At 39.8% G+C, this 118,804-nt stretch overlaps 1 protein-coding gene across 3 annotated transcripts; it reads left to right on the plus strand.

Annotated features, from left to right (window-relative positions):
* Positions 1-48,132: 48,132 nt before the first annotated feature.
* On the plus strand, positions 48,133-117,566 carry SORD (sorbitol dehydrogenase). 3 transcript variants are annotated; one of them, XM_056810383.1, is made up of 10 exons: positions 48,133-48,405; positions 70,611-70,644; positions 77,267-77,431; positions 91,292-91,393; positions 91,814-91,973; positions 100,914-101,032; positions 102,528-102,593; positions 103,515-103,690; positions 111,932-112,053; positions 117,256-117,566. In XM_056810383.1, the coding sequence occupies exons 1-10, from the start codon at positions 48,163-48,165 to the stop codon at positions 117,419-117,421; spliced, it is 1,353 nt and encodes a 450-aa protein (XP_056666361.1). In that variant the 5' UTR covers positions 48,133-48,162; the 3' UTR covers positions 117,422-117,566. The 3 variants fall into 3 exon arrangements, with proteins under 3 accessions (XP_056666361.1, XP_007472534.1, XP_007472535.1); XM_007472472.3 differs by lacking the exon at positions 91,292-91,393 and having other exon boundaries at positions 48,139-48,405; XM_007472473.2 differs by lacking the exon at positions 70,611-70,644 and having other exon boundaries at positions 48,266-48,405.
* Positions 117,567-118,804: the final 1,238 nt, after the last annotated feature.

The following is a 118,804-nucleotide window of genomic DNA, read 5'->3' on the forward strand; positions in this document are numbered from 1 at the left end:
TTTGAAACTAAGGGGAATAGTAATCATGTCAATTCATAGGTAAGGGGCATTGATGAAAGAAGTCATGCAAGGGGGATAAAGTGGGCAGTCACATCTCACCAAGGACTACTCTGTGGTCTCCCTGACTACCACGCGTGACTCTGGCAAGGCATCCTGGACTGATGACCCCTAGCATGTTGGGATTGAACAGGATGGTAGGATGATAATGGGATTGATTAGGAGAAGACTGCCAGACCTAGGTGCACTGAAAAGACACTGTCTTAAGTTGTGGCTGCAGAAGAGGAGGTACGAACACAACTGGGTGAGTGCGGTTGTTGATAGACCATAGGAAAATGGAGTTCTTGATGACAGTTCCAAGATAGAAGGATGAGATAACACTTATAGCCTCTGGAGAGACCACAAGGAGTATGACTTTTGGAGAGGAAGGTTTTGCCAGGGACCCTGGAAAACAGGTTGAAAATTCTTGGACTACCTGAAAGTTATGATAAAAAAATCTACATACTATACTTCAATAAATTATTAAAGGAAATTGTCCTGAAATTTTAGAACCAGAAAATAAAGTAGAATTGGAAAGAATCTATTGATCACCATCTATTAGAGGCCAAAGAGGAAAACTCACAGGAACATGATAGTTAAGTTTTGTAACTCCCATCTTAAGGAGAAAATAAAACTAGAAAGAAACAATTTAAATACTTTTGGAGCTATAGGCAGGATAATACAAGATTGAGCAACTTCTACATTAGAACTATTTTATGAGAGACAAGAACTCCATACAGAAGAATTAAGATCTTTCTGAGGCAATTGTTATTTCTTCATTAAGTAGGCTCCTGTCCTGACCATGCTCAAGAGGACTTGGAGATACCTCAAACCACAATTCATGTTCAGAGACATGATGCCTGTTCTCCTGATCTCCAAGTGATCTGTTATAACCCTGCAGTTAATCTCCTTATTTAAAATAGGAGCTGGCAACAATGGCAGCTAGGTCTTTGCTTCAAGTGGCCATATGATATTGGCGAATGAATGTTAAATTGAGGTGACTGGGGAGGACATATGAGGAAGGACTCCAAAACCTTCTGACTGGGCACCCCCCCCAAGTAAATGTTTGTTTGTTAAAATTCTTTGTCTATTGAGAATAGACACAATGGTGTGTTTACACTTCTGGGATTAGACTTGACTTTGGCTTTTCATGTTGGAACTCCATCTTTTTGGAATTGACCTTCATATTCCTGTTATATCCTGGAGCCAATTCATATGTAGCACTTATTTATAAAATCTTCAAAGAGTAGTTGAAACCCTTGTTTCCTATGTCAGGCTTGCCCCAGGAGAAAAACAACAAGCAGGTCTTGAATTTTTCCAAATCATAATCCCAAGTGAGCTTCAGTACCCTGTGGGCTCCCTGGTTCTGTTTTATTTAGCACTAAGTCCTTCCTGACCAAGGCTCAATACTCTTTGATGAGGAGCACAGCAAGGCTGGATAGGGGGTACTCTATGACTTCTCAGTTATGACTATGTAATCGATTTTTTCAAGGATGGCATAATATGCATATTTAATCCATTCTTCTTATTGCTTTTCATAAGGGTAGGGGATATGGATCATTTAGTAGAAGGGATGATAATCTGAAGCAGAGAGTACTTTGCTACTGGATTCCACCAATCACCTTTCCAGGATGTATTTGATTTTCCTTTTCTCAACATAACCACCATCAGCAGGGAGGAAAGAGCTCTTCCTCAGTCCCCTGAACCCAATTTTCTGCCTCAGACATAAAGATTCAGGGGACAAAAGGGAGAAAGCCAGAAAGAACAACCTCCATGGCGTAAACTCCAGTCCCTTGGCCAATCCTGAAAAAGGTCATCTATGAAGGACAGGTCATTGGCTCAGTGGGTAGAGAGAGCTATCTAAAGATAGAAGGTCCTGGGTTCAAATGTGAATGTAGATACTTCCTACCTGTGTGACCCTGGGCAAGTCACTTGATCTCAATTGTCTATCCCTTACTTCTCTCCTGCCTTGGAACTGATACTTAGTATTAATTCTAAATCAGAAGGCAAGAGTTAAAAAAAAAGGCTACCTATACTGAATGACTCCAATTCCTCTCCTGTTTATGGAATGCTATATCCACCATTAGAATATTAGTTCCTTGAGCACAGGGACTGTTGTCACTTTTTCCTCATATCCCCAGCCCATAGCAAAATCCTGGCATACGCTATAAACACAATTGTTCCACTATCTGCGAACTGATCCAGTCATTTCAGAGAACAATTTGAAATTATAAAAGTTATAAAACCCAGAAAGTTATAAAACCGTGTATACTCTTAGACCCAGAAATATCAATGCTGGGTCTATTTCCAAAGGAGATGAGGGGAAAAGGAAAAGAACATATATGCTCCACAATATTTAAAGCAGCTCTCTTTGTGGTGGCAAAGAACTGGAAATTGAGGGGATGCCCATCAATTGGGGAATGGCTAAACAAGTTAAGGTATTTGATTTTCTCAGAATACTCCTGCACCATAAGAAATAATGAGCAGGCTAATTAAAAAAAACACTTAGAAAGAAATACATGGGACAATGAACAGAATTGAGTTGTAAAAATAGAGGGAGACTTGACTGTAATTAAAGGGTTTTCCCAACTGATTATGATGGTGAATCAGTGAGGAGTAATGAGCAAGTGAAGCAGGTACAATCTATGAAAGGGAGAACTAAGGCTAAATGGAGTTAGCCACTGTTCCACCCTTCCTTTTCCCTGAGGAAGATAGATGTAAAATACAGCACTAGACACCCTGAGGTAATGACTGAAGGGGAATTGATGACAGGCTTCCTCTATCACTTAACCCCAGGGAAGCTTTCAAGTTTCTTCCTCAAATGATGATCCTGAGGCACTCCCCAGCGGGGCCTTGCCTCAGAGGGTGATGACATAAATGACATTCTCTGGTTCAGCACTGTGTACCTTTTCAGACAATATTTGAGAGGCTTGGCAAGAATCTGACTGCTTTATGAAAGGGTTTAATAACAAGTCTTAGGTAAGCTGGGTGAAGGAAGGAGGGCTATAGTTTGCCCTGGTGTTCCTAAGTGGTCCGTGATCTGTACGGGGAGAAATTCCCTTTCATACAAATTTTACCATCCCTTCCCAATAAATGAATTCCTCTATTAACTTAAATATCTTTTAGGCCTAAGAGAATGTAGAAGAATGAATGCATGAAGGCAGAAAGGCCAAGGGAGCTGGGCTCCTCTTTTGGTGAGTCCAGCAGTCCCCTATGGGATCTGAGATATCTTCTCCTCAGTCTATAAGTGGTTGGGGATGAGTACTTGAAGAAAGATCTCTGGAAGGTTTGAGTATAGAATCAGGATCCTCTGAGGTGGCTTTCAGAGAAACCCTTAGCCTCAGAAAACAGGTCTCCACAGCTCAAGAGTTCAGCTCAAAAGCCCCCAACAGCTGCTTAAAACACTGCCAGCTCAGGTAACTCCCAGCATCCTTTGCTCTCTCCAACTGCCACAGACCTTCCCTCATTTTCATGTCAGGGTTCTAAAAACTCCATTCATGCATTCATTCTTACTGCGTAGCATTGAGAGAATGTTATACACAGCTATAGATTTCATACTTGAAGGATGACTCAGTGGCTTGGTGGGTTGAGAGGACCTCCTGTCTTAATGCGTTGAGCCACCTTCTTGCCCCTAATCATTCATTCTTAATACTTGAAGAATAGTTGGGGTGGGGTGGGGCAGCTGGATGGCTCAGTGTATTGAGAGTCAGGTCCAAAGATGTGGAGGTCCTGGGTTCAAATCTAGTCTCAGATACTTCCTAGCTATGTGACCCTGGACAAATCACTTGACCCCCATTGACTAGCCCTTACCACTTGCCTTGGAACCAGTACACAGTATTGATTCTACAATGGAAGATAAAGGATTTTAAAAAAAAAGAATGACTTGTGAATGTCACCTCCAGAAAATGAACTGAAAAATGGAAACATGAAAGACAATGATGCCTTCTATGATGCAGAGAGGGGAGAGAGGGACTGAGACACCTGTAAATAAATTCTATTAATTTTTAAAAAATAGTTCCGCTACCTTCTGTCCCTACCAGAATAAAACTAAGGTGCAACTCTGTTTCACTTAAATCTAGTTCATGAGCAAGTCAAGCCTCCTCAACAATAAAGGCCCAACAACAATAACATTTAAGGTACTGTCTTCCATTTTGGGGACAGACTTTAGGAAGGACAATGACAAGCTAGGGTGCATGCAGAGCAGTGTAAGGATGATAAGGGGATTAGAAGGCATGTCATGCAAGGATTATTTGAAAGGACCAGAGATGCTTGTCCTGGAGAAAAGAAGATTCATTGAAGTAGAGGAAGGAGTGCAGGAAAGATGATAGGTGCTTTCAAGTATCTAAAGAGAAAAGGGATTAGTTTTGTTTTGCTAAGTCCCAGAGGGCTGAAATGTTTGTAAGTGGAATTTGCAGAGAGACAAATTTCAGTTTACTATAAGGAGGACACTTAATAGTATGAACAGATCTCTAAGAAACAAACCAACATGAGGAATTCAGAGAAACAGGGAAGGACTTGAATGATGAAGCAAACAGAAACATGAAGACAATTTATGTAATTACTTCAACAATATGATTAAAAACAATACTGAAAGGCTGCTGAATTCAAGATCAATTGGATGTGTAGAAGCACAGGTGTGGCCATGACTTAGCTAGGGGTGGCATCCCCAGCTTGGGACTCTACTCCCTTCTCTTTCTCTGGGCTAGCACACTACCCATCCCCCCAATTCACACTCATTGTAGCAGCTTGGAGGAGTTTTCCCAGTCTGGGGAGGGGGCTGCCATAGCCACAACTATGTAGTTATTAGTCACACTCTCGTTTAGGGTGCTAGAAATAACCTGGAATATGGATATAGAAGGGTAAAAGGAGGAAGGGAATAGACATTTATGGATAATCTACTATATCCAGGCACAATGCTCAGCGCTATAAATATTATCTTATTTGATCACCACAATTCTTCAAGGTAGGTGCCTTTATTATCCTTGTTTTACAGATGAGGAAACTGAGACAAATAGAGGTTGTGACTTGTCCAGGGTCACACTACTAGTACATATCTGAGGCCAGATTTGAACTCAAGTCTTTCTGACTCTAGACTCTATCATGCTCCCCAGCTGCCTCTACTTGAGGAGGTGAGGAGATGGGAAAGGAACTATACTCCTACCACTAGGTCCTGAACATTGACTGATGTACTTCTCATTAAAAAAGAAAAATCAGTGATAGTGACATCATTAGTTCTCTCTCTCTTTTTGACCCCTACCTTCTATCTTAGAATCAATACTATATATTGGTTCCAAGGCAGAAGAGCAGTAAGGGGGTTAAGTGACTTGCCCAGGGTCACACAGCTAGGATGTGACTTGAAGTCACATTTGAATTCAGAACTTTCTATCCCAATCCACTGAGCTACCTAGCTGCTCCTAATCATTAACTCTTTTTTTTTTTTTTTATAAACCCTTACCTTCTGTCTTGGAGTCAATACTGTGTATTGGCTCCAAGGCAGAAGAGTGGTAAGGGCTAGGCAATGGGGGTCAAGTGACTTGCCTAGGGTCACACAGCTAGGAAGTGGCTGAGGCCGGATTTGAACCTAGGACTTCCCGTCTCTAGGCCTGGTTCTCAATCCACTGAGCTATCCAGCTGCCCCCAATCATTAACTCTTAAACAGAAATATTTATAGAATGATAAAAGTAAAAATAATTCTACTTTTTATTTAGTAGGAGGCAAAAGATGAATAATGAAAATATAACTCTCCATCCCAAAACCTAAATTACATTACCACCAAATGCATACAGTATCTGTGTATATAGTTTTCTGAGTTGGATCGAAGTTTATTTTCTTTTTTGAATAATATTTTTTTCCAGTCACATGTGAAAGCGATTTTTAATATTCACTTTTAAAAAAAGTTTACTGTAGAAATTTGAATGAGTAGTAGCATAATCATTGTTCAAATTATATTCTGAAATTGGAGGAAAATTGGGTAGTCTTCCTATTTCTCTGACCTTTGACTTATTTTCAGCTAGTTGACTACATACAGCCTGTGCAGAAATTCTACTGTATTTCATCAGAAAAAACCTAAAACCAGAAGGTTGTATTTTAGGTGTTTTTAGTGCTTCTTTTTTTTTTCTTTCTAATTTAGCTAATTTTTAGATTTTCCAGGTGGTATGTTGTGTCACATGACATGGCTGCCTTTATGGCCTTTCATTTTCTTTAAATAGTCAGATGACCCTTGACCTTTTCCTCCTGATTGAAGTAAAATGGGTTTATGCTGTAATTTTATTCTGACTTTCAGAGTCAATTCTCTTCCTTTTACAAGGAAAGCTGAGGTAAGAATGTGGACTTCAATAAAAGCTTAGGGAAAGTGTAACCAAATTTGGTCATTCCCTTCACACACTTCACAGTGGGTGATAGCTGCTCCCGTTTAAGTTCTTGCCATGTACTATCTTCCTCCCTGGACTGTGCCTTTTTCATTTCATCGCTCTTCTATTTTTAACCAAGATACAAAGCTCGATTCACTCCATCCCAAGGATGCTTCTGTCTTGGTTCATCTGACTCTGGCTTTCCCACCATTGTTACCATTTCATAGGTGGCAGTGTAATTGGCATTTGCAAATTGTAAGTCTTTGTCATTGAACTATATATGTATATATGTAATGTGCAAATATATTTGTGTAATATTTTATATATAGATCATCTATATTAAACATAATATACATTACATAAATATGACATAAAGACATTAAGCATCAATAAAATACTCTAATGAATTATATTAATATGTAATAAATATAAATAACATAACTATATCACATAATAAAATATAATAAAAACATTAATAAAATATTTCTTTTTTTTAAAAATCCAAAATATATGTCCCTCCATTAAAGTCCTAACTAATCAGATATCTTATCCAGCAATGAATTACTTGTTGATCACATGCTAATAAGCTTCCCTGTGTCATATAACTAATCACGCCAACCAGTCAGTAATCTAAGTGCCAGGGGCCATGCTAAGTTCTGGAGGTAGGGTGGAAATTTAAAGACAAAAGTAAAAAAAAAAAGCGAAACCATACTGCTTTCCAGGAGTTTATATTCTGTCCAGATAGTCAACATGGTTATAAGGGAGGGGTGAAGTAATAAGCATTTATTAAATGCCTACTATGTGCTAAGCACTGTACACTTTAAAAATATTATTTCATTTTATCCCCATAACAACTCCAAGAGGTAGGTGCTATTGTTATCCTTATTTTGATGTTGAAGGACCTGAGTCAGTCAGAGGTTAAATGACTTGCCTTGGGTCACACAGTAAGAATCTGAGGCTGGATTTGAACTTAGGGCTTCCCGATTCCAGACCTGTTACTCTACCTACTGTGACAGTGTACCTGTATAAAATACAGAAAAAATATGGATGAAATAGATGAAAGTTCATTGTTGTTCAGTTATTTCCAGCTCTTTGTGATCCCATTTGGGTTTTCTTGGCAAAAATACTAGAATGGTTTGCCATTCCCTTCTCCAGATCATTTTATAGATGAGGAAACTGAGGCAAACAAACTGAAGTGACTTGCCTAGGGTCACAAGTAAGTGTATCTGAGGTCAGATTTGAATTCAGGTCTTCCTGACTCTCTCTACCCATTGTACCACCTAACTGCCCATTATACACAATAACTGAGGAAAAGGTACTAGTCACTTTGACATAGGGGAGGGAATCAGGAAAAGATGCATGTAGCAGGTAGCAATTGGGCTAAGCTTTGAAGGAAACTAGGGATCCTAAGAGAAAGAAGTGTGATTGACATTTGCAAATTACATGTCCTGGTCATTGGGAGTCCACAGTATTGGTTTTTCTTTTTTAACCCTTACTTTCTGTCTTAGAATGGACATTGTATGTTAGTTCCAAAGCTAGGCAATGGGGGTTACGTGACTTGCCCAGTGTCACACGGCTAGGAAGTATCTGAGGCCAACTTTGAACCCAGGACCTCCTGTCTTTGGGTCTGGCTCTCAATCCACTGAGTCACCCAGCTGCCTCCTGGTATTTTTTAAAGATAAAGATAATCAAGGCAGCTAGGTGATTTAGTACACAGACAACGAGGTCTGGAGATGGGAAGTTCTGGGTTCAAATGTGACATGAGATACTTCCTAGCTATTGTGACCCTGGGCAAATCATTTAATCCCCACTCTTCCACCTTGGAACTAATATTTAGTATGGATTCAAATACAGAAAGTAAGGGTTTAAAAAAATAAAGATCATCAATAAAATATTGCTTTAGGAGACAATAACAACATGTCCCTCCATTGAAGTCCTAGCTGATCAGATGCCTTATCCATAAAATACAAATGGATTTGAAGGGAATGCTCCCATAGGCCAGGTGTCCCCTTGGAGATGACTGAGCAGGGAGGGAAATGAGTTTTGTTCAGACTTGTGCTTTAGGACAATCCCTCTGACAGCTAGGTGGAGGATGGAATGGAAAAGACGGAGAAGCTTTGGCAACAGTACTCTGAGCCTGGTCACAAGGTCCTAAAATAGGGCCGTGACCAAGTAAACGGAGAGGGGAGGCTGACCCAAGGCAGAGAAGTTGCACAGGGAGTCGTGATAAGTCTTGGCACCTGACAGGAGAGGGACTGAAGGACAGTGAGAAGTCAAGGACGATCAGCCTTGGGCCACTGGAAGGATTGTGGTGGCCTCAGCAGAAAAAGGGACATCTCTTGAACTTGTTTTGCTATTTCCATAGCAAATGGTTCCCTTAGGGCAGAGCTCTCCTTTGGATCTTTGGGGAGTTTCTTCCTCTCAAGCTGCAACAGCTGCTGTTTCCTTAGCAACTTCTCAGTTGTGATTCTTTATGTGTGTGAAAATATGTGCCCATGTTTTGTTATTACTGTGTGAAATTTAATATACACTTAAAAAAACACCCTGATATAACACTTCACAGTTTCGTACATCATTCTCCTTGCTGTTCTTCGCATACCAAAATATTTATCTTTGTTGATGTTTGTTAATTTCATAACAAAAAAGAAAGTTTATATTAGAGGGGGAAAAAGGCTGCTCATAGTTTCTACAACCCTGTCTGCCTCATTTGGTCCTCTAGGTCAGGAAATCCTCAGACATTTGACATCTTATTATCTGGCCACTTCCTCTAAAACCTCAACAAGTATCCTTTATTCTCCCTCCCCTCTCTTGTTCCAGTTTCTCCAGAACCATAATCAAGTCAACTCTGTCATTGTACCTGGATTGTTGTTGTTGAGTCATTTTTTCAGTTGTTCAACTCTCTGTGACCTCATTTGGGGTTTTATTGATAAAGACCCTGGAGTAGTTTGCCATTTCCTTCTCCAGATCATTAGAAAGATGAGGAAACTGAGGCAAACAGTGAAATGACTTGCCCAGGGTCACACAGCTAATGTGTGTCTGAAATGACATTTGAACTCAGGAAGATGAGTCTTCCTGCCTCCGGGAAAAAAAGAAAGGAAGGAAGGAGGGAAAGAAGGAAAGAAAAGTTAAGAAAGGAAGAGGGAAAGAAAGAAGGGAAGGAAGGAAAGAAGGAAAGAACTAAAGAAAATACAAAATTGAAGTTTGAAAAAAACTTTCTTTTGCAAAGTTTTTCTCATTGTTGTGGGGGGGAGTATGATGGCTACTTATGGGCCCACCTACATACCTGTTGCTCCATATGTACAGCTCTAGGCCCAGACACTGGGTCTGGTGCCTTGGGACTTAATAGCAATATTTGCAATTTACATTCCAACTTAGACAGTCACTGTCAGAATCATCACTCTTTTCTCCTTCCCACCCTTTTATGGTATTTTCCCAGGTTGGTATTTCATTTCCTGTTCTAACTACTGCAATCTCAGGCACCTGCTGAAAGAATCTAACTGGCATGTCCAAGCCTTGCAGCCTCAGTTCTACTCTCTTTCCCCGCTTATCTGATCACTTGCTATCCCTTCTGTGTTGCTCTGGACCTTTGCTTACATCTTGCTGAGTAACATTCTTTATCAGATTTTTTCTCTCTTGTTCAGAGGGATTCCTCATTCCTCTGTTTCTTTCTTCTGCTTTCATGCATATGTCACACATATGACCTCATCTCATGGAATTTCAGGTTTGGTACAATCTTCTTCATCACTATGAAGGGCAGACAGGTAAAAACATAGCCTATAGATAGCCCACACAAGGGACAGTGTTCAGTCTTACCTCATCCACTACTGCCTCTTTTCTCTTAAGAAAACATTCCTTCCCCTATTAAATCATGCCTCTTTTATCCTACACTTTGTTTCCCTCACAGGTTCAGTTCCTGTATCTGACTTCTTTTTCTCAGGTTACTCTTTTATGCCAGATTCGCTGACGAGTGATTATGGAGACATTAGAGAGATCAAGCAGATAGTCCTCCAGCTTGATACCCCATGGGCAGTCATCACTTGTCAGGGTCCTAAGACACTGGGGAAGCAGATTCTTGATGTTAGATGGGACGATAAGAATGGATGAGGACAGGTTAGGACAGGGATTCTTAACCTGTTTTATGTCATGGACCCCATTTGATAAAATGTATAGACCATGTCTTAGAATATTTTTAAATTCATAAAATAAAATACAAATAAAACATAGGGCACTAATTATATTGAAATAAAGCTATCAAAATATAAAGAAAAGGGAGCATCTGGGTGGTTCAGTGGATTGAGATCCAGGCCCTGAAATGAGAAGTCCTAGGTTCAAATTTGGCCTTGGATACTTCCCAGCTGTGTGACCCTGGGCAAATCATTTAACCCCCATTGCCTAGCCCTTACTGCTCTTCTGCCTTGGAACCAATACATGTACTGATAAGATAGAAGGTAATGGTTACATGTATAACCATTACCTTCTTATTAGATATTATATATATATATATATATGCATTATATATATATATAAATTCACAGAACCCAGGTTAAGAACCCCCAGTTCATGAGGCAAATGTCTTTTTCTGGGTAGACTTGGGATATCTTTGCAAACAAGTCAAATAGGCTGCTTGACATTCTTAGACAACCTAACTGATCCAAAAGGTGATACCAGGCTGGTGAGGAGGAAGAGACAGAAGACCTCAAATTGTTGGTGTATATCACCTAGGATAAATGTACAAAGAAACATGCCCTAAAGCTAGTACAAAGAAAGAGACTGGAGATGAGGAGATGGTAACTCATCAAACAGGGACATTGCTTTATTGAGGGAGAACAAAGACCCTGGGGCACACTTCCTCTTTGAGGAAAGACAGAGACCTTGGGACTGAGACCTCTGTGACTGGGAGGAGGCTTTGGACCTCACAAAGACACTCTGAAGGTTGCCCCTGAAGAGGGAGCAAGATGTAGTGGGGTGGGATGGCAGCTTCCTCTTCCAGACTTATACCCTCCTTCTGGTAGGGAGGGACTCACCTGGCCATAGGTTCTGCTGGGAGTAGTGTTAAAATTAAAATTCTCTGGAGGTTTTATAATTTATAATTATGTCATTTATTTCAATTAATTTATAATTTTATTGTGAAATCGAGTTGGAGAGAGAAAAGGCATGTCATCACAGACCTGTCCCTTGCAGCTTGCCTCATGTCTCTATTCACTAGCAAAAGGACCACATGAGGTACCCCACCAGGAAAGAAGAGAGACTGCATTGTTTCCATCACTTATAACCCTGGTGACATCTCTTTTTCTGGGTCCCCCTGACTGGACAATCTTGACCTCGGTCCCAATCAGAGGCCAATCTTCCAGATGCCAGGGAGCCACAAGATGTCCTCCTTATAGAGAAGCTTCAGGCCTCATTCTTAACCCAAAGGGTAGAGTGAAAGGAAAGAGAGGTTCAGATTTATGTTCAATTCACACAGGAGGAAGTGGTCCATTTAATTCACTTTTCTGACTAAGTAAGGTCAGTTGTTTCTCCTTGCTGGTACACAGGCATAGAGTGTAACTAGACTGGTTCTCTCTCTCTGCCTGACTATTTGATAGAGTAAAAGTTCTCTTTGTGCCTTCAGAATTTTAGTACCCTTGGGAAGCTAGATGCTCTGGAGTCAGGAAGAACTGAGTTCAGTCTCAGATTACTCTAGCTATAGAGTCCTGGACAAGTCTCTTAACCTCTGCTTGCTTCAAATTTTCATCTGTAAAATGGGGATAATAATATCTACCTCCCAGGGTTGTTGTGAGAATCAAATGAAATCATATTTATAAGGCACTTAACACAATACCTGACACTTAATAGACATATAATGTTGTTGTTACACAAAGCCCCAGACACTCTAGTGAAGAGCTCTGGATCCAAGAGATTCACTCCAACCTGAAGCTACCATAGAGGGTCTACTCTTCCTCAGGATGAATTAGAAGGTTTGAAAAACCCAACAGGAATAACAGATTAGATCAGATATTGATCTGTTTTCCTAATCTGAAGAAGATCCATTAAAAGGGGAAGAATCCAGGGGCAGTTAGCTGGCTCAGTGGATTGAGTAAGAACCTGACATAGAGACCAGAGGTCTTGGTTCAAATCTGGTCTCAGACACTTCCTAGCTGTGTGATCCTAGGCAAGTCACTTACCCCCCATTGCCTAGCCCTTACCTCTCTTCTGCCTTGGAACCAATACACAGTAATGATTCTAAGACAGAATATAAGTTTTTTTTTTTTTATAAAAGAGGAAGAACAGAAGGAAGCATGAGAGTACCTCATATATTTTGAGCTGGGAACCCTTATAGACTTCTAGGGCTAGACAACAAATTAGAAGGTCAGTTCAAGCTTTGCTACATCCCAACCTATTTTAGAAATAGGATTATATCAATATAAATGTCATGCTGGATTCCATCCATTTTTATATGGTTTGATAATATTTATTGATATTTGTGCTTATCATATCTCCCCCAAAAGATTGGAATTTCTTTGGGGTCAGGGACGATTTCTTCTACTTTCCAGTTGTACCTTAGAATATAATGCTGAGCACACAATGGAAGTTAAATAAATATTGACTGGTTGATCAGCTGACTTCACTGAAAAGCACAAGGCACAGAGAATAAGAAAGCAGAAGCAGCAACATTGATCACACATCAAAGTCAAATGAGCATTCTTATCTTGGCACCCCTTTAGAGGCTGACCTGATTAAAAGGAGAGTTTTAGTATCATGTCCTGAAAATCAATAGAGCAAGGCTCTAGTAAGCTGAAGTAAGCAGAAATGTATTAAACACACACACTCACACACACACATACACAGATGTGATTTTTGCATGGAAGGTAACTCTCCTTCAGCAACTTGAAATATAAGTCTTGAACAGCAGTTGCTAACCTTTTTTTGTGTTATGGACCTCTCTGGTAATCTTGGTGACTGTCTTCTCAGTCTTCAGACTGACTGACCTCTTCTCAGGATCATGTTTTTTAAATGCATAAAATAAAATACACAGAATTATAAAGGAAACCCATTATCTGGAGTGATGTCATTGAAAAATTAAAAAAAATCTAACTTCCTGGGCTCAATGTTAAGAACTCTTGATCCAGGGTATTATTCCTGGGTTACTAGCAAGAGTAATGGGCACCCAGAACGGTGTGCATTGCTACAGAAAAGAGAAAGATGAGAGAAGGAGCTGAACTTTGCTGCAAAAGAAAAATAGAGAGGGTAAGGAGGAAGAGTTGAGATAAAAGGGAAATTATGTCAGCAGAATCTGAGCAAAGAGTAGACAGATTGAAGAGTAATGGAAAAGAAGGTGAAGGAAGAGGAGAGAGAAATCATTACAATTCTGAGAGGGAGAATGAGACAGACAGAAAGAGAAGGAAATGAAGAGCAGTAGGACCAGACAAGAAGAACAAAAATAAGCCTTGATTAATGGTGGTTTCCCACCCCCCAAAAGAAAATGAAGTGGAGGATTAAGATGAGTAGAACTGATGTTTTCCCTAGTCTGGGCCTAGCTTCTCTGGAGAAGGAAATGAACTCATTAAGTAGCTCAGGAGATAAAACATGGGACCTAAAGTCCAGAAAACCTGAATTCTAATCCTACTTCTGATATACACTAGCTATGTGACTCTGGATAGATCACTTACCTTTAGTTTCTTTGCTTGGAATTAATGGAAATTAATTATGGAATTTAAAATGGAATTAGTAGCATCTACTTCATTCTTTTTGTTTTACTCTTCATAATTTCATTTAGGCCTTTCCATGTTTTTAAGAAAATAAATCTGCTCGTTATTTCTTAGTGTTCAGTAGTATTCTATCACAATCATATCCCATAACTTGTTTAGCCATTTAGAACAATGAGGGGAATTTTTCTCCATAGTTTCTTGGGTAGAAGTCTCACATACAAATTATATAGCAAACTTTGTCAAATTTATAAGAATATGATTCCCCAACTGATAAATGGCCAAAAAATAGGAACAGTTTTGGAATGAAGAAATCAAAGCCATATATAGCCATGTAAAAAATGCTCTAAATCATTATTGATTAGAGAAATGAAAATCTCATACCTATTAGATATGATAATGATAAAGGGAAAAATAACAAATGTTGGAAGGAATGTGGGAAATGGGTACACTAATACATTGCTTGTGGCTGGAAGGAAAAATTAAAGGAGGGGAAGGTGAGAGTATAAAAAGAAAGGTATGGGTGGGTAGAAAGGCTTGCTTAGTTTCAACTGATCTAATCATTTTGGAAAACAATATGGAATTATGCCCAAGGACTTGTAAAACTATGTATACTCTTTGATCCAGCAATACCACCATTAGATTTGTTTCCTAAAATGATAAGGGAAAAAGGAAAAGAACCTATTTATAGCAGCTCTGGTGGCAAAGAACTGGAAATTGAGGGGATGCCCATGAATTGGGGAATGGCTAAACAAAGGGGCCTTTTTAAAGTACAAGTCTTACCATATTACCCTATCCTACTCAATCAACTCCAGTAGCTCCCTGTACCTCCAGGATCAAATCTAAACCCTTCTGGCCTTCAGGATTCTTCATAATCTGCCCCACTTCTGGTCTTCTTATACCTTCTCTTTCCTACCCTATGTTATCTGTGACTAGTGATACCGGCCTCCTTGATATGACGCAAAATAAGACATCCTCTAACTCTGGGTCTTTTTACTGCCCCCAAGCCTGGAATGCTTTCTCTCCTCATCTTTATCTCCTGGCTTTCTCCAAATCACAGCTAAAATTCTAATTTCTACAGATAGCCTTTCTAGATTCCCCATTAATTCTAGCATCTTCCCTCTATTGAAAATTATTTCAAATTTATTCTGTAAATATTTTTTTTGTACTGAATTATTTGAGAATAGGGACTGTCTTTTGAATTGCTTTGTATCACCATTGCCTGGCACAGCATAATTGTTCACCCAATAAACATTTATTTACTCTGTGCTAAGTATTAGGGATACAAAATATATACAAACAAGCTATATTCAAAAGAAATAGGAAATAATTAAGAGAGGGAAGACACTAGAATGAAGAGGGGTTGGGAGAGGCTTTCTGTAAAAGATGGAATTTTAGTAGGGAATTGGAAGCTAAAGAAGCCAGTAGGTGGAGATATAGGGTCTTAATAAATGCTTTTTGGTTCACTGACTAAGGGGAGAGGCATCTTGAACCTGTAGCAAAAATTCAGTCTGGACAGTGAACATGAACCTCCACAATTTGCTCATTTTTGGCTTTCTGACCAAACTGATTTTGTGGTCTTGGAACCCAGGGTCATCTGTAGTGAGATGTAGCAGCCATTTTAGGAACTTGAGTGGTCTCTTTGACTAGAAGGGACCATAGGTAGGGGAGAAGGAAGGTAGGATTGTTCTTGTCACTGAGACTTTGCTTAATCTAGTTAGGCTGGAGGGGAAAATTAAAGGAGGGGAAAGGTGAGAGTATAAAAAGAAAGGTATGGGTGGGTAAAAAGGCTTGCTTAGCTTACATCTTACACATACTGAGAGAGTCTGGGTAAATCATAGTTTCTCAGTGCTCCCAGTGCTCCCAAAAACATAAATTTAAAAACTGTAGTGGGAGAGTAGATAGGTCATTGGACTTGGAATCAGGAAGACTCATCTTCATGAATTCAAATCTAGCATCAAACACTTAACTAACTATTATTCTGGGCAAGTCAATTGCCTCAAGCCTTTGGTTCCTCATTTGTAAAAATGAGCTGAAGAAGGAAATGGCAAACTATACTAGTGGGGTCAAGGAGATGACAAACCACTAGTATCTTTGCCAAGAAAACCCCCAAATGGGGTCAATGAGATGGCAAACCACTCTAGTATCTTTACAAAGAAAACCCCAAAATAGGGTCACAAAGAGTTGGACAAAAGCAATCAACCTAGGTAGAGGGAGTTCCCTCATTACAAATTCCCTAAACTCATTCATAAAATTTCTGGTCTGGACAAAAACAATACTCTGCCAGCCCAGGAATGACTAAGAGAAAGTATGGCAAAGTCAAGAGTAAATAGTGCTTTCCCCATCTCTTCTACCTTCTCAATTGTTTTTTAGGTCTGAGTCTCAGCCTCAGGAAATAAATAAAATCAGTTACGATCTAACACTGGATGACCACCAATCTATCACTTCTTTAGCCAAACTCTCCAAGCCTAATGTGAACTTGAAGGTACTTTAGTCCTAATATGGGATTTACTCATATCCCTAGGTCTGGACCACATCAAGGAAAGAGTGAGAGAGAAGCACTGTTTATGTCCTGGGATTCACCCAGATAAAAAAATAGATTCATCAAATTTTCAGTTTAATTTAGCAAACATTTATTAAGCACCTCCTTTGTACCAGATACTGTATTAAGTGCTGGGGATGCATAAAGTGGCAAAAGACAGTCCCTGGAAGGGACCTTAGACATCATATTGTTCCATCCTTCACAAAAGGAAATTAAATCTGAGAGAGGTTAAATGACTTCTGCAGGGTCGCACAACTCACAAATGTATGAAACAAGATTTGAACTCATTTCAAATCTACCTTCTTTTTTTCCACTGACTGCCATCATTCTAATGCAGGCTCTTATCCTCTTACACCTTGATAAATTCAATAGCTGTTGGTGGGTCAGCCTGCCTCAAGTCTCTCCATACTCCAATCCATCCTTCATTCAGCCACTAAAGTAATTTTCTTAAAATATTCATCCCTCTAGGCCTGGACCTACAAGTCTGTTCGTGTCTGGCATGTCAGTGCCTCCAGGATCAAAGACAATGCTCTGTTTTTGCACCCAAAGCCCTTCTTAACTTAACCCACCTCTTATTTTTCCAATTTTCTTAAACCTTACTTGATATGTTGAACTGTAATCCAATGACACTAGCCTCTTGGCTGTTTCTTGAACAAGACACTCCATCTCTTTATTCTGGGCATTTCTTCATAGCTGTCTCCCATGCCTGGAAGGCTCTCTCTCCTCCACTCCAACTGCTAACATCCTTCTAAAGTCTCAGCTAAAATCCCATCTTTTACTGGAAGCCTCAAACAGCTCTAAATTCTAGTGTCTTCTCTCTGATAAAATTTCTCATTTTATCCTTTATATAGTTTGTTTTGTATATATTTGTTGGCATGTTGGTTCCTCCATTAGAATATAAACTCCATGAAGGTAGGGACTCTGCCTAGTACCTCTTTTTTGTATTTCCAGTACTTAGCACAGTGCCTGCATATAGTAGATGCTTAATAAATGTTTATATGTTGATGGATCTTTTGACTCCAAAATTAGCAATCTGTCCACTGTGCCACCTAGAGAAAAGTCAGCCAGATATAAACTCTTATCCCTTGTCAAAGCCAATGGCACTTCTGCCATGAATGTCATTGTCCTTTAAAACAGGGGTTGTCATGGACCTTTTAGGTTGAGTGGTGAAACCTCTAGACTCCTTCTCAAAATAATGTTTTTTAAATGCATAAAATAAAATACACAGGATTATGAGGAAAATAAATTATATTAAAATATGATTATCAAAATGTGAGGGGGGTGGAGAAAAAGGTTTCTCGACCTCAGGTACCTTCCTCTGAAAAGACCTAGATTACATGAATGATAGATTTAATTTGTCCAAACAGCCACTGCTCACCTGGACAGATAGCTGTAGGGAAGTTGCCACTTGGGAAGGCTGAAGTTTGGAACTGGCCTAGAATCCTGAGCTTATAGATCTAAATCAGAAGTTTTTATCCTAGGGTCAGTTATTATTGTTATTTTTTAATCCCTTATCTTCCATCTTATTGTGTATTGGTTCCAAGGCAGAAGAGTGGTAAGGGCTAAGTAATGAGGGTTAAGTGACTTGCCCAGGTCACAAAGATAGAAGTATCTGAGGTCAAATTTGAACCCATAACCTCCCCTCTCTGGGCCTGGCTCTTAATCCACTGATCCACATTGGGTCAGTTACTTTTTCTTTTGACAACTATTTCAAGTGGTGTCTGCAGAAATAATACTTTCCACCAGGAGTTCGGAATGTCTTAAAACGTATTTCTATAACCACATTTCAGTATTGTTAGTTTCCTTTTTAATCCTGTAAGGGGAAAAAAAGGGGTTAGTTATTTTAAAAGGTTGAACTAGATTATATTTAAAATAGGGTTGCCAGGAATTTAATTTATTCCAAAGAAATTTACTTACAACTTATTTACAAAATATAGAAAGAGTGAAGTAAGAAAATCAGAGAGAGGATAGGATAAGATATCTAGCCTAAGTACTAAGTAATTTACTCCCAGCCCCTGGCTCAACCCAGGCAGGGAGAGTTAGTCCTTAGCCAGAGAAGTCTCAGCCCTTATAGCCAAGGACCTAGGGATATAGGGAGCCTCTCTCAAGATGATAGGTCTCTCCTGAGGCTAGTCTCTTCAAAAAATCCAGGAAAAGAGTCAGCTCTTTCACTCACCACGTGTCAGTCCAGAGGGAGAGATTTCAGAACAGTCTCACCAGGAACAGGGTCTCATGTCCAGTCAGCAGATTCTTCTCCAGTCTCAACTCCAAAGAATGAAGAACTGTGTCTCACAGGAAGTTGTAATTACTTTTAAAGACACTTCTTTTGCATCACTTCCTGTGTCTTCCCTAATTTTACATCTTCCAATCACAGTTGAAGCTTTGCTTTAGGACTGCCCAGGGGCAGTCCGTTTAATTTTGATTCATCACCCACTATTGCACCCGTGGGTAACAGACCTCCCACTAAATGATTAAATGGGATGTTTACACTTTTGGTGATTAAATCTAAAAATGGGCAGGAGAGTTAATTAATTTCATTTTAACCATCAGGGGAGAGTTAAATTTAATCTTCACAATACTATGTACTTATTTTATGCATTTAAAAACATTCAGAGAAGGGGTCTATCAGTTTTAACAATCTGCTAAGGGGGTCCATTACACTCAAAAAAGTAAAGAGAAAAAGAAAAGTAAAGAACATTTGATCCAGAACTAGGAGACATTTTAGCCATCATAAAATCCAAACTCCCCATTTGATAGATAAGGAAGTTGTGTGTGTATGTGTGTGTGTGTGTGTGTGTGTGTGTGTATGTGTGTGTGTGACAGGGTTGTCAGTCAGCAAATATTTATTAAGCACCTTCTTTGTGCTCAGCACTGTACCCTGAGTACAAAAAGAGGCAAAAGTCAGTCCCTGTCCTCAAGGTGTTTACAATCTAATGGTTTGCACAAGGTCAGAGAGGGTTAAGGGAGCTCAGGTCCTCTGGCTCAAAATCCAGTGCAGGAAAGACATTACAGTTTGAGGGTTGGGTTATCATCAATTAATTATTACATGTTCCACATTAATGTAACTAATCTTATCTGTATAAAACAATTGCAAAACCCAGCACATGCCAACTCCAAACTGGAAGAGAACTGTGCTATCCATGACCCTGTTTCCTCACAGTTTCAATTACAGTTGCAGTGCGGTTGACTATTACCTAAAAGGAATATTTGGTTTAGGGAAAAGTGTGGGGATCTTGCTTTCTCAATAGATTGACTAGAAAATGAGATTTGTTCCTAAGCAGTCTATCCTGCACCCAAACTTAATGCGATCACTTGCTTATGGGAAAATATCTGCTGCTTAGGCCAAGAATGGACATTTTTATAGCCCTTTACACACATTCTCTTATTATCCTGTGGAAAGGAAAACTGAAGCAAGGTTTGGACTTTCTGCCACTCAAGTGGAACAAACAGCAGTTGGAATGTTAGAGAGAAGATATTGACAAGAAAGACAGTTGGTGGGGGGAGGGGTGACAGAGTGACAATTGGGCTTGAGGGACTCTCTTTTCTGGCCCTCATACTGGAAGGAGTGCTCTCTCCCTGTCTCTGGATAGAAGTTCCTCTATTCCTGGTTATTTCCCAAATGTGTGCTCTACCTGGATTCCTGTGATCATGTAATCAAACAAAAGGATTAAAGGGGAGTGGTTTGAACTGTAAGGCTGGTCTTTAGGAGCGTCAGCCTGAAGAGATAGGCCCAACCAGCTCTGAAAGTTAGAACCTTTTTCTTCCTCTTGCTGTCTACTGTTAAGATTTTGAACTTAAGAAAGCTAGCATAGATATAGCATAGACAGGAATAAAAGAAGCCCTCCACCAGCCTGTGAGGCCTGGCCTCAGCTCAAAAGCTGAGAGAGACTCAAACCCAATCTAGGGAAATCCCGATTCCCTCTTCCCTGACCCCTCTTCAACATCCATAAAATCCCTTTAACAATTACAATCCTCAGGATAGCCTTGTGAACTTTTGCTGTAGATACCATACCCATTTTGCTATTGTGGAAACTGATCTTGAGGCAAGGGAAAAGATTTTCCCAATGTCACATCAGTAGTTAAGTAGCGACTTGAGACAGAATTGAATCCCAGGTCTTCTTGGAGCCAATCTTAGCTGCCACCCAGCTGAAACTTAGCTTTTTAAACTAGGACACTGGGGCTATAGATGTAACTGTTGGTATTGGCTTTGAAAGAAGTAATCAGATTGTTTCTAGGAAGCAAGAAAGTGAGCTGGGTTATTTCTTTTCTCTCTTTGTAAACAGCCTGTTCTCAGTGACTAAACAGTTATCAATCAGCCAGAAAAGAAAGATGGAGTGCTGCAGATTATTCTTGGACTTCAAGGTTTCTGTCTATTTGGGCAGGGATGAGCTGGCTTGGAGAAAATTCTCCCCAACAGCACTAGGGGGAAGGATTTAACTAATGAAGCACTTCAAAACCCACTTCCAAGAATTGCTGCTTGTATGACTTTGGACAAATCTTCTTGGGCATTATTTCCTTCACTTAAGGATAGAGATAGGGATTGGACCTATGATTTTATTGAAATAACCTTTGAAAATTATAGATTGGTGTCTTTTCTGACTCATAGTTGTAAGAGACTGATAATCAAGTCAACAAATACTTATTAACCATCTGCTATATGAGCTCAGAGAACAAGAAAGGAAAAAGACAATCCCTGCTAATCAAGGGAAGCCAACATGTAGATAGTTATGTACAAACAAGACATACATGGGATACCAAACAGATAATAAGGAAAAAGAGTTGTACAAAAATATTCATAGCTGTGCTCTTTGTGGTGGCAAAAAATTGGAAAACAAGGGGATTCCCTTCAATTGGGGAATGGCTGAACAAATTGTGGTATATATTGGTGATTGGATACTATTGTGCTAAAAGGAATAATGAACTGGAGGAATTCCATGTGAACTGGAATGACCTCCAGAAACTGATGCAGAGTGAAAGGAATAGAACCAGGAGAACCTTGTACACTGAGACTGATACACTGTGGTACAATCGAATGTAATGGACTTCTCTACTAGCAGCAATGCAATGATCCAGGACAATTCTGAGGGACTTACGAGAAAGAACACCATCCAAATCCATAGAAAGAACTGTGGGAGTAGAAACACAGAAGAAAAACAACTGTTTGATCACATGGATTGATGGGAATATGATTGGGGATGCAGACTCTAAATGATCACCCTAGTGCAAATATCAATAATATGGAAATAGGTCTTGATCAATGATACATGTAAAACCCTATGGGAGGGGGGCTGGGACAGGGCAGGGAAAGAACACGGATCTTGCAACTATGGAAAAATATTCTAAATTAATTAATTAAAAATTTTTTAAAAAGAGATACATGGGATAAATTGGAGATAATTTTAAAGGAAAGGCTCTAGCATTAAAGAACACTTGGAAAGTTTTCCTGTAAAATGTGGGATCTTGGCTGAGCTTTAAGTTTCCATGAGATTCTGAGACAATTTGTCATTGTTGCTCCTGGTTTGGGGAGGGGAGAAGCGGCAAGACAGAGAAATTCTCTTCTCTAACCTTTATTTCATAGTATAAATGGGAATGTCAAAAGAGGGATTCCTCAAGAGCCGAACAGCTCTGGAATGTCTAGCCTGCTTTTATAGGCTAGGAGGGCCCAACCTCAACTCCTCATTTTTGTTTAGTTGTTTCAGTCATGTCTGGCTCTTCATGACCCCTTGTGATGTTTTCTTTTTTCTTTTTTTTTTTAAACCCTTACCTTCTGTCTTGGAGTCAATACTGTGTATTGGCTCCAAGGCAAAAGAGTGGTAAGGGCTAGGCAATGGGGGTCAAGTGACTTGCCCAGGGTCACACAGCTGCAAAGTGGCTGAGGCCAGATTTGAACCTAGGACCTCCCGCCTCTAGGGCTGGCTCTCAATCCACTGAGCTACCCAGCTGCCCCCTCCTTGTGATGTTTTCTTGGCAAATAGCCCAGAGTAGTTTGTTATTTCCTTTACCAGCTCATTTTACAGATGAGGAAACTGAGGCAAACAGGGTAAAGTGACTTACCCAGGGTCACACAGCTAGTAAGTATCTGAGGCCAGATTTGAATTCAGGTAGATGAGTCTTCTTGGCTCTAGATCTGGTGCTCCATCCACTGTGTCAGCTCTCTCTCTCTAGCATGCCATGGCTATCTCTTGTTCCTTTACTTTGTGTGGGGTGTGGGTGTGGGGTAGGGTATATGTATGCATGTACATGTTGTTTCTCCTGATAAAATGTAAACTTCTTGAGTTAAGGAGCTATTTCTTTGTTTTCAGAGGCAGCTAGGAATTGAAGTATATAATGTTTTGGGCCTAGAGTAAGCAACATTTAAGTTCAAATTTTGCTTCAAATCTCTGCCTAGCTGTGTGACCCTAGAAAAATCACTTAATTTCTGTTTGTTCAGTTTTTTCATTTATAAAATGAAGATAACAGCAGCATCAATCTCCAAAGGTTTTTGTGCAGACAAATAAGTTAATAATTGTAGCTCCCCTGAGAGTAAGCATCTTTAATTAAGAGGGTTTTTAAAAAAATGGCAATTCATGAGGGTAGTTACCGATCCATCATTCATAGTATGATAATTCTATTGGCGCTACAGAATTAGGCCCTTATGGCAGGCAATACTATAAAGTGAAAGAGTTATAAATGTTTATGGCCTTATATGATAGATGCCAGATATTATTGTTGTAAGGACTCCATGACTTAACACAAAACCTCATGCTGAGTTGCTATGGCTAAAATCATTCATCACTAGTAGGCCAACTTTCTCAGGGTGAGTGTTACTAAACTTAGGATAGCTGGACTACATATGTCAGGTATATTTTCTAGGGAAACCAGTATTGGATTTAGAATCAGATGGCCTGGATTTGAATGAGGCTCTTGAGACTGTCATGTGAGACTCTCATGGTCAAATCACTTTACTTTTCTGGATTAGAGTTAAAATGGGAGGAGCATGAGGGCGGATGACATCTAAGATCTCTTCCAACACTAAATCTATGATCCCATAATCTTTTCAGTTTATCTTCTAGAGCTTGTGCTCTGCTGAAATAACCCTCAAGATCCAGAATCCCAGAATTTTGGAAAGGGACATTAGAGACTATGTCATCCAATTTTCTCATTTTATAGATGAAGGAACCCAGGGAGGTTAAGTGTCTTGTCTAAACTTACACAGATAGTAAGTACTCCAAATCTTTCCATGGGTCGCCTCTGTGCCATGATGAGGCATCAGAGTAGGCATTAATTGAAGCTAGAGTATATAGCTTTGATTTAAAATGACTGCTCTACTAACAACCAGGCTCTAAGATAAAACATCTGCCCTGATTTAATTTTTTCAAGGAAAAAAATTCTCCTACTTACTTACCAATGCCTTGTCAAAATGTATTCATTTATTCATTTTTATTTTAATAACAAAATTTCCACATAGTTTTTCTGAAATTATGTGATCCAAATTGTCTTTCTCCCTTCATCTTTCCTCTCTACTGGAGCTAACATGGAATTCAATATAAGTTGTACATGGATCATCACGCAAAACATATTTCCACATTATTCATTTTTGTAAGTGAATAATCTTATAAAATGAAAACCCGAAATCATATGCCCAAATAAACAAGTGATGAATCATATTTTTCATCCACATTTCTACTCCAACAGTTCTTTTTCTGGAGGTAGATAGTATTCTTTTTTTAAAAAACATTATTTTATTTGGTCATTTTCAAACGTTATTCATTAGAAACAAAGATCACCTTTTTTTTTCTCTCCCCTTCCCCCACCCCTCGCATTGGTGATGCATGATTCCTCTGGGTGTCACATGTGTCCTCAACCAGAGCCCATTTCCATGCTACTGGTTTCCATAGTAGGGTGTTCGTTCAGAGTCTCTCCTCGATCATATCCCCTCCACCCCTGTAGTAAAGCTGTTGTCCTTCCTTGGTGTTTTTACTCCCACTGTTTGTCCTCTGCTTGTGGCTAGTGTTTTTTTCTCCTTGGTTCCTGTAGGTTGTTCAGGGACATTGCATTGAGACTACTGGAGAAGTCCATTATGTTCGATTGTACCACAGTGTATCAGTTTCTGTGTACAATGTTTTCCTGGTTCTGCTCCTCTCACTCTGCATCACTTCCTGGAGGTCCTTCCAGTCTCCATGGAATTCCTCCACTTTATTATTCCTTTTAGCACAATAGTATTCCATCACCAACATATACCACAATTTGTTCAGCCATTCCCCAATTGAAGGGCATCCCCTCATTTTCCAATTTTTGGTCACCACAAAAAGCGCAGCTATGAATATTCTTGTACAAGTCTTTTTACTTATTGTCTCTTTGGGGTACAAACCCAGCAGTGCTATGGCTGGATCAAAGGGCAGACAGTCTTTTATCGCCCTTTGGGCATAGTTCCAAATTGCCCTCCAGAATGGGTGGATCAATTCACAACTCCACCAGCAATGAATTAATGTCCCCACTTTGCCACATCCCCTCCAGCATTCATTACTTTCCTTTGCTGTCATGTTAGCCAATCTGCTAGGTGTGAGGTGATACCTCAGAGTTGTTTTGATTTGCATCTTTCTGATTATAAGATATTTAGAGCACTTTCTCATGTGCTTATTAATAGTATTGATTTCTTTGGCTGAAAACTGCCTATTCATGTCCTTTGCCCATTTATCAATTGGAGAATGGCTTGATTTTTTGTACAATTGCTTTAGCTCTTTATAGATTTGAGTAATTAGACCTTTGTCTGAGGTTTTTGTTATGAAGATTGTTTCCCAATTTGTTGCTTCCCTTCTGATTTTAGTTACATTGGTTTTGTTTGTACAAAACCTTTTTAATTTGGTGTAATCAAAATTATTTATTTTATATTTTGTGACTCTATGTCTTGCTTGGTTTTAAAGTCTTTCCGTTCCCAAAGGTCTGACTTGTATACTATTCTGTGTTCACCTAATTTACTTCTAGTTTCCTTCTTTATGCTCAAGTCATTCTCCCATTCTGGGTTTATCTTGGTGTAGGGTGTGTTTCTCTGTTTTTTATCTGCCTGGCTTTGGAATCAGTACCATATTTGTGTCATAAAAGGAGTTTGGTAGCACTCCCTCTTTGCTTATTATGTCAAATAGTTTGTATAGTATTGGGATTAGTTGTACTTTGAATGTTTGATAGAATTCACTAGTGAATCCATCAGGCCCTGGGGATTTTTTCTTAGGGAGTTCTTTGATGGCCTGTTGGATTTCTTTTTCTGATATGGGATTATTTAAGAATTCTGTTTCTTCTTCTGTTAGTTTAGGCAATTTATATTTTTGTAAATATTCATCCATATCACCTAGATTGGCATATTTATTGCCATATAATTGGGCAAAGTAGTTTTTAATGATTGCCTTAATTTCCTCTTCATTGGAGGTAAGGTCTCCCTTTTCATCTGTGATACTGTTAATTTGCTTTTCTTGCCTCCTTTTTTTAATTAGGTTGACCAGTACCTTGTCTATTTTATTTTTTCAAAGTACCAGCTTGTTGTCTTATTTATTAATTCAATAGTTCTATCACTTTCAATTTTATTAATTTCTCCCTTAATTTTTAGGATTTCTAATTTGGTTTTCTTCTGGGGGGGTTTAATTTGTTCTCTTTCAAGTTCTTTGATTTGCATGTCCAATTCATTGATCTCTGCCCTCCCTAATTTGTTAATATATGCACTCAGGGATATGAATTTTCCTCTGAGTACTGCTTTGGCTGCATCCCATAAGGTTTGAAAGGATGTCTCACCATTGTCATTTTCTTCAGTGAAATTATTAATTGTTTCTATGATTTATTCTCTAACTAACCAATTTTGAAGTATCATTATTTAATTTCCAATTGATTCTTGATTTTGCTTTCCACATACCCTTACTGATCATTATTGTTATTGCCTTATGATCTGAAAAGGTTGCATTAATTATTTCTGCTTTTCTACATTTGTATGCCATGTTTTTATGACCTAGTGTATGGTCAATCTTTGTGAATGTGCCATGTGCTGCTGAAAAGAAGGTGTATTCCTTTTTGTCCCTATTTATTTTTCTCCATATATCTATCAACTCTAATTTTTCCAAGATTTCATTCACCTCTTTTACCTCTTTTTAATTTATTTTTCTGATTTGATTTATCTAAATTTGATAGTGGTTGGTTCAGATATCCAGCTAGTATAGTTTTACTGTCTATTTCCTCCTTCAATTCTCCTAGTTTCTCCATTAGAAATGTGGGTGTTATACCATTTGGTGCATACATGTTGATTAGTGATATTTCCTCATTGTCTATACTCCCTTTTGATAAAAGATAGGATAGGATGTATTTATCTTCCTTATCCCTTTTAATCAGGTCTAATTTTGCTTTGGCTTTATCAGATATCATGATTGCTACTCCTGCCTTCTTTCTGTCAGTTGAGGCCCAATAGGTTTTACTCCAACCTTTAATTCTGACCTTGTGAGTTTCTACCCGCCTCATGTGTGTTTCCTGAAGACAACATATGGTAGGGTTTTGGATTCTAATCCACTCTGCTATTTGTCTGTGTTTTATGGGTGAGTTCATCCAATTCACGTTCAATGATATGATTGTCATTTGTGAGTTCCCCAGCATTTTGATATCCTCCCCTAATTCTGACCTTTCTTCTTTTGCTATTACCTTTTAAACCTCTGGTTTATTTTAAATCAGTACCCCTAGTCCCCTCCCTTGTTATGCTTCCCTTTCTATCCCCTCCCTTTTCATTCCCTTCCCCTCCCCCCTCTCCTTTCCTCCCTGTTTGTGTTCCCTCCCCCCCATCCCCCTTGGTTTTCCCTTCTCCCTTACCCTGTTGGATAAGATAGAATTCAAGATCCTAATGGATCTAGATGCTCTTCCCTCTCAGAGTTGGTTTCACTGAGAGTAAGGTTTTAGCATTACCAATTAGCACTTTTCCTCTCCTTCTTATAGGAGTTTTCTTCCCCTCCCCTTCCCATGTATATCTTTGTGTGACAAATATTGTTCTATTTAATTTATTTCTATTTCTTCAAGTATATCTTAGTACCTTCATTGATTCCCCCTTTCCTTTTTCTTTTTTTTCTCCCTCCCCTCCAAATTGTGTTAATGCCCCAATCTTTCCCTATGAGTGATTCTTCTGATTACTCTATTAATGCATACAATTTTTGAAAGTCACACATAACATTTCCCTCATATGTTTTTATATATAATTTGATCTAATTGTGGCCCTTATAGAAGAGAGTTTGAATAAAAAAAAATAAAGCACTTTTCTCCTTTTCCCTTTCTTTCATATTTACCTTTTCATGTTTCTCTTGCTCTTTGTGTTTGGATGTCAAACTTTCCACTGAGTTCTGGTCTTTTCTTTATGAATATTTGGAAATCTTCTATTTTGTTGAATGCCCATACTTTCCCCTGGAAGTATATAGTCGGTTTTGATGGGTAGCTGATTCTTGGTTGAAGACCAGTTCTCTTGCTTTTCTGTATATTATGTTCCAGACTTTATGGTCTCTTAGTGTGGTCTCTGCTAGGTCATGTGTGATCCTTATTGACACACCTCTGTATCTGAAGTTTCTCTTCCTAGCTTCTTGTAATATTTTCTCCTTACTTTGGAAGCTCTTGAATTTGGCAATTATATTCCTGGAGGTTGTCTTTTGGGGATTTAGTATAGAGGGTGTTCTATGAACTCTTTTGTTTTCTATTTTGCCCTCTTGTTTGAGAACATTAGGGCAATTCTCTTCGATGATTTCTTGTAGTATGGCATTGAGGATTTTGTTAATCTCTGGTTTTTCAGGTAGACCAATCATTCTCAAGTTGTCTCTCCTTCCTCTGTTTTCCTGGTCTGTCACCTTGTCAGTGAGATATTTTACGTTTTCTTCTATTTCATTAATTTTTTGACTTTGCTTTATTAATTCTTGCTGTTTTGCAAGATCACTGTCTTCCAGTTGCTTAATTCTGGTCTTTTAGGAGTGGTTTTGCTTTTCAGTTTGGTCTGCCCTTCTGTTAGAGGCTTCCAGCTCTTTCTCCAATTGTGAGATTTTGTCTGTCAGGCTGAAGACCTCTTTCTGAATTTGTTCCCATTTTTCTAGCCAGAAGGTTTCTATCTTTTGGATAAGCTCCATTTTGAGTTATTCCAGAGTTTGTGGATAGTTTCCATTTTGGGGGGCGTGTTTTGATATTGTTTGCATTTCATCCTCTTTTTCGTCTGTTGGTGGGTCTGTATCGGATGACGTTCTGATGGCTTGTTTCAAGGTTTTTTGTCATGCTCCACAGCTTTTTGTAGGTAATCACATTGTCCTTCCGCCAGAGGACTGAGTAATACTGCTGTTGTTGTTCAGTTGTGTCCAACTTCTTTTGAGTTCATGGATCATAGTACACCAACACTGTCCATTTTCTTAGCAAAGGTACTGTAATAGTTTGCCATTTCCTTCTCTAAGGGATTATGCAAAGGTTAAGTGACTTGTCCAGGATCACATAGTTAGCAAGTGTCTGAGGATGGATTTGAACTCAAGTCTTTCTGACTCCAGGCCCAGTGCTCTGTCCATTGAGCCACTTAGCTACTAAGGAGCATTCTAATTATATTCCCTGGTGTACTTTTTTTTTTAACTCTTACCTTCCATCTTGGAATTAATACTGTGTATTGGTTCCAAGGGGGAAGAATGGTAAAGGATAGACAATAGGGGTTATGTGACTTTCCCAGGGCCACATAGTCAGGAAGTGTCTGAGGACATATTTGAACCCAGAACCTTCCATCTCTGGGCCTGCTCTCAATCCAATAAGCCACCTAGCTTCCCCCTTGATGTTTTTTTTTAACTGAGATCTTTGTACCCAAGGTGAAGACCTAAACTGAAAGATATTATAGAGCAGGACCAAGAAGGCAGAGTAGAGGAGGCACTATAAATGAGTTCTTTCAACATTTCCCTCCGAACAACTTTAAAACAATGCTTCAAATCAAATTCTGGAATATCATAGCCAACAAAAGTTGGGATGAGGCATTTTTTTCCAGCTCAAGACAACTGAGGAGGTGAGAAAGGGAGGTCTGTGACACTGGGATGGGGGGAGTGGTCCAGAGTACTGGCTCCACAACACCAGATAAGTCTTAGAGGTGGCTGGGACAGCAACAGAAGCTTCAAAGCTCTCAGTGCAGAGATAATAAAGGAATTAGTCAACTGGTTATAAAGAGATGATAGGGGACCCTCATGCAAGTACTGAGCACAGGATTTGTGCTATTTAGCAATAATATTGTAAATGCCAAGTTCGAGGTCATTGTTCTGAGATGAAAAGGAGCTCCTGTGGTTAGAAGGGAAGATGGTCCCTGGTCATAGTCCCAAGTTTGAGAGGATGGTAATACTTGAGTACAAGGGAGCAGGGGCTATTGCTAGGTAAAGACAAGAGTAGAAACCTGGAGAATAATGATTATACCCTTCCCCAGATCATAGCACCTTGTAAGCAATGAGCACGAACAAATCTCTGGATATAGCTGTGAAAACAACAAGAAAAAGCCTAAAATTTGGGATAGTGGCCTGTTTCCCAGGGGAGGAGGGTCCAATTTTAACATACAGTATAAAATCAAGAAATAGGTTGTAAAAATGAACAAACAACAACAACAAAAAAGAACATGACCCTAAAAATCTTGGTGCAGCAAGGTGATGCAGTAAATAGAGTTCTGGGTCTGGAGTCAGGAAGACCTAAGTTCAAATCCAACCTAAGACACTTACTAGCTATGTGACTCTGGTCAAGTCCTTTAACTCTATTTGCCTCTGTTTCCTCATCTGTAAAATGAGCCAGAGAAAGAAATAGCAAACCATTCTAGTATCATTGCCAAACAAAATCCCATATGTCATCATGAAGAGTTGGATATGATTTTTAAAATGACAGAACAACAATAAAAAGCTAGTATGGTGTCAGAGAAGATCAAGACAGAAACAAACAAAAAACCACAATGAAGCAAAAATAGTTACAAACAGAGCCACAAAGGAAAATGCATATTTAACATAAGCCCCAAAAGAATTCTTGGAAGAGCTAAAGAAAGAGCAAAAAAAAATTTTTAAGAATGAAATAAAAGTGGAAGAGGAAAAATTGAGGAAAGAAATGAGAGGAAAATTATGAAAAGAAAATTAACAGCTTGATTAAGAGGAACAAACAAATACTGAAGAAAATAACATCTTAAAAAAACCAAAATTGGCTAAATGATTTTTTAATTAAATTTTTTTAAAATTTGGTCAATTTTAAACATTATTCCTTGGTTACAAAAATCATTTTCTATTCCTCCCTCCCTTCCCCCCACCCCTCCCATAGCCAACATGCAATTCCACTGGGTATTATATGTGACCTTGATCAGAACCCATTTCCATGTTGTTGGTGTTTGCACTAGGATGATCATTTAGAGTCTACATCCCCAACCATATCCCCTTGACCCATGTAGTCAAGTAGTTGTTTTTCTTCGGTGTTTCTACTTCCACAGTTTTTCCTCTGGATGTAGATAGTGTTCTTTCTCATAGATCCCTCTGGGTTGTTCAGGATCACTGCATTGCCTCTAATGGAGAAGTCCATTACATTCGATTGTACCACAGTATATCAGTCTCTGTGTACAATGTTCTCTTGGTTCTTCTCCTTTCACTCTGCATCACTTCCTGGAGGTTGTTCCAGTTTCCATGGAATCCCTCCACTTTATTATTCCTTTTAGCACAATAGAATTCCATCACCAACATATACCACAATTTGTTCAGCCATTCCCCAATTGAAGGGCATCCCCTCATTTTCCAATTTTTGGTCACCACAAAGAGCGCAGCTATGAATATTCTTGTACATGTATTTTACCTTCTTTGGGGTACAAACCCAGCAGTGTTATGGATGGATCAAAGGGCAGACAGTCTTTTATCGCCCTTTGGGCATAGTTCCAAATTGCCCTCCAGAATGGGTGGATCAATTCACAACTCCACCAGCAATGAATTAATGTCCCCACTTTGCCACATCCCCTCCAGCACTCATTACTTCCCGTTGCTGTCATGTTAGCCAATCTGCTAGGTGTGAGGTGGTACCTCAGAGTTGTTTTGATTTGCATCTCTTTAATTATAAGAGATTTAGAACACTTTTTCATGTGCTTATTAATAGTTTTGATTTCTTTGACTGAAAATTGCCTATTCATGCCTCTTGCCCATTTATCAATTGGAGAGTGGCTTCATTTTTTGTACAATTGCTTTAGCTCTTTATAGATTTGAGTAATTAGACCTTTGTCTGAGGTTTTTGTTATGAAGATTGTTTCCCAGTTTGTTATTTCCCTTCTAATTTTGGTTACATTGGTTTTGTTTGTACAAAACCTTTTTAATTTGATGCAAGCAAAATGATTGATTTTACATTTTGTGACTCTTTCTAAGTCTTGCTTGATTTTAAAGTCTTTCCCTTCCCAAAGGTCTGACATGTATATTATTCTGTGTTCACATAGTTTACTTATTTCCTTCTTTCTGTTCAAGTCATTTACCCATTCTGAGTTTATCTTGGTGTAGGGTGTGAGGTGTTGATCCAAGCCTAATCTCTCCCACACTGTCTTCCAATTTTCCCAGCAGTTTTTATCAAATAGTGGATTTTTGTCCCAAAAGTTGGGATCTTTGGGCTTGTCATAGACTATCTTGCTGAGTTCACTTACCCCAAGTCTATTCCACTGATTCTCCTTTCTGTCTCTTAGCCAGTACCAAATTGTTTTGATGACCACTGCTTTATAGTATAGTTTGAGATCTGGGACTGCAAGGCTACCTTTCTTTGCATTTTTTTCATTATTTCCCTGGATATCCTTGATCTTTTGTTCTTCCAAATGAACTTTGTTATGGTTTTTCCTAATTCAGTAAACAAATTTTTTGGAAGTTCAATGGGTATGGCACTAAATAAATAGATAAGTTTGGGTAGGATGGTCATTTTTATTATGTTAGCTCGTCCTACCCATGAACAGTTAATGCTTTTCTAATAGCTCAGATCTAGTTTTAGTTGTGTGGAGAGTGTTTTGTAGTTGTGTTCATATAGTTCCTGAGTTTGTCTTGGCAGATAGATTCCTAAGTATTTTATATTGTCTAGGGTGATTTTGAATGGAATTTCTCTTTCTAAGTCCTTCTGCTGAGATGTGTTGGAGATATATAGAAATGCTGATGACTTATATGGCTAAATGATTTTTTAAAAGGGTATAAAACCTCACTGAAGAAAAGAACTAAGAAGCAGAATTGGCCAAATGGTAGAAGTACAAAAATTCGTTAAAGAAAATAATTCTGTAAAAATGAGAATTGGGCAAGTGGAAGCTAATGACACCGTGAGATACTAAGAAACATAAAACAAAATCAAAAGAATGAAAAACAAGACAAAAATGTGAAATAACTCACTGGAAAAACAACTGTCCTAGAAAATAGATAACGATGAGATAATTTAAGAATTATTGGACTGGCTGAAAGTCATGATAAAAAGGAGCCTTAATAGCATTTTTCAAAGAAATTATGAAGGAAAAAAATACCCCTATATCTTAAAATCAAAGGTCAAAATAGAAATTGCAAAAAGCACACTGATCACCTCCTGAAAGAGACTCCAAAATGAAGACTCTCAGGAATATTATAGCCAAATTCCAGAGCTCCCAGATCAAGGAAAAAATACTTCAAGTATCTAGAAAGAAACTATTTTAATCATGATCACACAAATGTAGCAAGTCCACATTAAAGGAGTAAAGGATTTCAAAGATGATATACTGGAAGGTAAAGCTAACCTATCCAGCAAAACTAAGTGTAATCCTTCAGGGCAAAAAAATTTTTAATGATTTCTTAAATGAAATATGACTTCCAAGCATTCCTGCTGAAAAGACCAGAGCTGAATAGAAAAATATGATATTCAAACATAAGACTCTAGAGCATAAAAAAGTGAATATGAAAGAAAAATTATGTGTGTAATTATTAAACTATTCAGATTCCTATGTGGGAAGATGATACATGTGACTCCTAAGAACTTTATCCTTATTAAAGCAGTTAGAAGTAGTTTATATTAGGTAGAGGGCATGAGGGCAAGTTGATTATTTTGGGATGATTTTTTAAAAAATGGAGTATGAGAAAGAGGGTTACCCTAGAAGATGGAAGAAGAGAGAGGAAGATAGAAGCAAAGAGTCTCCCATAAAAAATGTAAATAATATGCTATTGAAGAGATTATACCAACATATCACAAAGATCACACACTATGACCAGATGGGCTTTATATCAGGAATGGTTCAATATTAGGAAAATTATCAGCATATTTAACTATATCAGTGACAAAACAATAAAAATCGTATGATTATGTCAAGAGGTACAGAAAAATCTTTTGATAAAATACAATATCCATTCCTATTAAAAACATCAGAAAACAAAGGAATTAATAGGAATTAGTGGAGCCTCTCTTAAAGTAAGTAGCATTTACTAAAAATTGAGAGCAAGCATTATCTGTAAAGGGGATAAATACAAAGCCTTCCCAAAGTGTTAAGGAAATTTACTCTTCCTCCTTCTACTGAGGTCACACATTTGACCTCACCTCCTGCCAACTATTTGACCTGGAGACCAGGACTATGTGAAGGAAATCACTGGGTGAATTGAGTCATGAGGATAGAACAGTAGCTGGAAAAATGCAACAACAGAGTCAAGAGATCATGAGACAGTGGGTAGGGCAATTTTCCCTGCACTGCTCCTCTGGGTGGCTTAGGCAAAATAGAAAGTTGTCATTGGCTTGATGTGTGAGAATTATGGGGCCAAGAATAGGTTTGATCAACTGAGGCAAGAACAGATTTTGGACTCTTCTATTCCATGTTTTTTGCTGACTGGATTTGCCTGTGTAGCATGGTTAGGGGGCCCTAATGGTGGCTGTAAGATAAATGGAGCAATAACTAAAGTACCTTTTATATTCTCTCTCCTATTTTTCCATCTTTTTTCTTCCCCTACGACTTTTGATTAATAAAATGATTAATTTATGGCTAGTCTCATAATTTTCACTCTTATATCAACAAGATCTTATATCAACAAGATGAAACAATGGAGTCTATTATCATCACTATTACTTAATATTATACTAGAAATGCTAGTTATAGCTTTAAAATGAGAAAAAGAAATCAAATGAATAAGAATTGTCAATGAGGAAACAAAATGATTGCTCTTTGGAAATGATATGATAGTAAACTCTAGAAAACCCTAGAAAATCAACTAAAAAAACTAGTTGAAACAATTAGCAACTTCAGCAAAATTGCAGGATATAAAATAAACCCACTTAAGTAATCAGCATTTCTATATACTACCAACAAAAACCAGCAGGAAGAAATAGAAAGAGAATTATCATTTGCTAGACTTGTCAACAAATTAGGTCTACTGACTCTTCAGCAGTTAGAGACAAAGGAAAGATTTACAGAGCTTATTTTTATAACAGAAAAAGAGGAACTGCAGTTTACAGAAATCTTGAGAAACTTGTTTAGAACATATTCCAATTAGACAAGTCAGGTCATTTGACTAGTGTATTTCTCTGGGCTTTAGTATTCTAGATTGCTGCTATTGCCAATATTTGAAGTGTAGGTGTGTTGGAGGTGTAACAGGGAGCTGCTAGGATGTGACACTAAACTGATTATTCTCTTAAGATTAGAATTCATAGCTATTATCCAATCTGTCAGAGGGAGATTACTTTAGCTAGAAGATTCTATAGGAATATCATCTGTAGCTAATTTAAAGGAAATATAATTGCTGAGAGATGCAAAAAAAGAGGAATTTACAGCCAAAGAAAGAGGAACTTGTTCTTAGGAACTTAAATTTTAACAAAAATCTTCTGATAAAAAAAATCTTCTGTGGCCTAATTTAATCTAGTGATTATTTTATTTCTATAAAGATCTATTAAAACTTACTTCTATAAAGATTTATTAAAATTTTATCTAAATTCTAACAGCCTATCAAGGTAATAATCAAAATCATACTATATTGATTCCAACACATTTTAAATTACCATAGGAAGTATAAAATACTCAGGAATCTAATTGCAAGACAACCCAAAAACTATACAAACAGAAGTACAAAACACTTTTCACATAAATACAGACAGATCTAAAAAACTGGAAAAGTATTCACTGCTCAGGAGTAGGCTGAGACAATATAATAAAAATGACAATTCTACTTAAATTAATTTGCTTCTTCAATGCCATGCCAATTAAACTACCAAAGTTACTTTAATAGAGCTAGGAAAAAAATATGGCAAAATCTATCCAGAAGAACAAAAAGTGAAGAATATCAAGGGAATCAATGAAAAAAAATGTGAAGGAAGTTGGCCTACCAGTACCAAATTTCAAACTATTAAAATGCTGTAATCATCAAAACAATCTGGTTGTGGCTAAGAAAAAGAGTGAAAGATCAGTGGAAGAAATCAAGTTCACAATATAAAGTAGTATATGAATATAGTAATCTAGTGTTTGATAAACCCAGATACCAAAAATTTTGAAGCAAGAACTTCTTAGTTGACAAAAACTGCTAAAAAATTAGAAATCAGTCAAGCAGAAACTCTTAGGCGTAGATCAACATCTTACATCATATACCAAGATAAGCTTGAAATAAGCATATGATTTAGACATAAAGGGAGATATTACAAGCAAATCAGAGGAGCATGAAAAAATTTATCAGATCTACAAATAAGAGAAGAGGTTATGACCAAACAAGAAATAGAAAAAGATCTTGGAAAGTAATGGATAATTTTGATTACATGAAATTATAAAGAAGATTTTTTACAAACAAAACTAGTGTAGCCAAAATCAGAAGGAAAGCAGGAAACTGGGGAAAATATTAATAGCAGATTTCTTGGATATAGGCCTTATTTTTCAACTATATAGGGAGTCGAGCCACATTGATAGAAATAAGAGCCAGTTTCCAATTGATAAGTGGTCAAAGGATATGAATAGGCAGTTTTCAGAAGATAAAAATCAAAGCTATCAATAATCATATAAGAAAATGTTCTAAATCACTGTTGATTAGAGAAAGACAAATTAAAACAACTCTGAAGAACCATTTCACACCTAATTGGTTGGCTAACGTGACAGAAAAGAAAAATGATAAATGCTGGAGGGGAGTGTGGAAAAAAATGGGACACTAATATACTCTTGGAGTTGTAAACTAGTCTAACCATTCTAAAGAACAATTTCACACTATGTCCAAAGGGCTATAAAACTGTGCATGCATTGTGGCTCAGCAATACCACTACTAGATCTGTATCCCAGAGATCAAAGAAAATGAAAAATGCCCTATATTACACAAATATTTATAGCAGTTCTTTTTGTTGTGGCAAAGAATTGGAAATTGAGGGGAAACATCAACTGGGGAATGGCTGAACAAATGTTGGTATGTTATTGTGATGGAATTCTATTTTGCTTTAAGAAATGACAAGGCCGATGGCTTCAGAAAATCCTGGGAAGACTTATACAGTATACAGTAAGAGCAATATTGTAACTGCTAAAGACTTAGCTATTCTGATCAACACAATGATCCAAGACAATTCCAAAGGACTCATGAAGGAAAATGCTATCTCCAAAGTGAAGTAAACTTTTCCCACTTTCTTTAATTTTCTTACTTAAAATTTTTTTTTGCAACATGGTTAATATGGAAATATACTTCACATGTGTAGAATTGATATTACAGTGCTCATCTTCTCAATGGGTGGGAAAGGGCCTAGAGTAATGGAGGGATTTTGGAACTAAAAAAAGTTAAAATAAAGAATTTTTTTACAAAGGAAACATTATATGGGTGATTTTCCTCAAACTTCATTCCCTACCCATTTGGGAATTGGTAGACTCCTTCCCATTCCTATGCCACGCATTAACCATCTGCAGCATCTATCTTTAGTTAACTAGATTTAAATACCAATTGAAGCAGAATCATGTTTTCTGTCTCAGATGCAACTCTTCAGGCCCATCCCAGGGAGAGGTATTGCCTAGATATCCAACAGAGGTGGAACTGGTTTCACTAGGTGACTGGACCCCTCCCATTGGACACTTAAACTCAAGATCACCCAGGATAACTTCACCTTGGTTAACTGAGTTTTCTGGTTGACTTCTAGAATTTGTTTCCTCACTTCCTCCTGTGTACCTATCTTACCAATCCTAAAGCCAGGACCAACAATTCTAGTGGATCAAATTAGTCCAGACTCCATGTCCAAAGTAATACTCCCAAGGGGCAAAACTAGATCTAAATGCAATTGGAAAATATTTAACAGTTCATGAGAATAAAACTTTATTCATCAGTCATATCCCACTCATTGTGACCCATTTGGGGTTGTCCTGGCAAAGATAGCAGAGTGTTTTTTTTTTTGCCATTTCCTTCTCCAACTCATTTTACAGATGAGGAAACTGAGATAAACATTGTTAAATGACTTTCCCAGGGTCACACAGCTAGTAAGTATCTGAGGAGAACAGAGATAATGTTAATATGTGGTCCTCTAAGTCAATATGTGGCCCACAGAGAGCCTTGTTTATAGGCTCTTTTTATTTGAGTTTGATCCCAATGTTCAAGGATGTTCTACCATTTAAGTGGTCTTAAAGGTATTCTTGAATAATCCTTACCTCAGGGACTAAAGAACTCTGGCATGGGTGGCACTAGAAGAAAAAAACGAAAGTAGTAAGATATCAAGGAAGGCAACAAGCAATTAAAGGCTTCCTTCTAGAGTAACAGAAAACTCTAATTTCTAGGCTTTGTTTTCTCAACAGGCAAGAACTGGGTCTTGGACCTTAGTGTTCTTTTTCATGTGGTAGAAATCCATGAAATCTACAGAAATCAATTTGATACCAAGTCTTTGCTGTCCACAGTGTGTTTTCAGACATAAAGCAATGAACCTCAGCAGCACTGGGAACATTGTGTCCTTGTAGCTTGTCCCAGGGCCAGGGCCAATAACAAAATTTAGCCTGGACTAACTCTACTCAATATTCCTCCATGGTTATCAACCAGGACTTCCTTTTCCATGGGAGTACTCTCAGGGGAGAATATCAAATCTTTGCCCTTATAGCCTCTGTTGAAGGACTTTACCTTTTGTGGAGGCTGGACAAATAATTTTACCTCACTTCTGTCTCTAAGCAAGTAAGGCAATGCCCAATAATTCTAGCCCTAAGCCAATCAACCTTTAGTAAGCACCTACTGTGTGCTAGGCACTGGGATAAGCACTGAGGAAAGGAAAAAAAGTCAAAAAGACAATCCTTGCCCTCAGGGAGCTTACAATCTCTTACTTTTCCAAGCCTTTCCTGAGAAGGAACTCTTTGACTAATGGGTACTAGATTGATAGCTATTTGGAAAGATTGTGTTAGCTCCATATCACAGTAAGCCAATGGCTGCTATTTGTTTTCAGTAGATGGTATCATCAGATCCTACTCAATTACCATCTTTGTACTGATGATTATCAAATCTACTTTTGGAATCCACAAGTAACTTTTCTGAGTTCAAATCTGGTCTCAGACACTTACTAGCTATGTGAAACTGGGCAAGTCACTTAATTTTTTTTGGCCTCAGTTTCCACCAAGGAGTCTGAAAGGGAGCACTACTATGGTCCAGGCATTATGTTAATAAGCACTTAATACATATTATCTCATTTGATCTTCAAGATGCTGCTACTATCTCTATTTTAAAGACAAAGAAGTTGAGGCAAATAAAGAGTAAATGACTTGCCCAAGGTCACACAACTACTAAGTGTCTGAGTTTGGATTTGAACTCTAGTCTTCCTGATTCCAGGTCCAGGGCTCTGGAATTTCTGACTGGTTGTCCTGCTTCCAGGCAATTAGTGAACTATCATTTATTAAAAACCTACTTGGGGGGACAGCTAGATGGCTCAATGGAATGAGAGCCAGGCCTGGAAATGGGAGGTTCTGGGTTCAAATTTGACCTCAGACACTTCCTAACTGTGTGACAAGTCACTTAATCCCAATAGTCTAACCTCTATCACACTTCTGCCTTAGAATGCATACTTAGTTTAGTTTCCTTATTGCCTTCTTTAATTCCTTCATTTTTAAAAATTTTCTTATTGGTAAAGCTAACATTTCTAATACAAAATTAAATAATAGTGGTGATAATGGGCATCCTTGCTTCACTCCTAATTTTATTTTGAAGGTTTATCCCCATTACATATTATATTTGCTGATGGTTTTAGGTAGATGCTACTTATTTTAAGGAATGAGTCATTTATTTCTATGCTTTCTAGTGTTTTCAAAAGGAATGGGTGTTGTATTTCGTTGAAGGCTTTTTCTGCATCCATTGAGATAATCATATAATTTCTGTTAATTTGGTTATTGATATAGGCAATTATGAGGATGGTTTTCCTTGTATAGATTCTAAGACAGAAGGGAAAGGTTTAAAAAACCCACCTACTTAAGTACCAATATGTACTGTGCTAAGGATGTAAAAGAATCCTATCATATTGGCTATATAAACAAAAAGGAAAATGATAAATGTTGGAAATGTGGGAATGTGGGAAAATTGGGACAGGGATGAACTGTTGTGCTGCGAATTGTGAATTGTGAACCAATACAATCATTCTGAAAAGCAATAAGGAATCATGTCCAAAAGGCCACAAAACTATTCATACCCATTTACCCAACAATACCATTACTGGGTTTGGATCCCAAAGAGATCAGAAATAGAGGAAACTTGTACATAAATATGTTAAGCAGTTGTTTTTGTAGTGGCAAAGAATTAGAAACTGAGGAGGTGTCAATCAATTGGAAAATGGCTGAACAAGCTGTAGTATAATGCTGTAATGGAAAACTATTGCTCCATAAGAAATGATGATCAGATTGAATTTAGGAAAACCTGGAAAGACTTAGATGAACTGATGCAAAGTGAAGTGAGCAGAAACAGGAGAACAGTGTAGACAGTAACAGAAATATTGCAATATAATCAACTGTGAAGTACTAAACTAATATCAGCAAAACAAGGTTTCAAGATAACCCCAAGTGACTCATGATAAAAATACTATTAACAGCTAAAGAAGGAACTTTTGGACTTAGACTGAATTCCAATCTAATTTTCTGACTTATTTCACAGTACATCCTCTTGTTCTTTATTCTAGACAAACTGAACAGCATGCTAGTCTGATGTTGTCTTGTCTTTCTTCCATTTGTTTCATTTGTGAAAATCCATTCTCATGCTTGGGGTGTACTCCTTCCCCAATTATGTGTGTTGAAGTTATTGTCTTCTTTGAAGAACCAACTAGTTTTGGTGTACCTATGAAGATTTCAGTTATTTAGAGTAAGTTGGTTTCTCCCTCAAAGGCAAGGAAATTGCCCTAAGAACTTAATTGGTCCAGGAGACTAAGGGTGCAGATATTGACACAGCTTCAATGGGGCCTATGGCATAAAAAGTCCTGCCCTATCAGGAGTTGGGAATTTTATGAACTCTCTACTGGTGGGTGACAGCATGCCTTCTTGATCTGGCATATCTTCTTTTTTTTTTTTTAAACCCTTACCTTCCTTCTTGGAGTCAATACTGTGTATTGGCTCCAAGGCAGAAGAGTGGTAAGGGCTAGGCAATGGGGGTCAAGTGACTTGCCCAGGGTCACACAGCTGGGAAGTATCTGAGGCCAGATTTGAACCTAGGACCTCCAGTCTCTAGGACTGGTTCTCAATCCACTGAGCTACCCAGCTGCCCCCTGGCATATCTTATTACAAGAAGAAGGGAGTATCCACTTGCACCAACATCATCCATGTTGGATAGCCTTTCCATGAATAGAAAGTAAACTTTTTGTTAAATGTGAAATATCTCATTTTATTCCAATCCTGAATCTGAACCACTGGAGGAGTCAAAGAAAGACGGGCCTGGCTGGCTAATAAACATTTATTAAGATCTACTAAGTGCAAGGTATACTACTAGATAGTAGTGGTAGTCTCTCGGTGACCAAGAATGACAATTGTCTTTGTGCATTATCATCTATTGATGTACCCTCATGTGGCTTTGGAGTCCAAAGGCTGAGGCACAGAGTTTGTGGCACATGGGGCATGGGACGCCAGTTGTTACGGGAGGTGCGGTTGTGGCCTGGTGTCGGCGTTCACACGCAGCGGCAAGACGTCGATGTCGCTCATCTTCAAAGGTGGCGGCGGCATGGTTAATGTGGCTTTGCCAGCTGCTTCTGTCAGAGGCAGCAAGTTCTAGTTGCTTTGGTGTCATGCCAGCCCACTTCAGGTTTGACTTTAGCTGATCCTTGAATCTTTTCTTTGGTCGGCCTTGTTTCCTGAGTCCAGCTGACAGTTCACCATAGAATACCTGTCTTGGTATTCGCTGTGGGTCCATGAGGATGATGTGTCCAGACCATCGTAGCTGGATTTTGAGGACCATGACTTCGATGCTGGTGGAGTTGGCTCTGTTGAGGACTTCCTGATTGGAGATTTGGTCCTGCCATCGAATCCTCATGATTGACCGGAGGGAGCGTTGGTGGAATTGCTCCAACTGCTTCATGTGCTTCCGGTACAGTGTCCATGTCTCGCAACCGTACAGGAGCGAGCTAAGGACCACTGCGTTATATACTTTGAGCTTCGTCGCAGTGCTTACACCTCTGTGTTGGAGGACTTTGGAGCACAGCCGCCCAAGTGCCTGGCTGGCTTTATGGATCCTGGCATTAATCTCGTGGTCTAGGGACCCGTCGTTGGCAATGGTGCTGCCCAGGTACTTGAAAGTGTTGACGTTAGAAAGTTGTGTGCCGTTGTTTGTAATGCACAGCTGGTTAGTTGGCCTCCCTGGTGCAGGTTGGAACAGCACCTCTGTTTTGCTGAGGCTGATAGTCCAAACAGTTTTGTTGCGGTGGAGAACCTGTCCACAATGGTTTGAAGATGATTTTCTTGGTGGGCCATGAGAGCACAATCATTTGCAAAGAAAGCTTCCAGGATAAGTCTCTCTGTTGTCTTTGTTTTTGTAGTCAGGCGGCAAAGGTCGAATAGTGAGCCATCAAGTCGGTATTTGATATAGATGCCCAGGTCTAGATCCATCACAACATGTCATAATACTTGGGTGAAAAATAGGTTGAATAGTACCGGAGCGAGGACACAGCCTTGTTTCACACCATGGGAGATGTAGAAGCGATCGGAAGTCTCGCCACCAGATAGGACTTCCCCTGTCATGTCGACATGAAAGAGCTGGATCAGTTTGACGAATTTTGCTGGGCAACCGAGCTTGCTGAGGATCACCCACAATGTGTCCCTGTTCACTGTGTCGAACGCCTTTGTCAGGTCTATGAAGACAATGTAGAGACTTAGGTTCTGCTCAAGGCATTTTTCCTGCATTTGCCTCACCGTGAAGACCATGTTGATGGTGCTGCGATCTGTTCGGAAGCCACATTGTGATTCAGGCAGGTTCTGCTCTGAAACAGATGACAGGAGTCTGTTGAGTATAACATGGGCGAGGATCTTTCCAGCAGTGGAGAGTAGTGAGATGCCCCTGTAGTTGTCACAGGCTGCTCGTGAGCCTTTGTTCTTGTATAGGGCTACGATGGAGGCATCTCTGAGTTCTGGGGGCATGTCTTCCTCTTCCCATATGCTGGTCAGCACTGTGTGGAATGCCTGGAGCGCCTTTCCATTTAAGGCCTTGTACACCTCAGTTGGGATCCCGTCTTTACCGGGTGCCTTGCCTGCACTCATTTGTTTAATGGCTTTTTGGACTTCCTCTATTGAAGGAGGGATGTCAAGTTGTTCAATGGTGCGGTTTTGGGGGGGTCTGGTCAAGGGCGCTTTGGTCGACTGAAGAGGGTCGGTTGAGAAGCTGACTGAAGTGCTCTTTCCACCTGTTGCTGATGCCTTTTTTATCTTTTATGAGAGTGTCACCGTCAGAGGATAGCAAGGGAGTGGTGGTGGGTTTTAATGGCCCATAGACAGTCTTGAGGGCACTGAAAAATTGTTTGTAGTTTTTTGTATCAGCAAAAGGCTGGATTTCTTCTGTCTTTTTTTCCCACCATCGGTCATGCATCTTCCTGATCTCACGCTACACTGTGGCTTGGAGAGACTTGAATCTGTCCTTTTTAGGAGCAGAGTTTGGTTATTTTGCCACTCCATAAAGGCTTTGTTCTTTTTGCTCAATAGATCTTCAATAGCAGTGTTGTTCTCATCGAACCAGTCCTGGTGGTTGCGTTGTTTGGGGCCTAGGACTGCCTTTGATGTTTCCTTCACTGCGTCTGAAATGGTTCCATTTCTTGGTTGAGCTCCAGTGAGTGGTCCCTTGGCAGACAGCTTGTTGTCCAGGCAGGACTGGAATGTTTGCAAATAAGATGGATCTCTAAGTCAACTCATGTTGTAAAATGCGCGAACTGTCTGGGCGCGTTTTGGATGGGGAGGCGCAATGCGCATTTGAAGAGTCGCTCTAACCAATCTGTGGTCTGTCCAACATTCAGTTCCTCTCATGGCTCTGGTGATCTTTACATCCTGGATGGCTCGCCGGCGTACAATGATGTAATCAATGAGATGCCACTGTTTTGATCGTGGGTGCATCCACGTTGTTTTATATTTGTTCGCCATTCTGAACAGTGTTTGTGATGGTTAGTTCGAACTCTGAGCATTTGCTGAGTAGCAGTAGTCCATTGTTGTTCATTTTGCCCATGCCGTGTTTGCCGAGCACTCCTTTCCATCTTTCATGGTCCTGGCCAGCACAGGCGTTGAAGTTTCCCAGTAGTATCAGCTTGTCATTGGTGGGCACTGAGTGCAGGACGGCACTCAGGTCAGAGTAGAACTGCTCGATGGTCTCCTCTGTGCTGGTCAGTGTAGGGGCATATGCGCTGATGATTGTGGCATACAGGTCTTTGCTGAGAGGCAAAGGGATCTTCATGAGCCTCTTGCTGATGCCCACAGGCAAGTCTGGCAGCTGTTTGAGCAAACTGGTCTTGATAGCCAGGCCAGCACCGTGAACTCTGTCTTCATTTGTGGCTCTACCTTTCCAGAAGAAGGTATATCCAGTGGTGGGTTCACTGAGTGATCCCTCTTCTGGTAAGCGTTGTTTCACTTAAGGCTGCGATGTCGATGTTATATCACGCCAGTTCTTTACCAATTAGAGCTGTTCTTCTCTCAGGTCTTGGGGTATTCTCTCTATCAAGTAATGCTCTGATGTTCCATGCTCCTAGTAGGAGTTTCTTTGTATTTTGTTTCTTTTGATTTCGACTGCTTAAAGGGATGACCTGCCAGCCATGGTGTGCTGACCGGGTGTTTGTAGGGCAGGCAATGTTTGGGATACCTTTTCTAGACCCCTCCCTTGATTAGGGTGAGCAGTGCTGTCCTAGAAAGGGCTGCTCAGTCGCCCAGGATGCTGCCGAACTTCCCTGCTGCCCACAGGGCCGAGCGACCACTGGTCCATGGGCCGCCTACGTGCAGGATCATGACTACAACTGCCAGTGGTCACCTCCACCTGTTGCATCGTCACTCCCCCATTGCCCCAGGTCTTGAAGAGGGTCGACGAGGTTAGGATAAATGAGCGTGCACAAAGATACTTGTGCGTGAAAGAGATTTAAGTGGAAAAGTCGATGCACAGAGACAGTCCCACTCTCTCGGCGTTGGAAGCCTGGGACCATTGGCACAAAAAATTGTTACGTCTGGAGACTTCCTCAGCTGCATTGGATGGGCGTGTTGTCTTTTGTGCTCCAACACGCTCTAAGCACTCCACAGTGCTTTGCTGCATCGCCATCTCAGCCGTTGAACCTTCTTATTGATTTCTTCTGCCTGTTCCGCCGAAGCAGTCTTCACATGCTGGGTGAGCAAAGCCCTGGTTCACCAGGGGTCGACGACCCAATGACTACCCTCACAAGGTTTAGCCAGCCTGTCGAAGCCATTGTCCGGAGTGTGGCTGCTGCCACATGCTAGCAGCTACTGGGAGCCACAAGTGAGAGCTGGGTGTCAGGTGGGGGTCAGAGGCTGGAGAGCTGCCCTAGGAGGGCATGGCAAGCCCTCCATACCAGAGATACTACCCCTCCCTGAGCACCCTATACACCCCACTGGATACTAGGAAATTAAAGGCAAAAACAAATCTGTCCCTGCCCTCAAGATTCTATTGCAAGTCTAAGGACTTTGTGGAAGAGGAAATAGGGGGTAGCTAGGTATCACAGTGGATAGAGCACCAAGTCTGGAGTTGGAAGACTCAGATTTAAATCTGGCCTCAGATATTTCCAAGCTGAGGTGACCCTGTGCAAGACACTTAACTTTATTTGCTTAGCTCTTGCCCTTTTATCTTAGAGTTCTTACTAAGACAGAAAATAAGGGTTTAAAAAAGAAAGATGATAAAGCTTTTGGGTAAGGCTGTTACCTATTCAGACCTAGGTAGATTATTTTGGCAGCTATATGAAGGAATGCTTGGAGAGGAGAAAGAGTGGGGACCAAATATGATACCATTATTATAATTTAAGAGAGGTAATTTGGATCTGAACTATGCTATTGGTCATGAGAAGGACAGATGTAAGAAGTGGAGTTAGAATTGACAATATTTGGCAACTGCTTTGATATCAAGATGGAGAGAGAGGGAAGAATCAAAGATAGTACCAAGCTTATGAAACAGAGTGACTAGAAGGGTGATAATACCTATTAGAGAAATGGAAATGAGGAAGTTCAGAGGAGGGAAGACTTTAGGAGAGAAAGATCATATGGTCATAAATTTAGAGTAGAGAAGACTCTTATAAGTAATTTAATCCAGTCTTACCATTTTTACATAGAACCTTTCCCAATACTTTTTGCTCAAAGTGATCTTCTTACTCAGGTAGCTAGGTGTTTTGGTAGATATAACACTGGCCTTAGAATTAGAAAGACCTGAGTTCTAAATCCTGCCCTAGGTACTTACCAGCTGTGTAACCCTGGGGAATTCATTTAACCACTATCTCCCTCAATTTCTTCATCTATAAAATAGGAATAATAATAGTACCTTCCTCCCAGGATTGCTATGAGGACCAATAGTACTCATAAAGTGCTTTGTGAACCTTAAAAGTGCTATATAAATTTTAGTTTGACCACTATTAAAATATTAAAATGTCCTTTTTAGTTGAACTGAAGATATTAAATAACAAATATTTCTTCAGTTTACAATCCTTTCCAGACTTGCCAGATTGAAAAACCCCAAAAAACTTTGTCAGTACTTAATCAAACTTTGAAGGAAGAAATGGTAAATGAAAATGAATTGAGTGGTAACTAGACTTAGAATAGAGAAATATAACTTTCCCCCTTTCCTTAAGGGAAGACCACATCGATCTAAAGCAGTCTCTTCATTACTGTGTCCAGCTTGTAGTGGGCGGGGGGGAGGTATGAGGGAGGGAATGGGGATTGGAAAGAATTTTTGATGGGAGTGTGCCTATATGGCTGAACTCTAAGATTGATTCTTAAGATTAAGTAACTATTGTTCAGGACTGATTAAGCAAAAAGTTAACTTTTACCTTACCTTGAGTTTGCAACTATGTTTTATCATATCATGAACTTTTCTTTGTTCTCTAAATGTTACTTGAAAAATATTTTGTGGTAGAGACATCTTAGGGCACCAGGGAATGCTTCTTTTGCTTTCTCATTTTCTCTCTGTGAATCTCTCCCTCCCTCCCTCTCTCTCTCTCTCTCTCTCTCTCTCTCTCTCTCTCTCTCTCTCTCATGGAATAATGCTCGAATTTAGAAAAATAATTACATTAATAAAAATTGTTTCTTGCACATTTAAGGCCTATAACTCGGAGTATAATTTTTCTTCCACACTACTTTCATCTATCCTTGGTTCTTACCTTCTTTCTCTCTTTAAAAAACAAACAAAAACAAAAAACAAAAACAAAACAAAACAATTATTCTAGGTGGCATAGTAGATTGAGTGCTTGGCCTGGAGTCAGGAAGTTCAAATTTGAACTCAGACTAGCTGTGTGACCCTGTACAATCTTTTTACCCAACTGGCCTCAGTTACCTCCTCTGTAAAATGAACTGGAGAAGGAAATGGCAAAACTATCTTTGCCAAGGACAATGGTTTAAAAAAAAACAAAAAAACAAAAAACAAAACTGGACTTACATGAACTCCTGCAAAGTGAGTCGACCCAGAAGAACACTGTATAATATTGTAACAAAATGACCCACTGTGAAAGATTTAGTTACTCCCCCCATGATGAAAAATGCTATCCACCTCCAGAGAGAACTGATGAACTGAGTGCAGATGAAAGTAAACTTTTTTCACTCTTCATTTTTCTTGCCTCCTCCCCTCCCCTCCCTTTCCCCCGCTCCTTTCCTCTCTCCTCCTCTCTTCTCTCCTCTCCTTTCCTTTTATTTATTTATTTATTTATTTATTTTGGCCACTTGGCTAGAATGGAAATATATTCTGAATGACTTTAAATGAATAATTGATTTCAGAGTGCTTGCCTTCTCAAACGATGTGGGGAGGGCCCAGGTGGGAGAGAAATTGCGATTTTTCAAAAGGTGAATGTTGAAAATAAATACATGTTTTTTAAAGGGTAATTCCTGCCATCAAGGAGTTTATAATCCAATAGAGAAGTCAGAAAGTAAACAAAGCGACCTCCGGAGTTCTACGAAGAGAGAACCTCCACATGGCTGTACCTTCCGTTAGAGCCGAGAGGAACCAGCCTCCTTCCATCAGCAGCGATGAACCCCGCCTTTCCCCCGCCCTCCGCCTCTGCAGAGGGGAGCCCCGCCCCATGCTATCTAGCGTCGGAACCCGAGTCCTCCTCCCTCAACTCGGCTCCGGCTCTGGTGCTGGGCTGCTACTTAACGGGATCAGGCCCTCCGCAATCACGAGCCCTAGATCCCCGAGTGGCAGTTGGAGACATGGAGGACCTAATTGACAACCTCTCCGTGGTGGTGCACGGACCCCAAGACCTGCGCTTGGTAAAGAAAGAAGGGAGGCGGTGGTGGGGACCCAGCTTCCTCCGATCCCTGAAACACCTCCCCCTAACTCCCCTTGGCCCAGCACTGGTGCCCGTAGGTTCCCCTGAAAACATTTTCCAGATTTAAGCTCTCCACTTCTGGCGCTCTGATCCAGCCCCGGCCCCCTCCCCTTCACCGAGTGCCCAGCGCTGCTCAGAAGTATTCCCACAATCCCCTTCTTCTTAGACATACTCGAGGTCGGATCTAAGGCCTTTAGGGCTGGGAAAAGGGGGTGCAGATCCTCCCTCCCACCTGCGAACTGCGGGTGCATCTTCTAGTCTTGACGTAAGCACCTTTTGTAGAGTGGTACGGAGGAAAAACAAACGAGGCGAATTTGAGATCCCTGGCTTTTCCTTTCCCTTTCTGAGCATTTAATTGATTCATTGTTGTTTTCTGGCCCCAGGTCTTCCTGTCTTCTTTCCCTGCACTATACCTCCAGTCTGGTTATTTCCCTTTAAAACCAATTCTGTCTTCTTTCCATCCTTAATTGTTCCATTCTCTTTGATCTATTGCCCCCTTCCATAAATCCTGGTTCATTCTAATTAATGATTTTCCTTGTCTCAATCCCTTCTCCCTTGTGCTTAGCTTGCAAAAACTAGGTATTTGCCCTGTTGCACCTATTTTTGTCTCCCAGACTCCTTGCTGTCTTTAGTTCACAGCCTCTGGGGATTAAAGGTCAAGTAACTGCTGAGTGAGCTTAGACTTTGGCCAATGCTCCCTTCCCTGCTGCATCCATCCTCCTGCCCAGGTTGCTCAAGGCAGGCACAGTCAAAAACAGAAAGGAAGACTTCATCCCATAATAAGAACGGCTCAGGTTTTTCTAGCACTTTTAAGGTTTACAAAAAAATTTTTTTTCTCACAACCCAAACTCATTGTCATATGATCAAATGACAGTGGTCAAACCAATGTCATTGCAGGCCATGAACCCAGATGTCTTTTAGTTAAGTGCCCTTTTCAGTATGCCCCACTGCTCCATTATATGGAGAAGATAATTTCCCTATGTGCCTTTTTGTGCCTTCCAAGAAAATACTAATATTTAGATTTTAAAGAAAGATTTGGACTTTGTTGCCTCACTCCCCAGATGGTCCTTGGAAATAAGCCCTTCTAGAGGGCCTCAGTTTTCTCTGTGAGTCTGGACCCATTGATCATTAAGGTTATTTGCAACTCTAGCAGGCTATGATTTTGTGATTTATAATTAGATGTTCCTGGGATATTGATATAGAAGAAATTGGTGTCCCTGGATAAGTGGCCAAAGCAGCCTTGAATTGATTTACTGCCATCATCTGCCAATGGTAGCTAATATTTTGTCATCTCAACCTTTTGGCAGATGCATTTTGGTATTTTTGTGGTCTATTGAATAGGGCATTAGCCTTGGAAGCAGGAAGAGATAGATTCAGTTGCCCTTTAGAGTCACTATACATCCATGCCTCAGTTTCCTCATCTGTAAGACCAGGGGTTAGGACTATCTGATGTTCTATAAGTTTCTTTCTAGAGCAGAATCTCTGGTGCTATATTCTCAAGAAGGAGAGTTTAACATCCACCTATATCCTTCCCTCCCTCTTTCTTCCTCCCCAAAGAGTCTTATAGCTCTGGAGGCAGAGACAAGTGCCACAGTATTTTCTTTGCCATCCTTCTGATTCTTAAACCCTGGTCTTGCCAGAATAAAGCAACAAGCACAAAGGGAATGCAAGGATGGGGGTAGGTGGGACACAGTCAAGGATATGCTTGAGAGAGGCATCCTTGTAAGTCTGGAAGACCTGAATGGAATCTCACCACTGGGCACAGTGACTGTCTAACCCTGGGCATTGAGGAGCCATTGCAGATGTCCTTAAAAAAGGGAGGTTCTTAACAAGAATGCCTTATAGTTTTGAGGGAGTATTTGGTGACCAGCATTTCATGGAATCACCTGAGATTTTAGTGAGAAATAGTGAAAGGAAAGCCAGATTTAAAGGGCAGGAGACCTGATTTGGGTTTTTCCTCTACCTGTGTTATTACCTCTGCTTACTTTTAAGCAACTCATATCACCTTTTGGATTCTGTTTCCTCATCCATAAAATGAGAAGCTCCTCCCCATCTCTTGAATCCTCTGGTCCCAGGGCACAGTGTTGACTGTGAAACACAAAAAGATAATTTTCAAATGATGCCCAGAGAAAAGATTAGAAGATCAAGGCCAGTGTTTTAAACAAAAAAACACAAAATAGAAGTTAGCCTCTTGGTTTCTATTCCTATATGAAGACGCCTCCAGGACTAAAGTAGAATTGAAGAGGCAGGGCAAAACCATGAGGAACAGCCCCAAGTGCTTCCAAAATAGGTAGGCAAAACAAGTTAGAGGTAGGTAGTCCCCACTTTACAAACAGTTTGCATTCCAGAAGGGCATATTGGGAGGTTGGGGAACCTATTTAACCTATAACATACCTGAGTTCTCTAAGACTATAAGATCTGTTGATGGTGGGAATTCTTACACCAATAAAATCACAGGTTGATGGCTATTTTGAAAGCTGAAAGAAATTCTTGGATTTAGGAGAGATTTTTAACATCATCTTGCCTCTTTTTCCCCATTATTTTGAGAGGCATTCTGACCTGGTAGCTTAAGGACTGGCCTTAGGAATCAATAATGCTCTAGTTCTACTTATAACTAAGAGTCATTTAATCTCTCAATATTCCAGGCTACTATATTTCTTTTTTTCCTTTTTTTTCAATTTCAGATAAAAATAATTTTTTTGAGATTTGTTTTTAAAATTCTGAGTTCCAAGTTCTCTCTTTCCTTCCCTCCTCTCTGTGATAGCAAGCAATTTGATATAGGTTATGCATGTGCGATCATGCAAAACTTATTTCCACATTAGTCATATTGTGAGAGAATACATAGATAAAAAAAAAAAAACCTCACCAAAAAATAAAGTGAAAAAATAGCATGTTTCAATCTGTATTCAGATTCCAGTAGTTCTTTCTTTGGAGGTGAATAGCATTTTTCATCTTGAGTCCTTTGGTAGAATTGTTGTAGATTATAGTATTGCTGAAAATAAGTAAGTCATTTATAGTTGATCATCATACAGTATTGTTGTTACTATGTGCAATGTTCTCCTGGTTCTGCTCACTTAATTTTGCATCAGTTCTTGTAAATCCAGGTTTTTCTGAAAGCATCTTGCTTATCATTCCTTATAGCACAATAATATTTGATTATAACCATATACCACAACTTGTTCAGCCATTCCCCAATTGATGGACATTCCCTCAGTTTCTAACTTGGCACCACCACTAAAAGAGCTGCTATACATATTTTTGTATAACTTGGTCCCCAAGCTGCTTTCTGAGATTTAGCAAAAATCCCAATAACCAGTTAAATAATAATGATGATGATGATGATGACAATAATAATAGTGACTAACATTGATATACATCAAATGAGATAATATTTGTAAAAGTGCTTAAGGAAGAACTAGGGAAACATTGTACACAGTGACAGCAATATTGTGGAATTATCAGCTGTGAAAGAGTTAGCTACTCTATAGCAACACAAAGATCCAGGACAATTCTGGGGAATTTAAGACAAAGAATGCTCTCCACCTCCAGAGAAGGACTGCTGTAGTATAAATGCAGATCAAAGTATAGGATTTTTCACTTCTTTATTTGAGTTTTCTTTTGGGGGTTTTGATTTTATATGATTATTCACTAACAAAAATGATCAATATGGAAATATGTTGTGCATAATACATGTATAATCCAGATTGAATCTCTTCCTAGCTCCGGAAGGGAAGGAAGGTAGGGAGACAAGTTTGGTTATATAACTTCAGAAATCTTATGTGGAAATTTGTTAAACCATGCAGTTGGTAAAAATAAATCAATAAAATAAAAATTTTAAAGTGCTTAGCACAATGGGTGGCACATAGTAGAACTATACATTCCTCCTTCCCTTATACCACTTGCTATGTGCTAGGCACTTTACAAGTATCTTATTTGATTCTCACAACAAATCTGGGCAGTAAATGCTATTTTTTTATCCTTGTTTTTATACTTAAGGAAACTGAGGCAGACAGAGGTTAAGTGACTTACCTGGGATCATATAGCTAATAAGTATCTGAAGCTATAGTTGAACTCAAGCTGTACTGATTTTAGGCCTAGTACTCTACCCACTCTGCCTCCCAGATGCTACCAGAGTCAACCTTCTCTAGCTCCAAATAGTCAGTAAACATTTATTAAGTGCCTATTATGTGTGGGGCACTATGCTAAGCCCTGGGTAAGAGCCCAGGTAAAGGGGTCGGTATTGGCAAGTAGAGGCACTATTTCATTTTATGAGGTGGGTTAAAGAGGATTTAGGGGTAGAGGTGATAACATACAGAAAAGGAGAGAAGATGTATCTCTTAGAGGGTGTCTTCAATTTTTTGGGTAAAATTTGTGGCATTCCTCAACCCAAAGGTCCTAAGATCATCCAGGAGAGTAATTCCTCACCAAGTTCGTCCACTTGACTGGATGTCAATAAATTAAAAGGCAGGGGCAGTAGATGGTTCAGTGGACAGAGCATCAGGCCTGGAGTTGGAAGGACCTGGGTTCAAATCTGGCCTCAGACACTGTCTAGCTATTTTACTCTGTGCAGTCACTTAACCCCAATTGCCTAGTTCTTGCTTTTCTCTCTTTGAGTTACTAAAATAAAAAGTAAAAGGGTGCAAAAAAAATTTCCAAGGCAAGGTTAGAAGATAAAAGTTTAAAAAGCATCAGTTGATGGGCATTGGCTAGGTAACTAGCAAATTTGTAGAGAAAAAATGGAGATTCACAAAAATGTAGGGTTTTATACAGCTTTAGGTCCACATTAAAGGTGGCAAAAGGAACCAATTAGATGAGGCTACTAAGCTATTTTCCTTATTTGGGAGGTTGAATTATAGGGAAAAGATGTCAGGTGATTTGTCTGAGAATGTCTTAATGTTGTTAACTTTGTAGTTTCATGAGTTCCCTAAGATCATGCCTGTTCTAATAGAGATTTTTCCCTGTAGTTAGGCTCATCAGACCATCTTGGTGTGGGACTAGAGATATAGAAGGTCTCTAAACAATCTCATCATAATATCCAGATGGGGCAGGAAGTTTCTAAGATATTGGAGGTATTATTCAAGATAAAATTTGTGGGCTTGTCCTGTTGAATAAAATACAGGATGAAGGTCTGTCTATACAACTCTGTAGTTATCTTTCTTTGATCTCTAAGTAGTCTTCCCTAAAATCACAGCACACAGATTTTATCCATTTCCTCCATAGTTGTTAGCTGAGAAGGGAATATAGGAGGGGGAGCTTTGGGAGACTTGAAAAGGGATAAAAAGCTTGGGAAGGGGGGCAGCTGGGTAGCTCAGTGGATTGAGAACCAGGCCTAGAGACGGGAGGTCCTAGATTCAAATCTGGCCTCAGCCACTTCCTAGCTGTGTGACCCTGGGCAAGTCACTTGACCCCCATTGCCTAGCCCTTACCACTCTTCTGCCTTGGAGCCAATACACAGTATTGACTCCAAGAAGGAAGGTAAGGGTTTAAAAAAAAAAAAAGCTTGGGAAGAACCTTAGTGAGGGTCCAGTTGAGATTATATAACAAATTTGTAGTGGACCCAATCAGAATGATTGAGCAATTTTCACAACCTTTGTTCAGTAGCATACGTGTAAGAGCACATGATGGGAATGATCCAAAGCTGAAACTTGGCAGGGTATACAATCACTGACATGAGAGAGCCAGGAATTCAAGAAAAGAGTGTAGAGTTGAACTGGTTTCACCAAGGGGTCAAGTTGAGAGAAAGAGGAGAGAAAGTGGTTAGTACAGAGGAATTAGACCAAGAGAATTGAAGTGTAAAGAGATTGGAGGTCATAGTGTGGACAGAGAGGAGATTTTGGTATTGGGTGGAAACCTAATAGACTGTGACAAGAGAAGGGAATTTCAGAGTTCATAAATGTGGAGGAGGTACATTTATACATAGACTTCCTGTTATAGACCCAGGAATTTGGAGGAAGTATTAGTATGTGTATTGAAGTCACCTCATATGAGGTCAAGAGTTGGAGAAAAGTTAAAATTGGGAGCCAAAGAGTTGAAATAATTGATGAAGGAAGGGTGTGTGTGGGGGGGAAATGTCCTAGAGATTTGTAGACAAAAGTTACCAGAATTTTGATTGGATGATAGATGTGAACTGTGTGAGCCTTAAAGGAGGAAAAGGTCCTGAGTGGTAGTGGTAGGGATAGTCTAATAGAAGAGACAACAAGCAAACAACTCTGTATACTCAAGTTATATATAGGATAAAAATGGGAATAACTGACAGAAGGAAGGCACTAGAATTAAGATGGACAGGGAAGGACTTCCTTTAGAAGGCAGATTTTTTTTAACCTTACTGTCTGTCTTAGTAGCAACTCTTAAGAGAGAAAGGTGAGGACTAGGCAAATGGTAATAAGTGTCTTGCCCAGGGTCAAACAGCTAGGAAGTGCCTAAGGCCAGAATTGAACCCAAGTTCTCCCAATTCCATTGGTGTTCTATTCACTGTGACACTTAGCCGCCCCAGGAAATGAGTTTTTAACTAAGGGAAATCAGGGAAGGTAGAGAGTGGAGATGAAGAGAGAGAGCATTCCAGGCACGAAGACAGCCAGTGAAAATTTCTGGAGTTGGAAGATGGAGTGACTTTTGTTTTTCAAGCAAATGATTTCACTGAGAAGGAAAGGGAGAAGGAGAAAAAAAGCTAAGTGGATATAAGGAAATAGCAAGACTACTTATACCAGCCATCATTGAAAATGTGTTGGCATAGAGGAGGCCATCTTTAACTGCCAGTTAAATAGATTAAGTTGTTAAAAAAAAAACAGTGAGAAACACTGAATCCAATGGGTTTATTGACATTTAACTCTAAAAACAAAGTGCTGACAAGAGTTAACAAACGCCTAAACACATAAAATGAGTAAATATGTAAATCTGAAAGTATATAGCCACAAATTCAATCTAACGAATGGCCTGTAGTATTTGGGGAAGGAAAGATTTTGAATTAGATGCAGTTACAGGAACAGTACGAGTATATCCTGACTGTGCTGTCCAGTTGCTTAAAATATGATTCTGCCTTTTTGTGGGAAAATCTGAAAGCTATCAAGAAGATGGAATATGGACACTGGTTTAGCTAACCTCCATATGAGACTGTTTTTAATGCTACATACTTAGCATGGAGAAGCAACATGGAATGATGAGATAAAGGACTGATTTGGGAGTCAGAAAGATATGGGTTCAAATTCTGAGCCTGACAAATGATAACTGTTATTGTGAGCAAGTAGATTAACCTCTCTGTGCTTCAGACGACTCATTAAGACTTATATGTTGCCTGGAGAGTTTTCACACTAGAATTCCTTCACTCTTGGGTTTAGGCCAAGCCAGCTAGGTGGCACAGTGGATATAGAGAGATGAGACTGGAATCAGGAAAATCCTAGTTCAAATCCAGCTTTAAACACTTAATAGCTGGGTGACCTTGAATAAGTCAGTTAACCTCTGTCTGCCTCAGTTTCCTCAGCTATAAAATGGGGGTTATAATGATACCTACTTACCAGGGTTGTGTGAGGATCAAATAAGATAATATTTGTAAAGTGTTTACTAGCACAATGCAAGGCTTCCCTCCCTTCCCTCCACTCATCTCCTCACTTAAAAAAAAAAAACGCAAAAAAACCTTAGCACACACTAAGAGCAGTTGGCAACATAATTTAGAGATGAAAGTCTATGGGCATATGATACTAAGGAATGTAGAAAATCTACCCTCTACTTTTTGTACTGAATACTATGGAAGGAATAATATTAAAACACCCATACAGAGGGAAATACTTCCTTTGCAGTCAAAGGACATATGTTTAAATCTATCTTTCATACTTCTATGACTTTATATAATCTTGGACTCATTAACTTCCCTTATCTGCAGTTTACTTATCTGTCTAACAAGGGGATTGGATTAGATGACCTCTATCCCTCATAAACTTTGATTTTATAACCAACAATCCAGATTAAATTAAATTAAAAAGGATCAGTTTTACAGTTCATGGTATCTGATATAAATTAAAATCATGAGCAGTACTTTATGAACACTGGAGCAATTAGAGATATATTTTATGTCATCTAAGCAAAAGTTATATATATATATTTCATTTTATAAAGCAGTTTATGTATATTATTTCCTTTTCACCCATATGATAACATACATGGTGCAGTTATTTTCCCTGTTTTGTAGATGATAAATTATGAAAATTGCTTGAAGCCCCAGAGATTGTAATAATAACTCACCTTTTTTTAGTATTTTGAGGTTTAAGAAAACACTTTTCTTCCTAACATCCCTATGAGGCAGGGAATTAATGTAAATATTATTATTCCCATTTTACAGAAAAGGAAATTGAAGTTCAGTTGAATTGACTAACGGGGAAAAGATGGTTTAGTAGAAAGTACACTGGATTTTCAATCAGATTTGGGTTTTAGAACTGGTCATACTTCTGGAGCAAATTATTTTTCTCTGGGCCTCTGTTTCTTTATCTGTAAAATAAGGGGATTGTATTAGTTGATTCCTAAGGTCACTTCTGCTGGGAAATTTTTGATTTTCTGTTTGTGAGCAAGACATCTGCTTTTGAAATGATTAATTGATTATAATTTTTTTAAAGTAGGAAGAAAATGATATGGTTAATCTTTAAGATAATAGAATGATTGCATTTTTCCTTCATTGCAGAGGTGGGAGATTAATGCATACAGCTGATACGTTGGTTGGTAACCCCCCCCCTTTTGTTAGAATGGATATCTCTGGATAGGGGAGGAAGAAGGGATATTTAGAAATGAGTAATAAAACAACAAAAAAGTCATCAATAAAACAATTTTATTATGATTATTATTATTTTAAACCCTTACCTTCTATGTATTGGTTCCAAGGCAGAAGAGTGGTAAGGCCTAGGCAATGGGGGTCAAGTGACTTACCCAGGGTCACACTGCTAGGAAGTATCTGATGCCACATTTGAACCTAGGATCTCTCATCTCTAGTCCTGGCTCTCAATCCACTGAGCTACCCAGCTGCCCTCCAATAAAAAATTTTAAATGAGAACAGCTTTATTTAAAAAATTCAAAATGTCTGTGTAGTTGTATTTGTTTAAATAATTGCCCCTAGATATTTCATTGCTAAAATAGTTTATGTAGAAGGTCAGGATTATGTAACATTTATTAATGAACTCTGAACTATGGCTCAATTTAGCGTGTAACTTCTTCATGTAGCCAGGGGGCTTGTCCTCCACTGGATCAGAAATCACTTGGCTAATTAGAATTCCAGAGGATACAGATAACCTTTAATATATAATAGGATTTCACTTGAAATTGATCTGAGTCCAATGGTTCTGTGGATTATTTCACAACCAGCCTAGACTTGTTACCAGAGATCCTAGGGATTTAACATTTTATTTTCTTTCTTCCACAAAGGGAAAAAACATAATTTTTTCCAGTTGTGGTTTGAGCACCAAAGGACAGAATACGCAGTGTTTTGCTCCAAATTCCCAATAAAACCAACCAAGCAAAACCCTTCAGATAGGATTTCAAGTATTGGGTCATGAATTTGTGTGTTCAGGATGTCTGAAAAGCCTGTAGAACCACTTCTTCTTTGCTTGAATTGTAAAAATTCATCTCCCTTTGTTCATTCTACTTCCTACTGCTAGGGAATTGTATTTCCATTGTTCAAAGTCTTAGACTTACTTATGCTGGTTGGAGTGGTTGGTGATTCTTGTTCTTTGAACTCAAAGAGGACCAAAATAACATCACCATGTCAATGTATAGTGTGTCATCCATGGCTAATCAGACCAATAAGAGCTCAGAAGGTTCTAGTGCAAGTTGGGCACAAATAGCTGTATGAACATTTGGGATAGAAGCTTAATATGCTAACTCCAAATGATATAGGAGCCTATGAATGGAACTTTTCTCTCTCCTCATCTCCATCTCCTGCCTTCCGAGGGATCCTTTAGATATTAATATAACATTAATATATAACTTTAATACAATATAATAGATCTTTCCACCTTCTAAAGAACTTTTCCTAATCCTCCTTCAAGTTTCCTTTGAGATTGTCTCCAATTCATCCATGTCTCTTGTTTGTACCTCATTTGGGTATTAGATTATGAGTTCCTTTAGAGCTGAGACTTTTTTTTTTGGCCTTTCCTTGCATCTTCAGTATGTAGCAAAGTGCCTGGCACAGAGGAGATGATTAAAAAATATTTGTTGACTACAAATCCTACCTTGCAATGTTAACTACCAATGTAATCACTTTGAGAGACTTGGAACTATTATCATTTAGTTAGTAAAGAGGCATTAAGGGCTTACTTGTGTGCCAGACCCTGTGCTAGATGGTGGGGATACAAAGACAAAAAACAAGTAGTCTTTGCTATCAAGGAGCTTATATTCTACTGGAACTGTGGCTTTTCCACTGATAGGTAAATTTAGGATATACACCAAATAAATACAAAGTGATTGTGTGTATTGGAATTGAGAGTAGAAGGTATTGCACTGATAAGAACTGGATTCAAGAAAAAAGTGACATTTATAGTGAGCTTTGAAGAGAACTTGGAGATCTTAGAGGTGGGGATAAGGAATGAGAGTGATCCACAGATGGGAGGACAACCTATGTAAAGGCTAGCGATAGAACATTTTGTACTAAAGATAATACATAGAGATAGAATATTATGTACTGAGAATGATAAGTATACCATTTTGGCCACAAGGGAAAAGTAAGTAATGTGCTATCTGCTTTTAGAAGGGCTTTAAATGACAAAAAGAGAAGTTAGTGCTGTTTGATCCCAGAGGCAAGAGGGAGGTCATTAGAGTTTGTTTTTAAAAAAAAGACTTTTATTAATATCCTTTGGTTTTGCATTGCCTAGATGTCTTCCCTGTTTCCTTCTCCCTTCCAGAGAGCTACCCCTTAAAACAACAAAACATTTTTTAAAGTAGGAAGAAAAAAATTCCACTAAATCAATAGATTAGAAAAAAATCTGAGGTTAAATGCAGTATTCCACATCCACAGAAAGGAGGCATGGGAAGTATCTTTTCATATCTCTTCTTTGGGACCAAGTTAAGTCTTCATGATTTTACTACATTTATTACTGATTATTTTGTGGTAGTTCTTTCCATTAAATTATTTATTATGCCACTGAAACGACTCTCTCCAAAGTTACTCATGATTTCTTAGTTGCCAAATCCAATGGTCTTTATCAATGCTTGTTCTCCTTAGCTTCTCTGTAGCCTTTTGACACTTTGGATCACTCTCTCTTTCTATGTTTTTGGAATACAGCTTTTTGGTGATTCTCCTCCTACTCATCTGACTACCCCTTCTCTGTCTCTAAGGGTTCTGTCCTAGGCCTTCTTTTACTCTTCCTCTATACTACCTCACTTGATGATTTCATCAGTTCTCATGAATTTTATGAACATTTCTATGGTGATAACTTCATCCTCCTATCCACCAGTCTTTCTGCTGACCTCCAGTATCATATCTCCTACTGCTTTTTAGGCATTTGGAACTTGATGCCCAGGAGACATCTGAAACCAAACATGTCCAAAACAGAACTCATTATCTTTCCCCCTAAAACCCAGGCTCCTCAGAGTGTGGGAGCAGAGGGCAACACCATCTTCCCAGTCTCCCAGGCTCACAGTCTAGAAGTCATCCTGGACCACTCACTCTCTCTCACTCTCCCCCCATATCTAATCTCTTGCCACATCCTGTCAGTTTCACCTTTGCAGCATCTCATATATGCCCCTTTCTCTCTTCTGATTGCCACCATTTTAGTGCAGGCCCTTATCAATGCACACACAGATTATTTTGATAGCATCCTGGTGGGTATGTCTGCCTCAAGTCTTTCTCTACACCAATGCATTCACCAATGTGATTTTCCTGAATCCTTGGTCCCACTATGCCATCTATGCCCCTACTCAATAAACTCTGGTGGCTCCCTATTGCCTTCAGGATCAAATATAAAATGTTTTGTTTGGCATTATTGTAGGCTTTTCATAAGCCATCCATCTCCTACCTTTCTAGTCTGTTTATACCTTACTCCCTAACATATACTATTTGATCCAGTGACACTGCTAAGACTCTCCATCTCTCTGCTCCCAGCATTCTCTCTGACCATCTCCCATATGTGGCATGCTTCCCTACCTTCCCTCTGGGGAAGACCTCCCTGGCTTCCAGCTAAAATCTTTCCTTCTGCAGGAAACCTTCCCCAAGCCCTCATATTTCCAGTGCCTTCCCTCTGTTGATTATTTCCTATTTATCTTTGTTTATATTTATTTGCATGTTGGCTCCCCCCATTAAATTTTGAGCTCTTTGAGGGCAGGGACTGTCTTTTGCCTCATTTTGTATCCCTAGTGCTTAGTACAATGCCTAGCCTATAGTAGGTGCTTAATAATTGTTGATTGGATTGATTGTAGACGTTGTGTATATTGTTTTCCTGGCCTATTTATTCCATTGCATCACTTTATATGTCTTTCCATCCTTCTCAATATTCATCATGTTTGTTATTTCTTATAGCACAATATGTTACTTTCATTTATTATGATTTATTCAGTCATTCCCCAATTGATGGGCTTGTTTCTAGTTCTTTCCAAACATAAAAAGTGATATACTATATATATTTAGTATGTATAGACTTCTTTGGGCTTTATTCCTAGCAGTCACTGGAGATTCTTGAGCAAAGTAGTAACATGCTACCTGTGTTTCCTTGGACTAGTCACTTGAACTCCTTAGGTCTCAGTTCTCATTTGTAAAATTAGGGGGTTCAGTTAGATTATCTTTTACATTACCTTTGAACTTTGAATCTCTTGACTTTTGTTACACTAGGAATATTAGTTTGGCAGCTGGGAAAAGACTAGAGGTCTGAGTCCAATTAAGAGGCTATTATGGTTAGGTGACTTAGTGGATTGAGAGCCAAGTCAAGAGACAGGAGGTCCTGGGTTCAAATATGACCTTAGACACTTCCTTAGCTGTGTGATCCTGGGAAAGTCACTTAGCCCCCATTGCCTAGCCCTTGCCACTCTTTTTAGTTCTTAGTATTAATTTTAAGGTAGAATGTAAGGGTTTTTTTTTTAAAAAGGAGGCTGTTAACCAGGCAAGAAGTACATAGTCCACAAGTTAAAATAGGTGTAATACAGGAGTTTTTTTTTTTTTAATCTTACCTTCTCTTAGAATCAATCAATACTGTGTATTGGTTCCAAGGTAGATGAATGGTAAGTCTCAGAGCCTGGCTCTCAATCCACTGAGCCACCCAGCTACCCCCTAACACAGGAGTTCATCTGGGGTTCACAGAAGCCCAAAGGTTCAATGGATAGATATTGGGGGTCTATTAATTTATTTAAAATATATTTTAATAATTGCATTCCCACATAATTGGTTTTTTTTGTGATCCATAGATTTTATTTTATGCAATTAAAAATATTATTCTGAGAAGTGGTCTGCAGGCATCGTAGATCGACAGAAGGGTAAATATACAAAAAGGGTTACGAACCTATTTGTTGTTGTTCAGTCAAGTCTAACTCTTTGTGATCCCATTTGGGGTTTTCTTGGCAAAGATACCAGAATGATGTGCCATTTCATTCTCCAGCTCATTTTACAGATGAGGAAACTGAGGCCAACAGGGTGAACTATCTTGCCCAGAGTCACACAGCTAGTAAGTATCAGAGGCTGGATTTGAATTCAGGTCCTAGCCTCAGACCCAGTGCTCTGTTCATTGCACCACCTAGATGCCCCTAGAACATATGGTAGTAAAGAACTATAAGAGATCCCATCACTAGTATTATTTTTAAGCAACTTGTTTCTGCATGAACACTCAGGTGACTCTGCATTGCAATTCCACAACAATGTTTTAAGAGCTAAACAAAAGCTTTATGGGTATTTTACAGTGCATTACATTTAATGTTACCAGACCTTTGAAACTTTGAGTAGGATAAATTCCTTTGCAGGATTTTGATTTGAAATACCAGGAACAAAGCCTGGATTCTAAAACAGTCATTGTTCAAGCTTGAGAACATACTGGTTGCTAAGTTATTTTAAAAACATTTTAGGTCAACCCACACTTTGAAAGGAATCTTCAGATTAGCATTGTGGGTGGATTTCAGTGCCAGAAAATGGTTTTGAAAAATCAAACCATTGCATCTAGGCAGAATATGGAAACTTCAGGGATGGCATCAGGGAATAACATATGGTTTATTTTTTAAGGAGAAAACCAAGCTCTCATTGCCAAGGAAATCGGGAGAATTTTTTTTTTTTATTTGCACTCACAGGCAACCTTAAGGAGAGAAGATAAATGAGACCATAAGTGACTAACCTGTGTTTTCAAGGGAACAATTTAAACTAATGGGCTTTTATGGGATAAAGAGTGCAGTTGTTTAGCATCTGCTTAGGCCCTCAGTAATGTCTAACATCCCTTAGAGATGAGGAATTTGCAGCCTCTAAATCTGCTTAATATGCCTGATTGAGCTTTAGAAAACTTTGTGACCTAATGAAGACATGAGACTTGGGAGACAGATTGAAAGCTCAGACTATGTCAAAGCTGAGCTGAGAGGTTTTATATAGCAGCTGGACAGATGGAAGAACATTATCACAGGAATATTCCAGCAATAGGCCAAGAAGGAAAAGCACCAGAGAAATTCGGCCAAGGAAGAACCACAAATGAAAAACCAGACATACCATTCCTTCTTAAACTTGAAATAGCATTTAAAAATATAAACTGTTTAGTTCAGGGCTTGCTGTAATCTTTACGTGATCATATATTGATTTGTACTAAAGAAAGGATTTTTCCTCCATTTTTTCCATTAAGAAAAGCAACCAGATTTAAGAATAGAATGACTGAGTACCACTTAGTTCAGTATTTACAAATAATCATATTTTACTATGACTACATCATGTTCCATTCTATCATTTTTTGCCTAGACTACTATGATAGCCTCTTAATTGGTGTCTTTGACTCAATCAAGTCTCTTCCCACACTTAATTCATCTCAACACAAATGCCAAAGTGATTTTCCTAAAATGAAAATTTGAACATGTTCATCCCTATCTTAATGAATTCTTGAGGAGGAATTCTTAACCCTGGGGTCCATGGAAGGCTATATAGATCAATTTCAGGAGGTCCATGAACTTTAGTGGGGGGGGAAATTACATGGTTACTTTCAGTCATCTCAAACTGAACTTTAATATTTCCTTCATTCTGAGAGTGGCAGCTAGGGTAGCACAGTGGATAGAGTGCCAGGCTTGAAGTTGGGAGGACCTGGCTTCAAATGTGGCCTCAGACATTTCCTAGCTGTGTGACCCTGGGCAAGTCACTTAACCCCCCATTGCCTGACCATTGCCATTCTTCTTAGGATTGATACCAAGTCAGATGGTAAGAGAAGAAAGGAAGAAAAGAAAGGGGAGAGAGAGGGAGAGAAAGAGAATAAATATTGAGAGGAATCGGGGTATCACAATGGTTGTAGTGCCAGGCCTGGAGTTGAGAGGGCAGCAATGGGGGGTTAAGTGCCCAGGGTCACACAGCTAGGAAATGTCTGAGGCTAGATTTGAACCTGGGACTTCCTATTTCTGAGCTTGGCTCTCTATCCACTGAGCCATTTATCATCCCCTGTTTTCTACTAGTCTTACACATTACTTTCCTCCCAACACTCCACAATCCAGGCAAACTGTACCTCCCCCATTTTCCCATCTTTATACCTTTGTCCTAGACATCCCTAACATCTGGAGGGCAGACCTTCCTTTCTTCTGACACCCTAATCTCATTCAAGATCCAGCTCATATGCTATCTTATACATGAGGCTACCTCTGTCCTCCCCTGTGACTCGTCCACTCCCTGTCATCCTGCATTTATATTATAAATCGATTTAGGTCATCTCCTCTGATAGACTATAAACTCCTTGAGGGCAGTTTCATAACCTTATAATTTATCTGACACATGGGTAGGTGATTAATAAATGCTCATTGATATATATAATTTATATGTATACATTTACACATTTGTATATATATGCATAACATGGGTACAAATATGATTAGACATGTTTATTCGCATACATGAATGCATTATACAAATAAGTTTTTCCTCCCTTGCTTGGAACTGGAGTTAGAGGAACTGTGTTCAAATCACCCATTATTACTCTCTTCTCTGAGCCTGTTTTCTTATTTAATGGATCTCCATAGTCCTTTCCATCTCTTAAATTTCTAGCAAAAAAAAAAGAGCCTTCAACCATTATAGACTCATTTAATTAATTATTGAAATTAATGTGAATTTCAATAATAAGCATTATAAACTCATTTTGTACAAGTTTCATTAGAGTGCTGTAACTTCAGATTGGCCTTCTGCTAGGGTGGGAAGCAGGTACTATAATATAATAGTAATGAGAATAGAGGCAGCTACGTGGCTCAGTGGGTAGAGAGCCAGACCTATATATAGATAGGGGGTCCTGGGTTTGAATGTGGTATCACATTATTATAGCTGGGTAATCCTGGGCAAGTCACTTAACCCTAATTGCTTAACCCTGATTAGTATTGATTCTAAGACTGAAGGTAGGGAGTTATTTATTTTATTTTATTTATTTTAAAATATTTTTCCATGGTTATATGATTCATTTTTTCTCTCCCTCCCCTCTTCCTTTCCCTCTCCTGGAACTGACAAGCAATTGCACTGTGTCACTCACAACCTATTTCCATATGATTCATTTTTTAAATAGAGTAATCTTTTAAATCTTTTAAAATCAAATCCCCAAATCCTATACCCATATGAACAAGCAATAAATCATATACTTTTCTTTGTGTTTCTCCTCCCACGGTTCTTTCCCTCTATGTGGATAGCGTTCTTTCTCATAAATCCCTCAGAATTGTCCTGGATCATTGCATTGCTGCTAGTAGAGAAGTCTATTACATTTGATCCTTCCACAGTGTTTCTGTTTCTGTGAATAATGTTGTTCTGGTTCTGCTCACTTCATTCCACATCAGTTCATGGAGTTCTTTCCAGGTCATATAGAAATCGAGCAGTTATAGCACATTACTATTCCATCACCATCATATACCACAATTTGTTCAGCCATTCCCCAATTGAGGGACATCCTAGGGAGTTACTTAAAAAAGACAAGCAAAAAATAATGAAAATGAGCAGGAAAAGACCCTAGAGAAGCTCTCAGTTTCATGGAAAGTGAGGAAGCCTACTAGGTTTTTGTTAGTGTTTTTTTTTTCTCCAACTCTTTCCTGCCAGAGGGCTATTAGCAGAGTACCCTTTAGTGTCCACAAAGTGGCACTGTCTCATCTTTGGTATGAGAACAGAGCCAAGCAAACGGGCCACTTTACTAGGCTTTTCCTGATTGTCGGTTCTAGTTAGAAAGCAAAGTCCAGTCCTCTACTGTCTGATTCCCCTAGGGCTTCTGGGATAGGATACAAAATAGTCTTTAGCAATGGGAACTGCTTACTGAGGCTTGTGAGCAACAGTTTCTCACAGAAAAGAAATGCCCTTAAGTATATTTATATATGTTGTGTGTGTATATATATATGTATCTATATTTGTGTATATACATATGTGTATATGTTATATATAAAGTATAAATAATGTATATATAGTATGTATATATAATACAATGCATGCATATATATAAATTATAATGTGGTTGTTCAGTTGTGTCAGTTATGTCTGAGACCTTTGTGACTGCATTTGAGGTTTTCTTGGCAAAGATATTGGAGTGGTCTGCCATTTCTTTTTCCAGCTCATTTTTATATAGACGAGGAAATGGCAGCAAACGAGGTTAAGTGACTTGCCCAGCATCACATAGACAGTAAGTGTCTGAGGCTAGATTTGAACTCAGGTCTTCTTGACTCCAGATCCAGTGCTTTATCCACTGTGCCACCTAGCTGTCCCTCATTTAAATGAATGTACATACATGCATGCACACACATATGCAATGTTTTATTAATGCACTTTTACCTCTATCATAATAATTTCTGGAATTTATTCTCCTCACATTCATAACCCTCTAAGTGACAGAGAAAGAAACAAATTAACACTGATCAACTAACAGTATCCACAACTGGTAACTCTGTCCTCATAGCCCTATATCCATGATAGCATGAGAAGGGAAGTATATTTCATTGTGTATTTTATGGTACTTTCTTTTGTTTTTTTTTAGTTACCCAGAATTCATCTTCCTTACATTGTGGCTATTATTCCTTAGACATTGTTAATTTTGTGCAGTTATTCATTCAGTTAATTCAGATCTTTCCATATTTGTTTGACTACACAATAATATTTTCTACATTCATAGACTATAGAGTTGTTTTTTTTTAGCTATACTCAAATTGATGGCCACCCATTTTGTTTCCAGTTTTTTGCTACCACAAAGAGTACTTCTGTGAATATTTTGATATTTGATTAGACTTTTGTTTTAGTCTTTGATTTCTTTGGGGCAAAATGATATGAATCATTTAGTAACTTTTATTACATAATTCCAAATTGGCATCTAGAACATTAGACCAAATCAGAGCTCTGCCAACAGAGAGCTGATATTCTCAACCATCCACAACCTCTCTACTGACTGCTCCTGTTTTTAGTCATCTTTGCTCATTTACATGATATTTAAAATCTTCGAGTTGCTTTAATTTGCACTTTTCTTACTGTTAGTAATTTGCAGCTTGTTCACATGTCATAAATAATTTTCAGTTATTCTCTTGAAAATTATATCCTTTTACTTCTCTACTAGCAGTAATGCAATGACCCAGGACAATTCTGGGGGACTTATAAGAAAGAACACTATCCACATCCATAGAAAAAGCTATGGGAGCAGAAACGCAGAAGAAAAACATATGATTGATCACATAGTGTGATAGGGATATGATTAGGGTTTTGATGTTAAAGGATCCCTCTCCTGCAAATATGAATAACATGGAAATAGGTTTTGAACAATGATATGGCCCAGTGGAACTGCTTGTTGACTTTGGGAGTGGGGGAGGAACAAGCAGGGTGGGAAGGATCATGGGTCATGTAACCATGGAAAAATATTCTAAATAAAAAAAGGAGGAGAAAAAAAAGAAAATTAGACCCATTTGACCATTTACCTTTTGGGGAATGGCTCTTGGTGTTAGAGATTTGTGTTGGTTCCTTAATATAGCTTAGATATCAGACTTTTCTTAACAATATTTGATGCAAATATTTTTTCCTCTATAGCTTTTTTTCTTGTTCAAGATAGAACATTAATTTTATTCTTGCAGAAGTTTTTTTTAATTTCATAGTCAAAACCATTCATTTTGTCTTTTATGATCTCTATCCTATATAATAACAACTGGGTGGTATAGTAGTCATAGAGCCTGTCTGCTTCAGTTTCTTTATCTGTAAAACAGAGATAATAATAGTATCTACCTTCAGGGTAGAAAGAGATAATATTTGTAAAGTGTTTTTCAAACCTTAAAGTGTTACATACATATTAGTTATGCTGATGAAGTTTGGTTTAGATCTGTAACCATGCCATAATTGTGAAAAGTATTTAATTTCTCAATGATGTGACCTTTTATATTTTAATTTTATATTCAATCACATTTATTGTAGTGTATTGGGTAAACTGTTAGTTGAAATCTAATTTCTTCCAAATTACTTTCTAGTTTTCCCAGCAGTTCTTTTAAGAAAAGGAATTCTTCCCCGAGTAATTGATGTTTCTGGCTTTCTCAAACCCTGGACTACTATTTATAGGTTCTCATTTATCAGGAATAATCACTTATGCTTTTTTTCCTATGCTCCCTCCCATTATCCCCTCAAATAAAACATCAACAAACAGCAAAGTTCCCAGCATGGACTTGGTTGGAGAGGAAACAGATCGAATTTTAACTCAGGAAGAGTAAGTCTTCCTGAGTTCAGGCTCAACACTCTATCTGCTTCACCACTTAGCTGACCTTTTTTTAATTTTAATTTTTTATAAAACTTTACTTTCTGTTCTTGTAGCAATTCTTAAGACAGAAGGGCAAGGGCTAGACAATGACTTGCCCAGTGGCACACAAGTAGGAAGTGTTTGAAGTCAAATTTGAACCCAGAGCCTTCCAACTCCAGGTCTGGCTTTCTATCCATTGAACCACCTAGCTGCCCCTCTCTTGCTACTTTTTGAGCAATTGTAAAATTCAACAAGCAACTATTAAACACCTACTATGGGCAGGTGGTGAAGTGAATAGAGCCCCAGACCTGGAGTCAGGAAAATCTGTTTTTCTGAGTTCAAATTTCACCCTGGACAAGTCACTTAACCCTGCTTGCTTCAGTTTCTTCATCTGTAAAATGAGCTGGAGCAGTAAAATGGCAAACTGCTCTAGTATCTTTGCAAAGAAAATCTTACATGGGATCACAAAGAGTTGAACACAACTGAAAAATGACTAACCAACAGTTCTATCCACTACTCCATAATGCCTCTCAAAGCTACTAAAGCATTCTGTAAATGTGAATTATTATAAGCTTAGCTCATAACAATGGCCAAAAACCCTAAAACTTTTTAAAATTTCAAATGCTAAGGTGTAGGATATTTTGGGAGATAAAGGACCAAATAGACATCAGCTGTCTAGCCACATGCACTAATCTAGAAAGGAGTTAAAGCATGAAGCCTTTCCCAGTCTTTTTTAAATCTTAGTATCTTCCTTTGAGACTATTCCCAATTTGTTCTGTACATATCATGCTTGTATTTAATTATTTGCATGTTGTCTCCTCCATTAGATGATGAGCTTCTGAGAGTAGGGACTGGTTTTATCCCCTCCTTTCTTTTATCCTCAATACTTAGCACAATGCCTAGCATAGAGAAGGCACTTAATAAAAATGTTAGTTGATTGACTAAGGAAGATGGCCAGGACTGATTCTTTTTCCATTTTTAATTTCTGTTTTAGAGAGAAGATACCCTTGGAATTGATTAGAGAGACCAAATAAAAGCTTGTCTATATCTAGGAATAAATTTTTTTCCAAATGGGGGAGGGATCCTGGACAGAAGAAGGCCCTGGGGTAATCCCAGGGTTTGTTCCTGGTAAATATAGCTGAATTCAGAGAAATTGTTAGAGGGAGAAGGGAGTGTTGGGGATGTGAACAGAGAATACAAGTGCACACACCTGGTTCCCCTTAGCCCCAGGCAATTTGTCCAAGTGGGTAGAAAGGGAGATTGTTATTTGGAGCTTCCTTCCTGGTAAGTCCCTTCTATGCCCATCCCTACAACCAGGGTTGGACTGCCTCAGAGAGCTATCTAGGTGGTTTTCCCCTCTGTGATTTAGTTGGCACTTTTCCAGGTGGCAAGGAAGCAGGGATGGCCCTCTGTTGGGCTGGATTTCTATCTGGTCTGCAATTCCAGGACCTAGTGACATTGATGTCCCTGTCTTGGGGGTCACCTGCAAACTTAATGAGCCTGCTGTATATGTTATTTACAGGTCAGTCGTTCCATTATTCAGGAATCCAGTGGTTAGAACACACCTTCCCAGAGTGTTGCTACTATATGCCCCCTGGCTGAAATTTGTACCATTGGTAACTACCTCTGCAGTTTGACATTTGAACACATTGGGCATCCATCCAACAGTAATATCTTCTTGAGAATTGCTTGCCTCTCACATAAAGAAATGGTTTGGTGGAAACAGGATCATAGATTTAGATTTAAATGGGACCTCAAAGACCATCTGGTCTGACTCCCTTTTTACAGGTGAGGAAACTGGAGCCCCAGAGAGGTTAAGTGATTTATCCAATGCCACACAGGTGTGATTACATGAGCATAAACTGAGAAGGTCCTTAAAGATCAGCCCACCCCTTCATTTTTCAAAGTAAGATGCAGAGAGATTAAGCCCAGGGTCCCCCAGCTGGTAAATATCAAACTGAGCATTCAAACGCAGGCTTTCCCACTCCAACCCCAGCCTTCCTTCCATTCTATTTCTAGTCTAAATCAGAAATATCATGGAGAAAATGTTCCCAACAGCTGCAGAGGCCATGTGGTGAAGTAGCTAGAACATAGAACTAGGAGTCAGGAAAATGCTGATTCGAATCCTCCCTTGAATCCTGTCTCTGAGCCTCAGCTTCCCTATCTGCAAAATGGGGATACGAATAACATCTAGCTCACACGCACGTAGAACAAGTTGTGTTGAAGCAGTAGCTCAGTGTGAGTCATTATTATTACACTGATGGCCGTGGACTCTGAATATGTTGTCATTTGTTTCCTTTAGGAAAAATATCCGATTCCTGAACCAGGCCCAAATGGTAAGTCTCAAGCAGTATTTCTTTCCTGTTGTTCTGCCCATCCATGACCACATGGACTATTCTCCTCTCTCGTTCCCTACTTCCCTTGACTTTTGCCAGTCGGTCCATTCAATCTCATTGTCCAGTTTGGCTGGATGAGTTTCATGGGGCTAGGTAGGTGGTTCAGTAGATAGAGCCCTAGGACTGGAGTTGGGAAGACCTGAGTTCAGATCTAACCTCAGACATTTACTAGTCGCGTGTCCCTGGGCAAGTCTCACTGCCTCAGCTTTCTGATCTGCAAAATGAAGACAGTAATGGCACCCATCTCCCCGAATTGTTGTGAGGATGAAATGAGATAATTATTGTAAAGTTCTTAGCATAGTGCCTGGCACTAGTAAAATTTATAGATATATGTAAATGTCTATATATGTCATTTTAAATATAGATAAAGAAAATTATATATGTATAATAAAAATAAAATGCTATATAGATACATAAATGTTAGCTATTATTATTATGTGACTCATAATAAAAAGGAACAGATTGCAGATGAGCAAAAGATGCCATCTTAGCCTTTCCCAAAAGGTTTCTAACATAGGCAGCTACTCAACTTGTGACGAGGCAAACTTGACATACTGGCCAGAACACTGGCCTTGGAATCAAGGAAGAGCCTGAGCGCAGCCTCTGATACATTCTGGTGCTGGGATCCTAGGCAGGCAGGTGAACATCTAGATGCTCCAAACATTTCTCAAGGACTATAAATTGGGCAGCTAGCCAGTGCAGTAGAGAGAGTGCCAGGTCTATGGTCAGAATAGATCTGAATCTAAAAATGACCTCAGACACATCATATTAGCTGTGTGACCCTGGGCAAGTCACTTGATTCTGTATGCTGCAGTTTCTTCATCTGTAAAGTGAGCCCAAATGGGGGTCTCCGATTTGACTGGACAACCACCAGCACAACAAGTAAACGCAGAGCAGGTGCTGATCTACTTTGGTAGAGACAAAAGTTCCTTTATCCTGGAATGCCTTAAATCTGTTCCAAAATCCAAAAAAAAAAGGGGGGGCAAATTGAGCTCTCTTTTAAACTAATGATTTAGGGATTACTTAATGAAATTATTTTGCTCAACAAACTTTAAAAAATAATAGAGAGGGAAATACTACCCACAAGCAGAGGATAAACTGTGGGAGTAAAAACACCGCTGAAAAGCAACTGCTCGACCACAGGGTTGGAGGAGATAAGACTGAGGAGAGACTCTAAATGAACACTATAATGCAAACTCCAACAACAGGGAAATGGGTTCGAGTCAAGAACACATGTGATAACCAGTGGAATCATGCGTCGGCTATGGGAGAGGGAAAGGCGGGGGGGGGGGGGGGGGGGGAGGGGAGGAAAAGAAAACGATCTTTGTTTCCAGTGAATAATGTATGAAAACGACCAAATAAAATAATATTAAAATTAAAAAAAAAATAATAATAATAGAGAGGGGTGTGTTGGTGGTTCAGTGGATTGAGATCCAGCCATGGAGATGGGAGGTCCTGGGTTCAAATTTGACCTCAGACACTTCTTAGGTGTGTGACCCTGGTGTGTGTGTGTATTAAGTGTGACAACCCTCATTGCTTAGCCTTTACCTCTCTTCTGCCTTAGAGCCAATACTTAGTATACATTGTGAGACAAGGCAAAGATTTTTCAAAAGAGAAACAAAAAGGGAAGAAAGGAGCAGAGTTTGAAAGGAGAGAATTCAAAGCATTTTTCACATAATAAGAAACAAAAGGCATAGGCTATCTTTTCTCCTTCTATCTCCCTTCCCAGGAAACTTAATTAATTTTTTTACAAGTGACTTTATCACTAAGTTGGCCAACACTCCAACGGGCCCCTTCGTGACTGGGATGTCCTCACCCTGTGTCCAGGATAGCCTTATAGGGCTCAGGCCCGGGCAGCCAGCGAGGGAAATCTGTCCCCTCAGAAGCCTATGTGCATACATCACAAAGTGGAGCAGAGGATAAAGGTCCAAAAGTCCAGAGAGCTCCTCTTCCTAGAAGGGAGGGAGGCCTAAGCTTTTGCCCTGCTTTTCTTCTGCAAAAGGAGGTTAGGTTGCTGGGCACATCTCCCCTTGCCTTCTTTCATGTAATCTCTCCTCTCTCTCCCTACGATCCTCAAGCTCCGATTCCTTCCAGACACTTTTGTTTGCCACCAGCTACGTGCAGTGCAAGGTAGTGGAGTGTGTAGAACCAGGGAGGCTTGAGTTCAAGTCCTGCGTCTGTCACATCCTGCCCATGTGGCCCTCTGTTCCCCAGGTAACAGGAGGATGCCTATCTACATTGGCAAAGGGAGTTCCTCACCCCGAGCATTTGCCACTTATAAAATCACAAGGCTAAAAAAAGAAACACAAACACAGGGAAGATTCAGGAGGTTTACAATTTACCATTTACCTTTGGGGAGGGAGCTGGAAAGATTTCTGCAGAAACTACAGCCTACTCTGCCTGCTGGAGAGGAGGGATGATGCCAGAGGAAGATGAACAGGGGCCGTGAGGCGGCACAATGGCCAGAGAGCCAGGCCTGGAGTCAGACGGTCCTGGTTCCAATCTGACCTCAGATCCTTTCTAGCCGTGGGACCCTGGGCAAGTCTCTTCACTGGGTGTGTCTAGCCCTTACTGCTCTTCTGTCTTGAGAACTGTGACTAGGACAGAAAGTAAATGTTGAAAAAAAAAAATAGGGACATGAAGCTTTTATCTCTACATCAGGCAAATCAGCTTTCCTGGCTACCTTCACCCCGAAACGATCTTTGTTACTTCAAACGTAGCAATTACATTGACTTCTTATATGATAGATAGAAAAGGAATGAGGGATCTGTTAAGTGTTTTGAACTTTTAGATTATTTTGATTTATTATAAGGTAAATAGAGAAGGAACAAGGTTTTCAGTGAAATCTGTTCGATTTCTTAGTGCTTATTTGGTCATTAAATATTTGTTTTTGTTCAGTAACGTCCAACTTTCTGTGACCCTGTGGGCCAAAGCACACCAGTGCTGTCCGTGAGGCATTCCTGGCAGAAATACTGGAGCAGTTTGCAATTTCCTTGGCCAGTGAATTAAGGCAAACAGCGGTTAAGTGATGTGCCCAGGGTCACGTAGCTACTAAGTGTCTGAGGCCAGTGTTGAGCTCAAGTCTTCCTAACTCCAGGCCCAGCGCTCTAGCCACTAAGCCACCCAACTGCCTCGTGTGTGTGTTTACTATATCTGTAATATACAGTACATATGTAATATATACACACATATGCATAGATATCCAAGGCTCAAAGTTTGTAATATAAATTTCATATACATACACACATATATTAATAAAATTAAAATATATATTTCAAGACTTAAGGCTACTCATGCAAGATAGACCCAGGACATTTTCTCAGTAAAAGTTATTATTGTGAAAACAGGAAGAGACTTCAGTGACCTAAAGTTTAAGGGACCCAGTTTACAACCAGGGGTCCCTTGGGGCTAGGAAGGCCTGGCATAATCTTTTCTTCTCAACATCCTCATCTTCTGTCTCAGAATCAATACTGTGTATTAGTTCTAAGGCAGAAGAGTTGTAAAGGGTAGGCCATGGGGGTAAAGTGACTTGTCCAGGGTCACACAGCTAGGAAGCATCTGAGGCCAGATTTGAACGTAGGACCTCCCTTCTCTAGGCCTGGCTCTACTGAGCCACCCAGCTGCCCCCCCTGATCTCTTTTCTTTATTAAAAAGACAATTTTCCTGAAACAGTATTCCAGTTCCCCTATTTCCCTCCCCTGCTTCACCTTGTCTGATTTCTGAGTCTTATAAGGTGGCATGTTTTGGGTGCGTCTTTATAGTCAGGAAGTTTTTCATTCCATTTCCTTGAAAGCTCTGGAACAAATAGCCAAACTGAGGGTAAAATAAATATATTGGCATGCTAAAGGAAGACTGCTTGCTCATAGCAGTTTCAGCTTCCTAATTTGTCAGGTAGCTTCCAATTGGGTTTAAAGCTTTTTCTTTTTAATGTTTGTTTACAGTATGTTGATTATAATTTGTTATTAATTGGTTATTTAGTCTATTTAGGATCAGGAATGTAGACCAGAAAAAGAATTTTGTACTTTTACCCTGTTCCCTTTAAGTCAGGGGCAGAGAATAGTTTGCTGTGGGCTCTTTAAGATGCCAATTTATGATAAACATAACAAGTGCAAGCCAGTCACAGTAGCACGTTTGGATGACCAATGGGATATAATCTGTCCGGACAGCAAAGCTGGCTTGGAATGTCCCTAGTTGCTTATTGGGCGCTCCATTTGTGGGCTGAGGGCATATAAAGCCTACTCTGTATAGCAAAGTTTTGCGTAGTCAGCTTAAACAGGTTAGAGGTAGTAGAGTCAGATTTTGTTATTAGTCAGCAACAGAATGGGGGTAATGCAATCCAATCTAGAAAATTATTTCTTCCTCTCCACCAAATCAGGTTAAGTCCAATTCCTGCCCCCAATTATGAGAACTAATTCTCTAAAGAAAGATTTGAATAAGGAAGATGGGTGCCTAGATCAGATGCTACCTTTCAGCCCTCATTGTTTGCTTCCTCGGGAGAGGGTTGTGCTCTCCATCTTGAAATTGCTTTCTACATTCTTATTTGTGTGCAGTTGTCAGTCAATTACCATTAAATGCCTTCTGTGTGCCAGGTATGGTGCTCTTCCACTCTGGATACAAAGAAAGGCAAAAGACATCTCTTTTTGGTAGGAGTTCACAGACTAATGTGGGAGAAAACGTGAAAACCACCCTACATAGGATAAATTGGACATAATCAGCAGAGGGAAGGCCTTAGCATTAAGAGGGATGGGAAAGACTTCCTGTAGAATATGGGATGTTAGCTGGGACCTGAAGGAAGCTGGAAGGTGGGCATGTGGAAGGACAGCATCCTAGGCATGCATGTTCCCTGCATAAAACAGAAGCTTTTCTAGCCTCAACATCTAGCACAGTATGGCAGGGGAGATGGAGCAGGAAGTAGTGGAAAGTGCTGACATCTGGAGTGTTGGGCTCTAGATTTGAATACTAAATCTGCTACTTGCCATATCCTGGGGGACTGAACAAGTCACTTAACGTCTCTGTTCAGAATTTCTGTATAATGAGGGGTTAGACTTAATGAGGTCACACATGATTTAGGCCCTTGGTAAATGTATATTGAATTGAGCAGAGAAAAATGGAGCCACTTTTAATATTCAGAAGAAGCGATTCAGGCATTGCCACTTTCTGTTTTCCAAACTGAGAGCTGAGAAAGTTCAGCCCCACCCTATCTATTCTAATAATTTATGGTGTGGCTGTTCCCTTAAGGAGATTCCATACAAACTAGAGAATTCATTCTTACTTTCTGTTCTCCTCCTCCCAATATCCTCAAAATAAACCAGTTTTTCTTGGGGAGATTTTTTTGTAATACATTTGTTTTACTTTTATCTTAACATAAATCTAAAGCAAAAAATATCTAGTACTTATTTCAGAAAAGACACTTTATAACAGATTTCCCAAGTTTAAAATAACATTAAAAATGCAGTAGAACCTCACAAATCCAGACAAATTAGAGAGAAGGGTAGTCAGAATTAGCAAGAGGTTTGAGTCACATGGCATTTAAAAAAAAAGAAATGCCATTTGATTACTTTTAAGTAGAGATAGTAACTCACATTAATGGCTTATAAAATAGTGCTAAATAGGACTCCCACTAAATCTAATGAAGAGATAAGGATCTCTTCTAATTAACACATTAATTGTTTGAAAAGTTATTGGCAAATAGTTCTCTTAAGTCATTTAAACCTTACTCTATTTTTTTTTAACCCTTACCTTCTGACTTAGAATCAGTGCTGTATATTGACTCCAAGTCAGAAGAACGGTAAAGGCAAAGCAATAGGGGTTAATGGACTTGGCCAGGGTCACACAGCTAGGTGTTAATTTTCTTTTGCAGATTTTCACCCTTCCACTGGGTAAACATAAAGTTTCCCCAATTTGTGAGATTTTGTTGTTTGTTGTTATTGGTGGTGGCAAGAAGGCATGGTGGAGGTATTGGTGGTGGGTATGAGTGAGTAAGTGTGTGAATTTGGGCAAAAGAGCATCCTTAAATCCCGAGTGATTACATTAGAGGACTCTCCATTGAAGTGTTTGCTACTCAGGAACCAAAACATCCTGCTCATTTTTCAAACTCTCCTAAAACGGAAGTGAATGAGAATTTATTAGGCTCCTATCTGCACCAGGCACTGTGTAAAGACCCAAAAGAAACAGTCCCTACCTTCAAGGAGTTTACAATCTTTTGAGGAGAAAACACACACACATATATATATGTGTGTGTATATGTATGTATGTATATGTGTATATATATTTAATTCTGTCAAATAAACATTAAGTGCCTACTATGTGCCAGGCACTGTGCTAAGTGCTGGAGATACAAAAAGAGCTAAAAAATAATCCCTACTGTCAAGGAGCCTACAAGCAAATCAGTTTACAAATAAATGTACTTGCAAAATAAGTTCTTAGGATAAAAATTTGGGGGTGGATTTGTCTGAGGAGGACATAAATATCAGGAAAATAAGGAAAGGCTTAAAAGTTCCTAAAAACAAAGTCTCTTGTGCATTTAGGAGTTTCCCACCTGCCTTCCTTTCCTTTTCCCCAGAGGTGCTGCTGAAGATGCATTCGGTTGGAATCTGCGGCTCTGATGTCCACTACTGGCAGCATGGCCGAATAGGAGACTTTATTGTGAAAAGGCCAATGGTGCTGGGACATGAAGCATCGGGGACTGTGGTGAAGTTGGGATCAATGGTAAAACACCTCCTACCAGGTGAGCAAGCTCCCTTTCCAGTCCGTCAGTAACTGTCCTTACTGGATCATAGGATTATAAACTTAGATCTGAAAGGGACCTAGCTGGAGAGGTTGTTTTGTTTCACCTCCTCGTTTTACTGATGAAGAAACAGAGGCCTTGCCTGACTTTCATAGGCTCCTGGGGTCCTAAATCTACAGCTGAAAGAGACCTGAGAGTACTTAGTCGAACCTCCCTGTTTTACAGATGAGCACACTGGGGCTTTGCGAGTCTAAATGATTTGCCCAATGTGACCCATGTAGTGAGTAGCTTAGCCAGGACTGAAACTTGGGTTCTTTGTGTCCAAATCCAATGTTCTTTCTCCTACACTGGACTGCCTCCCCCTCCTCTTGTGCCCAGAAACCAGCAGTTAGAGAGTAGGAGAACCTCCAAACTCCTCTCTAGTATTATACTTAATCAAACAGAAAGAAACCTCACCAGAAGGATTCTGGGACTGTCTTGAGGATGTCCTGTTTCAGTTGTTGGTTTAATTAATATTCCATTTTATTGGCAAATAGGCTTCTTTATATGGCCATATAATGTAAACCTTTGAAACCCACACTTTTATCACACATGTAGCTTATTCTATGAAGTACCTGGGATCAAATTAAGCCTATTTAGTTATTCAGTCATTTTTCAGTCATGCCCAATTCTTGGTGCCTCCATTTGGGGTTTTCTCGACAAAGATACTGGAGTGGTTTACCATTTTCTTCTCCAACTCATTTTATAGATGATGAAACGGAGGCAAAGGGGGTGAACTGCCATGAGTCACACAGCTAGTGTGAAATCAAATTTGAACAGAGGAAGATGAGTCTTCCTGTGCCCAGGCCGGTACTCTATCTATTGGGCTACCTGGCTGCCTGAAATTGAACATATAGGAGGTTACCAAAGAAGGGAGGTGCCATTAGACTTCTGGAGGTGTTTGAGCTATATCTCAGCTATCATACTCAGCTGCATGTGACAGGCGGAACTCCCCAGTACAGCCAGAACTTGAGTAAGATGTAATTGTGGAATGTTTAACAAAATAAATTGAAATAAGCCATAGATAAATAATGCTGTGGGTTTTCCAAGTCAATAAGCAGCCCTCAGGGCTCTTTTTCTATTTGAGTTTGACACCACTGATCTCCGTCATCTCAGAATGTTCCCTAGGAGAGTCTACTTGCATATTAGTGATTTTCAATTAACAAGTCAATCAGCAAGTGATTTTTAAGTACCAACTATGTGCCAGGAACTGGTCATCTGTAAGGCAAGAATAGAGGAAAGTTCAGTGAATTTGGATTTAGAAGACATGAGATTAAATCCCCATTCAGTTACTTTGTGACTTTAGGTAAGTAACGAAGCTGCTCTTTCCTCAGTTTTCCTCATCTGTAAAATGAGGGGATTCCCACTAGATGATCTCTGAAGACTCTTCTTATGGTCCTATGAATTACTCTGCAGGATTACTCCAAAGCAAATGACCCAAAGGTTTATCTATCATAGCAACAAATTTTGTAATTTTTTTAGTTATAGAAATCAGAATCTGGACTAGAGTTAGATTTTTAAAATGTTGTTATTGATGTTAAAACCTTTTATCAATACAACTTTGTATTTCTATAACAATAAGAAATCTTCAGTGCTGTTTCCATACCCCTTACACATGTTTCCAAGCTAGTCAGAGAGATAAGACTACATACACATGTATGTGCCTGCCTGTGTACATATGTATCTCTATGTTTTGTTTTTTTGGTATGTTTTTTTAGGCATGTCAGAATCTTCATGATCACGTGGCTCATAACACACCAACACTGCCCATGGGGTTCTCTTGGCAAAGATACTGGAATGGTTTGCCATTTCCTTCTCCAGTGGTTAAATGACTTGTCTAGGGTCACGTTGAAGCTCAGGTCTTCTGACTCCGGGCCCAGTGCTCTGTCCAGCCACCTAGCTGCCTCCATATGTATACATATGTATGTATATGTGCACATATAAGTATCTCTATATGTATATAGATATGCCTGTGTATATCCATGTATAGATATGAACATATACATATATTTATGGATCTACATTTATAGATCTATGTATACATCTATATACAGACACACACATGGCAATATATAATCAGTCATTAGGGTGTCTTTTATAATTGCTATAGGAGTTCAAAGAAGGAAAAATTAGTGTAGACTGAGAAAATCAGCAAAGACTTCCTTCTTGGAAGTTGTAAGTATTTAAAAAAATAATAACAGGGCAGGCAGCTGGGTGGTTCAGTGGATAGAGAGCCAGACTTAGAGATGGGAGGTCCTATGTTCAAATCTGGCTTCAGACACTTCCTGGCTGTGTGACCCTGGGCAAGTCACTTAATCCCCATTTCCTAGCCCTTACCCCTCTTCTGCCTTAAAATCAATGCACCATATTGATTCTAAGGGTTTAAAAAAATAAAAGAAAAGAAAAGAAAGAAAAATAGCAGGAAGGTTACTCTATTACAAAAATGAATAATATGGAAACAGGTTATTGGGCGATAATACATTTATAACCCAGTGAAATTGCTTGTCAGCTCCGGGAGGGGAAAGGGAAAGGGGGAGGGAGAGAATGTGAATCATGTAACCATGGAAAAATACTTCTAAATAAATAAGTAGCTAGATAAATAGATTAATTAACTAATTAAAAAATAACAGCCGGTAGATTAATAGAAAGGTGGAAGAAGAGCGTCTTTTGGTTCAGAGTCTACATAGGATGTGGAAAGGGTGCTGAATTTGCATTCTGAGTTTGATTCCTGTTTCTGCCACTTAATACCTGTGAGACTGAGCAAGTCATTTAATATCCCTGGGCTTCGGTTTCCTCATTTTTAAAAAGTGAGGGGTTTGTACTAGATGACCTCTAAGATCGCTTCTAGTTCTAGTTCTGTGATCCTTTGAGTCTAGAGGAGAAAAAAAAAAAGCAAGAGAAATAGGAATGAGCATTTGGGAGATGGTAAGAAAAGCAGTATGTTTTGGGTGGAGACAAGGCTTTTGGTGGACAATAGTGAGAAATAAAGATGAATAGGATAATAGACTCGGGACTAGTAGGACTCGCCTAGTCCAAAATCCTCATTTTATAGGTGAGGAAACAATATTTATTTTTTTTATTACCAATGATATGTCATAAATTTACACACAAGTTTTCCTAAGTTGTATTATTGAATTCAAATTTCCCTCCCTCCTCTCCCTTCCCCATCCCGGTGCTGGCAGGCAATTTGATCTCACTTATTCATGTATTATCATGTAAAACATATTTGGATTAGGTGACAAAATTGAACCCTAAAGTTTTTTCTAAATCACACGGATAATAAGTAGGAGAACTGGTATTCAAACCCAGGTCCTGTGACTGGCTTCTCCAGCATTCCTTCTGTTACACTAGGATTATGGAGGGATAGCAGTAATAATGATAATAATGGATGTAGTGCTCGAAAGTTTACAGCTCTTGCATACCATTACTTTTAGAAAAAAGCCTCTTGGCAACCTTGGAACCAATTTCCCAGCACATAGCAGATTTTTCTCTCAATCCAGATTCCCAGCCTCCTTGAAGTCTTTCCATGGAGCCCGTTAGGGGTTCTAGGTTAAGAATCCCTGGTCTCTTTCTAGGCTATGTAGTGAATGCTTGTAATCCCAACTACAAGGAAGATTGATTGATAGATCTCTTGAGTTTACGAGTTCTGAGCTGCAGTGGGTTATGCCAATTGTGTGTCCCCACTATGTTTGGTATCAAAATGCTGGGAGTGGGGGACCACTGGAGTATCTGAGGAGAGGGGGTGAACTGGAGGCCAACATTAGAAATGGAGCAGGTAAAAGCTTCCATACAGATCAGTGATGGGCTCTGACCAATGAATCAATTGGCCAATGAACCAATCCCTATACTTTTTTTAAAACCCTTACCTTCTGTCTTAGAATCAATAATGTATATTGGTTTTAGGGCAGAAGAGTAAGGTAAGGGTTAGACAATAGGGGTTAAGTGAGTTGCCCAGGGTCACGCATGTAGGAAGTGTCTGAGGTCAGATTTGAACCCAGGACCTCCCATCTCTAGGTCTGACTCTTAATCCACTGAGCCACCCAGCTGCCCCTATCCTTATACTTCTAGTCTGGGTGAGAGAGGGAGACTTAGCCTTTGGAAAAAACAAAACAAAACACTCTGATCTCATATACACACATGTATATGATTATATAGATTATATATATATATATATATGTATATATATATATAAACGCATGTCATATACTAGAGTGTTTTGTGTATCTACACACAAACACATATACATGTATGTATGTATGTATGTATATCTAGTATATATATATAGTCATTTACATGTTATCTCCCAATTAGAAGTGAACCCCTTGAGGACAGGAACTATTTCTGCCTTTTCTTTGGCTCCCCAGAGTTTAGCACAATAATAACAGGCACTTTTACAAATAAAAATAAATAGAAATATAATTTATACAAATAAATGAATAAATATCAAAAAGTTAATAAAATAAATTTAAACTTAATAAGCTTTCCTATGTTAAATAATACACCCCTGAACTCTTTGGCAATCAGCAACTCTGAACCTTAATGCTGAGACCTGGGGCCTTCAGTAAGGTGAATGAATTAAGCTATTAGGAATGGAATTCAGTCACCTTGCCTGGATAATCTGCCCCCCTTTTCCTGCTGAGGGCCGCTTTTATCAGGCCATTCTTGAACAGTGCATCGTTGATTGCTGTCTGTCTAGCCTAGGCTCATGGGTCTTTTCTTAGGGTTACATCATGTGGCTTCGTGCGCCTTCTGTGATCAGATTTCTGTGTTGGCCGTTGTATTGGTGCTGTGTTGGTTCTGGGCAACCAAGAAGGGAGGTTTCCCATCTGAACTATGCAGTCTGGAGATCTGGCAGGCCACCTCCTCCCTCTCCTTCCCCCCCCCCCCCAAGATCTTTCTGGGCCATAATATGATTGGCTGCTCTTGAGTCACACCCTGAGTTCAGTTGGGGTTTAAGTCTAGTCGGATTTGTGTGTACCTTTGGTTTAGTGGACAACAATACCTCTCACAACCCCCACTCCCAAATCTCTGATTTCTGCAGATGGATGATTATTTATTTGGCAGATTTATATATAACTTGGAGCCCTTTCCCATCTTTCTGTTCTGACCTGCTCAGCCCAGCTCTGGCCACCAGTGGTTATACTGGGTCAGGAAGGGAGTTAGGGTTGGGCACTAGGGTGAGTGTATGTTGTGTTTTTTATCTACTCTAAAGCCAAATACAAATGGTACCTGGATTAACTTTTCCTTTAAATCATCCCCACCTCATTCTTGCCCTTCACTAACATAGATAGGAGATTTTTTTCTCCAATTAAGAAATGCCCTTCTATTCAGCAAGGACATTTAGACTCATGGGATTTCAGAGATCTAGAGTTGGAAAGACCTTCATCTGGCCCAATCCCTTCACTTTATAGATGGAGAAACTGAGGCTTGGAGAGCAGATGGTTTAAGCAAGCAGTCTCTTAGTAACTTGTCCAAAGTCACACAGGTAGACCTCCAGGTAAACATGGAGGAGGTCTAGATGCAAGATTCTTCCTCTCCTCACCACCCACCGATACAGACTCCCTCAAAAAGCCAAAAAAACCCCCAAATTCTTATGAATAAAGGGACTCTACAGTAGGGCACAGCATTGAAGCTACATGGGATTTGGGTATTTCCACGCCATAAGGAGGTGAAAAAGCTTCCACCAAAACGCGAGCTGATTCACCCTTCCCCACCCCACCTTCGGAATCAGAGACAGAGCCAATGTGCGCTAGAATCAGTGAGTGAGTGAGGGGCACCTCTGGGTCCCTGGCAGCTGACTGAGACCTCCAAGAACCTACCCCTGAGAGTAGCTAGACCTGAGGCCCCAGTAGGCTGAGGAGCACAGACCATGGGCGCCAGCAGGGAGATAGCACAGAGAGGGGGCAGCAAACAGTGGAAGCTACAGAGACTTGAGAGCCAGCCTCAGCCAAAATCCTTGTTCCTTAGCTCCATACACAGAGGGCCTGCCCATCTCACTCAGATTTCTAACTGGAATGGGAAGGAAAAAACACCACAGTAATGACAACAATTTCCCAAAACCAAGAAAAACAAGAAGAAGGGGTTACCCTGGATAATTTTTACAGAGGAAAAACCTAGGCTACAGAGGAAATAGAAGAGGAAATACAAATAAATGCACCAGAACCCTCCCAAAAAAATGGAAATTGTCCACAAACTCTTGAAGAATTTAAATTGGAGCTTATAAAAAAGATGGCAGCTTTCTGGCAAGAAAAGTGGGAAATAGTTAAAAAAGAAAATAACAATTTAAAGGACAGGAACTCCCAATTGAAGAAACAGCTGGAAGCCACGAAAAGCAGGATAGAACAAACCAAAAAGGAAAACCAGTCCTTAAAGACCAGAATTAGGCAATTGGAAGACAATGATCTTGCAAAACAGCAAGAATTAATAAAGCAAAGTCAAAAGACTGACAAAATAGAAGAAAATATAAAATATCTCACTGACAAGATGATGGATCAGGAAAACAGAATACAAAGAGATAATTTGGGAATTATTGGTCTACCTGAAAATCCAGAAATAAACAGAAATCTTGACATCATACTACAAGAAATTATCCAAGAAAACTGCCCTGATGTTCTTGAACAAGGGGGGAAATAGACATTGAAAGAGTTCATAGAACACCCTCTATGCTAAATCCTCAAAAGAAAACTCCCAGGAATGTAATTGTCAAATTCAAGAGCTTCCAAGCTAAGGAGAAAATTTTACAAGAAGACAAGAAAGAGACAATTCAGATATCAAGGAACACCAATCAGGATTACACAAGATCTGGCAGCTTCCACACTAAAGGACTGCAAGGCTTGGAATATGATATTCAGAAAGGCAAGAGAATTGGGTCTTCAACCAAGGATCACCTATCCCTCAAAACTGACTATATACTTCCAGGGGAAAGTATGGGCATTCAACAAAATAGAAGATTTCCAAGTATTTGTAAAGAAAAGACCAGAATATAAGTGGAAAGTTTGATATCCAAACACAAAGATCAAGAGAAACATGAAAAGGTAAATAAGAAAGAGTGGGAAAAGGGGAAAAAAGTTTTTTTATTCAAACTTTCTTCTTTAAGGGCTTCAATAAGATCAAATTATTTATATTTGCATATGGGGAAAATGTTATTTGTAACTCTCAAAAATGATATTCAATGTAAAAAATAGACTCGAATACAGGACTACAATCCCCACGAGCCTTTGCTCCACTTCCCCAGAATGCCTTGTAATCTCACCTGGGCCGAGATCGAGAAGGTATTTAAGCTGATTCAAAGGCTTTTGAGGGGCTCTCTCTCTCTTGGCTCTTTTTGGACTTCCGTTTTGGAGCAGGCGGTCTCTTGCGTGATGTGAGGTTATTTTGTCTAGGCCTCTGGCCTAGGCACATGTTTCTTACCTGTATATTCTTTAATCTTTAACCTTTAATAAACCTCTAAAAAATATAATACTCCTTGCAGAGAGAAACTAATTTCTACCTGCCTCAATCTCCCCAGTCTCCCCTAAATTTTAATCTTTACAGTTTGGTGACCTAATGGGAAAAAAAAAAAAACTCAGTCTTCTGAATTCTTTTCTGATCTTTAGTTCAACTTTTAATATCTAGTACCTAGAAAAAAAATTTTTTTGAGCCATATCTCTCTGGCCAAGGTTTTCTACCCTCGCAAAGCTGCTACAGGCTATGGACCTGCTGCCCACCCCACCTGGCTCGGCCCGCCACTTCCTGCCTGCAGCTGCAGCCTGCAGCCCTGATTGTCCTCACCTGGTACCTGGTCCCAGCCTTGCCCACCCCCGCAGCCTCTCCTGCTCCTGGCCTCTCACCGGCCTGCTGCCTGCCTCTTTCTGTGCCCCAGACCCTCGAGCAAAACCCCAGTTGGCTCATCACCCAGATCCTTGGAGCAGATTCACTCATCCCTCAGGACTCATTTGACCAGCTGGTAACAGTATTGGCCATGTGGGCGGAGGGGAGAGAGGAGAGGGAAAGGAGACCAGGTAATTTTCCCTTAGGCTAAGCCTCCACGTGGATGGGGGTGTTGGCCACAGGGGTATCAGAGAGGGGAAAGAGAGAAAAGACTAGAGAGAAGAAACAGATCTTTTCAAACAGAAACCTAAAAAGCAATGGGTTTAAAAGGATTTTTGACTCTTCTGGCAATTTCATTGATTTTACCTGCCTGTCAGGGAGCAGACTCAGCCCAAAGATTCAACTTTAACTTTGGGGAGGAAAATGGGTGGCCCAGCGAACTGGAAGCCAGGCCCAGAGACGGGAGGTCTCTAGTTAAAATCTGGCCTCTGATGCTTCCCAGCTATGGGGCCCTGGACAGGTCCCTTGAACCCCATAGCCTAGCCTTTACTACTCTACCTTAGGACAATAGACATTTAAATGGATAATTAAAAACAAACAAACAAACAAAAAAACCCAAGGAACTTTGAAGAGACTGAAGGCTATATTCTAAGGCATTTCAGACTCCAATGGTTTATAAAAAAATCTCTGTATTCTATTGCATTGTTTTGTTTAAGATATAACTTTGTGATTTTAAGTTCACATATTACCGGATTCAATATTATTCTGTGAACTGAAGGTTGATTGAATTTATTTTGAATGTACTGAGTTTTAAAATTCGGTTGTTTTCCCCCTATAACTGTGTTGAACAAATATTATTGTGAATAAGCCCATATATGAAAAAACAGCTTTTTTCTATTTTGCTGAGGATAGATGGACTTCAGAACTGGTTATAATTGTATTAACAACCTTTGGAATTTTAATGTGCTAAATACCTCAAATGATTTGATTTTAAGGGTTTTTTAAATATGATTTTTGGAATTTTTTTTAACAATCTGGTTATTTTTGCCTGCCTCTACCATGAGGTAAGTCCCATTAGCTGAAGTGAAATACATTTTATGAACCCCCAACCTTCCCACATGTGAATGGAAGTTGGGTAGTTAATCTCAGGGCATTTGTATCCCTATAAGCCTCCAAGAAAAAGGAGCATCCCTTTATTTATGCTCTTCAGCTCACTATTTTACTTCTACCAGAATGATATATAGATTTCTTGATTATGTTCTAAACCCAAGATGAGTTTTACTTTGTTTTAAAAAATATGTTTAAATACCAAGGTTGAAGGATTGCTGTGTTTGTAAAAATTGTGACAAATGTCCATCAATTCATAGGTTTTAAAAATGTCATAGAGCAACTTATGTGAAATATGAAAGTGTGTTTGCTATTATAATTAATTGGGCTATTGAGAATTTTGGGGATTTTGATATCTACATATTTGTACTACTGTATTTTTAAAGATGAAAAATTGTTAACCATGTTCAATTCATTTGCCTTCTACTCACAGTGATCATGGCCAGATACAAAGAGGAAATGGATCTCATTTTTTGGTGAGAAAGCCTTGTATTTTATATTTTCTTAACTGACACAGAGTGTCAATGATTATAAGCTATATTTTTGAATTTTTTAAAGCTCTTTTATTATTATATTTTTCTTGCATGTGCAATATACTTTTTCAGTTTTTTTTATTATTTTTTCTCACCTTTTTATATTTGAAGCACATGTCACCAGTATTAAGATTTTCTTTAACCTTTTGATTTTTAAGTTTAAGATACATTTGCTAATACATGCCCTAAAAGGCTTGTGACTATAAAAATGATGCCACTAATTATTTAAAAGTTATGGGACTTTGCTTAATGATTCTGTCTGATTCCAGGACAAGAGATACACACAAGAGCCATTTCATAGGGCCAAAGAAAGGCCAATCTAGGATGGATTGATGCACTTCTTGGCCAATACAAAGGTCTTGAACCTAGTGTGAAGACTCGAGGTTACTATGTTTAACATGTGTTAAGACATAGGCTTTCCTTGTATCCACACTCACCCTGAAGATACTCACAGACGAGTATCCCTGAAACCTTGGCTCCTATAATCTGGTCCCCTTTTCTGCCTCTCATAGTGTGGTACCTTTCTGTAGTCCTGGCACTGACTGGGTAAATGCATCATTACTTAGATCATTTTGATTGGGCCCTGATTGAAGGACCTGTTATAGATTTATTTTTCTTCTACTTGGAATTTTTACACATAAGACTTTGATAGTCTATATTTTCATCCAGAAATTTTTCTTTTCTTTTGGATTTTCTGATGTCTTTTTAATATCTCTTGCCAATTGATTCATATACCTCATACCTCAGCCATGCATCCGTAACTGATTCTGAATCTTTCAATCACCCACAACACGGGGGAATGTAAAAAAATATCATTATTTAAATTGCAAAGTTTAAATTCCTTTTGAGAAGAATTTTAGGTAAAGAAGATGCTACCTCTCTAAATCCAGAACTGAACTGTTGGAGAAGCCACCATGAAGAAGCCTCCAGACCACAAGTTGCACAAAATTGAACTTTGGGTGTGGTTGATTGAACATTTATTTGTATGTATACTTTTATGCCAAAGGGGACTGCCCCCTAATGGCTTTTTGTCAATGTGTTCAGCAATTATTGGTTTTATTCTTTTTTCTCTTATCCTCACACTATTGTAATCTTTTAAGTTTATTATGTTTTTATGATCCTTTTGGGGAAAAATTAATTTTTCCAAAAATGATCATGCGAGGGAATGTAAAAAATAGACTCGAATACAGGACTACAATCCCCACGAGCCTTTGCTCCACTTCCCCAGAATGCCTTGTAATCTCACCTGGGCCGAGATCGAGAAGGTATTTAAGCTGATTCAAAGGCTTTTGAGGGGCTCTCTCTCTCTTGGCTCTTTTTGGACTTCCGTTTTGGAGCAGGCGGTCTCTTGCGTGATGTGAGGTTATTTTGTCTAGGCCTCTGGCCTAGGCACATGTTTCTTACTTGTATATTCTTTAATCTTTAACCTTTAATAAACCTCTAAAAAATATAATACTCCTTGCAGAGAGAAACTTAATTTCTACCTGCCTCAGTCTCCCCAGTCTCCCCTAAATTTTAATCTTTACATCACTATTATAGTAATTAGAAGAATCATTTACAGGAAGAGATTGGGGTAATAAGTGGTATAAGATGATATGCAAAAAAAAAGAAAAAGGGAGGGGGGAATCAAAGATGGCACCAAGAGATTCTTGAAGAAACAAAGTCACACAGGTAATAATCAGGAATCAGCAAACATACACTAAGCTCTTACTATGAGCTAGGCCCTGTGGTAAGTAAGCATTAGGAAATGACTGCATTGAGTTTTGAATTCAGGTCCTGAAACTCCAAAGGGTTCAACAGTTAGGTGACATGGAGCATTGCACCTAGAGTCACAAAGACTTGAGTTCAAATCTAGCCTCTGACACTTACTAGCTGTATGACTGAGTATATCTGGGTAAATCACTTAACCTATGTTTGCCTCCACTGTACAATGGAGATAAGAGGCCACATGACACAATGGATAGAGTGCTAGGTATGGACTCAGGAACTCATCTTTCTGTGTTTCTCTGGACAAATCACTTACCCCTGTTTGCTTCAGTTTTGTCATCTGTAAAATGAGCCGGAGGAGGAAATGACAAACCAGTCTCTTTGTCAAGAAAACTCCAAATGGGATCACAAAGAATTGGAAAAAACTACAAAACAACTCAGCAACAACAAAATAGGGATAATAATAATGCCTGCCTTCCAGGGTTATTGTGATGATCAAATGAGATAACATTTGTAAATAACTAAGCACATTGTGTGGCACATGGTGGTGGTTGTCCTTCATTCTCAAAGAGAGGACCAAAATGGCATCACTCTCACAGGGTCAGTGTAAAGTGTGACTTAGTATGGCAGATCAGACTGGTATGAGCTTGGAAGGTTCTACCATAGGTCAGGCACAAATAGACTATATGAACATTTGGGATGGAGATGTCTCCAAATCTGTGCACCTCATTTTTCTTTTGAGCTACTACAATTCTGCATTGCTCATAAAACACAGTGCCTTCTTTGATATGGGCACCCCATGTGGGGTAGTCCTGTGCCAGTGCCTCCCATATCTCATAATTGATACCAGAGTTCTTCGGAAAGACCTTGAGAGTGTCCTTGTATGGCTTCTTCTGACCTCTGCATGAGCACTTGCCTTGTGGGAGTTCTCCATATCTGTCTTTTAGACAAATGTGCAACATTCAGACATGGTCAGCTCGTGGGACTTGAACTCTCTGCAGTAGTTTGAATGGCAGTTCAGCTTAAGAAGAGACCTCAGTGACTGCTACCTTTTCTTTCCAGGTGATCTTAAGGATGTTCCCAAGACAATTCAAATGAAAATAATTCAATTTCCTGGCTTGGCATTGGTATACTACCAGGTTCACAAGCATACAATGATGAGGTCAACACAAATGGCTCTGTAAGACCTTCAGTTTGGTAGGCAACCTGATACCATACTTTCCTTCAGAGCCATCCAGACACTGAGTTACAGTGCCTGTCTCAACCTCATCATCTATGTGTATATCCCTGGAAGGTATACTGCCAAGGTATAAGTGAATTTATCCACAGCATTAAAATTTCTTTATTTCCTGTAACTGATGGTTCCATATCCAAATGGTGTAATGCTGATTGGTGGAGAACCTTGGTTTTCTTGGTGTTGATTGTCAGGCCAAAATGAGCATACAAGAGCAGAAAATCGATCCATGCTCTGTTGCATCTCACTCTCAGAGGCTTCATTGAGTGCACAGTCATCTGTGAACAGAAAGTTGTGTGCCAGCTGTTGCTCTACTTTAGTCTTAGCTTGTAGGCTTTTCAAGTTAAATAATTTACCGTCGGTGTAGTAGCTGACCTTAATGCCATTTTTGTCCTCATAGAAGGCTTTCAGAAACATTACTGAAAACATCATGCTAAAAAGCATTGGAGCAAGCACACAGCCTTGCTGCATTCCACTTACTGAAAAGCTATTAGAGCATCATCCATTATCCAGAACCTGTACAAGCATGCCATCATGAAACTGGTGTACAATACTGATGAATTTCTCCAGGCAACCAAATTTTGTCATGATCTTCCACAAGTCCTCACAACTGACAATATCAAAGGCCTTGGTCAGATCAATGCATGTTGTGTGCAGATCTTTTCTATTACTGGTATTTCTTTTGGAGTTGTTGGACAGCAAGCACCATATCAACCATTCCCCTGCCTTTTCTGAGGCCATATTTACTCTTGGGTAAATGACCGCCTTCCAAATGAAGGATCAGCCAGTTAAGGAGGATTCTGGCAAGAATCTTGCCAGCGGTAACTAAGAGAGAGGCCCCCCCACCCCCCACACCTTTAGTGATTGTCATAGGACAACCTATTTCCTTTCCCTTTATAGAGAAGCATCCTGGGGTATAACTTTTTATTGCCATACAACTCTGTAATATTTCAGTCAGCTTTTATATGAGCAGTTGGCCACAGTGCCTGTTATATAATTAGGTGCTTAATAAGTTATTCCTCCCTCCCTCTTACTCTTTCTCTTCCTTCCACTCCTTCCCTTCCTCCCTCTCTCTCAGTACTATGGTTCCTTCCAAGCAGTCCTGGAAATACATGTAATAATATAATGTAATGTGCTCTCCCCCTTTGTTTTATAGATGAAGAAACTGAGACCCACAGAGGTGATTTGCTTAGACAAGTCACATAACCTCTTTGGGCCTCAGTTTCTCCATGTGTAAAACAAGGGGGGAGGGGTAGTGGTACAGTAGATGTCACTGGAGATCCCTATGATGCCAGTGTTACATAAGTAGTGATTTGGAAAGCCGATTTGCAGAACCATAATCACAGGTTCTCTTATGACCAGACTAGGGGTCTTTTCATTGTTCCCCAATTTTCATGACTTGTATATCTTAAATTTATCTCTTGTTTTCAGGACAGGTAGAACATAACTCTCGGCCTCTGATATTTCTATCATTTCGCGGAGAGAGGGTCACCCTATTTTTGAATAGGACAGAACATTGGATCTGCCTTGATGGTGTGTCAGCTTACTGTTTCCCCCAAGTCTTGATCAATTTGGTTCCACTTTGTGAGTTGTCAAAAGGCATACTGACTGATCTTTATAGAAATCAACCAAAGGGCTCCTTTTCCTATAGAAGGTGGACAGTCCCAAATTCACCAAGAGAGCATGAATCTGTGGCAGGATTTCTTTGGATTCTGGGGTGAGGTGGGGTTGGTGGGGTGGGTAAGGGAGTCTAGGTTTTCTCATTGTGGTACTTACTGATGAATATTCAGCACTATACAACATCTGTGCCTACTACTTAGCCAGGGTAACAGACTGTCTCCTTTTGATGGCAGAGAACAAGGAATCAAGAACAAGGCCCCAGGGCCCACATTTCATCAGGAGCTGCCACTCACTGCCCTAGTGTATTTAAGGCTGCTTGTTTTCTTCTTCCAGGTGACAGGGTTGCCATTGAGCCTGGTGTTCCCCGATGTACCGATGAATATTTTAAGATCGGCAGATACAATCTCTCCCCCACCATCTTTTTCTGTGCTACGCCCCCAGACGATGGGAACCTCTGCAGGTTTTACAAGCACAACGCGGATTTCTGCTACAAGTTAGTACTTCATGCATCTTAATGATTCACTATTCTTCCACTTAGCAGAAATCTTATGGCTTGCTCTTGGGTTTTTTTGGTGGGGAGGAATAGGAAAGAATGAGAGAAGATCATCTTTTAGCATCTGCTTGAGGATTCTTTTAAGATCTCCTATGTTGTCCCTCTTCCCCTCATATTTCCCAACGCATTTCCTAGCATGCTTTTGACATTCTAGTAGGACTTCTTCACTGCTAGCAACAAGGCCGACCTGGTCCCTCCTCCCCACACTGAACCTCATCAGGGGAAGGTCCCCCTGACTTAATCACTTTGTTCATTGACTAGTCTTATACCTTTATCTGACTTTCCATAGCACTCTTGCTTTCAAGTAGAATATGGCAGCAGAAATCACTCACCCTCTTCTTGGAGGAATTTGATCACAGAGTGCTTTTAGTGAGAATTTGGTCAGAGTTTATGTTTCATAAACAAGGCAAGTTCCAGTGAAACTACTTGAAAAAAAATTCTCATTCAAAACTTGTATTCCCTGGAGTATGAGGAGTAAGCCTTAAAGCATGATTTGTATTTTAATGGAATGAGGGCATCCATAGGGAAGATGATAAAGCAGAGTGATTGTGTTTAGGTCATTGATTGAAAAGCTGTGTATGGGGAACTTGAAGAGTAGGAAAGTTTTTTTTTTTTAATTTACCACTACTATACCCACTATTATAAGAAATGTGTTATTTTAAAAATTAAAAAAGAAGTTTGCTCTCCTCTTCTTATAATAGACTTTTGTAGAACCAGAAGAAATCTTAGATCTTACTCCAATCCCCTCATTTTTTAGCTGAAGAAACTGAGGCCTAGTAAGATCAAGTGATTTACCTGGGGTCATGGAATTAACTTAGGGGACTTGCATATGGGTCTCTGAATTGCTAGAACAGTAATCATATATTTTGTTTAGACTCCTACCTTCTGTCTTAGAATTAATACTAAGTTTTGGTCTCAAGGCAGAAGAGAAGTAAGGACTTGCCCAAGGTCACACAATTAGGAAGTATCTGAGGACCTCCCATCTCTAAGCCTGGCTCTCAATCCAATAGCCATATTTAGTGCCAGCTCTGGTTCTTTGCTAAGCTTTCCACCTTTCTAAGGCTCTAGCCTCATTTGGATGAGGCTTGTGTGTGGAATTCATTCCCAGACAAGAGTAACTTGCTGCTGGCCCTTTGGAGGCCACTTGTTCCAGGTCTGAAACTCCCCAGTTCTTTGATTCCAGTGCTAACCACATGTGCTGCAGTCTTTTGACCACCTGAATTTGAGTGCCCTGTAGGGTAGCCTCTAAAGCCGCAAATCTCTTTACATGCTTAAATTAACAACTTAACCTTATCTAGAAGAAACTTAAGTTATGTGTGCAGAGACCATGGAATGTAAGTGGAATGTCTGCCTGTGACAAGAGACCCCTAAATAAGTATGGGCTGCTTCCTACAAGAGCCATTTTTTTTCTGGACATTGTTCAAATCTCAAAAGAGAGAATATTATTTATAGCAATGAATAGTTACTGATATGGATGGCTGAGACATTGGTGTTAGAACCAGAGAAGACAGAATAGCAAGGCAACACAATGGATAGAGAGCCAGGACTAGAGTCAGGAGGACCTGGGTTCAAATCAAACACTTCCTAGCTGTGTGACTCTGGGAAAGTCACTTAACCCCCATTGCCTAGTCCTTGTTTTAAGAGTTGTTAGTAGGACAGAAAGTAAGGATTTTTTTTTTTAAAGAGAGAGAAAACTAGAGAAAACTCTTTCCTTGGTATTCCTACTCTAGAGATGCAGTATGGACAAATAGAACGATCAGTAGAGCAAGAATTGGGAGCATTTGACAAATGAATGAATGTTTCTGAACCTCAGCTCTCTCTATTATAAAATGGAAACTTTTAGACCTGCACAGCCTACTTGGAATCATAGATTCATAAGATGCTGCATTGTACAGCAGTGGCAGTGCTGGTCTTGGAGTTAGGAGAGACCTTTTTGTTTTCAATGAGAATATGTTTGCAGTAGAAGGAGATGGATTTGAGAGATGTTGTTCAGACTCAGTGATTAGATATAGGCTCCAAAGGGGAGAGAAGGGACAAGGATGAATGTGAGACTATGTATTTGGCAGAAAGAATTAGCTCTAGAGCTATGAGGAACTTTAGAGTTCATGTAGTCCAACTCTCTCATTTTACAGATAAGGAGGGAAGCTGAGAAAAATGTGACAGAGTCAACCAGAGATGAATAAAAAGGTTGCCATGTAGCAGTGAGCATCCAGTAGGCACAACTGTGTGACTTTCTCCTCTGGGGTTTATCACCAGGACAAGAAAAGGCAGATGGCGGAGGTTGTTCAGGACTGAGGACTAGTAGGGAGTAAATGGACAGGTAGGTGGTCCAGTGGATAGAATGCCAGGTCTGGAGTTGGAAAGACATCTCCATGAACTCCATGAGTTCAGATCTGGCCTCAGCCACTTATTAGCTGAATGATCCTGGGCAAGTCACTTAACCCAGCCAGCCTTAGTTTCTTCATCTGTACAATGAACTGGAGAAGAAAATGACAAATCACTCTAGTATTTTTGCCAAGAAAACTCCAGATGGGTCCCAAAGACTTGGATATGACTGAATAATAGCACCAACAAAAGGGAGGGAATAGCAGCAAGCCAAAGAGGTAGGGGAGTCCAGAGTGGAGGACAGTGCAACATTGGATTCAGAAGACCTGGGTTCAGGTTCCAGTCTTGCTAGCTCTGTGACCTCAAGCAACTCACAAAGTCTTTGTGCCTCTGGTTCTTCAACTATGAAATAGGGAAGATACAAAGCTAGAATTAGCTCATCTAGTCAGAGCCCTGCATAAGTTTAATAACATGACTATGAAAGTTTGAAGGAGTCTAGCAACCTTTAATTGCCTATTGTCTACTGGTTTCAATGAACCTATGTCAAGGGACAGTCAAGTGGTTCAGTGGATAGAGACTCCTGCTAGGCCTAGTGGATAGAGACTCCTGCTAGGCCTGGAGCTGGAAGGTCCTGGGTTCAAATCTGACATCAGACACTTCCCAGCTGTGTGACCCTGGATAAGTCATTTAATCCCATTTGCCTAGCCCTTACCACTTTTATTTCTTGGAATCAGTTACTAAGGTAGAAGGCAAGGGTTTAAAGGGGGGTGGGGTGGGAAGAGCATTTTAGCCATTTGTGATAAGGGCACTGGGATGGGATGGAGGAGATGCAAAGCAGCTCTACTTCCCCTGCCAAATCCATTCTTTGTTCTCAAGGAGCTCATAGTCTAATGGGGGGAAGAGCAATGTGCCAGCAGTTATTTACATCTAGCTATGTGACCCTTGGCAGGTCACTTAACCCTTTCCCCCTATTTGCCTAGTTCTTGTCTTTCTAGTTTTTACTAGGACGGAAAGTAAGGATTTTTTTAAAACCCAGCTATTTACAAACAGGAGAGATATAGGACAAATTGAACTCTCCACGGGAAGACACTGAGATGAAAGGAGTGGAAAACAAAGGCATCTTGCAGAAGGGTGGCCTGTAGCTGACACTGAAGAAAGCCAAGGAAACCAAAGGAAGCAGAGATGAAGAGGGAGTGAGTTCCAGGCAAGGTGGGCAGCCAGTAAAAACGCACTGAGTTGGAAGATGATGGATTATCCTGTGTGAAGAGCAGCAATGAGACTGGCGTCACTGATCACAGGATAGGTGAACACAATTAAGGAATAAGAAGACTAGAAAGCTAGTAAGGGGCGCCGTTAAAAAGGGCTTTGAATGTTAAACACAGAATTTTATATTTAATTATGGAGGTGACAGGGAACAACCAGAGTTTCTTGAGCGTGTGTTTGTGTGGCTGTCATAGAAGATCAGTTTGACAGCTAGGTGGAAAATGGACTAGAGTGGGAAGAGACTCGAGGCCAGGAGACCAATGAACAAGCTACTTCAATATACTTCAATAGTCCAGGAGTGAAGTGATGAGCAGGCAAGGCTCCTCCTCTTGTGAAACTTAGACCATAATGCAGGATGTTGCTTCCTTCTCAGCAGAATGTTGACAGCAGAGGACCTTAGAGGTCAAATAGTGCAACCCTCTCATTTTTCAGATGAGGTGTCTGAGTCTCAGAAACATCTAGTGATTTGCCCAGTGTCACCCAGGTAGTAAATGGCAGAATCAGGATTCAAACTCAGGCTCGGTGCTCAAATTTGGTGCTCTTTTCTGCTGTGCCTGTTTAGCTTTGTTATTGTTGTTGTTTTAACTTTGGCTTCCTAGTTCTGTGCCTTGAACCTGTTATGAATAGAAATTAATCTAGGAGACTTTGTATATTAATCATAAGTATTTATTTGTAGAGAGAAAGAAATAGAGAAAGAAGAAAATTTTACCAGCTTAACTCAAAAGCCTACAGTCACGTACTTCATTAGATCTTGGATTCCCCATGGGCCCAGCTACCCACGTAGCCAGGTCAAACAAATTAAGGCCAGTCAAGGAGAGGGCTTGAGTTCAGGAAAAAACTAGGGTCCAAGAGACCAAATTCCTGGATTCCTAGCACAGTGTGGTCCCTTTACCAGAGATGGCTTCCATTGATGAATGCCTGGATGGCTGCAAGAGAACTCCTTTCATCAGCCCCCAAAATGGCACAAGGAGTGAACCTGCTTCACATGCTGGCTTTTTAAGCTCAATCTAAATCCTGCCCTAAGATTTTTTTAAGTGGCCCGGGTTTCACTTCAGTCCCTACACACATCATATCCCTGGACTTCCTCCTGCCGCGCTGACAAATTAAAGACACCAGAGTCTATGACTCCTATTATGTAAGACTTCTAGTATTTTATGGTCTCCTAGATATTTACTTCACACAGACTTAATAGGTATTTCTTGTTGTTAAGTCATTTTTCAGTCGCCTGTGACTCTCCATACTTCATTCATTCATGGGTGTCCCAGCTAGGAAGTCTCTGAGGCCAGATTTGAACTCATGAATTTGAGTCTTCCTGACTCTAGGCCCAGCACTCTATTCATGGTGCCACCAGGATATTTATTGAATTGAATGAAACCAACTAATAATAAAGAGAAAATATTGCAAAATGAAGGTAAAAAGAGGAGGGCAAAAGATAGTTGAACTAGTCACAAGCCCCAAGTAGGAGTAGAATAGGGATGATGAACTGGGAGAACAGAGAGATGGTGAGTTTGCAGGCATCAGAGAAGAGGAAGAAAGGCTTAGGAGAGATGGAAGGGAGACAGGGAAGAATGGGAGGTTAGGGTTGGAAAGAAGAATTTCAGCTTCAGGTCATAGATATAGCATAGAGCAATCTCTTAAAGAATAAAAAAGGGTGTGGGAGGAAGAGGGGATTAAAGTCAGTAAAACTAAGCAACCTCTGGAAAAAAAGGTCAATGTATGCAATGTTCTACAGTCATAGATGCCTGCCTCTGTAAAGAAGCTGAGGGAAGACATAAAGCATTGTTTTTTATTTTTATTTTTTATGAAGATTTTTTTTTACCAATTACATGTAATAAGTTTTCTGAAGTCAAACGATCCAAATTGTCTCCTTCGCTTCCTTCCCCCTTCCCAGAGCTGGCAGGCAATTTGATCTGGGGTATATATGTGTTATCAAGCATTATTATTTTTTAGAAAATAGTTCCATGACCTTTCCTCTCTCCCTTTCTTTTCTTAGGAGGGAGTCTTTCTAATTCCCCTTTGCTAATGCAGAAAGAGCAGTGATCTGGAAATTTCAGAGGTGTCTATGAGAGTAATCTGATTAAAGCCCAGGTCTAGCCCAGTAAGCATGAGGGACCTGTTCCACAGGGAGGTGCTTGGGTCGTGACAGTGATGTTTCTTGGAATGCTTCCATCCTCTCAGGAGGCTACCTGGCTTCTCTTGTGTACTATTAACCCAGACACAGTCTTATTAGTGCTACCCACTTTTGAGTTTTTGCTTCCTTCTTTCCCCTTCCTGCTGCTTTCTTAATCATTTTGATCTCTTTTGGCCCTGTTTCCTGAGCCCTCTTGAGGACACCATCAGGTTGCTTCATTTGCATGGCTTGGTGGCACTCTGTTTCTAGACTCATAGAATATTAGAAATGGAAAGGAAATTAGAACACAGAACGCTAGAATGTAGAATGTTAAAGCAGGAAAGGACCTTAGATTACAGAATGTAAAAATGGAGAACATATGCTCCAGCTTTAGAAAGCACCTTGGGGCATAGAATGCTGGAAAAACACAAAATAACAACAATAACAATGCTATCCCACATTTCTAGAAGGATTTGCAACTTACAATGCCATGTCCTTAATACCATCACTGTAAGGTAGATACTGTTGTCTTGGGGCAGCTAGGTAGCACAGTGGATAGAGCACCAGTCCTGGAATCTGGATCCAGATTTGGCCTCAGACACTTCCTAGCTGTGTGACCCTGAGCAAGTCACTTAACCCTCACTGCCTAGCCCTTACTGCTCTTCTGCCTCAAACAAATACTTAACATCATTTCTAAGACAGATGGTAAGAGTTTTCTTTTTTAAATACATTTTTTAAAAAATTTTAAAAGAAGGGAAAAAGATAAATGAATAAAAAAGAGGGGAGGGGAGAGAACAACAGCAACAAATGGTGATTTATAATAATAGCCCAAATTTAGATAGCAATTGGCAGTTTACAGAGTGCTTACCATATGTTCCCTTGCTTGATCATCGCAATAATACTGTGGGATAGGGAGTACAAATATGATTATTGCCCATTTACAGATGAGAAAAGAGAAGCTCAAGTATTTGGAACAAGCTCATTTGGTTGGTTGGTGAGAGAGCTGAAAACAGAGCCTTAGCCCTCTGCCTCTAGATTTAGACCTCTCCTCTCTCCCTAGCCCAGCAAGTGGTAGGCAGCCATCTTCCGTGTGATGCTTTCTTTGTCTGCTCTGACTAGGCTAGGCTGTAGTACATACATACATACATACATACAAAGCTACCCTTTTCTATCTCCAGCTTGGAAAGTGATTGTTCCTGACAGCCATGGTTGTCTCTTTCAAAATTAAAAAAAAAGAAAAAGAAAAAATGGTACGATTTGATGACTATATGGCCAAATCACTGCATTTGATTTTTCTTCTCAAATTCAAATGAGATCATTTGAATCATTTAGCATAGTGCCTGGCACATAGTAGGTGCTTAATAAATGTTTGTCAATTTTTTTCTGGCCTATACATGTATTATCATGCAAAACACACTTCCACATGTAAGGGTGGATATTAAACTTTATCCAAAATCCCTTACTATGTTGTTGTTGATAAAAGCAATCTGACTGAGTTTAAGTTGAAGTAAGATATGGAGTAGTTAAACTCCGGCAAATGACAAAAACTCCTTGGAGGCAGGTTACAAAAACACAAACTTTATTTAATATATTAAGGTTTAAAGAAGGAAAGGTAGTAAATGAGTTTGAGGTAGAGGGTTCCCTAAAATCTATTTGGGGTACTAAGCTTTTTCCCCACTCCCTTCTGAGCCGCAAAAGCTCTTCTTTGTGTCTCGAGTACTCTCAAAACCTTCCTATTTCTCCCTATACTATCTTAAATCCCAATATCTATCTTATCTAAACCTATGTCCAAAATCCTTATTGATCAAAATATATACTGCCTCCAAGGTTAGGCCAGGTAGGCCAAGAATGGCTCTTGACCAGCTTGGGCCAACAGTCTGTCTTCCCTCTGCCAGACTCAGAGACAAAAGCAATCTTGTTTCTTCTCAGTAATAGCTCTCCGTCCACAGCCAAACAGTCACCTCTGATCCTGATATTCCCAAATGACACAGGGAACACCAAGGAGCTCAAGGGGTTAGCAACCTCTCCGACCAAGCTCCAGAGAGACAGCCCACAGGAGGAGCAGTTGGTTCAAAACAAAACAAAACAAAACCCACTTCAACCTTTTGCACTGCTCTCCAGGTTCCAAGCCAAGCCCGAGGCAGCTTTTCAGAATTTTCTCATGTTCTCACTTATAAACTTTGCTTAACTTACTGAACAAAACCCAAAATCTATTCTTATCCTAATACACATTGGTCATTGTTGTGAGAGCACACTCGTACAAAACCAAAACCCCCAAATAAAACCATAAACACATTGATATGAATTGGAGGTAGATCACATTCTTTGTCATGAGCCCTTCAGAACTGTCCCGGATCATTGTATTGTTGAGAGAGGCCAAGTTTCGCAGTTGATCATCATACCATATTGCTATTACTGTGTACAATGTCCTCCCGGTTTTGTCGATTAATTTTTTGATCGGTGCCAATGTGGTAAGAAACTGACTGAAACTTTTATTTTTTAAACCCTTACTTTCTGTAGTAGTAACAACTCTTAAGACAGTAAGGCAAGGGCTAGGCAAATGGGATTAAGTGACTTGCCCAGAGTCACACAGCTAGAAAGTGTCTGAAGCCAGATTTGAATCCATATCCTCCTGACTCTAGGCTGGCTTTCTATCCACTGAGCCATCTAGCTGCCCCCGGAAACTGTCTGAAAATTAAAAGGAAAAGAAAGCCTAACTATAAAGACTTGAACCCAAAATGATTGACTACTTTCTTCTAGGAATTTATAGTCTAAGGGAAAGATAGTTTACACGTGGAGAGAGGCATCTTACCCACATGCAAGAATTGGATTGGCAGCAGAGCTTAGGTGCTTATTATGCTAGTCAGTTTTTTACTCCAAAGGAAATTGTATAATGGACTTGGGATGGGAAAGGACACCATCTTTTCACCTCTCTTATGGCTGAGGTATTTCACGTGATCAAATCCAGAGTAATCATACCCTTGTGAATGTTATGTATGGGGTTGAACTGCCAGAAAATGGCTAGCTTCCTGCTTTTGATTTATCTCGTTTACTTTTATCTGTGCTTTCAACAAAAGACAAATAAAATATGCCATTCCCAGGGTGATTGCAGCTGGTTTTTATCTGTGGAAAAGGAGATGCTGTTCTTGAGCTCTAAGCATTTGTGTCTTGTGATCCCACAGACTCCCTCAAAATGTCACATTTGAGGAAGGAGCCCTTATCGAGCCACTCTCTGTGGGGATCCATGCCTGTCGGAGAGGGGGAGTCACTCTGGGAAGCAAGGTCCTTGTGTGCGGAGCTGGTATGTAATAGACTTAGTCCCAATTCCTATTATATACTACCTTCACCCCCAGCTTAAAGTATGGACACTCTTCCCGCCCAGCTTTGGAGCTGTGACTGGTTCTGGTTTGGTTCTTGGTAGAACCAATCATAACTTGAGCATTGGGAGGTGGAGATGGGGAGAGGGCACATTGAGAAGGAAGAATGGAATCTTTCTAAAGAGATGGGGCAAGTAGGTGGCTCAATGGATAGAGAATCAGGCCTGGACTGGAGATGAGAGGTCCTGGGTCAGATGCTTCCTGGATGTATGTCCCTGGGCAAGTCACTTGATCCCCATTCTCTAGCCCTTATTGCTCTTCTGCCTTGGAACCAATACTTAGTATTGATTCTAAGGTGGAAGTTAAGGGTTTTAAAAAGAGACAAAGAGATAGACAGATAGGCACCTGGTCCTAGGCAAAATTGCAATTAAGTAAATGTAATCTGTCTCTGATGTTCTTCTCCCTGACCTTTCCTAAACCCTTCATCTCCTTTCAGAAGCTCTTTCTACATTCCTGGTGCTTCCATATTGCCTCTGGCTTCCCAGAGACCTCCTTTGTAGTGTCCTGTTGGCTCTGAAGTGAGTCCCACTTGACTCCTCTCCATCAAAACTTAACAGTCCTATGGGCCATTCTTTTAGGACTTTGCTCTCTGCTAGGTACAAGTGGGTGGTAATAAGTCAACATAATAATCTGACAAACTAATTCCTGATAAGGTGTTAACTACCTCATATGTTACCAGTTTACTCAGTTATAAGATACATTTTAAAAATCCCATAGGAGAGATGCCATGCTGAGAATTTTAAGCACTTGGTAGGATGGTTGGAGAAATATTTTTGAATGCTAGGTAACTAACTAAGGGTGTGATTCTCAGACGTAGCAAACCCAGGAAACTCAGATGACCAGGCTAAATAATGATGATGTTAATGGCAATGATAATCATTTAAAACTTGATTGATTTGGTCCTCAAAGGCCCATTAGTTTATGAATCTTCTACTTGGGGAGATTTGATTGGTTCTAGAGTAGGTCCTTGAGGGTTGGTATTGGGGAGTAAGGGAACATATTCTGAATGTTCTAAGATCTCTCTAGAAACTGTTAGAAAACTTAAGGGAGGTCCTGATCTAACCTGATCCACTTTTGAAACCTCTTTGATCTTTGGAAATGTCTTAAGACAACTCCATCAAGTGGTTAAAAATGTTGTATGCCTTGGAACAAGGGGCCTTGGAGAGGACCTTGATTGAATCCTGCTTCTGTCTGTATGACCTTAGGTAAGTCATTTAATCTCTGGGCCTGTTTTCTTATCTTTAACATGAGAGGATTGGAATAAATGGCCTCAGGACCTCATTTTTGACTCTAAATCCATGATCCTATGATTCCTCTGAGAGATGGAAGCATGGAAAATAGCCACCTGCCCATACCAGGTGAATATTTCATACACATTCAACACTCCATTCATATCAAACTCTTTTCTATTTTGTTTAGGACCAATTGGAATGGTCACTTTGTTGGTGGCTAAAGCAATGGGCTCAGCTGAAGTGGTAATGATTGGTGAGACCTCTTTTTCTCTGCCTCTCTTTCCTTAAAACACATTTGATGGGAAGAAAGCTGTTGCCTTTGTGGGCAGTGATTATGATAGTAGAAGAGTGCATGGATTAGGATGTATACTTTGGTTTTCCCCCTGTACTGTGATTTCTGAGAAGGACCAGATGATAGCCAGACAAGAAAGACTCAGGGTCAAACCTTTCCATTTCACTGCCATTAAAGAGAGGAGTTTTGTCAAAGGCGGGAATTCTTCCTTCTGTAGGAATCCAGGCAGGCTATGTTACTACCTTTGCATTAAGAAGTCCAAAGCTGGATATGACCAAGCTCTGTTTAAAGTAATGTTAGAGCTACCCTATTAGAATATTGGCTCTATGTGGAGAAGTACTATTTTGATTCTCCTTTGTTTCCCTCAGTGCCTGGCACATAACAAACCCTTAACATTTGAAAGACCAGGTATGCCGATTGGCACACAAATTAAAAAAAAAATTTCCAACTATGCAAATGAATCCTAAATACAGGTAATTACTAACAAATGATAATTTTACTTAGAAATAAAAATTTTCATCTTACTCTATATCTTGGCCTTATGCATAAAATAAAAAAGTTTTGCATCAATTGATAGAGTTTGATCCTTTGAGGTATTCTTATATTCTGGTCCTTCTATTAAGAAATGGTTGAAATTGATTGATAGAGGTTTTCTGTGTGTGTGTGTGTGTGAGAGAGAGAGAGAGAGAGGGAGGGAGGGAGGGAAGGAGGGAGGAGAGAAGGAGGGAAGGAGAGAGCATTATTAAGGATTTTAGAATACATTCACCAAAGCTGCTCAGATTCTGAGAGGGAAGAGTTTGGTTGTTCCTCTTGCCCTTTATCTCTCTTTATCCATTTTTGGGGTTTCATTGCTTGATTGGGCCACCTTTTTTTTAACCTCAGATGTAAACTCTACTCGACTAGAAAAAGCCAAAGAATGTGGGGCCAATTACATCTACCAGGTCAAGGAGGAGAGCCCTCGGGAAGTTGCTAGTAAGGTAGAAGATCTCCTTGGACAAAAACCAGATGTCACCATTGAGTGTTCTGGAGTGGAGTCTTCTATCCAGACGAGCATCTATGTGAGTTTTCTCTTTAGTAAATCATAGTTGATCTTATTTCAGCAGAAAATAAATATTAATGATTTAATTGCTCCATGAAGCTAACTAGATACTGTGTATAGCTGATTTGGAGGTAGTGTGGCATAGTAGAAAATTTGTTAACAAGTATGAACCTTCTTTCTGGCTCCATTTTCATCACTGGCCTGTTGTGTGGCTATGGATTAACCTATTGGTTGACCCAAAAGGCCATTAGGTACCCCCTTTTTTTTTTTAACCCTTACCTTCTGTCTTAGAATCAATACTATGTATTGGTTCTAAGGCAGAAGAGTGGTAAGGGCTAGGCAATGGGGGTTAAGTGACTTGCCCAGGGTCACATAACTATTCATTAGTTACCTTCTCTGGATTTTAGTTTCTTTACCTACAATCACGATAATTGCATCTATCTTGCCTAAGTCACAGGGTTATTAGGAAGAGTAAATGAGATGGAATTATTTTGTTTTCTCTTTTTTACATCGTAAAAAGATGTTGTTTTTTTTAATACTAGCTATACAAAGAGCCATCCCATATAACAGAATTTTTTGAAGAAAAAAAGACCAATACAACTGATTGATATATTGAAAAAAATCCAAAAATATGTGAAATTTATAGCACCTGTGGACCTATCACCTTCACAAAGTAGTGGTATGGGAGGTGTTTACTTATATCTCTTCATTTGAATCCTGCTCTATCTTTATGATTTTATTATTTGCTTTTGATATTTTGGTTGTGCTTGTTCTTTCTATTTGCTTCAATTGTGGTTATTGTTCAAGTATTGGCTTTCCTTACTTTACTCTGTATTATTCATGTAGATCTTTGTTTTTCTGGATTCCTCACAATCATCTTTTCCTATATTTCTTTACATTCATTTATCATACTTTGCTTAGTCATTCCCTAGTGGGTGGGCATCTGCTTTGTTTTCAGTTCTTTGATGTCATAGAAAATGCTGCTTTCTGTGGGCATATATGGGGAATTTCTTCTTCTCAAGGACTTCCTTGAGGCATAAGTCCAGTAATGGAATCTTTGGTTTGAAGGGCTTGGACATTTTAGTCACATTATTGGCATAATTCCAAATTGCTTATCATTTCACAGCTCTACCAACAATATATTCGTATGGCTACTTTTCCACAAACCCTCCAATATTGACTGTTGTCATTTTGGGTCATTTTTGTCGATTTGCGAGATGTGAAGTAAAACCTCAGGATTCTTTTGATGGGCATTTCTCTTATTATTAGTGATTTAGAACATTTCCTCTTGTGGTTGTGAATTTAAAATACTTTTTCTAACACATATTAGCTATTTGACCTGTTCCAAGTCACTTAACCTTTCAATGACATCAACTACTCATTAAGACAGCAAATTATTGCTCATCTGCAACAATGGGGAGGGTATTTCCACACTGGAAGCTCCCATCTCCATTGAAAACAGAGGTCTGGACCAATGAACTATTGTGATAATGCTCCAGAATGTCTAAAGTGTTATCAAAACATAGGATATTGTCACTCAACAGAACCAAGCCTTTTTTTGAAGATTGAAGTCATAGGAGAGGGGCCAAGGAAATCATGACTTGACTCACAAGAGATGGGCAGCACCTTCCATTCCTCACTAGCTCACTTTATTCAGGGAAATTGCTCCTTATGATGGTTCAGTGTAAGATCACACCCATCCGGTCTTTGGGAATCATAACTATCAAACTTCTCCCTCTAAAACATCATAGTTTACAAATAAACAAAAACAAAACAAACACCAAAAAAAAACAAAAATCCAACCTTCTTCCTAGACTTGGACTAGATGAGAACCCAAAGATTTCTTTATCTTGAAGGCCACTAGTGGCTCTGGGAAACCCATGGCCACACAACGAAGTAATAGTTGGGGAAAGAGAGAAGGAAGGAGGAAAAAACACTTAAAAATGAAAAAGTAGGAAAGCATCTGGGGCTGAAGGAGGGAAACATGGAAAGAGGAAGGAGAAGGAAAGGCGTGCAGTGAAGAGGTCAATGGTAGGTGATGGCTCTGCTTGCCTCAGGCATCACCAAGGAGCCCTGGACTCTGGACTTCCTTCTTCCCGCTCTGAGTCACAAAGCTGTTTTGGGGAAACCTACCATCCCCAGGAAGAAACTGCTGTCTACGTGATCTGGGCAATGAGGGCAAGTGAGGGCAGCTACCTTTTCTAGCAGAGCAGGGGTTTAAGCTTGCACTAGTAATAAATTTTACCTAGAATAGATAGGGCTGGCCCTTCTCTCTGTCGGTTTGTCAGATGTGGTGTTAGCTTGGAATGACCTATCACAACATCATTGTCCCTAACATTTCTATAACATTTACTATGTGCCAGACACTGTGTTGACAGAGATTTTCATTGCTTTTCAATGATTATCTCATCTTATTCTTGCCGACAGCCCCGGCAGGTAGGCACTATTTTATCTTCGTTTTATGGGTGGGGAAACTGAGGCAAACAAGTGCAGTGATTTATCGAGGGTCATGCAGGGAGTGAATATTGGAGACTGAACTTGAACTCAGGTCTTCCCGACTCCAGACCAGATGTTCCATTCACTGTGCCACCTAGCCATTTAGTAAATATCTACAGAGTACCTACTACATTTGAGACACAGTATTTTGTGGGAGCCTTCCTTTCGAGGGACTTTACAGTCTGGTTCCCTAGTCCTGGGGTCCTAAGGGCTATGTGCAAAGGCTAGACTAGTACAGTAATTAACATCTCATAGCTTCCAGAAGCTACATTCTGGGAGAAACCGCATCCAAACCCTCCCTCCCACTCTTGGGGCATGGGGGAGCATTTAGCACTTTCAGTAGGCCACAGGTGGGTGGGGTATTCATCTGACACCATCCATCCCTAAGACGGGCAACGTCCTACTGGAGTGACGTCAAAGCCCAGAGCCAGCATGCATGACAGACGGCACAGAATGCTGTGGCCAGCTCATTGCCATTGGGCAGGGTGAGGTGAAGACAATGGGCCTGGTGGCCAGGATGGATCTTTTTTAGAAACACTTCCCTACTGCATGGTGACTAGATAATATTAAAAGCAGGAAGAGGTGACCTGTGCAACTGGAGCTGAATTGATGTCATCATCTCCTTAGCCTAGTATTGGTGATAAAGTCACACCCGCAGAGTGAAGGTCGGGGCTGCCCGACATTCCTTTGCCTGTGGACAACAAACACGGAGACCTGCCGTGGTGATGCCTATGTTTGCAATCACCCTTCCCTCAATGAAGGGGCGAAGTGGAAAGGAGGAAATGCTGATGGGGAAAATAAAAGATTGGGGGGGGGGGTTCTTAACCAAGACATTTCTTCTGCTTTTTGAAGTTTGAACCTTCTGTTACCAGAGGACCATCCCAGCCTTTGGAGGAACATTTCCCTTCTTTGATTCAGTCTCACGTAAAGAAGTGGTCCAGGGGCTGCTAGGCAGCTCAGTGGACAGAGAGTATCTTGGATAAAATTCAGGCCTGGAGGCAGGACGATCTGGGTTGAAATATGGCCTCATACATTTCCCAACCGTGTGACCCTGGGCAAGTCACTTAACCCCCATTGCCTAACCCATACCAGTCTTCTGCTTTGGAACTAATACTTGCTATCAATTTTAAGACAGAAAGAAGGATTTTTTTTTTTTAAAAAGTGGTCCTACTCTTTGCTAAGGATAATTTCTCAATATGATGCTTTTATCTCATTCCCTGACAACTTCTTGGGAAAATTGTTTTACAGTCATCCCCACTGTCTTGATTTCAATCCCTCACTTTCCAGTGACTTCTTTGCTACCTACAAACAAGCCCCCATTGCCTCTGTCTGCCAAAGATCTCACTTGAGTCTAGTTCTCATCCTTTTTCTATGCTCCTCTTCATGAACAAACTGTTTGAGAAAACCCTCTTGACTACCTTTCTTCTTCCCTATAAGCTTTCTTTAACCTGCCTTCTAGTCCTAGATTGAAATTGCCCTTTCCAAAGTTGCCAGTTACCCTTTTAGATTACCTTCTATCTCTCCGTTTTAGATTATCTTCTATATGGATATCTCTTATACAAACCTAGGTTGTTTGTCTGCTTGATTGTATTTTTTTAAACTCATACCTTCTGTCTTAGGATCAATATTGTGTATTGGTTCTAATGCAGAAGAAGGGTAAGGGCGAGGCAATTGGAGTTAAGTGACTTGCCCAGGGTCACACAGCCAGGAGGTATCCAAAGTCACATTTGAACCCAGGATCTCCGGACTCCAGGCACTGAGCTACCTAACTATTCCTATTTTTAAAAAATATATCATCTCCCCTATTAGAATGTACCCTCCTTCAGGGAAGGGACTATGTTTTGCCTTTTGTTATATTCTCCTAACTCAGCACAGCCTGTTGCAGCCTGAATAAGAGTTTAATAAATGCTTGTTGACTGACTCATAGTCTGATACTGTGAGAGGGCTCTTATTCCTTTTATTTTCTCTCACAGATATTGGGGGATATAATAACCCAGTTGCCTCCAGCTTGCCAAATCTAATGACTTTTTCCTCAATTTTATTTCTTCTTGGCCTCTTAAAAAATGTGACACTGTTAATAGACCTTTTCTCCTGGATTCTCTCTCCTTGGTTTTCATGACACGACTCTCTCCTGGTTCTCTTCTTACCTGTCCAAATTACTCTTAGTCTCCTTTGTTGATTCTTTTGCACCCACATTTGTGTCCTTCAAGGCTGTGTCTAGTCTATGATATTTTTCTTGGTGCTCTCATCAGCTCCCATACGTTCTGTGATCATCTCTGTGGCGATGATCTAGACAGCCACATGTACATTGTATATCTATGACATTAAAGAAGAGAGTTTGCTGATATCCCTGAAGGATCATGAGAATTTTTTCCATTTAGCCTGTTAGCAGCTGAAACCTCCCCTATGTGTTGTCTCCCCTGTTAAAATGTAAACTTCTCAAGAATTGAAACTCTTTTGTTTTCAGTTTATTTCTCCTGTGTGTAACCCAGTGCCTGGCCCATAGTAAATGCTTAATAAAGCCTTCTTTCCTTTCTTTATGCCTTTGTACTAATAAAACACTGCCATCTCCCCTTTGCCTCCTGCTTTGAGGGTGTATTATTATTTCCATTTTACAGTTGAGGAAACTGAGGTGGACAGAAATGAGACTGGATTTGAATTTGGGTTTTCCAAACTCCAGGCCTAGTTATCTACTTTGCCACCTACCTATTTACCTTATAGGCTCATATATCTGGGGCTGGAGGGGATCTCAAAGGTCATCTGCTTTGATCCTTGCCAGAGACCATCATACCCCAACCAGCTGACAAGGTCACAGTCTGAGGAAAGGAAGTCTGCAAAGCAGACCCCAGAATGAGGGCCCCATGCTAATCCCCCTCTGTGACTTCTCTCCCCAAATTTTCCCCACTAATGGACTTGTTATGATTATTATTCTCTCCTTAATACAGGAGAAATAATATGAGAGCAAATACTTGTAGGATCAATAAATATATACCCTACTTTAAGCCCCCTAGGTTATTACCCCCAAAAGATTGCAATTACAGAATTACCAAGTCCAAAGATTACTGCCCATGACCTCTCCTTTCTCAAGCACAAGACTTGCTCCAAGACCCTATAATAAACACTGGCCAAAAGCTTGAGTACTATAATGAATCTTTTCCTACAGTTACCACACTCCAATGAATTTTTTGAAACAGAAGCCAAGCAACATTGCTAGGCACTTCAAAGTAGCACAAGAAAAACAGAACTTGTAAATTGAGGAAAACCACAAAACTTGTCTGCTTTAAGTCCTCACACCTAGCTACAAAGATGTTTTGTTGTTCATCTCCCAAGCAATTATGATTGATAGTGAAAGCTGACCAAAAGCACAATGATCCTCTCAGCCAGTCAAAGGGTACTAACCTACAAATGTCTTTATTCACATTAATTATATCTATCAGAGAGTGTTGTGATAGTACCTAGTAAATGATCACAGAATTGTAGTAACATCATGAAAGTGTTGTTTAGGTGATTTGATAATATCCAATCAAATTGTAGAATGTCACATATGTAGAAGATTGATTGACTGCATAACAGTCATCATCCATAGCTAGGTTCTACCTTACATCAAGCCCAAGATGAATTGAAGTTACTCTAATTAAAAAACAAAAAAGGGGGAGAGGCTGGGAGCCATCAAAGACCACTCTGTTTGACACAGTCCACGTGAAAACCAGGGACTGAAAAGCAGTCCCCAGGAAGGATGGAAAAACCCACTGAAACCCCCCCAAAGTGACTTTCATTATTTCATTCATTATTAACATCTCCTTATTATTGGAAGTGCTATGATTATTATTCTTACATAGCCCCAGGAAAAATAGATGAGATCAACATGCTTGCAGGGTTAATACAGATGTCCCACTCTGTCCCCCTAGGATATTACCAGGAGAGCTCACTCATAAAATTAACCCTAAGGATTCTTATATACCCACTTAGATAGGACCCTCTTGTCTAGGCATAAAAATTTCTGGCAAATCTGTGCTCTGAAGTCCCTAACCTATATCTGGGTCACTACCAGTGGATCTTGCCCTTAGCAACAGTGTTTTGTTGACTATCTCCCTAGGCTTCCTGTCTGTTGTTAGGTTCCATGGAAACATGTATATTGAGAATGAAACTGTGTGCCAAGTAGATGTGTGATCATGAGGGTATAAAATAAAGCTAGGTCTCAGCCAAGGTGGAGCAGTTTATCCTGTGAAACCTGTGCTGTGGGTTGAATGTGAAAGCTGTGTCCCATCCATCATTTCACTGACACCATTCCACCTCCAAGACCCTATCCCCTGTGGGAGGCTGGCCCACCCCAAAGCAGACCCTCTCATTTCAAAGGTGAGAGAATTAGGTGACCTGCCCAGGGTTACACAGCTAGTACTTGGCATGGATAGTTGGGAATGGAAAGGGCATAGAAGAATTAGAAAACATGATTCCCCACCCTCACATTTGTGTCAGTTTAGCTGACTAGATGAAGCTTACATTCTTGAAACGATCAGAGAAGAATATAGAGCCTGTCATCAAGTCTCTACCTGTGATGCTCAAGTTTCTTCATCTTTAAAATGGAGATAGTCATATCGACATTGTGAGAGGCAGCATGTTGTAGTAGAGAGAGGGTAGGCATGGAGTCAGGAAGAGTTGGGGTCAAGCTGTGACTCTGAACACATATTAGATGTTTGACCAAATCATCTAAGCTCTTATTGCCCCTAAAAAATACAGAGGAATTGCTGGTTTGATTAATTATGTTTGATTAATAATGGAGAGGATTTCCATTTGGGGGAATTGCCCACAATGATTAAAAATCACAGTATTTGGGGGGCAGCGAGGTAGATGTAATAGAGATATCCAGGTGTGGAGTCAGGAGAACCTGGGTTCAAATCTGGTCTCAGATACTTCCTAGCTGTGTGACCCTGGGCAAGTTATTGCCTGGCCTTTGCCCTTCTGCCTTAAGAGTTTACAGAGATAGAAAGAAAGGATTATATTTTTTAAATCATGGTATTTTTTAATAGTCACCTCACAGAATGATTTTGAGGAGGGGGACTTGTAAACTGTAAAATACAGTGTGATCTGTAATTGTTCTGTACTGCATTGGTATCTTTAATCAAATTACAAGTCAAATTCACAGTATTCTTTGTAATTGTTCCATTGGTCCCATCTTGGAAACTCCATATTCTTTGGAGTTTTCACTGATTATATTCTTTACTTCATCTATATTTAAAAAGGCATTGTTGGAGACAGCTGGGTGGCTCAGTAGATAGAGAGCCAGGCCTGGAGACAGGAGGTCCTGGGTTAAAATCTGGCCTCAGACACTTCCTAGCTATGTCACTTAATCCCCGTTGCCTGACCCTTACCTTAGTATTGATTCTAGGAAGGTAAGGGTTAAAAAAAAAAAGACATCATTATTGTTGAGTTGTGTCTAACTCTCTGTGATCCCATGGACCATAGCTACATCCCTGGGATTTTCTCGGCAAGAATACTGGAGTGGTTTGCCATTTCCTTCTCCAGGCTACCAGAGGTTAAGCGACTTCCCCAGGGTCATCTAGGTCAACTAGGAAGTATCTGAGGCAGAACTTGAACTCAAGTCTTCCTGAGTCCAGGCCCATCATTCTATCTACTAAATGGACCCTGGGGAACCATCTACTCTGGGCAGAAATTATCCCTTTAAGAGTAGGCCACACAGCATTTAGCATGTAATAGAAAGCCTTTATTTGTGATTTTGGACTTCCTGTTTTTAATCGCCTTTTAGGCCACTCGTCCTGGCGGGGTGGTGGTGCTGGTAGGATTGGGCAATGAGATGGTCAGCATCCCCTTGGTCCATGCAGCTGCACGGGAGGTGGACATCCGAGGCGTGTTTCGATACTGCAATACGTGAGTATCCCCTGTTCATGCCCTGAAGCGGGACCACATATGTGCATGAGGGGGAGCCCCAGGCTGTGTTCTTTTGAGTCACCGAACTTCCCCATTCTCAGAATGCAGATTCTGGCTGGAGTCATAGAACCTGGGTTCAGATCTCACCTCTGACCCTGAATTACCTCTCTGACCTCTGGCAAGTCACTTAGCCTCCCTGGAGCCTCCATTTCTTCATCCGTAATATGAGGAGACGGGACCAGATGCCTTCCAAGGTCCCTTCCAGCTCTAGCCCGATCCTTGATGTTCCTGTGATCACATTTTCTAGTTACCTTTAAAAGGAGACAAGAGGCCCTTTGGCTCATGCAGCTGCTGCCTCTGTCGTCTCAGGGCCAGTTTTTTCCTGCCCCTGCCCCCTGGTTCTGTTGAGCTAACTACATCGGAGATTCTTTTGTCTTTGTTAACTCTTGCGGCTTCCTTGTAGGCTTGCAGGATTAGAGCTGGAACAGAGTTAGAAAGTCATCCAGATCATTAGGCTGGTTCAGAGCAGGAAGGGACCTTAGGAGGCATCTTGTCAAATCCCTCCATTTATATATATGGAAGTGTCAACCCAAGAAATGTGATGAGACTTAGCTGAATCCACTGAAATAATGATAAGTGGCAGAGCCCAGACTGGCCCCCAAGCTTTTACCCTTGAAATCCAGCCTTCTTTCCAGGATTGAATGCAGCACTGGGCACAGAGCAGTTGCTTCATAAATGTCTATTGATTGATTTCCACCACACTGTGTTTTGGCATCAGCTTGGCTCTTCTGACCCTGATCTGTAAAGATTAAAATTGGGGAATATGGGGAGACTGAGGCAGGTAGAAATTAGTTTCTCTCTGCAAGGAGTATTATATTTTTTAGAGGTTTATTAAAAGTTAAGGATTAAAGAAAATACAGGATAAGAAAACACGTATCCAGGCCACAGAGAGGCCTAGACACAACCTCACCTACATTATGGAAAGAGCCACATCTGCCCCAAATGGAAGTCCAAGAGACCCCTCAAAAGCCTTTGAATCAGCTTAAATACCTTCTCGATCTCGGCCCAGGTGAGATTACAAGGCATTCTGGGGAAGTAGAGCAAAGGCTTGTGGGGATTGTAGTCCTGTATTCGAGTCTATTTTTTACATTCATCCATTTGATTATTTGAAAAAAAATTTTTCCAAAGGATCATGAAAACATAATCAATTTAAAGATTATAATAATTTGAGGATAAGAGAGAGAAAAAAAAGAATAAAACCAATAATTGCTGAATGCATTGACAAAAAAGCCAGTTAGGGGGCAGTCTGCTTTGGCATGAAAGTATACATACAAATAAATGTTCAATCAACCACACCCAAAGTTCAATTTTGTGCAACTTGTGGTCTGGAGGCTTCTTCATGATGGCTTCTCCAACAGTTCAGTTCTGGATTCAGAGAGGTAGCATCTTCTTTACCTAAAATTCTTCTCAAAAGGAATTTAAACTTTGCAATTTAAATAATGATATTTTTTACATTCCCCCCGTTAAGAGGGTGATTGACAAATACAGGATCACTTAGGGATGTATGGCTGAGGTATGAGGTATATGAATCAATTGGTAAGAAAAATGAACAAAAACATCAGAAAAATCCAAAAGAAAAGAAAAATTTCTGAATGAAAATATAGACTATCAAAAGTCTTATGTGTAAAAATTCCAAGTGAAAGAAAAATAAATCTATAACAGGTCCTTTAATCAGGGCCCAATCAAAATGATCTAAGCAATGATGCATTTACCCAGTCAATAGCCAGGACTACAGAAAGGTACCACACTATGAGAGGCAGAAAAGAAAGGGACCAGATCATAGGAGCCAAGGTTTTGGGGATACTCATCTGTGAGTATCTTCAGAGTGAGTGTGGACACAAGGAAAGCCTATGTCTAGCAATGATAAACATAGTAACCTTGAGTCTTCACACTAGGTTCAAGACCTTTGTATTGGCCTAGACGTGCATCAATCCATTCTGGATTGGCCTTTCTTTGGCTCTGTGCAATGGCTCTTGTGTGTATATCTTGTCCTGGAATCAGACAGAATCATTAAGCAAAGTCCCATAATTTTTAAAATAATTAGTGGCATCGTTTTTATAGTCTAGCTTTTTTGGGCATGCATGAGTGAATGCATCTTAAACTTGTAGTGCTGAAAATCAAAAGGTTAAAGAAAATCTTAATACTGGTGACATGTGCTTCAAATATAAAAAAGAGAGAAAAATATATAAAAAAACTGAAATAGTATATTGCACATGCAAGAAAATATAATAATAAAAGAGCTTTAAAAAATTTAAAACTATAGCTTATAATCATTGACACTCTGTGTCAAGTTAAGAAAATATAAAATGCAAGGCTTTCTCACCAAAAATGAGATCCACTTCCTCTTAATATCTGGCCATGATCACTGTGAGTAGAAAGCAAATGAATCGAGAGAGGTAACAACTTTTTCTCATTTTTAAAAATACAGTAGTACAAATATGTAGGTATAAAAATCCCCAAAATTCTCAATAGCCCAATTAATTACAATAGCAAACAAACACACTTTCATATTTCACATAAGTTGCTGTATGACATTTTTAAAACCTATGAATTGATGGACATTTGTCACAATTTTTACAAACGTAGCAATCTTTCAACCTTGGTAATAAACATATTTTTAAACAAAGTAAAACTCATCTTGGGTTAAGAACATAATCAAGAAATCTATATATCATTCTGGTGCAAGTAAAGTAGTGAGCTGAAGAGTATAAATAAACGGGTGCTCCTTTTGGAGGCTTTTAGGGATACAAATGCCCTGAGATTAACTGCCCAACTTCCATTCACATATTTAGAAATGTGGGAAGGTTGGGGGTTATAAAATGTATTTCACTTCAGCTACTATTGGCCTTACCTCGTGGTAGGGGCAGGTAAAAATAACCAGATGGTTAAAAAAAATTACAAAAATCATATTTAAAAAACCCTTAAAATCATTGAGATAGTTAGCACATTAAATTTTCCAAAGGTTTTATACAATTATAACCAGTTCTGAAGTCCATCTATCCTCGGCAAAATAGAAAAAAGCTGTTTTTTCATATATGGGCTTATTCACAATAATATTTGTTCAATAGTTATAGGGGAAAAAAACAGAATTTTTTAAAACTAAGTACATTCAAAATAAATTCAATCAACCTTCAGTTCAAGCAGAATAATATTGAATCCAGTAATATATGAACTTAAAATCACAAAGTTAAACCTTAAACAAAAAATGCACTAGAATACAGAGATTTTTATAAACCATTGGAGTCTGAAATGCCTTAGAATATAGCCTTTAGACTTTAAAGTTCCTTAGGTGTGTTTATCCATTTAAATGTCTATTGTCCGAAGGCAGAGTAGTAAGGGCTAGGCAATGGGGGTTAAGGGGTCTGCTCAGGGCCCCATAGCTGGGAAGTATCTGAGGCCAAATTTTAACCCAGGACCGCATGTCTCTATGTCTGGCTATCAGTTCGCTGAGCCACCCATTTGACTCCCCAAAGTTGAATCTTTGAGCTGAATCTTTCTTCTGGCACACAGGTGAAATCAATGAAATTACCAAACAGTCAAAAGGTATCCTTTTAAACAGCCCATTGCTATTAAGTTTCTGTTTGAAAAATCTGTTTCTTCTCTCCCTTTTCTCTCTCCCCTGCTCTGATACCTCTTCCTGCCCCAGTCCACGTGGAGCCCAGGCCAGCCACGTGGAGTCAATACCCCCTTCCACTTGGAGGCTTAGCCTAAGGGAAAATTGCCCATTCTCCTTTCCCTCTCCTCTCTCCCCTCTGCCCACATGGCCAATACTGTTACCAGCTGGTCGAAATGAGTCCTGAGTGATCTGCTCCAAGGATCTGGGTGATGAGCTGTCTGGGTCAGAGGCCAGATGGGTGAGAGACAGACTGCTGGGGTGGGCAGGGCAGGGGCCAGAGCCAGAGTGCAGACAAACAGGGCCCGGAGCTCGGGCACCAGGTGAGAGGCCAGGAGCAGAAGCAGGAGAAGCAGGCAGGCAGAATTTAGCAGCCAGGGGCCAGGTGGTCCGCAAATGCAACAGGTCTGGATCAGGGGCTGAACGCCCGCAGGCAAAAGCGGCTGAGCTATCTAATGGCTGGAACTGAACGAGCAGCAGCTTTGCAAGGGTAAAAAACAAAAACTTGGCCAGAGAGATGTGGCTCAAATTAAAAGCTGAACTAAAGATCAGAAAGAAATCAGAAGATTGAGTTTTTTTCCCCATTAGGTCGCCAACTGTAAAGATTAAAATTAGGGAATATGGGGAGACTGAGGCAGGTAGAAATTAGTTTCTCTCTGCAAGGAGTATTATATTTTTTAGAGGTTTATTAAAAGTTAAGGATTAAAGAAAATACAGGATAAGAAAACACGTGTCCAGGCCACAGAGAGGCCTAGACACAACCTCACCTACATTATGGAAAGAGCCACATCTGCCCCAAATGGAAGTCCAAGAGACCCCTCAAAAGCCTTTGAATCAGCTTAAATACCTTCTCGATCTCGGCCCAGGTGAGATTACAAGGCATCCTGGGGAAGTGGAGCAAAGGCTTGTGGGGATTGTAGTCCTGTATTCGAATCTATTTTTTACAGATCTGGGGGTGGAATGTGGAGTAGGAAAATTATTGTTTCAGAAAACTCTGGGGGGCAGCTGGGTGGCTCAGTGGATTGAGAGCCATGCCTAGAGACAGGAGGTCCTGGGTTCAAATCTTGTCTCAGACACTTCCCAGCTGTGTAACCCTGGGCAAGTCACGTAACCCCCATTGCCTAGCCCTTACCACTCTTCTGCCTTGGAACCAATACACAGTATTGACTCCAAGACAGAAGGTAAGGGTTTAAAAAAAAAAGAAAGAAAGAAAAGAAAACTCTTGGGGTCAAGACCTATCATTGATGCCAAATGATGTGGAATGAGACTCTGTACCTTGCCAGCCTCCAACCCTGCCTGCCGCTCTGAGATGGTCCATTTCAGGACAGGCAAACAGTGGCTTTGGGAAAGCGAACAGGCAGCTCTTGGGTAGGGTATACAAAGGATTGTGTCAGGGACCCAGTTTGGAATCTCAGCTCTGTCACTTACTAGCTATGTGGGCAGTCTAGTGATTGTATTTGAGGCCTGGAGCATTGCTTTGTACACATTTGCAAGATATATTCAATTATTGTGGGTTTTTTTCCTCCTAGATGGCCCATTGCAATCTCGATGCTTTCATCCAAGTCGGTGGATGTCAGGCCCTTAGTCACCCACAGGTTTCCTCTGGAAGAGGCTCTGAAGGCCTTTGAGACATCCAGCAAGGGATTGGGGATAAAGGTTATGCTTAAATGTGATCCCAACGACCAGAATCCCTAATATTGTGACTTCTCACCCTCCATCCTCCCTCCTCTCTGCTCAAAGACTCGCCAGACCAAAATGCTTTGGAGGAGACGGACCTTTTTGTTGGATTGATTTATTTTGAATCATTAAGAGCAAATAAAAAGAACATATTCTAACAAGAGAGCTTGATCCTGGAAGTAATTTACAATAAAAATACAACTAGGGAGAGCTTTGGGGAATTTGTAGAAGTGGTGATCTGTTTACGCAGTGCAAAGTTCACCCAAGTAGAGCAGAGTTTGGCTGTCAATTTGGTTTCAGTAACTCTCCTTCTTCCTGGTGTGTTTTAGTTGGGCAAGGCTGGGAATCTGGAACCTTAAGACAAGTGACTCTTGCCCCATTTCACAAAGAAGATTGGGGAGGTTGGGAGGTGAAGGCTGGGGCCTTCAGTGAATGATCTCTGGGTCAGTGCACGCATCTCCCTGAAATCCATCAATGGTGCACAGAATCCTAGAGATGGAAGTGGGGGATCAATCATTTCTGTCCAAAACAGTGTTGCCAGTGAGTATTTGCTAACAAATACTTTAGACTCATATCTTCTGACTTAATATAAGAAGAATGGCAAGAACTAGGCAATTGGATTTAAATGACATGCCCAGGGTCATGAAGCTAAAACAGTGTCCAAGGCCAGATTTGAACCCAGGTCTTCCTGACTCCAGGCCTGGTGCTCTATCTACTATGCTATCTAGCTGCCCCCAACAAATACTTTTTCAATTTATTGAGAAAATGAAAATGGGAAAAGTAGCTCAGTCCAACTTAGGGTTTGTGGCAACTTTAAAAATGAAAATATTGATCAGGTTTTCTCCTCTTGAACATAGATATGAAAGAGTTCTTTAGTCAGGGATTTCATTAAGTCCCATCAGACCTCTAGCAGCTAAGACAGGTCTGGAGAGAAGAACTGAGCCAAGTGGCCCAAGGGATAAATTATTTCATTTCCAGAAAGCCCCTCAGGGCCTTCTTCCACAAAGATGAGTCCCATATCCCAATTAGTTCCAAAAGGACTTCGTCAACCACTCCCAGGGAAATTACTTTATTTAATTCTCAAATTGAAGAACCCACAAAATCCTCAGTTAAGGCTAAACATGGGGAAACTTCAGGACAATCGCCCCATAAAATATTTCCTGAACAAAATAAGAACTGTGAAAACCTAGGCATTAAAGAGGAAAAAACAAAACTCTAAAAGATCCTTTACAGAAGCTTTCTGTCTGGCCAAGAGGATTTTAGTCAGTGTCTTTGTCTCACATAGCCAGTGGGATTTGAATCTCTTTTGGCATCTCAAAGTAAGGCATCTCATTTTGAGCCATTCAAGCAGCTATCTTAAACACTGAAATAATTAAAAACCAATTCCAGGGGGCATCAGTG

This window comes from Monodelphis domestica, chromosome 1 (assembly GCF_027887165.1).
Source record: "Monodelphis domestica isolate mMonDom1 chromosome 1, mMonDom1.pri, whole genome shotgun sequence".
Classification (NCBI taxonomy): domain Eukaryota; kingdom Metazoa; phylum Chordata; class Mammalia; order Didelphimorphia; family Didelphidae; genus Monodelphis; species Monodelphis domestica.

Bases quoted from the DNA above. Each gene is read 5' to 3' on its own strand.
- SORD (XM_056810383.1), top strand. From the start codon at position 48,163: ATGAACCCCGCCTTTCCCCCGCCCTCCGCCTCTGCAGAGGGGAGCCCC. The intron at 70,645-77,266 runs GTAAGTCTCAAG...CCTTTTCCCCAG, and splicing joins TCCTGAACCAGGCCCAAATG to AGGTGCTGCTGAAGATGCAT. The intron at 91,394-91,813 runs GTGTGTCAGCTT...TTCTTCTTCCAG, and splicing joins ACATTGGATCTGCCTTGATG to GTGACAGGGTTGCCATTGAG.